This window comes from Pinus tabuliformis, chromosome 6 (assembly GCF_031772625.1).
Source record: "Pinus tabuliformis cultivar Carrire ecotype Pingquan chromosome 6, CPIR1, whole genome shotgun sequence".
Taxonomy (NCBI): Eukaryota; Viridiplantae; Streptophyta; class Pinopsida; order Pinales; family Pinaceae; genus Pinus; species Pinus tabuliformis.
The window spans coordinates 283,065,931-283,210,109 of NC_142292.1; the positions used below are offsets into that span (position 1 = coordinate 283,065,931).

The 144,179-nt window shown below is 36.6% G+C and overlaps 1 protein-coding gene and 1 long non-coding RNA gene across 26 annotated transcripts; one reads left to right on the plus strand and one right to left on the minus strand.

Annotated features, from left to right (window-relative positions):
- Positions 1-6,685: 6,685 nt before the first annotated feature.
- LOC149258453 (protein STAY-GREEN homolog, chloroplastic-like) lies at positions 6,686-9,238 on the minus strand. 3 transcript variants are annotated; one of them, XM_089371572.1, is made up of 6 exons: positions 8,803-9,238; positions 8,478-8,654; positions 7,835-8,002; positions 7,461-7,512; positions 7,238-7,332; positions 6,686-7,096 (listed from the first exon to the last, which is right to left on the minus strand). In XM_089371572.1, exons 1-6 carry the CDS (start codon positions 9,130-9,132, stop codon positions 6,950-6,952), a joined length of 969 nt encoding a protein of 322 aa, XP_089227698.1. In that variant the 5' UTR covers positions 9,133-9,238; the 3' UTR covers positions 6,686-6,949. The 3 variants fall into 3 exon arrangements, with proteins under 3 accessions (XP_089227698.1, XP_089227694.1, XP_089227691.1); XM_089371568.1 differs by having other exon boundaries at positions 7,835-7,996; positions 8,788-9,238; XM_089371565.1 differs by having other exon boundaries at positions 8,788-9,237.
- Positions 9,239-29,547: 20,309 nt separating this feature from the next.
- Positions 29,548-84,408, plus strand: LOC149258454 (uncharacterized). 23 transcript variants are annotated; one of them, XR_016256813.1, is made up of 6 exons: positions 29,558-29,835; positions 82,286-82,362; positions 83,039-83,156; positions 83,351-83,398; positions 83,626-83,677; positions 84,021-84,408. It is a non-coding gene; the product is annotated as an uncharacterized LOC149258454 (long non-coding RNA). The 23 variants fall into 23 exon arrangements; XR_016256808.1 differs by having other exon boundaries at positions 29,562-29,835; positions 82,286-82,525; XR_016256820.1 differs by lacking the exon at positions 82,286-82,362 and having other exon boundaries at positions 29,554-29,835.
- Positions 84,409-144,179: the final 59,771 nt, after the last annotated feature.

Consider the following 144,179-nt stretch of genomic DNA (forward strand, 5'->3'; position numbering starts at 1 on the left):
TCAATGTAACTCTCATGTAACACAGAATTATGCTTAAGTATAGTAGATGCATTTATAATGGGTCTAGATAACATGTCTGCAACTTTATTATGTATGCCCTTTTTATATCTGATGACTAAATGAAACTATTGTAGAAACCCCATCCATCTATAGTGTCTTGATTTCTACAACTTAGTTTGGGAGTGTAGATATTGAAGTGGTTGATGATCAGTATGTATTACTGTCTCTTTGCCCATTAAGTAATGTTTCCACTTTTTCACACTCTATACTAATGCATACAATTCTTTATCATATGTAGGATAGTTAACTATTGCAGAATTAAATGTCTCAGAATGATAACATATGGGTTTACCGTGCTGTGTCAACACTGCTCCCATGGCATAGTCACTAGCATCTGTTTGGATCTCAAATGGTCTTTGAAGATCAAGCAGTGCTAGTACAGGTGTTGTACTAATCTTTTCTTTCAAGGTGTTGAAGGCTTTCTGTTGTTTGCCTCCCCACTGAAACACCTTATTCAATCATGTTAAAGCATGTAAGGGAGCTGCAATTAAGGAAAAGTTATAAATGAACTTTCTCCAATATTGTGCTACTCCTAAGAAGCTTCTAACTTCTGTAGCAGATTTGGCTTTAGGCCAGTTCACAATGACTGCCACTTTAAAGGGATCTATCTTTAATTCACCACCACTTACTATATGACCCAAATAATTCAGAGATGTTTTGCCAAATTCGCATTTTGAGAGTTTAACATAAAAATTTTCTCTTTTCAAAACATCTAGTGTCTGCTTAACATGCTTTAAGTGTTCTCCCATGTTTTGCTAAATATCATAGTGTCATCCAAATACACAATAACAAAATCATCAAGAAAAGGTTTGAGTACATCATTCATTAATCTCATGAAAGTAGCAGGAGCATTAGTTAAGCCGAAAGGCATAACTAGCCACTCTTACAATCCCTGCTTTGTCTTGAAAGCAGTCTTCCATGCATCTTGTTCTGCAACTCTGACCTAATGGTATCCACTGTGCAATTATAACTTGGAAAAATAAACAGGTTCTTTCAATTGATCCAAAAGATCATCTGTGCGAGAAAGGGGATAATTATTTTTTATTGTTATCTTATTCAGTGCCCGGTAATGAATGCACATTCTCCACGAGCCATCTTTCTTTCTCACCAAAACGATTGGTGACCCACATGGTGATGTGCTAGGTCTGATGAACCCTTTCTCAAGCAACTCCTACACCTGCTTCTTGATTTCAGCATTCTCTAAAGCGGACAACCTGTACATTCCAATGTTAGGCAACGGAGCATCTTGCTGCAAAATAATATCATGTACTATTTCCTTTTTGGGTGGCAGACCTTTAGGTTCTTGAGACAAGATATCATACTCTGAAACAACCTTTTCTAAATCAGCTTGTTGTTCAGCATTACAGACTTCAAATACATTGGTTTTATCAGGTTTATTTTCCTTTACAACCACTAGTAAGAATTGTTTGCATGAACTTATCATTCTTTTCATCTGCCCTGAGTTTATGAGAGTATAATTATTCTTGAGCTTATGAGCTCTTACAAAGTATTCGATTCCATCTTTAACAAGTAGATACTTGTTCTCAGCGCTATAGAAAATAGCTTTTTTTTCATACAAGTAAGGACTTCCTAAAACAATTCCACATATATCCAAATGAATTATATCTAACTCAACCTCATTTACAAATGCTGACCCAAAAGAAAACTTGAGTTTGCATTGTCTAGTCACTTGTAGTTGTGCTTTATCATTCAACCATCCTAATGGGTATGGTTTCTTGTGAGGTGTAGTTACTAATCCCAACTTCTTTACAATTGCTTCAGAAATTAAATTTACTTGTGAGCCACTATCAAACAAAGTATCAATCTTTTGATGTTTGGAAATAACTCGAATATGGAAAAGCTCATGCCTTTTTCTCTCGTTTTCTTCATCAATAGTAGATTGTGCAGAATTACTAGTAGATGCTTCAGAATTCTTACCTTTTATTCTTGTGGCTACAATAGTTGTTTCATCTCCTGAGTCTGACCCAAAATCTTTCTGAATAGCTGCAACAATCTTCTTCTTCTTTTTTCCATCGTACTTCTTAGGTCTCAGCTCTGGATGCAAAATCCAACAGTGCTCATCATCATGCCCATCCTTTTTACAGTGATTGCATGAAGCTTTGCTCTTCTGTGCAGTGTTAGCCTTCCTTACTTTCCATTTCTGCTTTCTTTTCTCCTTATTCTTGCTTGCAGTGGGTTGGGATGATCCCCCAACTTTTGGACTTCCATTTTTTCCTCTAGCTTCTAGATGAGTAGCTTGTACAGATACCTCATCTATACTAGTGGGATTAAACATGAGGATAGTGTGCCTCATGTAGCTATGTAGACCACCAATGTACTTCAACAGAGTCTCAAGTGAGTCTAATGAGATTCCTATAATCAATGCTCTCTTTCTAAATTCTTGAGTGTACCCTTGCACACTTTGCCCTTTCAACTGCTGAAGAGTTTGTCAACTCATCATGGCTTGCTGCATGTAGGCTAATGGATAGAACTATTTTTTTATTGCAGAAACAAATTCACTCGAGACAGAGATAGTCTTACCTTGTCTTTTCATGTCAGCTTGGGTTCTGCCTTCCCACCAAACCAAGGCAGTGCCTCCAAGACGTAGGCTTGCCAACTGAATCTTGCTCTTGTCTGAGTCGATACTCTGCACTCTGCAATAAACATCAATTTGCCTAATCCAATTGTCCAACTTTTCTGCATTCAACTCTCCATCATATATAGGTAAATCAAATTTAACATCTAGTTTAATCAAAGATGCCTTCTTGTTATGTACAGGGCTATTAGGAGGTGTGAGGAAGCTTTCTTCTTTCCCCTTGCCTTTTGAGTGGTCATGGAAATGAGACTCATCTTCTCCTTTGTCTTGTTTAGAGCCTGATGAATCTTCATCCTTATGCTTTCTAAAGTCTTTATACATTTCTTCTACCATGGACTTTATGGCTAGGAAACTATCTATGAATTGAGGGTCTGGTCCCATAGAACCTTCCTCTGACATTGTCTTCCAAGGATAGACTCTCCCAATTTCAGGATTGGTTTCGACCAACTCTCCTTCTCCTAATTTGAGCTTTGATCTAGTTAGCATTCAACAGCGAAAACAACACAAGCTTGTCTAACCTTATAGCCTCAGCTCTGATACCATTTGATCTGAAAATCACTCGTGAGTGACCTCAGTTAATTAATTAATGAATGAAGGTATTACATACTCATGTGCTGGTGTGTGTGTCTATGTTATTTTAGGCAACGGATCAATCAGATTGCAAAATACACAGACACTGGAAAATGGAAAACAGTGAGGAAAACACAGTAAGCAAATGCAAGAACACAACAATTAATAATGAGTTCACCCTATTCTCCACGGCTACATCTCCCGTCCAGCTCTCAGTGGTGGCCTTCTTTTTATTGTGTCTTTGAAACAGAGATTTACAATGAGGAGCTCAATTTGAGTCTCCTGAAATAGATAAGGTTTGGTAGGGTGGTTCTTGGATCCCCCAAGCCACTAGAGTGCATAGACTCTTTTCCTTACCAAGTCTTGACCTCTTTGGTCTTCAATGGGAGGAGCCTAATGTGGTGCTCAATTCCCGACAGATCCTCTTAGGGATTGCTTGAACCTCTCAAGCTTTCTATCTGCTCGATGCTTCCTAAGGTCAGCTCAGCTCTTTGTTTTTTGCTTCTTGCTTCAATGTCTCTTTCGCCTTTTCTTTCACTGTTTTTGTCTCCTCTCTCGGTATTCATATTTTGTTCTGTGTTTGTTCATGGCTTAAGTCCAATCTGTCCTCGATTGTTCATTTCCTCTTCCGCCCCTTCGGTTCGCCTGCTGCTGTTTGCTTGGAGTTCCCTGCGTTTGCATCATTGCCAACATCTAACAGGGAGTGGCCACTTGTCCTCTCACGAACTGCGCCAGCTCTTCCTTAACGGTTTGGATTTTCAGTTACACTGTGGAATGACTCATCTGTCGACTCAACATTCAAATCGGACGTCAAACTTCTCTATGCCATGGCTTAATCCCCTGTCAAATCTAGTTCCTCCATGAGGCGCAATCTCCACCGTCAGATCTAGGGCCCCCCGATCCTACGACATTCGCTCATTTCGCGCGGTTGACTTGCTTGACCGTTAGCGCGCGATGGGAGGCGGTTTTCTCTCTCATCCGCCGGACACGTGTCACGCAATGTATGGAATCGCTCGTTTTTCGCCAAATCCACTTACCGCCCAAGGATGCCTCCGATATACTGTCGGTTTTGGAGCGCAGGTCCCGCCTTTCGCCTTAGCGCTTACCCTACGGTTTCCCGGCTTCCCATGCAACCGAGCGCTTGGGGCTTCTCCTTTTCGAGGGGTTTTGCCCAGCAATGAGCGCTAATCGCGCATCAAAAATGCCCTCTGTTTCCCGATCCGGGCTTCCTAACTACCAGTTTTGCCTCCTATGCGGTCTCCATGGGCCTCGATCAGCGCGCTTTGACCGAGGTCCTCATCATTCCTTGCTGGCTACAAACTGCCACTGTCCAGAGGTCTTCCTGATCGCTCTGTGTTCATAAATTCGAAGTCGGTCCTGATTTGATATAGTCATGGTACTTTGATAATTTTCATGGATCCAATTCAGATCATGGAGGGAAATTAATAGGGCTAGGAGTGAGTTGTGAGGGGAGAGTTACAAAGAACAAAGGATGGTGAGGAGGCCATTCCAAATTAAAGTATTTGCTAAGGATATACAAATCCACAAACCAGAGAAACAACAAAATGGCCCAACCAAACAAAAGTCAACGCAAAGCAAGCAAAATTGGATTGAGAATGTGCTTACTCAGAATGCCAAGGAGCCTATAACCAGGTCAGTAGTAAGAGCAGTTAAGTGCACATAATGGAAACCAACAATAAGAAGGGAAACAACTCCTTGGTAGCTCTGCATGTTTCTGATATAGATCCAGGGGAGCCTTGGTTCGCTCAATGTTTCCAAAACCAAGGATGATCGCATAGCCAATAGTCTAAGCCCACCACTGAATATTTGTGTGTGTTGCCCACTACTTTGAAATGATGCTTGGATTGTGTAGTGTGCCATTGATCCCGTAGTGAAGGACTCCCATGATTTCCACTTCCCAAGAAGATTGAGATGAAGTATTCTGGTGATGAGTGTAATTCATCATGTTGGTATAAGCCTTTGATTCCTCTATCATCCACCATAAACCTAAGTTGTGCAACTTGGTACCTAAATGGTACGCTACTTGATGTTGGAACCTTAGATTAATGTCAGAGCGAGCCTCTGAGGTTACCCACAAGCCCGCAACTTATCAGGTGGCTTGCATGTTGTTATGTCGTTATTTATGTATTGCCATGATATTAGGGCAAGAGGGGAGGACCCACACTACTGCACCCTCTTTGAGAGTAAATAATGAAATTTATTTAAAAGTAAGAGGAAAGATTATTTATTTTTAAATTAAACATGCAAAAGTTACAGATGATAGAAGAGACATATAGGATGAAAACTATTTTTGGGGATGCACATTTATAAATATGAAATATTAATATTTAACAAATTTAATTTAATTTGGTCAATTGGATGTAGTTCCAGGTGATTGGAAAAATTATTATTATCCTTCCTCTTTGGTTTCAATTCCTACATGTGACATGTTAAGTTCATAATGAGTATATCCTTTGAAACATGTATATTCTTGAACTTGGAAGGTCACAAGTTTGATTGCCTTCATCCCCTTAGAACGAGGTGCTTGGAATTTAGGTATTTTCTACCTACTAATGGTGATAAAATTGCTAGGGAAAAACCACTATAGTGACTGTAAAAGATAGAAATAAATATATCAAAACTAACTATAAGAAAAAATAAAAAGAAAAAATAGTTTTTTTGTTAATTTTTTTTCAAGTTAGTGAGATTCATATACCCATTCTTATCTCTATAAATAATAAGATAGTAAAATAAAACAATCCTCCGTAAAATTAAATTTCATTAATATATTTCATCTTCTTTAAAAATAAATATACACATTTATATCTATTTAAAATTTTAAAATAAACAATAATATCTATTAAAAATTCCAAAATAAACATAACATTAGATGAATAAAGTTATATATATATATATATATATATGTATAAACTTAGAACATTTTAGTTAAAGTTGTAATAATTATCAACTTTATTAATAGCTTAGAATAAATTTAAACAATTTAAAATGATGGTTGAAGTTATGAGAAATTATGGAAACATTGTTCTAGATAGATCTACCCAAAAGGATCTTTAACGATGCTTAATTCTAAATCGTGACCTCTCAACAACAACACTGAAACTCAACCAATTGAGCTAACCCTTGGGGTTGGTGTTTGCATATTGTTCATAACCGCATTGGAACTCAACCAATAAAACTAATCTTAAAAACTGGTATTTATGTTCTAATTTTATTCTTATTTTTTTGATAATTTGTTCATTATATTATTTTATTAGTAAATATAATAATTTTATAAATTAATTTTTAATATATATATATATTAAAAATTTAACATATAACTTTTAAAATATATTTATATGTTGCATACAAATTAATTGATATAAGGAAATATGACTTCCAACTTTACATTTAAAAAACAAAAACAAAAAAATTGCGCTTCGAGAGTGAGTGTCCGAAATATTGAAAAATATCAAACAGTTTCGAAATACCATTACACTTCTTCGAAGTTACAAGAAGCTATAAAGAGCCCAATCGATGACTCGCGTTTTTTTCAAATTATCCGACTAAACAACTCAATGATCCCTGTTGTGACCGGCGGTGGGTTCGATTCTCAGCCCCGTCCGTCTAGTCGTTTTATGTGAGAATGCACACACCAACGCGTTCCAGAAAATCGTCCACAGCCGCAGAACGTGATGGGAAATGGATAGAATAGTGAAAGAAGATCTACATTGGCGGCTGAGGAAGAAGATTATCATCTGCCCAACCGATAAGGCTCAGCGGCGGGTAGCAACACTTGCACGGATGACCACATTGCCTCGGTCGCTCTATCTTCTCCTTTTCATTCTTCATCTCTGGTTCCCATATTTCACCCTGTTTAACCCAAATCAATCTTGTTAAAATAACTTATTCACAGTCCTTTCTTACCCTTGTCAGATAGCTTATCTGTAATGTGTGATAGGCAAGGGTTCTTGTCAGAAAATTAAGCAAAGGAATTGGCAAACACAGACCGACCTTGGCTGCATCTGCCAACGGACCCCAGCATTCCACGCGGTTGAATTCTTTGACATTTGAATGGAAATATACCCACACCAGTGCTTGCTCCAGTTCTGTAACAATATGAGTCATGGTGGAGTCATACACCATTTTGGTAATGATATTTCATTTTCATTGACCTCGCCTGCTGAACCTACCTGCTCTGTTTGTTAATTGGGTATATGGTGATGGTGGGACAAACCTGGATGGCCACTGAGAAGCGCTTGATCTCCAAACCTGAAAGCCTCCAAGACCTGCCACATGACCAAATCAAGGATCATTTCCTTTTGAATATTTAATGGTTGCATTTTAGTCCTATATTAATATACATTGGTGTCAGTTCCAAATGGATAAAGCAGTTTATTGAGACTTTTTTAACCAATTCGAAATCATTACATCAAAATTCATCCTATCATTTGTGAGAATTGAATTCGGATAGAAAAGCTTCAATTATTTCTTTAAATGAGAAAGATCTCAATCTTTCTTTAAAAACACCCGAAATAAACTTAATTAATATGAATATTATACACTTCAGAATGCAAATCAAACAAATCTAAAAAAAATGCAATATCATACCACTGGCAGCTTCTTGCGAAAGATAATGAACCTTAGTTTGGCTGTGGCATCTAGCAGCCATTGCCCACCACTGATATGGCAGTGTACATGCAATGACATTTTGTCTTGAGCCTTTCTCCACTCTGCTACCACTTCATCTCTCTGGAATTTGTTGCACCAACCCTGCAACTGTTAATCTTGGAGTATTAGCCTGGTATGAAATCCATTTCTATTGAATGGGTCAAAGCACAAATCTGGTTTTCTTTGATGCAGTGTACAGATAGGGATTTACCCCAAATATTGAAAAAAATGGATGGCAAGTGAGAATGATGAGAGATGAAGCTTCAAGGCAGAGATGCATCTTAAACTGATATATATGAAGCATCAACTAACAGATCTCAGTGTAATTAAATAGTTTGAGGGTGCAAATACATCAATGTAGATAAATAGTTTGAGGATGCAAAACATCAAGCTTTACCCTTGCATGTTTTTTATCCCTCTTAGTTTTTTTAAAAGATTATACACAAATATAAACACCAAGATCTCCCCTAACCTGCTCTGTAGAATAACAAGAACACTGATTTTATTTCTGCCACATTATAGTGAAAGCCGAAACATACTTTTCAGGATTTGACAGTGTGTTGAAAGCTCAGGAATACAAAACCTGAGCCCTGTTGATGGTCTGAGAAACTGCCAATGTTAACTCAGCAGTTATGTCACAATGTGTTAGAGTGTAAGTCCTAGGAAGGCCATGTCCTGGATGCATCTCCTCACCAACTCCCAGGAACTGAACATGTAGCTTTGAGGATTCAAAAATTGCTGGTCCAAATAGTCTTGAAACCTGCAAAAAAAGGTTCAGCATTAAACATTATTAGCAGGTTTCTGTGTTCAATTTTCACACAATCCTTTCAATGGGGTTGTATATTATATGCAACTAACTAGCAAAGATCTATTGGAGAGCTCAGAGCTTGTACTTGGGATGTAGGTACCAGATTGCTCAAATATTCAGCCGAGCTAGTCTTGTATCTGATCTTCCTCTGTATTCGAAATCCTGGAGCATCCTCCACGAACAGTCTTTTACCAAGGAATAGAGATGAAGGCAGCCATTCATAATCATCTGAAGGTCTTCTGGTTTTACTAGTCTTATCAGATGCAGTATTCTTTCTCGAGGAGACTCTGTTTCTGGGCATAGCCGGGACGCAGAAAGTATTCAGAGACCTGCAAAAATTATCCTTCCAGCCAATGCCAAGCTGGAGATAAGTCAGAGACTCTGCCATAACAATGTTATCACAATTTCGGGAAATGCAGATCCCTAACATTGCACGATAGACATTCAACTTCGTTGATGTGCTTATCCTGCGTTAGCGTGTGAGCCAAAAGGGACCAACTATGCTCGAGGGAAGGAAAGGTCAAAGGTAAAGGGTAAAGCATTAATCATTATAAAGGACTCAAATATATCAACATATTCATCATTGTGGAGGCCAATGACAAGTAGTCTTGCCTTGTCACAGTTATTTAATATTTAATATGGTCTTCCTTTAGTTTGGATGTATATGTGTTTAGTCAATAGATTAATGTTCCATGGTCTTTATTCAAGTCAAATAATTCACTCTATAGAGTGACCTTCCTTATCCTCTCAACACTTATCTCGTTATTCAAAACACTTCTCTATAAAATCTAAACCTATAATTATTATCTCTATTTTGAATTGGATAATTAATCTTATAATTATTATGTGTATCACTAGATAATTGTAATATTTGGATCATCATTTCGAAGGAAGTTAGGTGTTTTAAAACTTTGTGTCATAAATCATTTTATTGTGACTTTATCATCTTTTTTCTAGTTACAAATATCCAAAGCAGATGATTCTAAGGTTTGAATGATAAAAATTAACCCTAAGAGCGTTGATTCTTAGTATGACAATGTGCAAAATAAATTGTCTCAAGATTTGATGATAAAACCCAATTTAGATTCATCTTAGCCATGAATATATTTAGTATCGAGAAGAGACATGTATAATATATTATATTGGATTGACACTTGTTGGTATCAACATTGTGGATGTGGATAAATGTTACAAATATCTTCAATATTGGGTTGTAAAATGCGCCTTGCTTTTCTTAGTGCAACTAGCAATAAGAGTGTTCAATATTTTTACAACTATTTTGTGGCATCATGGAATAACTTCTATAGATATAAAATCTCCTCCTCCTCATTGAAATTTTAACTAGTATGTACTAGTTTATATGTTGTTTATATAGTGCATTACAATCATGTATGTATGGATTGACAAAAATCACTCCACATGTCGAAAGGAACAACCTCGGAGTTTATTTGGTTGATGTATTAAGTTGAGATGAGAAACTTGGCCTTGCATTTGCTTCGGATGCACAAATTTTTCCTTGGCTAGGCCAATCCAAGGAATAGGGTTGATGATGCATGATTAAAGGTAGATTGTGCTTATTCAAGGTTGCATTTAAGATCAGATCTTATTGGTTGCTAATAAAAAGTATGGTCACAAGAACTTTCTTTGTCTAGATATTAATGGAGAAATTTTTCTCATGCTTAACATGATTGGGAAGAAGACTATAATAAAAAGTATGGTCACAAGAGCTTTCTTTATCTAGATATTAATGGAGAAAATTTTCTCATGCTTAACATGATTGGGAAGAAGACTATCATAATGGAAATGCCTTTTGATATAAACTTTGATACTATTATCTTTCTTTTGTGGTTAGCTGATGTAGACTGTTGGCATTTCTTTGTGAGTAGTCTCCAACAATTATCTTTCTCATGTCCTCTAAACTTGGAATAGTTATAAAAATGGGTACTTTCTTTGTTAGTGTGTTATTTCTTCCCTACAATGATTTGCACTAGTATTCTACTACATTGTTCCATTAAATAGTTTCTTTGTCATTCCATTGCAATTTTCTTTTCTTGATTGAAAGTATGTCCACAATTTTTTTTAGGCTTCCTTCAACTATTATTGGCTTCCTCTACTTCTTCTAGTTTTGCTATTTGTCAAGCCCTATATATGACCCATGTTAATCCTAAAACATCTTATTAAGTCCTAGATATTACGTGATTACATTTATATTGTTATGTAGGCTACAACCTTTCATGGTCCCATTTTATTATAATTGTATCCTTTGTCTCCTATATATACACTAAGGAGACCTAGTCTTACGATCATCAAATCTTGACTTATACATTATATTCATTATAAAAGGAGGTTTCCCCTTCAAAGTGTTGGGTGTGTGTTATATTCTTTGTGTGACTAGCCCCAGGTGTTCTTATGTTGTGTAGGGTGTAGTAGTCCCCTATACAAGGTTCGGGGCAATGCCCTGAAAATAAATAAATAGATAAATAAAATTGGGCAAACCTACTCATGGTTTTGTGCATGATGGTTTTGCCCAGGGTATTTTGTAGATTCAGTCAAGGGAACTATTGTTATGTCCTAATCTAGAGTTAATGGATTGGGGGTTTATGACTGCTTCTGCATGTATATAATGTGTTGTAATAATGAAATAAATATAATTAAAAATCAATATGGTTTTCTCGGTTTTTGTTTCCAGGAGAAAATATTTGTGTATATTTTTTGTTCTCACCATTGTATATTTTTTGTTTTTAAGAGTTTGATTGCAGATAATTTTTGTACAAGGTTAAAACATTCATAAAATGGATTGTACTTATTGGTTTCTTATCATTTATAAGGTGTAAGTTTCATAAGATTTCGTACTATAACATACGAACCTAGGTTTTCGCTGCTTCAAACAAGTCATATTAGCATTTTCACTATAAATTTTTATAGGATGTTTTAGATGATGAAATTTTGAGCATATTGAGAAAACAATATCGGGGAACATCTAGTTAAAGTTGTATATTTTGATTCACTATACTTTCTAAGATATATGTTGTGGGTGTGATTGGTACCGAAATCTATTTCAAATGAGCCATCTCAGCATTTTCGTTATAATTGTTCTTCTTAAATGTTTCAAATAGTGAAATTTTGAGTATATTTAGAAGGAATCACAAGGTTTGTCTTGTAAAAAAATTAGATTTTGGTTCGCTAATATTTTTTAGAAATACAACGTGGAATTTATGGTTTATGAATGGTCTTAAATTAGGTTTCAAATGAGTGATCATGGCATATTTTCTATAACTTTATTTGGGGCACTCTAAAATTTGAAATTATTAGGAATTTTAGGAGACATCATGAAGCACATTAGGTTAAAATTTCATAATCAAATTTGAATAATTGGACAAGTGGCATGCACTACAAGTTTTCTCTTGGGAAGAGGCCAAAAATTACTAAGTTTTGGGAAGTTACCATAAATTAACTTGTTGAATCAAATTATGGTTAGACCTATGGAATTGTAGAGAATACATATCATAGTATTATAGGCCAATATTTCAAATTCAGAAGGGCTCAAATCTTAGAGATATATAAAGAAAAAGGTCATCCAGTCAGATATTGTCAATACTAAGGTTTTAAAGATACAGAACTTACAAGTAGCATCAAATTTGATTAGAAGATCCAATTTTTTTTTACTGAAAGTTGTGATAAAGAGGAGTATTATTATTATGCCTCAAAATAAAGTGACTACATCGATTAAACCTCCTAGAGGCTCATCCCAATCTCATGAAGAAAGTGCATACTTAGAATATAGGTTCTAACAATTTGAGAATAAAGTTAATGAAATGGATGGTAGTATGTTGAAAATGGTGGATTTATTAGGTTCTCAAGAAAACCTTCAAAAATAAATGATGGATGAAATGGGAAAAAAGATAAATTAAAATAAGGAAGAAATGAAAAACATCGAGGAAGATATATAAAATTAATTAAGGGAGAAATAAAAGGATTACAAACCATTCTATTAAAGGATATCCCTAGAAGATATATGGAGATCCGAGGAAATCGTGAACGTAAGGAGAAGCCTAGTGTTGAGACTCAATCATATATGGGGAGTATTTTTTCACAATTGGAGAGCACAAATATTGAATTATAGAACCATAATCATGACTTTTAACTCCAAGATCCACATTAGTAGGTCTTCAAGTCATCACTAAAGAACTATTACATTTTTAAGATTAATATGAGGAAGTTTAATAGTAATTAACCTATAACATAGATAGTCTAGATGGAGAAATACTTTGATCTACACCAAGTGGCAACCTTACAAACAGTAAATTATTGCATCCATGTTTTTAGAACAAGATCATGTATAGTATCAATGGCTTTGTAAAAGGAAAAAGGATTTGATTGTATCATGGCCCAATTTTACAGGAGAATTGATAGCACATTATGGGGATAATAAGAGGAATACATTCTTTGATCAATCTCTAAATATTCAACAAAAATGTTTGGTTGTAGAGCACATTCAATTATTCAAAAATTTGAGTCTCACAGTAAAGAACATTTCAGAGAATAATTTGTTAAACCTATTCATGGGACATTTAAAGTAAATCATCCAACATGAGTTGTGCCTCTTTGAGCACAAATCTTTAGAGCATGCTTTCAAGCTAGCAAGGAAAGTTGAAAAAAAAAATATGGCTACTATAAAGCTGGTCACTAATAACTATAAAGAAATGCATGCTCCTTCTCTGAAACTAATAAGGTTAACACCTTGGCAAATGGATCAAAAAAGAGTAAAGGGACTATGTTTCAATTGTGACTGTATAAATATGGTGATAGAATTGCAACTGAGAAATTTAATCTAAATCAAGAGACACAATTCTACTCTACTGCTCTACAGAAATTAATTCACAATTTAGAACAACATTCGCAAAGATGCAACAATCACATACATAAGTACACATATTTATCTAGGGGAAACCAAATGGTAAAAACCCCTTAAGCTTGCTTGCATTAATCACATGAATAGAGAATGTATTACAATTTCTTGCTCGCTATGAGCTCAACCCACAAGTGAATAGTTGTTCTCTCTACTCAATGAAAAGATCTGACCCAAAATTGGTCAATTTCTGCCCCCACCTAAGCTCCTATTTCTTTGCACAAATATTGAGGAAATTGGCCCCTATTCTTTAGAAATTTCCTCCAAAATGATTGCGCATTTCCCAAGGATTGATCATTGAATGCATGCAACACCTGGACATTGAAAAATACTCTACAATTAATGTTACATTGCCTTGGAATCTCCACCACAGCTAAGCAAAACAAATTCCTTGCATGCATGAGCTAATTTTGATTGATTGATCAATTAACTAGATGATATCTGAGTTAGACTGTTGTCCCATTGCACAACTGACCTCCAACTAGTTCAATCAACTATTAGAACTAGTTTAACTAAGTATAATTAGAAATCACTGATCTAGATTGCTACAAATTAACAATCACGCATAATTGAAATCCAAACCCTTTAACTTGAATTTACTTATCTAACTGAGTGACAAGAGCCATGTCACCTTAGTTAATTGCCTCCAAGTTATCTGCTAATGTGGAAATTTTGAATTTACTCAATTTGACCAAGGCTAAGTCAAATTGAGCCTTTCTTGCTACACTTCTCAACACTCCCTCTTAGCAAGAAAGGGATTATCAACCACCCTTATCCTTCACCTGTGGAATTCAAACTTCCCTCTTGACAAATCCTTTGTCAAGATGTTATCATATTGTTCCTCTGTTGGAATGTATTATAGCAACATTATCTTCCTTTGCACACAGTCCCGTAAATGGTGATACCAGATATCTATATGCTTGGATCAATCGTGAAATATTGGATTCTTAGAGAGCTTAATGTAACTCTGATTATCACAATAGATCACAGTTGGATCCATCTCCTGACCAAACAATCCCACAAGTATCTTTCTCATCCAAATCGCCTCACATGTTGCTTGACTTGCAGCCATGTATTCAGCTTCTGCTGAGATGAGTGCCAAAATTCCACCTGATATTCTTTCGGTCAGATGGAATCCCTGCCCAATCTGCATTTGTGAAGCCACACAACTTCACTTCCTTTATCCGTCTGTACCATAATCCATACTGGGTAGTGCCTCTGAGGTATTGTAAAACATGCTTAGTTTCCTTCCAATACAATTTGGTTAGCCTAACCATAACTTAGCTCAGTTGGTTGATTGCATAGCACATATCTGGTCATGTGTTCACAAGATACATAAGTGAACCCACTAGTTGTCGGTAAATGGTAGCATCAACCTCTTCACCTGAAGGGGCATTCTCCTTCCTCTAGTTGATTGTTCGAGGTGTCTCCATGGGCTTACAACTCTCCATCTCTACAGTATCTCAGTGGCATACTTTCTCTGAGACACAAACAATTCCCCATCACCGTGTCATATTTTCCCTGAGACCCATGTCTTTCATCTCAAATTCCCTTGCAAGGTCCTCCTTGTAAGAGCTTATCAACTTCTCATCACCTGTCAATATTAAATCATCAACTTATAAAACAATGATAATAAATTTACCTTCTACCAAAATATGATAGAGTTTCACAACCACTTCACTTTTGGTGAAGCCCAATCCAATGAGATAACTATCAATCCGAGTTTACCAGGCTCGGGGTGACTGTTTGAGACCGTACAATGCTTGTCTGAATCTACACACATGAGACTCCCAATCAAATGTATCAAAGCCTTATGGTTGCTCTATGTACACTTCTTCCTTAATAACACCATTGAGAAATGTTGTTTTTACATCCATCTAGTGGATCTTCCACCCCATCTGTGTAGTTAGTGTAAGAATTGATCAAATGGATGAATACCTTGCTACGGGAGCAAAGGTTTCCTCATAGTCAATTCCCTCAACTTGAGAGAACCCTTTGGCTACAAATCTAGCCTTATACTTCTCTATGCTTCCTTCTGCTACATGCTTAACTTTGAAGATCCATCTCAAAACCACAATTGATTTATCTATCGTTATTGGGACCACTTCCCAAATATTGTTCTTCATGATGGAATCATATTCTCCCACCATTGCATAAACCCAAACTAGTTGCTCAAATTCTTCCTCAAAATAGGATGGCTTAGTATCTACACGCTCAGTCATTAGAGACATGTAGCCAGTGTACCTCTTAGGTGACCTCCTTTGCCTGCGCAAATTTGAAGGAGCTCTCGTGTTCTCCCTCGCATCCTACACCAATCTATCAACTTCCCTGGTTCTTTTTCTAACTTCTCTCGATGGTTATGCTTGAGTTGATGTCTCCACTTTGCCTCCTCTCTACTCCTCCATTTGTGGATGCTCCACAACTTCCTGAGGCTCCTCCTTTGGAGCTAAAAGCTCCTCTTTTGGTGGGATTTGCGATTCCTTCTCAAGAGAGCATCTCATTGCTTTATCCTCATCAAATTTTACATCCCTTCGCACAAATATCATTCTGAGGGAAGGTAAGTACACTCAATAATTATGTGGAGTTTCAGTGTAACCCACAAAAACTCCCAACTATGTTGTCAGCTAAAGTTTCTTCCTCGAATATTTGGAGACATGGTAGTAAACAAAGGCTCCAAAAATTCTAAAATGAGACACATCTGACTTTCTCCCCGAGAAAGCCTCCTCTAGTGTAATCATACCAAGAATCCGATGAGGACTCTGGTTCTGCAAGTAGACTGTTGTGTTACATGCCTCTACCCATAAATGCAATGGCAAGCCTTGGTCATGTAGCATAACTCTCACAACTCCCACATGCTCTAGTTCTTTCTCTCAGATACCCCATTCTACTGTGGTTTGTGGGGAGTTGTAATTTCTCTTTGAATTCCTTCTTTGGAAAAAAGTCCTTGAAGTTATTCAAAATATATTCACCTCCATTGTCGCTTTTGAGAGCCTTCACCTTCTTGCTGGTCTCTTTCTCAATTAGTGCCTTAAATTCTACAAAATTTGAGAAAGTCTCATCCTTCTTCCGCATGAAGAAGATATAGCACTTTCTTGAGAAATCATCAATAAAAATAACCTAGTATTTATGTCTGGTAGTGGAGGTTATCGAGAAGGGTCCACAAACATCATAATGGACTCTCTCCAAGACTGCATTTGCTTTGTTGTCTCAATCATGGAATGTGGATTTTACATACTTCCCCAAGTTACAACCCTTGCAAACACCTTTTTGACCAAGTGATCCTTTAGGGAGGCCAGTGGTTATTTGTTGCATAATTTTAAGGGCACCATGGTGCAAATGACCAAGTATTTTGTGCCAGAGTTCACCAACATCTCGACTTTGCACTTTCTCTAACTTACTACTTAATGCAGTGCAATCTTCCACATTAAGTTTATATAGGTTCTTCACACGAACCTTAATCTGCTTCACCTATCCAGTGGCTATGTGTCTCAGAAAGGCTTTCCCTTTTACTAAAGATCACATCATATCCACGGTCTTCCAAAACTATTACATAGATGAGGTTCTTCTTTAGGCCTCGCACAAACAAGACATATTTAAGGCGAAGAGGGGATCCTGACTCCCTCTTAACTTTATTGTACCAATCCCAGTAGAATTGTACATTCCACCATCCCCAATCTCAATATGCATCTAGATATCTTTCTCCTCTAGGTCACTGGAGAACTCTCTACACAATGTCATGTGGAACGAGGCACCTGAGTCCAAGTACAACACACTCCCCATCACGGTGTTGGCCATGCATGTGATCGAGGTGAAGTCTAGCTCAAACTATGAAGCTAATGCTTCACTTGTGTGGACACTTTGTAGCATAGTGCCCGGATTCATGACAATTGAAGCATTTTATTTCGGACAAGTCTTTATTCTTGTCCCTTTGGTTGGATTTTGGTTTAGTTTGATATTTTTTCCCTTTGCCCTTCTTTCCCTTTCCAACCAATGCAAAATTTTCTTCATCCTCTCCCTTGAATGAACTTCCATCTTTGGTATTTCATATGATTTCTTATACCAAATCAGGCCATAAGCATTCCAAATTCGATAATTTATCCTTCCCGTTCACCGAGTTTTGATAGCTATGCTAGCTTTTAGGAAGGCCTAGAAGAGCTAGGCTCACCAGGTCATCTTCTGCAACATTCAGACCAACCCCTCCACACTCATCCTGAACTTGTGTAAATCTAGTGAGATACTGTGGAATAGTATCATTCTTCTGCATCTTAATGTTTCAAAGTTTATCTTTGAGGGCCAATTTTCTATGGTCATTATTATTCTCAAATAGCTCAGTCAGTGCCTTCCACATTATGAAAGGAGTTTCTTTGCCATGTAGATTTGAGACAATGTGGTCTCTCACTCCCTTTATGATTATTCTCCTCGCCTTGGCTACATCTTTCTTCCATTGGGCTAGGTTTTGGGCATCAACTGATCCTGGTTTTGGAATGTCTGTCTTGACATATTCCAACAATCCATTTTCATCAAGCACTACCTCCATGTGATCCTTCCAGGCAATGAAATTCGAGCTGCCTTCCAAGGCATAATCTAATCTCAGTCCATTAAAGGCCATTCTTCCAATTGTAAAGAAATCATGCTACATTGAAGCTACAAATTCAAACCTCATGAGGAAAAACTTCAAAATTCTTGCTCTAATGTGAATCTTACTCTAATACCATGTAGAAATATGATGATAGAATTGCAATTGCTCAAGAAATTTAATATAAATCAAGAAACACAACTCTACTCTATTGCTCTGCAGAAATTAATTCACAATTTAGAACAACATTCACAAGCATGCAACAGTCACATATACAATTACACAAATTTATCTAGGGGAAACTAGTTGGTATAAACCCCTTAAGCCTGCTTGCATTAATCAAATCAATAGAGAATGTATTACAATTGCTTGCTCGCTCTTAGCTCAACCTACAAGTGAATAATTGTTCTCTTTGCTCAATAAAAAGCTCTGATCTAGACTTAGTCAATTTATGCCCCCACTTGAGCTCCTATTTTGTTGCGCAAATCCCGAAGAAATTGTCCCATATTTTTTAGAAATCTCCTCCAAAATGATTGCGCAATTCCCAAGCATTGATCACTGATTGCATGTAACACTTGTACACTCAAAACTAGTCTTGCATGTAACACTTGTACACTCAAAACTAGTCTTGCATGTAACACTTGTACACTCAAAACTAATCTACAACTAATGTTACGCCTTGGATTATTTTTTATTTTTTTTATTAATTATTAGTGTGTTGATTTAATTAATTCTTGTGATATTTTTAATCTTTGGTTTTTTTTTTCTTCATATTTTTTGTAAAGACTTGTTTTTTCTATTTTCTATTTTTGTTTCTATCTTTCTTTCTTCTTCTTAGGGTTTTTTTGTTATTTATATTTTTTTGGGAAATTATATTCTATTGACATGATTTTGTTTGTCTTATTATTATAAGTTTTTGGTATTTTTAAATTATTCATTTTTCTAAATTTATACATTATTTATTTTTAAAATTTATTATTTTGAGTAACTTTTATATTTTATTTTTATTTAATTTTATCCATATATCAAAGTTTTTAGTTTGTTGGAACAATCAATTATTTATATATGATATGTTTTTCTATTTTTTTTATTTGTGATTATTTTGTTAAGAAATAGAAATTTAATGTTTTATTGACTTTTTGAATATTTTTAGTTTAATCTCTTTAATAATAAGTTTTTGCATTATTTTAATTTTTATTTTTTTAGTAGTAGTTTTTAACCATATTTTTTTACGTTTAGATTATTTTTTGACCATTATGGCAATTACATAACCATAGAATTAAATTGTAGAACTTAAAAGGAGATAAATAAGATAACATAAAAGTGAAATATTCAAAGGCATAATGCCCTGAAGTAGTACGACTTCAATGGGCAATGAATGGTAAAGTATAAAATTGCCTCAATGGCATCTTACATTACAAATCAATACATTTCCCTTCCACAAATACACATATTGTTCTTTAAAGGCATTGGAAATACGGATTACTTCTGTTATGTATAGAGGTTTCCCGTTTATTTAATGGGTTGTTTGGGTTTGTTTTCTGAGATGGTATTGTAAATCACTGGTGGCAATGAAATGGTAGTGTTAATGTAAAGTTTTGACGAGGTGTAATTGTATTTCCATGAAGTTAAAGTAATGAATTAGATGGGCGTTTTAGCCTTTTGCAATTAATTATATTGCTTTATTTTTATTATAAATTACTGTAAATTCAAATTCAAATATGTATGGGAAAATACATAATTTATAATTTAGAAATTCCAAGTATATAATTGATTCTGACAAGTTTTTGATTTTTATTAATTACTATTCTACATCTATCTTAACTTCGGATCTACCAAGCATCTAGAGGGATCAAATCTTTTTTCACTTTAAAAGATCTAAAAGAGGTTTGCATTTTAGGAGATTTTATCGTTGTAATGCGTGGTAAATTCAGAGTTAAGATGGATCTAGAATGGTTAAATTATTAATTATTAATTAATTAGAATCATATTTTTTTGACACCAAATATTTTTTGTTTATTTGTCAAGTTGTCTGTGTTGTTCTTCCAAGCTTGACCTGTGGCTTGAGAAATTATGATCCAGGGGCATTTAAGCCATCAAAATCACTTGGGGATCGCACCGGGCTTGGGCCACACCAACCCTAAGCTGACTTGATTTTAGCATGTCTTCTCCCCCTAGCACGGGCGCAACAGCCTCCGTGAGGTTTCATCGTGGGTCATCTTGCTGACGAGGCCCATCCTCAACCGGTTTTGCTAGTGGGACTTAACTTGACAATATATATATATATATATATATATAATTAAATTTTATTTTTGTGTAAATTCATAGAGTCAAAATGTTTACATAACATAATAAGACATGACAACATCTCTTCCACGCTAGGTTGGAGAGCGCCTCTTAACACAATAAAGAATCTAATAGATTTGTATTAGTTATAAACATTTAATTGATTTTTATTAGTTGTAACTTATAAAAGTTTGTGTTTAGCATGAATGCGTTTATGGACTTTTGTATATTTGGTGTCATTAACAACAAACCTCATTGGACCAGTTTGACCTATCTAACTAGGTGGATATCTAACTAGGTGGATATGAGGGAGGCAACTAATCTGACGTGAGGTACCTACCTTATTGGAATGGGAATAAAGGATAAGAATGCCCCCATTTTAAAATTGTTGAGAAAAAAAGGCCTATTTCAGTGTTATATATATATAAAGATCCCATTTGTACAAAAATCCACCACCTTTATCATTAACCTCTCCTCTCTTTCCCTTTTTCATGTTTTCTTCCCCATTTCCATTTCCCCTTGAACTTATTTTCTTTACCTCCATCCCCTTTCTCTCTTTCCTCTTTCCTTTCAAAACATTTACCCCTCTCTGATCTTGACTCCCTTCTTTCCTTCCTTTGAATTTCTTTTAATATTCATCCTAAATCATTGTTTTTTAGAGTTAATTTTTTTTTTAATAGTTATTTGAACTTATTTTCTTTACCTTCATCTCTTTTCTCTCTTTCCTTTCAAAACATTTACCCCTCTCTCATCTTAACCCCTTCTTTCCTTCCTTTGATTTTCTTTTAACATTATCCTAAATCATTTTAGGGTTAATTTCTTTGTTTGAATAGTTATTTTTTAAGGTCAATCTCTTATTAACAATAGTTTCTTATTAATTTAAATTTCTTATTAAATTTAAAATTGAATGTTATTATGATTTGATTATTTTAATCTATGTGTTCAAGTGATAAGTGAAATTCATATTTATATTTACATTTTTATAATTTTAAGTTTTATAATATTATTTTATACTTTTATGTTTTATAATATTTATTTTTATTATCAATTTTATAACTTTATTATTAAAAATATTTTTTTATTAATGTATTCTAATTAATCAAGTCATAAGTTAAATTTATATTTATATTTATATTTTTATAATTTTATATTTTATAATAATTTTATAATTCTATGTTTTATAATATTTATTTTTATTACTATTTTATACTTTAATATTGTCAATTTATAATATTATTATTTTATATTGGATTATTATCAATTTATAATTTATTTTTCTAATTTCATTTTAATTATTATTTTTTATATTATTATTATTATTTTTTTTTTCACTTCTGGTTCACGGATACCATGGTCAGTGGTCCGCTACGTCCAGGATCGGAAGTCTCTAGGGTGGACTCCACCCGAAGGGGGTCACACCCCTCGGCCATCACAGACCTAACCCCAAGAGCTTTCGGGTTTCGACCCTGTGACCTCCCATTGGCGAGGCCCCGGCTTGACCGATTGAGCTAACCCTTGGGACTTTTTATATTATTATATTATTATATTATTATTATTATTACTATATTATTAAAATATATTTTGATTTATTATACTAGGTTTTAATTCTTTTATTTATTTATCTTAAATTATGGTAAAAAAACCTTTTTTATTCTTAAAATTATGATTATAAGTTCTTAATTTTAAATTTTTTGATTACAATTTATATTATTATTATTATTATTACTATATTATTAAAATATATTTTGATTTATTATTTCTCTTAATTAATGTTTACTTAATTAATTTTTTATTGCACTTGAGAGGCGCTCTCTAGCCTAATATGGAAGAGATGTTGTAAAATTTTGTTATGTTATGTAAACCTTTTGACTCAGTCAAATTACATAACAATAACAATAAAAATAAAATACAATTACGAAAAATAAATAAAATATAAAAAAAAATAATAAGAATTATACTTATCAATTATTAATAATTAAACCAGTCTAGATCCATATTAACTTTGGATCTACCAAGCGTAGAGAGGGATCAAATCTCTTGTGGTGCAAACTTCTTTTAGAGTGAAAAAATATTTGATCCCTCTCGACGCTTGGTAGATCCGATGTTAAGATGGATCTAGGTTGGTTTATAATAAGCTCAACACTCTTTAATGATCCATATTACTTTTTAGTCCACGGTGATGGGTGGTGAGACCATTTGAAACATAGGAAATCATTAAACCTACACACAACATTAATATAGAGACTTATCAACATGATTAAAGACTGTGGAAATATACATGCACAAATAGGAGAGGAGACAATGATTTTGGGTATTCTATTTAACATGAATGAGGTTGGTAGTGTTTCATTAACAATTTAATGGATCTAGTGTTTCATTATAGTAATGACTACTTTATATATATAAACCAGTCTAGATTGATCTTAACTCTAGATCTATCAAGCGTAGAGAAGGGTCTAATCCCTTGAGGTGCAAACATTTCCTCAAGTTTTACACTAGAAAAAGAGGTTTGCACATAGAGAGATTTGATCCCTCTAGATGCTTGATAAACCCAGAGTTAAGATGGATCTAAACTGGTTACTTCTAGTGTAGAAAAAATTATACTTTAAAGAATTATTGTACCGAGAGGCACACTCCAACCCAGTATGGAAGAGATGTTCTACGATTATGTTATGTTATGTGATGTTATATAAACATTTTGACTCCATCAATTACATAACAATAAAAATAAAAATAAATAAAATATATTAGAAAATAATAATTATATTTATTAATTAAACCATTTTCATAAGGTCAAATTACATAACAGTAAAATAATAATATTAATAATAATTATCAATTATTAATAATTAAACCAGTTTAGATCCATCTTAACTCCTGGTCTACCAAGTGCCAAGAGGTATGAAATCTCTTGAGATGCAAACCTCTTTTAGAGTGAAAAGAGATTTGATCCCTCTTGGTGCTTGGCAGATCCAGAGTTAAGATGGATTTATGCTAGTTACTCAGTCAATATAAAACAAAATAAAATTAAAAAAATAGTAATGACCCAATGACTAAGCGAGACGTCCTATATTGACCACATACAGAGTGACAAATTTGTGGGGTTGCCGACTCCTTGAGCGTAATCAATACATGCTAAAGCATTCCTCCAAAGACTTGAACCTAGGTAAGTGGGGTGATAAACCACAATCCCAAGCACTTGAACTAAGAACCATATGCATGTTGCCTTTTTAAAGTCTAATAATTAAACCATCCCAAATTCATCTTAACTTTAGATCTACTAAGTGCCAAGAGAGATCAAATCTCTTTTCACTACTTGGCAAATCTAGAATCATAGGGGGGGAAGGATCCATAGGGTCTTCACTCAATGAACCTCTTACATATCTGCGTTCGTGGCATATTAAACAATGATCTTAATTTGACTACATATTGGAAAACACTTCTAAAAATCACATTATTTAACCCCCTACCAATATTAACCCAATACACATTCCCAATTTAAAAAACCCCTACTTTCACCAGATATTGTAGGTATCCATTTTTCATTAACATTTTTTATACCCTTTTATATTTTTTCATTAAGTTCGAGTTCCATTTTCTATACCTGCCAATATAAAAATCATTAACCCCCTATATATCACCCAATATATTAGGTCATTTTCCCCTCAATATATATATCCCCTAATATGAATGCACGTGGTATGGTATTTCTCCCCCAATGAAGCCCCTGTGGAAGGATCATAGTAGTGCGATAAATAGGATTTTTGTTGATCTCACTTGATCTCACGTGGAAGAAATATAATGAAATAAGAACAACGACATCAAAGTAACCCTCTACTGAGCCGACATGGCCAGACGAGCGAAGGAGCACATTTCATTAAGGTTCCAACAAAATGCTATTGATTCGAAGAGAACTATAATGAGGAGGACAACAGGAGATCGGCTGGAGAGTTGATGTTTGCTCGAAAGCCACCCCATTAGATGGAAATGATCTCGATAAAACATAAGCTCTCTAGGATTTGGTTCCGTCAATTAGCTCTTTATTTGTCTTTCCTCGAAGTATAACCGATTTTCCAGTAAGGTAATCCCCAAACCCATCCTAGAGTCGCAACACAATTTACATTTCAAGAGAAAAAATTAAATGGACTCAAAAATAAATGGGTCTAGGCTTGTGTTACCTCACACATGTCAAAGAACCCTAATAATGAGAAACATAAATGGTATTTGCCTCACAATACCAAAGAAAGAAAGAAATAAAGAAAATTATTTTAACGTCCACAAGGCTAAAGATAGCCTATGGGACAAATTGCTTCTTCATCTGGTTGATGTATTCGGCCCTTTTCCTGTGAAGCCTCACAATAAATGCTCCCAACTTCTCGACAAACCCCTTGCTAAATAGATTATCCCAAGAGCTAGCTGCCAAAATATCTGCATAACTTACCCTGTTGTATTTGAAGGCCTCACATTCTAACATGAAATGCTTTTCTATTTCCACTTTTCTTGAAGAACAAAAAATACACACTCTTTCCTCCCACACTTCTTGTAGCCTATTCCAGCGCCCTGTTTCACAACAAAGTTGATGAGAATTAGTCGTTAACTGAACAATAAGAATTTTGGCTCTCCAAGAAATATTAGCATCTATGTAAGCCTTTTGTTGATTAATATGAGTGGGATTAAACACTTCAATATAATACTTTTTCTTCCTCCCTAGATCCTTATCCCAAGTACACTTGTGGAACTTATCCATAACAAAAGCTTTTATCTCTTTACTATTTATGGGACATGTGTTCAAGCAAATATCCCATTTACTAAACCATTTGTTTTTTTTGTTGTATCCAAGTCTTTTTTCTTTTGCACAATATGTCATTAAAGACAACCTTAGGCCGTCTTCCCTCTTCCATTTGCTCAATTTTTTTAAAATACCTTATGACTCCCACTATAGCAATTGCTTCAATAGGAACAACCCCTATTTCACTTAACAAGATAGCATAAGGAACTACACTTTTAATTTTGAATTTGTTTGTAATCAAACGCTTCTAAATTTTCTCAATTTGTTTCCACTGCATGTCGGATGTACTGTTGGCCCATAGTTCACAACCATAGAGAATCACCAGAATCACTAGAAGCCCAAAAAGAGTTTGAGTGGTTTTCCAGTCCCATAACTCTACCTCTCTACACCTATTTTGAAAAGCATAAAATGCTTTCCAACCCCCCAAAGTTCTTTTCTTTTTACAACCATCCCAACTTAGATTTTTGTTGAAGTCAATTATGAGGTATTTGTAATCCGCAACTTCTTCGAGAATGCTGCCTTCAAAGTAGAACTTATGTTGGTTATGTTTTCCTTTTTTAGAGAAAACCACTACTTTCGTTTTGCTAATATTGACTTGCATCCCCACCCTTCTACAAAAATGCTCAATGGATAGTAAGTGCTCTTGAAAACCAAGAGCAGATTTAACAATCAGAATAAGGTCATCTACATACCAAATAAGCCTCATAACAAACTTGCCCAAATAGATACCATCACCCCCTTGTGAATTTAACCACTTCTCAAGCTTGCCGATATATAAACCAAAAGGGTAGGAGACAATGGGCAACCTTGCTTGACCCCCGATATCGCTTCTAAAACTTTCATAAATGCATGTTGAAGTTCTAATTTTGACTTTCACCTCTTCATACAGCCTATGCACAACTGCTCTCAAATGTTTAGGAACCCCAAGTTCTTCCATTCTGTGCCAAAGCTTATCTCTAGGAACAGTGTCAAACGCTTTTCTAAAATCAACAAAGCAACAAAAGACTTCTTCCTTTTTCTCCCAAGATTTTTCAATGATGTGCCTTAAAGTTATACAATGATCAACTGTGGAATGTTTAGGTCTAAAACCTGCTTGCCCTTTAGCACACTTATCTCCTTCTTCTGCCCACTTGCTGATTTTATTTTCTAACATTCTTCCAAATAACTTTGCAAACAAAGGGTTTATCATTATGGTCCTATAATTGGAGGGATTATTGATGTCACCACTCTTGAAAAGAGGTTTTTCCAGACTAGTTGTCCAATCTGTGGGGAACCTCTATTGTATGATGTTGTTGAATTTTTTTGTAATGTGAGGTGGAAGAATCTTTGAGCCCCACTTTAGATACTCTAGTTGGAGTTCAGCTAAGTCTTTTGCTTCTCCAACACTCAACTTCTTGATACCCATCTCTACCTCTTGCACCGTGAAGAGGTTAGTATCAGTGTCAACCAAGGGGGGCGGGTCAACCTTGGGATCCTACTCATAGAGTTGTCTTGCATAGTCAAACCATTTAGAAGTTGTAATACTATTTTCAGTTTGCATCTTTCTCGGTTGGAGCTCCTTCCAAAATAATTTGGGATTATTTTTCCCAAGGAAGACCAATTCTTCGCTCCTTGAAACCACGAAATCCACATTTTTCTTTCTTGATATCCACTTGTAAGATTTGAGCTTTATACTATCCTTTTTTTACTCTTTCCACATTCTCCTTGCCTTTTTGCATTCCTCGTCAAACCAAGCATTAATTGAAAAGCAATTTGTTTCAGACTTATTAATTTTTTCTCTTTTGCACTCTGCAAGTGCGCTTTGAATTAAATGTGTTAATTCGTGACTATGAAGGTCGTGAATTGGGATTTTCTCCTTCTTGAAGAGCCTCTCTAGCATCATTTTGAAGGTATTACAATTTTCTGGAGTCAAAAGAATTCTGCCCTTTGGGAGATTTTGTTGAACACACTGAGTTTTTGACTCTAATTGCTTTTTCCTAGTCCAAGAGAAACTCAAATAAATTAGGTTGTGATATGATTTTAAGTCCCAAAGCTGATCTCCAATCAAAACTTCCTCCATTTTCTCATACAAACAATGTGATCAAATTACATAATTGGCTACACTTGCTCCATTGTAAGTATTGCCAGTCAATGGTTTGACTATGCAAGACAATTCTATGAGAAAGAATCAGAGGAGGAGCCTCCTACCAAGATCAACACAACTACAAAGCTTTTCACATTACAAGAGGTAGAGACATGAATTAAGAAGTTGAAAACAGGAAAGGCAAAGGACTTGGTTGAAATTCAAGCAGAATATCTAACGTGGGGAATGAACATTCTTGCATCGCACATCATGGAAATATTGAAAAACGTTAGTTGACAAGGATTCCCAAGAGATTGGAAAACCAGTCTAACAATACCCCTTTTTAAAAGTGGAGGCATTAATAATGCTTCGAACTATAGAACCATTATGATCAATCATTTGTTTGCAAAACTCTTCAACGACATGGTAGAAACTCGAATCAGTAAGTGGGTGGAAGTCAAAGAAAAGAGGGCAAAAGGACAAGTAGGTTTTAGACCAAAACATTCTACAGTTTATCATGGTATCGCACTGAGGCACATTATTGAAAAGGTTTGGGAGGGTAAAGAAGAAGTATTTTGCTGCTTTGTTGACTTCAAAAAGGCATTTGAGATGGTCTCTAGAGATAAGTTGTGGAGTAGAATGGAAGAACTTGAAATTCCTTTTCTTTATAGAGTTGCTGTCCATAGGCCTTATCAAGTGGTGAAAGTCAAAATTAAAACTTCAGCAGGCATTTCAGAAAGCTTTAGAAGTGACATCGGAGTCAAGCAACGCTACCCTTTATCCCCTACTCTTTTTGGTTTATATATTGATAAATTGGAAGAGTGGCTAAATCTATAAGGTGGGGATCATGTTCGGTTGGGGGAGTTTGTGATAAAGCTTCTTTTATATGCCGATGACCTTGTATTGATTGCTAAATCGGCCCAGGGATTGCAGATGCACCTATATGCCCTTGAACATTTTTTTAAAGCAGTGGGGATGCAGGTCAATACCAACAAGACCAAAATAATGATTTTCTCAAATAAAAAGAAGCAGAGCGAGCATACGTTCTTCTTTGAAGGCAACATTCTTGAAGAAGTAAATGAATACAAGTACCTTAGGATTGATTTCAACAATAAGCTTAATTGGGAGCATTGTAGAAAGAAAAGAGTTTTAGGAGGGTGGAAAGCATTATATGCTCTCCAAAACAGATATAGAGAGTCAGATTTATGGGAGTGGAAAACAAATAAAGTGCTTTTTGGGCTTCTAGTTTGTCCAGTGATTTTATATGGGTGTGAATTGTGGGCTAGCAGCATCCCTGTCTCAAAATGGACGCAAATTGAAAAAATCCAAAAACGCTTGATCATGAGCAAGTTTAAAATAAAAAGGTCAGTTTCCTATGAGATAACGCTGAGTGAAACAAGAGCAACTTCCATCGAAGCAATTGCTATGGTGCGTCTCATAAAGTATCTACAAAGAATTGAACAAATGAGAGAAGGTAGATGGCTTAAAGTTATCTTCAATGAAGGAATGAGTGAAAGAAAGAAATCATGGATGAGACAAAACAACAAATGGATGCAAAAATGGAATATTTACCTCAATGCATGTTCCACCAATGACAAGGATTTAAAGAGTTTTGTTATGGAGAAGTTTCGTAACTGTATATGGGGAAAAGAGTTGGGTAGAAAGAAGAAACACAATGTTCAAGAATTCAATCCCACTTGTGATCTCCAACAAAAAGAGTACATTGGAGCTAGCATTCCATGGAGAGCAAAGATTCTTATTGCTTAATTAGGAACTAACTCACATCAACTACGGTGCAAAACAGGTCGATGGAAAAGACCTAAAGAAGCTTCGGAAGAATAGGTGTGTACTTTTTGCACGTCATGGGCAGTGGAATCATAATAACATTTCATTTTGGAATCTGATGCTTTCAGAGACATCATAGACAGTTACAACAATATGTTAACATCAGTTCCTTGACATTGTCTTTTCAGTGAGGGGATTGTTAGAAGGTTGGGTCAGCTATCGTTAATTTGAATAATAAGAGGATTGAATTGCAAAGGCAAAAAACAAGGAAGCTAGTGGTCTCATAAACTATTTCTAGTTTCGTGGATGTTAAAATTTCATTTCATTGTAAGTGAAATTAGCGGACTTTGCCCATCTAATCAAGCCAATACAAATGACTTAATCGAAAACCCACATAGAGTAAGCAATTGTTCACTAAAAAGATTCTTTATCGTGTGAAATTCTTTGCCACTTGCTCTAAGTCAAATAAGCTCGCAATCTTCTTCATAACCAAGAATGCTAAATGATGGTCAGGATAAACCCTAAAACCCTAAATCGAGATAGCCTTTATACATAACCGTTACAACATTGATATGGTACGGGGTAGTCGGAGTAGGAGAATAACTTCTCTGGTTCTTGCTCTCGTCCATTGAAGTTGAAGTATTCAGAAGTGCGAGGCTTAGTCTTTGCCATGGTGCCCTTGGGCATGTTCAGTGGAGATAACTTCGAGAAGGGATAGCCGGGGCAGTAAGTTCGAATCTCCTCTAATTTCAAGAATTCCTTTATTTATTTTATTTGTTACTATGACCCTTGTATTTCAGTCCTTACCTTGACCTCTACAGTGCTAATCTTATTGTTTTCGTTTTGACTTGCTAGTTTTACGGCTACTTCCTTGTTTCTGGTAGATTCATCTGAATTACATTACCAAATCACCCATGAATGTTTACCTTTCCCATGCGTTTTGTTCAAAGTATTTAACTTCCCTTTGTTTATATTTCGTCTCCTTTTAAATGCTGTAAGGGAATTGCACCTTTCTTTTTTCAAAAGTAATACTATGATGAAAAGCACAGGCCATTTTAGGGCCTCCCTGCATGGCCTCTGACGGATATTTCCCTGTCTTTGGTAGATTCGTTTGAATGCCATTCCTAAATGATCTGTGAATCTGTGCCTTTGTCTTGCCCTTTGGTTAAAGGATAAAATGGCCTGCTCTCTGTTTATATTTCGTCCATTTTTTAATTTGAGCAGGAAACTGCACCATTTGAGAAAAAGTAATAATATTGTGATGAAAAGCACAGGCCTTTTCAGGGCCTCTCTGCAAAACCTCTGAACTTGATTCCATTGGATTGATAGGTTTCAATTATTGAAATCGACAGAAGGGTTTTGACTTTTTAGGTGAAAGCTTAATAAATTCATGTGAAAGAATTCATTAACTATATATTGCTAATTACTTTGCCTTGCCTCGTTGTCTTACTTCGTGGGCTCAATGTAACTTTACAACCTTGCTATAGTTAATGCCTATCAAAATGCATTAATGACACAAACCAATACACTAGAGCTATCCAAAAGATGCTTGAGAGAAAACATAGACATAGAACAAGAGAATGCCAACCCTGCTATAGGTAATGCCTATCAAAATGCATTAATTACAGAAACCAGTACACTAGAGCTATCCAAAAGATGCTTTATAGAAAATATAGCGATAGAACAAGAGAATACCTAATAGATAGTGCCTGTAGCTTAATCACTAGTATAAAATTATGATCAGATCACATGTGATCACACGGGGTTTTATAAATGAGGTTTGAGTTGTATATTTATACGCAAATCAACGAGAGTGCCCTCTTGAGATGGGTTATGTCCCCAAGAGGATTGACCATGTTGGCCATAACTATAACCTAGCATTACAATGAAAGATGGCCTTATCCATAATTAATGCTTATCAAAATACTTCAATGACACATGGCCACTTGTGAAGTTACAGTATTCTCAACATTTGTGCCATTAAATTCAAGGGGAGGTTTTAAGAGATCTATAATATAGATAATTATATATATGATATAGCATGATATATAAGATCTTTGTATGTCGTATACATATCACCATAGTTTTAAAGACTAGCCCGTTCAAATTGAAAATTAGCCAAACCTGTTGGTTGTCTAAATTTGCTATTGAACTGACCCATCAAACTTGATTCATAGGTTGATTAGGAACTGGCCGATCAAACTCGATTCATAGGCTGATTAAGAGTTGTTTGGTACCTAATCGGTTGATTTTGTAAAAAATTGGCTAGTGTGGGCAATCGCTCGATGGGGCGCATTGATGGGGCTTGCATGTGTTTTTATGCAAACCACGGTTTTTTGACTTGCTAAGCTTATAAAAGGATGCCCAAGCTCCTATTTGCCTCACAGATTTGATTTCTAATGTTTGTGAGCATATGAGAGCTTGGATTGTGCTGCAACAACATTGGGTTTTGGAGCAACAACAAGTTTGGGGGTTCATTGTCATCTTGGAGTTGGTATGGAGCTTTCTACTGGAGTTTGTATCTCCAGGTGGAGGCTTTATCAATTGGTTTTTATTCCTAGGTATGATTTTTCCCTTAAAAATTTCTAGATTTCATTATTGTCCCTGTTTTAAATTTTTTTTATCGTTGTTTCAACTTTCAAGTTAAAAAATAGCTATAGTAGACTAGTAGTTGATCATGGGTTTTGCACCTTCCTTTTTATTTACAGATCTCTTTCCTTTCAAATATGAAATTTCATCATCCACCAAGGCCCCAAAGGCCAAAGATGCTACATGGGTTCATTGTAATGTTGTTGATGACAAAATGTTGTGTAAATGTTACAAGCACCCAATGGGAGGAGGGGTATTTTCAGGTTGAAACAACACTTGGTTGGTATAAGAGGACAAGTAACCCCCTTTGATGCACCAGATAAAATGATAGGGCTTATCACTATATAGGAAAGTGATAGGAAATAAGACCTTGAAAAGTGACCCCTTCTGTTATGTTTCTTCCCTTCTTGGGTCGTGTTGCTACACAATCTAGTAGGGCTCTAAAGGACAACTATTACACCAAATGAAAATAATGGTACAAAGACCCATGGTCACCTCAATCAATGCTCCTTGCTCTCGGTATGAAAGAAATCACTGGAAATGATAGGATCAATAACAAGGTAAGAAGTGATTTCCAAGGCCCATTCAAGGAGAGGATCAATGCTTCAAGAGAACCAATATCTCCCAGAAAGACCTACGAGGAAGACCTAGACCTAGGGTTAGGGATATTTAATAATCAAGAGTATGCCTAGGATCAAGACTTCCAAGGTGAAGAAAGACCTTTCTAAGGGCTTTGCAATATGACTCTTTTTCTAAATAGGGTTTTCGCTCCACCATAGGGACCTAGAAAGAATCCCAAATGAGACTTGGGGTTTTTGAATAATCGTGGGAGGAAGTCCTCCAATATGATCACTAGGTCAAGCTAAGGATAGGAAAGTGTCAAGAGTGATTGATTTACTCGAGCTCTAATTGCAAATGACCCTTTAGACGACCACCAACCATAAATGTTCAAGATGGCTCACAAAGATGCAACTAGGGCATGAGTTTTCTCACAAACTGATCTTGGCAATTGCTCCAAACTTGGAGGATCACTAGAGGAGACACCAATGTAGAAGCCTATCTAAACGGATTTGCAAGATCTCCCCTCTAATGCAATTCGCAGGTAGCCCTAGTTTGCCATCTAGGGTAGGCTGGAATTTTGAAATATGAGAAAAAAGAGTAGGTGAAGGAGGGTGACGACCAAATTTACTACTAGTGCCTTACACATCAAAATTCGGCTAAATCGTTTCTCAAGGAGTTTAAAAAGCGATGCCCTAGCACCTACCTTTCAACAATTACCCACCCAAGATTGTGGACTTTTATGAATAAAAACAAGTTTCAATCCACCAGGAACATTCATCTACTTGTTATTCAATGAGTAACATGCACAAATTTGGAATCTAACAATCTTTTCAATAATATTCAATAATTAGGGCACAAGAAGAACTAACTAGTTGCAAAATTTCTATACATTAGACATTATTCATGAAATATTTCCAACAAAATTTATGTACAAGATAACAAGAGATATATCCAATCCAAGATCAAGATAACAGTTCCAAGAGAATGGATTTAGCTCCCAAAAATATTGAAATGCATCCAAAGATCTCCAATAGACATCCAAAGAATAGTGCGAAATTCTCAAGAGAGAGATATCCAAGTGTGATGATGATCTCTCACAAATGAGAGTCCCTTTTATTTATACGATCCTCTAATTAGTTCGAATTAGCTTGAGATGCCCCTAAAAATATTTTAATGTGCTTAATAACAAAACTTTGGTGACAAGCCCACCAAATAGCTCATAATGTAATGAAGAAGCCATCCCAAATGAGTTGAAAATGATGAAATGGTGGTGTGGAAGGGCGATTGACAGGCCTAATCGAGTCCTCAAGGTGCCAAGATGAGGAAGAGGGCTCCATGAATGATGATCAAGGGGTTTTCCCCTCAATCTCTATGAAAACATCATGTGGTGTGCCAAAATGGCTCTAGGGCACAAGTAGTGGTCTCATGGGTCTCTCGATGAAAAATAACTTTGTAGATTGCTCTAAATGAGGGCACAAAAGATGTGTTTGCCCTCCCATGTCTTAAGCATGATACAAGGCTCAACTGGGCCTCAGATTAGTTGTCAAACCCTGTACAAAATGCTAAGTCGGTTAGGGGTGTTTTTGGTCTAAGTGCATCATCTCGCATATAATGTAGGGCAATGAATAAGCTGCCGAAGGTGTTGAGGTTGCCCATGGCATGAGATAATGCTCTGTCACATGATGGAAACCCATGCCTCTCAACACATCCCCTACAAGTGTCGATATGATCCTTTGGTGGGCTTCGACTCCAGTTAAGTTGCACAGGCCATGATGAAACCACTTGCAAATCCTATATAAGATCCAATACATCTCCTCACTTTCAGATACAATAATGCATTAGTGCAATTGAGTGAATAAGCTTGTTAATGAAGGGCAGAAATGAGACTTCATAGTGGGTTTCCTTTCCAAATTTGGGCTTTGAACATGTAATGGTGTTACCTCCCTAGGCAGGAGTAGTTAATGAACAACCTTATTAGGTGTCACAACCCTAAAGGGAAGGACCTAATGACGAGGTGGATGGGGACATAGGCGTCTCAAGGCCAAATGCCATGGGCACAAGGGTGGTAATGATGAAACTTGAAAGATGTCCACATATTTGGGTGTATGGATGTAGGAGGGAGTAATCGTGGTACATTATTTTACCCTGACCTTTGTTTTTCCACACTTTTTCATTACCTTTTGCCTTTATTGGCTTTTCTTTTTTCTTACTACTCGGGGCTCCATGGGATGAGAGCATGATGTGTATAATATAAAAATGATTACCCCCTTAAGGTGGTGCAGTTCATCGACCACCAGAGGATGGGACATACATGGGTTTCTTAATGATGCGAGGGGCACTCTTAGGGGTCTTAAGAACCAGGGTGATGACTATAATGATGAGGGGTAGAGCTCATGTTTGGATTTTGCCCAGGTATTAAATTTTATTGTCCCATCCATCTTTTGAATTTTGTGGTACATTTCCTTTGTATATGGCCATATTGTACTTTTAATTAGTTTTAGTTGCATCAACCTCCGGGGCATCGTTTTAGGCCCAACCTAGACATGTGGACAAAGGGAGGGAAGATGATGAAATAGGGCCTGTAATGTGCGGAGGGGAATGAAAAATGGGATTACGATACCAAAATTTGGGTTTCCCAAGTAGTGCCCATCTTAAAGCTGTAACTTTGTAAGCCAATACGGGAGATCCCATGGGACTATGGTTGAGGATTAACCTCCTAGTTAAGGTAAGGTAACAAGACTACAGTCATAACCCTTCCTCCTTCCAAGTGACCCAATAATCCATACCCAAGTGTGCATAAGAGAAATAAGCAGAAGCACCTAATTATAGAATAAAAAATCATACCTTTAGGATGGGATGGCACACCTTTAAAGATATGATCTCGACAGATGGATGAGGGGACATGCGATTAGCTCATGAAGTAGATATATTTGGCATAATATCGACTACACTAGTGGTTGTTAGGGGCTGCTGGCTGTCGACTGAAGACAAATCTAAGATAATTATTTCTCCTATAGGGTCATCCACTGGATATGAAATCTCTGTGGAGTGCACAAACCATGTAATCGAACAGGGAGGTCATGAGAACAACAACAATCCTCTGGGACTGCAGACTTGTTATCTTGCACATCATAAACACACATTGAAAGCATCTGTCTTGGGCATACCCTCATTGCCCATGTTTTGATGAAATAAAAATAAACCATACAAGAAATAAAATATACTCTAAATGCAAGTCCTATCTAAATTCATTTAATCTAGCATGAGAACATGATATGATGATGTTAGCATTGCAAAATCAATATGCAATGCATCCTACTCTAACATGCATATAATATATAATGTTAAGTGTCAAGGAAAGGGGTGATATGACTAGCTTTGACAAGGTCTTGCCAAATCTCATCATCAAGTCTAGCAATGTCGTAATATCTCTCTCCAACCTTACTGTGGATCTTGACAGGCACAAGATTTTTGTCTAGCAACACTACATCCTCGACCTTGAATTCCTTCCTAAGCTTCTACACCAACTTCTTCTTATGTTTGGTCTTTGGGGTTAGGTCTCTTAAGGATGCAAACTTCTTGGGTGGGAAGGATGGGAGTAGGATATTAGAGGAGGCCGAGTTTTTTCACATGAGTTGGATATAAAGGCTCCCTGTAAAGGATGAATGGGGTTCCATCAGGCTGCGGGATAGTGGCACTAGATAAATCCATTTGGAGTTGACCACCTATAGTAGCGCCCCACTTTTTGGACAACAACATCCCCCACACATCGGATATATCAATAACTACAACATCCATGAGCAAAGATATGTCCTCATTCATGGCTAATACCACCTTAAGATCTTTGATGAGTCCTTCAACGAGGATGGATTTAGAATCGAAACCACATACATTCTTATACTTGCAGGTAATGCTTAGATTAAGTTGTTTCATGACCTTTAATGGCATTATATTGGTGGAAGCCCTATAATCCAACAAGCAATTATGGAGGAGGTCATTTATGGTAAAAGTTAAGAAGAATGGTTCATGACTAGGATTGGTCTTAGTGAAGTGGATGTTTTGTAACATGATTGGCGGATCATCTTCCTCGAGCGCTAAAGATTTCTTTGCTCGCCATCTTTGGGACAGGATATTCACAATCTCCTTTATTGGAACCTACATACTCATTTTACTGATAACAACACCCACATTGATGTCAAGTTCATATTCTTTGTTTTTGGATTTGTGTTTGGGTGGTTCCCCTTTAGGAGGGTCCTTTTTAGTGTTATCCTTCTTAGGAGGATCCTTTCTTGGGGGTGTTGAGAAATCCTTAGGGCAAATTAGGGTTGATTTCTCTTTTTCTTGCTAATTTCTTGTGATTATGTGTTGGTTTTTTATTATTTTTATTATGTTTTTATCATCAAACGATTACCAAAACCATAAAATATGAAGATCATCAATAGACAATGAACACAAAAAGATAGGCTCTAAACCAGGGCAAAACCCCTCCAAGGGGAAATCCCAGAAAATCTCTTCTTATAGAATATATCAAAGTGAGAATTCTAAGACCCAAACCCTAAGAGAAAGTCCTTCCACAATTCCCAAGTCAGCCCTCTTTTCAACCTTCTTTAACCAAGTCAAATTCAACAAAGTTAATGTTGGTTAATGGTCAACAAACCTGGTCAAATTGTGATTTTCGGACCTGTAGCACTTCCTGAAATTCTTGGCCCCTACTGCAGATCTGTACCTTCGCACGTGTGGCAAAAATTAGGGCAAAGTTCACACGCGTGACAAAAATTTCTCTCCTTAGACTCTTGCTCTCTCTCCTTTGACTTCTTCTCTTTCTCTTGACTTTTTCACTCCTTTTCTTGCTCTTCTTGGCACATAAATCGAAGTGTGTGATGATACTCCAAATGAGGTTGAATTGCACTATATTTATACATTGCTAGGAGGTTGAATTGGTGTCTCTCTGGGCTGACTTGTCTAGGAGGTCCAACTTGGTCTTGTGGAGGATAATTTGACTATTTTGACTCAAATAAAAAATTCTTTTACATCTTTTTCAAGGAGTCTTGAAGAACTTTGACTCAAGTACATTATATTGATTCATGAAACTAATTCTTTTGACTTGACAAACCCTAGAAGCATGAAGAACATGCTTAATTAATAATAATTTGACTTTGGGCATGAAACTCGTGCTTGAAAAATAATTATAAATAATTTTCTTTTTCTTTCTTTTGATCATTACGTGAAATATACATTAATATAAGTACGACGACAATTATGAAGGCTGAACCTAGTTACAATTTTCAATAAGGGGTTCCTTAGGAGGGAGATCCTTTCCCTTTTGTGCATTAGAGCTTGAGGAGAGGTCTTTTGTCATTTTTCTTAGAATATTGGACCCCTTTGAAGCTTTCACTATCATTGCCATTCAATATAGGCTCATCCTTTCTGTTAAGTGCTTGAGGAGGGTCCTTTGTCATTTTTCCTAGAATATTGGACCCCTTTGAATTTTCCACTATCATTGGCATTCATTATAGGCTCATCCTTTTCATCTTTAAGCTTAAGTTCACTAATCAGAGGATGCATATATGTACCACCTAACATAATGTTGAAGGCTTGGGTTTCACCAACTACATTCATTTGCTCACCAAACTCATCTCCGCTCTCTTCGTTAGCACTATCATTTTGATCATCCTCAGAAGATGAATCTTCTTGTCCCACAACATTGGTTGGAGCCAAGGTATTGAGGACATTGGCTAGACCTTGTTTGCCTTCCTCATTATATTTCTTGACAAAGGGTTTATTCTTTGGAATGAAGTTTGATTTTTGCCCCTTTTAAAGAGTGGTGAATTCGTTCATGTACAACCTATCCCTAGTATTTTTATCCTCAGACAACTTGTCAAGTTTCTTAAGGGCCATAACTAGGGTTTTGTCAACTTGATCTTTAGGATTGCTCTCTTTGGTTTCAACCTTGGCCCTAGGGAAATTAAACATTTTGACTTGGGCAACATTTATGTTTTGCTCAACTTTGATGACTATCTCCTTAGCTTCAACAAGAGTGTTAGGTTTCATATCCTTAAGTTGATATGTAAAGTGCCCTCCAATTCCTTTGCTGAACTTATCCAATATTTGAGCTTCGGTGGGTTTGAGGTGATTAGGGGTGTCCTTTATAATTCTGTCAAATATTTGGGTAAACTCCCTAATATTTTCGTTGTTTTTCTTTTTCAGGTGATAAATTTTTTCAAGTATATAACCTCCATCAGCATCAGAGGCCCATTTCCTCTTGAAAAAATCTTTAAACTAGTCAAAGTCACTAAAACTGGGTGGAGGAAGACTAAAGTATCACTCCCTAACACTCCCCTCGAAGGTCTAAGCAATTAACACCATCACTACATCTTCAACACTCTAGTCAACACTCCCTTTGAACTTTTGTAGCCACTCATGATACTTCTCACGCAAAGGATCAAGAGTCTTACTAAAGTTTGTAGGTTTGAAAGCAACCAAATTCTGTCTCTTAGGCCTAAGGGTATTAGCTTGATTTTGATGTTGGTTTACTTGGACTAGTACCTTACCCTTGGAATATGGAGTCTATGTGATTCAAAATTCGGCTAAATTGCGTCTCAAGGAGGTTAAAAAGTGATGCCCTAGCATCTGCCTTTCAACAATTACCTAACCAAGATCTTATGGACTTTTATGGAAGAAAAACAAGTTTCAATCCACTAGGAACATTCATCTACCTGTTATTCAATGAGTAACATGCACAAATTTGCAATCTAACAATATTTTCAATAATATTCAATAATTAGGTGACACAGAGAACTAGCTAATTGCAAAATTTCCACACATTAGACATTATTCATGAAAGATTTTCAACCAAAATTTACTTACAAGATAACAAGGGATATATCCAATCCAAGATCAAGATAACAACTCCAAGAGACAATGAATTTAGCTCCCAAAAATATTGAAATGCATCAAAAGATCTCCAATAGTCATGTAAAGAAAAAGTGCAAAATTCTTAAGAGAGAGATATCTCAGTGTGATGATGATGCTCTCACAAATGAGAGTCCCTTTTATTTATTTCATCCTCTAAATAGTTCGAAATAGGCTAAGATGCCCCAAAAAATATTTTTATGTGCAGAATAGAAAAACTTTGTTGACAAGTCCACCAAATAGGCCATAATGTTACGAAGAAGCCATCCCAAATTAGTTGAAATTGATGAAATGTTGGTGTAGAAGGGCCATTGGTAGGCCTAATCGAGTCCTTAAGGTGCCAAGATGAGGAAGAGGGCTCCATGAATGATGGTCAAGGGGCTTGCGCCTTAATCTTTGTGCAAACATCATGTGGCACTCCAAAATGGCTCTGGGGCATAAGTAGTGGTCTCTTGGGTCTCCTGATTGAAAATAACCCTGTAGATTGCTCCAAATGAGGGCATGAAAGATGGTGCTTGCCCTCCCACGTCTCAAGGACGAGACAAGCCTCCTTTGGGCCTTGGATCAACTTTCAAACCCTATATACAATGTTATGACCGTTAGGGGCGCTACTGGTTCAAGTGCATCATCTCCCATATAATGTGGGACAATGAACAAGCCGCTGATGGTGTTGAGGCTGCCCATGGCATGAGATAACCGTCACATGATGGAAACCCATGGTTCTCTATGCATCCCCTACAAGTGTTGATATGATCCTTTGGTGGGCTTGGGCCTTAGTTAAGTTGCGCAACCCATGATGAAACCACTTGCCAATCCGGTATAAGATCCAATGCGTCTCCTCACCTTTAGATACAAAAATTGAGGCAAAGACTTCATAGTGGGTTTCTTTTCCAAATTTGGGGCTTTGAACGTGTAATGGTGTTACCTCCCTAGGTAGGAGTAGTTAATGAACAATCCTATTAGGTGTTCCTAGCCCCTGAATGAAAGGGCATGTCCAAGGTACATCCTTCAAACGATAGGTGTCATGTGGAGAATGATGTGGTGGATGGGGACATAAGGGTCTCATGGCCAAATGCCATGGTCTTAAGGGTGGTAATGATGAAGGATGTCGACATATTTGGGTGTATGGATGTAGGAGGGAGCAATCGTGGTACATGAGTTACCCTGGCCTTTTTCCACCCTTCTTCATTTGCCTTTTGCCTTTTATTTATTTTTCTTTTTTCCCACTGCTCGGTGCTCTAGGGGATGAGGGGATGTGTATAATATAGCAATGGTTACTGCTTAAAGGTCGGGCAGTTAATCGACCACCATGGGATGGGACATACATGGGTTCCTTAATGATGTTTGGTTTTTTCCCATGTGCTAAATTTTATTATCCCGACCATCTTTTGCATTTTGTGGTACATTTCCTTTTGTATGTGTGGCCATATTATGCTTTTATTCTTTTTTAGCTGCATCAACCTCCGAGGCATCGTTCCAAGTTCGATCCAGACATGTGGACAAAGGAAGGGGGAGTACTAGAACATTGTGGAACCATTGGTCATGTCGACTTGAAGAGAGAAAATGATGAAATAGGGCCGGTAATGTGCAGAGGGGAGTGAATAATGTGAAAGGGAAAAATGGGACCGCGCTACCAAAATCGGGGTTTCCCAAGTAGTTCCCATGCTAAAGCTATAAGCCAATAGGGGGAGATCCCACGGGACTGGGGTTGAGGATCCCAGTTAAGGTAAGGGAACAAGACTACAGTGAAAACCCTTCCTCCTTCCAAGTGACTCAATAATAATATATACTTAAGTGTGCCTAAGAAAAACAAGCATAAGCACCCAATTACATAACAAAAAATCATACCTTTAAGATTGGATGGCCCTCCTTCAAACATATGATCTCGATGGATGGGTGAGGGGACATACAACTGGTTCATGGAGTGAAGACATAATGCACAATATCGGCTACATTGGTGGCTGTCAATAGCTGTTGGTTGTTGGCTGAAGTGAAAATTTTCTCTTATGGGGTCACCCACTGGTGGTGGGTAACAGGTCTCACTCGCAAGCCAAAGTTAAAAAGAGGATTGAACATTAAGAACTATTTCACACCTTCCTCCACCTTTGCCTGCCACATACAACTGGCTCATGGAGCAGAGACATAATGCACAATATCGGCTACATTGGTGGCTGTCAAGGGCTGCTGGTTGCCGGTTGAAGTAAAAATTTTCTCCTATGGGGTCACCCACTGGTAGTGGGTAATAGGTCTAAAAAGAGGATGAACATTTAGAGCTATTTCACACCTTCCTCGACCTTTGCCTCTGCTAGTGCCATTGCCTCCCAACTAAGTCTAACTCAACCCACCTTGGATGCTCATTGGACAGACAATGCAAAAATGTTGCTTTTGAATACATTGCGAGATGGTGGTATGATGTAGATATCCTCTTTAATGCTACCTGCTCACCTTGTTACCAAGTTGTGTGGGATGTTGCTTTCGCTGCAGGAAAGGGATTCAAAGGCCCTACTTAGCATGACTCGAGGGGAGCTCTTTTGCAAAGATAGGTTTCATCCATTGGAGAATATTTGATCGAGTTTAAAGAGTCATGGACTAGAACAGGTTGTTCAATCAAGTCAGATGGATGGATTAATGGAAAAAATTGCACTATCATAAATTTCCTTGTCTCTTGCCCTCAAGGAGCCATGTTTTTTTAGATCGGTTAATGCATCTGATAGGGTGAAAGATGCCAACCTGTTATTTGAGCTTTTGAATGAGATGGTTACAACAGTGGGGGAGCAGAATGTTGTAGGTCACCACATATAGTGCCTCAAGTTATGTTCTTGCTAGAAAGATGCTAGATTCCAAATATAGGACCATATTTTGGACCCCATGTAGGCCTCCTGATCGTCATTTGCGTAAGGTCCCTCAGATTATGACCACTATGTTTACCACTTACAACCATCTGACTTGGGGGTACAGTCATGAGTTGGATCCACATGCAAAGGCAGGGTATCTAGCCCACAACCTCCCTAAGTAAGACCCCCTGACTATGTGTAGACCTCGCCACCAAGACCAAGTGAAGCGGGGGTGGATCACTAGCTCTGATGTGACCTCGTGCTTGAACATTGTGTTAGAAGTGTTTACGCTCCTTAACTCGAGATTCTAGTGTCTGTTTTGGTAGCCTTGGATGGTTTACTTCACTAGTGTCTCCTAAGCTAATGTTGGTGTGCTACCAAATAAATGAAAAGATGTTTGATTAATTTTATTAAGTGTTAATTTTAGCGGTTGTTCTTTAATGTCAAAGGTAAATGGCATGAAACTTAGATGGTGTTATGACTTGTTTCAAAGATGAAATCCATGCATAAGGGAGTTACATCTTTCATAATGCAACACAAAAATAGTCCTTACAACACTCTCTTTTGTCAATTTGACATGCATCACATATTAGAATCTAAAATGCAAGCAAAAAGTGAAAAAATCCATAGGAAAGATAAATAAAACAAACTCAAAACCAAAATTCTAATTGCGAACAAGCATGCATTAGAAGAAAGTTTTCAAATACTAAACCACACTTGCAAGAAGATAGAAAGGTGGTAGAGAGATATCTAACCCCTAATGTCTTTGTTGGGAATCAAAGCCCCAAGAGGATTCAAAACCCTAACAAAAGGTGACAAACCCACCTATTTGAGGTGGATTTGAGAGTTTTTGAACTAAAAGAAGATAAATGAAACTAGATTGAAGATGACACAACTCTAGGCTTAGATGCATGCAAGAAAGTTTAAAAAAATTCAGAGAAAACCTTGTCAAAACTTTAATTGAGTGCTTCAACGCTTTGTCTATGAGCAAATAGAGAGTTGAAAGGGAAAACAATGCTCTAACAGAGTGCAAGCTAGAGCGTTGCTAGCATTGATAGAGCTAACAAGCTCTGCTAAGCTTGTATAGGAGAGTTGAAGGGGTTTTTTTTTGCCTAGATTTGATTTTTTCAAATGTAGGATTTCAGAATTAAATTTCCTTAGGACTCCTAATGACCATTTAAAATTGAGAGAAGTAAACAAAATCTATTGGATTATTAGACAAATGCTACCAAAAAGGATCCACTGGGACTCCCCAGTGGAGTCCCTAATTTGATTTTGTGGAATTTCCCTTGCAGTGGCAACGTACTTTAAAGTTTAAACCCACAGGCTTGCCCAGGGCCTGTCATGGACAACAAGTTCTCAACTCACTTAACCACATGACACACACATGCATTGCGAGAAATGTGAAAATTCCTTGAACTACAACAACTGACTATTATTTGTTGAAAATGGTACCAAGGAGGTGTTTCCTAGGCATTTCTCCTTTTTGCCCTAGGGAGCATACATTTGAAACATTTAAAGAGTGCTTCTACTATTAATTTTTGTACAACTGATACTAAAGAAAGATAACAAGCACACACAATTTTGACACAAGTATTTTGGTCAACTTGACATTGGAAAAACCCCACTGTTGGGGAAAACCAATATTCAAAGGAGTTTTATTTTGCTTTTAAAGGAAACAAAAAAAGTACAAGAAGAGTTTTTGACTTATCTATTCCCTTTTAGTTACTTCTCAAAGGTTCCTTTCACTAAAATTTTTGGGTTCATACTTTCTTCTCATAGTCCTCTCATTCTAGTGAAGAACTTGATCTCCTATCTGCTCTCTATACATAGGTGTTTGAATCTTTGAACAACCTCCCTTTTACTCTGAAACTCGGACTATCAACTTAGCTTTCACACAGGCTTTTCATGGGTTTTTCTCACATAGAACCTGAGCAACTGCACACCCAAAAACAACACTTTGAAGCCAACCCAAAATTCTCGCTAAAGAGGTTTACACTGGCTTGATTTATATGCTAACTGGCCCAAAAATTTCGGGAGACACTATGGCTAGCAGTGGGTAGAATCATAGACTCCTACACGCTAAAAATGAACCTTAAAGCAACCTAGAACTATAGCATCTAATATCTCTGTCTTCAAACTTGAGATTCAAGCTTCCCTAAAAAACTTAAACTCTGCCCTAGTAGGGAGTTCAAACTATTCCTCGTTTTATGGAAGTTCCTCAATCTCCTCCTTTCTCCTTGCTCCTCTCCTCAATGCTCTCATGAGAACAATAAGCCTCTTTCTCCTTTTTCCTCCCTTTTGTCTTCACCATAAGATGGGAACCCTATCCCTAATCTCAAACCATTTAGATCAAGGGTGGTCCCCTACTTGACCCCTCCTCATGTGTTCCCCTACTAAACAAACTCTGTAGCAACTTCTGAAGCCAAATAGTTTTGCATGTGATCATGCTAGTTGCCATGTACTCTGCCTCTACAGAGCTCAGTGCCACGAGCTTTTGCTTCCTGCTGCACCAAGACATAATCCTTAATCCAATGTTGAAGCAACACCATGATGTGCTTTTCTGATCCACTAAACTGCCTGCCCCATCTACATCTGTATATCCACATAGCTTGACACCATCACCTCGAGTATACCTCAACCCATACTCGACTGTGCTCGTAAATACTTTGTTAATTTTAGATAACAATGGTGTGTTCTATGGCACAATTTACTTCAATGTTTCTTATCAGCCTAATGACAATTTCCAATCATATCCAGTAGCAATCACATTAACTTAAACACATTGACAATGAATGCCGAGAGAACATAAAAACATATGTAGAAGACAAGCCAAGACAAGAGGACACAAAATGTGGTGGGTGCCAGGGACAAACCCCAATGTGGGGAAACCCTTGATCAAATCTTCTTATTATTCTTCAATAGTTCAACAGAGAGAGAGAGTACAAATATCAGAAATACATGCCCAAAATAGTTCTACTAAATCAACAGTCAATGATACCCTAACTTGAAAGTCAGCGGTGGTCAAAGCTGCCCCAAAATGTCCTCCAAGCAGCTTGGTCAACAGTAGAAGAATGCGGCCTGCTAAGGGAGTCAAAGTCAACCCAAAACCAGCTTGGGCAACCTAGTCAATGATTGCTATAATTTTGCGGTCAAACCAAAAAGTCAACACAATGGTCAACTCAGTCAAACAATCCCCAATTACCTCAAAGAATGCGGCTTGCAGAAATCGAAAATTTGCCCACAAAACAAAAGTCAACTATGGTCAAGTAATCCAAGTAAACGCTGGTCAACGCATGCCCTAATCTCTAAAATTTTCGGCCAGCAATCTAACCAAGAAATTTGTCTTCCTTTCACACGTGCGAAGTAGAGAAGGCTGCCTCCAAGCTGTACGAACCAATCAAGAGAGGAGAGAGAGAGATATGTGATGAGATGAGTGATGTCCAAATGAGGAGAGAGGTCACTCCTATTTATACACTTCGTTGAGGGTGAGGAGACACATCTATTGGGCTTATGAGCCTACATTTGACTGAGGCTGACCTTGACAATTTGTGCATGAGAGAGAATAAATTCAAAATTCCATTTCTGCTTGTCAGAATGAGATGATCTTTATATCAAAATTGTACCTCTCGAAAAGAGGAATCCAATGCAATAATCATCTCCATCATATGAGTTGTCCTAAGGTGGAAGTTGGCCCTAGTTGGCAATTTTAACACTCCCTCTCAACTAGGGAGAATTCCACCTGCCAATCCATCATCATGCCAACTTGTCATTTTGTGCCATCCCTGCCATCACTGCCCTGTACTGCTCTACTCTGCTCTGCTGAACCATGAATTAATAATGAAGAAGAAGTGATTGAGAGTGACTCATGATCAGGCCACTCTCCACTGACAAAAGTCGGTCCTTGATCCCAGATCAAGTTGTTGAACACCATGCATCCTAGTGATAAGGAGTACAACAGTACATGATGCGTCCATCAGTAGTGCTATGGTCCCTAACCATCTTTCCCAACTCATTGGCCAGATGAGAGGTACTTCCCATGAGTCCTAGACTCTATGGGTAGGATGTGTGCTGGGGCATCAACAGGAGAAGTTGAACCACTCATCCTGCTCATATGCCATAGGAGAAGGTGAACTGCTCATCTTATGCATATGTCAATCGTAGGGGGTGGTTCACCCTACATGCATGTGTCCGAGTAGGGGAAGGTGAACCACTCACCCTACACACATGTCAACCATAATGGCATATCACAGGGAAGGACATAGTTACAGAAAGGTGGAACAAAATGACCACACCATTACACCTTTTGGCCTATGCATTACACCCCAAGTATTATCATTCCATAATTTGGTCTTTACCTGGTAGAACATCGCCAAACAAGGATTTTGAAGTGGTACAAGGATACAAGACAACTTTGAGGAAAATTTATAGAGAGTGGTATGTCAATAATCTGGAGGATTTGTACAATCTACTGTTAGCTTTTCAGATCTAATAGCTATGGATGATAAAGGGCATCTTGATCTTATTACTTGGTGGGACTTCCATGGTGGGGATAACATTCATTTTTCGACTCTAGCCACCAGGTTGCTAGTTCCTCATCAACTGAGAGGAATTGGAGTAAATATGGCTTCATCCATTCAGTGAAGTGAAACAGGTTGGGAGCGGCAAAGACTGAGGATCTTGTGTATGTTCATTCCAACCTCCGCCTTCTATCACATGTTGAACCAGAGTATAAAAAAGGCCCGAGCAGGATATCGAGCCTGAGATCTCTAACTTGAACCTGACACTGAATGCCATGACTCACCAAAACCTACTTGAGGATATTGTTTCCAGTCTAGCCTACTGATGCAACTTCCTACATTCCAGGACCCCGATCATCTATTTCATGATGTAGAGTTGCAATTTGCAGAAGATAATGTAGATCTATTTAAGGATATGTAGTTAAACCTACTACACATTATGATATTAATAGAGTGATCATGGATGAGATGCTCATTTTTGCATTTACGATTATCATTTATGATATTATCCTTTTTGTATTAAGGAGGATGCATCATTTCAATGTTTCAGTCTTCATATTTATAATGTATCTAATGGTTTCATTTCTAAATGTTGTGATTTATAATTGTATTTGATTTTTGAACTCTAAAAGTGTTTTTTAAAATTTTAAAAATATTATTATAATTTTTCAATTGTACTTGATGTATCCTTGCCATATCTGGATCTAGGATTTTAAAAAAACTAGTGAATCCGGATCCGTATCTGTATCTGTATCCGTATTCGAATATCCGTATTGGAATCCTGGTAACTTAGAGGTCACTATTACGTAGTTTTGGTATTTACACTTTCTGTTCGTTACTTTATCCACACAGATCTATCCCTTTAGGTGTAAATTTTTGTGATTTAATAGCAGATTTACATATTTCCTAAGTTACTAAGATACTGATACGGATACGGATACAGATACAAATCCGGATCCAGATTTGTTAGTTTTTGAAATTCCAGGATCCTGATACGGCAAGTATACGTCAAGTACAATTGAAAAAATATAATAATATTTTTTAAATTAAAAAAACACTTTTAGAGTTCAAAAATCAGATACAATTATAAATCACAACATTTAGAACTGAAACCATTAGATATATTATAAATATGAAGACTGAAACACTGAAATGATGCATTCTCCCTCATACAATAAGGATAATATCATCCATGATTACTCTACTAATATCATAATGTGCAGTAGGTGTAACTACATATTCTCAAATGGGTCTACATTATCTTCTGCATATTGCAACTCTACATCATGAATAAATGATGGGGGTCTTGGAATATAGGAAGTTTCATCAGTAGGCTAGACTGGAGGTGGAACAATATCCTCAAGTAGGTTGAGGTGAGTCATGGTATGTAATGTCAGGTTCAAGTCAGAGATCTCATGCTCCACATCCCACATCCCGCTTGGGCCTTTTTATACTCTGGTTCAACATGTGATACAAGACGGAGGTTGGAATGAACATACACAAGATCCTCAACCTTTGCCGCTCCCAACTTTTTTCGCTTCACTGAATGGATGAAGCCATATGTACTCCAATTCCTCTCAGTTGATGAGGAACTAGCAACCTGTGATAACAACCTGGTGGCTAGAGTCGAGAGATGAATGCTATCTCCACCATGGAAACCCCACCAAGTAATAGGATCAAGATGCCCTCGATCATCCATAGCTATTGGATCTGAAAAGCTACCAGTAGATTGTACAAATCCTCCAAATTCTTGACGTACTTCCATTGCAACTCCCACATCTCTATAAATTTTCCTCAAAGCTGTCTTGTATCCTTGTACCACTTCAAAATCCTTGTTTGGCGTTGTTCTACCAAGTAAAGACAAAATTTTGGAATGATAATACTTGGGGTGCAATGCATAGGCCAAAATGTGTAATGGTGTGGTCATTTTGTTCCACCTTTCCGTAACTATGTCCTTCACTTCATAATAAAATGTTTCAAAAGGGTCATTTTCACTTGCCTTGATAATTTCTCTTATCCTCTCCAGCATACTATCAATGTTTTCATAAACTTCCCCCAAGCAAGGTGTATTTGTGTCAAATGTCCTAATCAAGGTCAAGATTGGTTCAGTAAACCGCAAAAGGTATTGGACCTTGTCCCACCATGCATCATCAAGAATGACGGACTTGATTTTTTGGCCTCTATCAAAAGTGGAAGTCCTCCATGATTCCCAAAGAGGGTCAATGACCATTGCTTGTAATGCTTGTTTCACCTCCACAAACCTCTTTATGACAAGAGTGTGGGAGGTAAAACGGGTTTAAAAAACCTACAAGTTTCAAAAAGTCAAATCTCAAATGAGGAATCATATATAAACATGTAATCAAAATTTAAAATTAAGAATTTCCAACATCCAATACAAAGAATATTTATTAAAAAAAGTTTAAAGAGTACCTTTAGTAGCTCCAACTTTGCAAAACCTTGATATATGGCCTAGGACATTGAATGATTGGTTATGAACATTTGGATTTCTTTTGCTACTACATATATTTTATTAATCCATTCGATCTCACCAATCTTGGCAAGCATAAGGTTCAATGAATGTACTGCACATGGAGTCCAAAAAATGTGATCATATTAACTTTCCACAATCATACCTGCAACTGTACAAACCTGTGCATTGTCCGTAATGATTTGGACAACATTATGTGGCCCCAAACTTTCTATTGCATCAACAAGAATTGTGGATATGAAAGATGCATCTTTTTCTATTCCACTGCAATCAACAACCTTCAAAAACATTGCCCCTTGGGGGCATATTGCAATAACATTAATTAACGGACGGTTTTTTTGGTCTCTCCATCCATAAAAAATAATGGACACCTCTATTTCTGCCCATGTATCCCGGATTGATTGTAGCTGTCTATCCACAAATTGTTTCTCTGATGCCAATAAAGTAGTGCAAACCTTTTCATATCCAGGGCCCTTGTACCCTTTTGGTGCTTCAATAACTGCTTTAATCATTTGTTGCCAATAAGAAGAACACACCAAATTGAACGCTACCCCATTTGCATAGATGCAACGATCTACATGTTCTTCGGCTATGTCTCTACACTAGTTATTGAAAGCGACTTCAAGAAGAGGGCCTAGAGTGGGCTTTTTATTAGTTGTGGTAGCAAGCCTATATGACAATGGAAGCCTAGTTGTAGAGCTTTGCACATGGTGTTTTCCCTTAGCAAGCTTCTTATAAACAGTGTCTTGCAAAGATGCATAGAACTTTATTTTTCCAACAATCAAACCTTGCATCTTTTGGCCCAGAGCATACTTGCACCCCTCTGTTAGTTTGTCCAGTCAGATGGGCCTTCACTTTAGTATATGAGCCATTTTTGATATCTAGTATATGAGCCATTTTTGATATCTTGACATTCATTGCACTTCCATTTATAAGAATCACCTCTAGGATTTTTTCCAATAATCTCCACATACTGCCATAAATGAAATTTTGGGTCTGTTTTGATGTTTTCCCCTTCACTCTGTCGTGATGGTTCCATTTTTATAAGTTGTAGCCTTGTAGGGTATAGTGTGTGACTGACTGCATATAAAATTCAAATTATAATTTATTATCAATAATTTAAAATTTAAAATACATAAAATTAAAATTTAAAAAATTTAAAAAATGTTCAATGTATAGTGTTTAATGTTTAAAAAATGTTTAATTGTACACCTAAGAGTCCACTGTGTAGGGATTTAAAAAATGTTTAATGTACTTAAAAAATTGCACTGTGCATTTCTACTGCAGTGAAAATCTTTACTATATAATGCAGAAACAAACCTTTCACTGTTTAGTGCTTTCACCCTCGCTCTGTCCCTGTTACAGGTCCCTGTATTATTTGTAATGGAAGTTGAAAATTTTGTCCCTGTCCGTCCCTGTAATTTCCTTTTTAAAGGGTCGACACTGTCCAAACTCCCTACATGTGGTCGCGGTTGCTGTGCAGTGTGGGGTCGACGGGAAAAGTAGGAAAAGTTAAAGCGCTAGAGCAGGAGAATGCTGGAGGACTAGAGGCTCAAGCTTCATTGTTCACCGTTGTGTGCTCACCTGCTCTCACTGTTGCGTGCTCACCTGCTCAGTGCCTAGTGCCTTCACTGCTGCGGCTGCCAAGTTACAAACCGCCAAATTCCACCGCTGCTGCTTCACTGCTTTGATGTTGTGGCCTAAGTTACCAGGATTTGGATACAGATATGGATCCGGATCCGGATCCGCTAGTTATTTGAAAATCTAAGATCCGGATACGGCAAAGATATGTCACGTACAATCTATATATATATATATATATTTAAAATTTTAAAAAACACCTTAAAGCTAAAAAATCAAATACTCCATGAAACCATCAAACGTTTTTAGAACATTGAATCGTAAAATCATAAATATGCTATGTTACCGGATCCGGCACAGGCAGGAGGAGTATTGCCGGATCCACGGATCTGAACCGGATTCAGATCCGGATACTCCAAAAAAATGGTTAAAATACGTATTTGTTAAATTAACGCTTTTGGGAAACGGGCAGCCTTTACAGGATACGTATCCCGCTGGTGGCTACCGGAAGTGGTGATAGGGTAGCCGAAAAAGTTAAAAAACGCAGGAATTTTTTAGGTTAACTTTCATATATCGCTTTAGGTTTAGATATTGTAATTTGTGGTCCCCATATATATTAAAGCATTTTCTTTGTCGAGACTCTTCCTTGCTTTGTCCACTATTCGTTTGTCGCATTCAGCGGTTGGCCCCTCCTGCACAGAGTTATTCGTTCCGGGTTCACCGCCGGCCCCTCCTGCACACACTTTTTTGTTGCGGGCTTACCGCTGGACCCACTGCACGCAGCACGCAACACCATTCACGCCTCTGGTCAGGCTGCTGGCCCCGCAGCACGCAGCATTCAGGAGCACTGTTCAGTGATTCACGCCCGCACAGTCAGCATTCAGGAGCACTGCACTGTTCAGTGATTCACGCCTGCACAGTCAGGAGCACTGTTCACGCCCGCACAGTCAGGAGCACTGTTTACGCCCGCACAAACCAAGGCTTTAACAGGTAATTAAATTTTTAATATTTATTTCAACAGTTATATAGTGTAAGCGCTGTAGTTATATAGTGTAGTTCACTATTATATTAATATATGACAATGTTAATATATGTTATAATTAATATATTCATATATTAATATATGCACCGTTAATATATATTATATTTAATATATTAAAATTTAATATGTAATATATATTATATATGTTATATTTAATATATTCATATATTAAAATTTAATATGTAATATATGTTATATTTAATATATTCATATATTAAAATTTATATTTAATATATGTTATAAACTTATGTTATATGTTATAAATAAAATATATTCATTTCTTGTTAATGAATAATGACAAATAGGCTCACTGCCATATATTGAATAGTCTGTGGTCCAGTTTTTATAAGGCAGTGATTATAAATTTATAAGGCAGCAGGAATAGTATTGATTAAAAAAATTACCTTTAGTAGCACAATTGTCACAGCCATATATCCCTGTCATTAGCACATGAGTAGCTCTGCCATACATAATTACATAATTGTCATATAGTGTAGTCTACTGTATAAAAATTTACTATTTAGTATTTAATATTTGGTTTTAGTTTTAGTATTTATAAATTTAATTTTTTTTAATGTATTTACAATTTAATTTTTAATTGTTTATTGATAATCTATTATAATTTGACTTTTATATGCAAACCAATAGAGTCTATACCATTATCATAATGGAACCATCACAAGATTCACAACATGAGCATAGTGAAGGGGAAATCATCAAAACAGACCCAAAATCTCCTCTATGGCAGTTTGTGGAGATTATTGGAAAAAATCCCGGAGGTGGTTCATTTAAATGGAAGTGCAATGAATGCCAAGATATAAAAAATGGCTCATATACTAGAGTGAAGGCCCATCTCACCGGTCAAACTAACACAGGGGTGCAAGTATGCACCGGGCCAAAAGATGCAAATGGCAAACCTGGCCAAGGTTTGAGTCCTGGAAAAATGAAATTCTATGCATCTTTGCAAGAAGCTGCTGATAGGAAACTTGCTAAGGGAAAACACCCTGTGCAAAGTTCTACAACTAGGCCTCCATTGCCATCTAGGCCTGCTGCTACATCTAATAAAAGGGCCACTCTAGGCCCTCTTGAAGCGTGTTTCAATAATCAAGGTAGAGACATCGCTGATGAACATGTAGCTCGTTGCATCTATGCAAATGGGCTAGCATTCAATTTGGTGCGTTCCCCTTACTGGCAACAAATGATTAAGGCGGTTAATGAAGCGCCAAAAGGGTACAAAAGCCCTGGATATGAAAAGGTCCGCACTACCTTGTTGGCATCAGAGAGACAATCCGTGGATAGACAACTACAGGCAATTCGGGATACATGGGCAGAAACAGGGGTGTCCATCATTTCTGATGGATGGAGAGACCAAAGAAACCGCCCATTAATTAATGTTGTTGCAGTATGCCCCCAAGGGGCAATGTTTTTGAAGGCTGTTGATTGCAGTGGAATAGAGAAAGATGCATCTTTCATATCCACAATTCTTATTGATGCAATAGAAAGTGTGGGGCCACATAATGTTGTCCAAGTCATTACGGACAACGCACAGGTTTGTAAAGCTGCAGGTTTGATTGTGGAGGGTCGATATGATCATATATTTTGGACTCCATGTGCAGTCCATTCATTGAACTTTATGCTTGCCAAGATAGGTGAGATTGAATGGATTAATGAAATATATGTAGCGTCAAAAGAAATCCAAATGTTCATAACAAATCATTTAATGTCCCAAGCCATTTATCGGGGTTTTGCAAAGTTGGAGCTACTAAAGGTAATTTTTTTAATCAATACTATTTGTATTAGAAATTCTTATTTTTAATTACAAATTTATATATGGTTTCTCATTTGAGATTTGGCCTTTTGAAACTTGTAGGTTGCTGAAACTCGTTTTGCCTCCCACACTTTTGTCATAAAGAGACTTGTGGAGGTGAGACAAGCACTACAAGCAATGGTCATTGACCCTCTTTAGGAATCATGGAGGACTTCCACTTCTGATAGAGGGCAAAAACTCAAGTCCATCATTCTTGATGATGCATGGTGGGACAAGGTTCAATATCTTCTACGGTTCACTGAACCAATCTTGACCTTGATCAGGGCATTTGATACAGATACACCTTGCTTGGGGGAAGTTTATGAAAACATTGATAGTATGTTGGAGAGGATAAGGGAAATTATCAGGGCAAGTGAAAATGACCCTTATGAAACATTCTATTATTTAGTGAAGGACATAGTTATAGAAAGGTGGAACAAAATGACCACGCCATTACACCTTCTGGCATATGCATTGCACCCTAAATACTATCATTCTAAAATTTTGTCTTTACCTGGTAGAACAACACCAAACAAATATTCTGAAGTGGTACAAGGATACAAGACAGCCTTGAAGAAAATTTATAGAGATATGGGAGTTGCAATGGAAGTCCGCCAAGAATTTGGAGGGTTTGTATAGTCGACTGGTAGCTTTTCAGATCCAGTAGCTATGGATGATCGAGGACATCTTGATCCTATTACTTGGTGGGGCTTCCATGGTGGGGATAGCATTCATCTCTCTACTCTAGCCACTAGGTTGTTATCATAAGTTGCTAGTTCCTCATCAGCTGGGAGGAATTGGAGTACATATGGCTTCATCCATTCAGTGAAGCGAAACAGGTTGGGAGCGTCAAAGGCTGAGGACCTTGTTTATGTTCATTCCAACCTCCATCTTCTATCACATGTTGAACCAGAGTATAAAAAGGGTCCGAGCAGGATGTGGGATGTGGGGCCTGAGATCTCTGACTTGAACCTGACACTGAATGCCATGACTCACCTCAACCTACTTGAGGATATTGTTCCACCACCAGCCCAGCCTACTGATGCAACTTCCTACATTCCGGGACCCCCATCATCTATTCATGATGTAGAGGTTCAATATGCAGAAGATATAGATCCATTTGAGGATATGTAAATGTATTTACTATTATCATTCATGATATTATGAATCATGATCCTTTTTGTTACTTTGTATGAGGGACAATGCACCATTTCAATGTTTTAATCTTCATATTTATGATTTTATCATTCAATGTTCTAAAAATGTTTGATGGTTTCATGGAGTATTTGACTTTTTAGCTTTAAGGTGTTTTTTAAAATTATATATATATATATATATATATATATATATTGTACGTGACGTATCCTTGCCGTATCCGGATCTTAGATTTTCAAATAACTAGCGGATTTGGATCCGGATCCGTATCCGTATCCGAATCCTGGTAACTTAGTAAATATGAAGATTAAAACATTGAAATGGTGCATTGTCCCTCATACAAAGTAACAAAAAGGATCATGATTCATAATATCATGAATGATAATAGTAAATACATTTACATATCCTCAAATGGATCTATATCTTCTGCATATTGCAACTCTACATCATGAATAAATGATGGGGGTCCCGGAATGTAGGAAGTTGCATCAGTAGGCTGGACTGGGTGGTGAACAATATCCTCAAGTAGGTTGAGGTGAGTCATGGCATTCAGTGTCAGGTTCAAGTCAGAGATCTTAGGCTCCACATCCCACATCCTGCTCGGACCCTTTTTATACTCTGGTTCAACATGTGATAGAAGACGGAGGTTGGAATGAACATAAACAAGGTCCTCAGCCTTTGCCGCTCCCAACCTGTTTCGCTTCACTGAATGGATGAAGCCATATGTACTCCAATTCCTCTCAGCTGATGAGGAACTAGCAACTTGTGATAACAACCTAGTGGCTAGAGTAGAGAGATGAATGCTATCCCCACCATGGAAGCCCCACCAAGTAATAGGATCAAGATGTCCTCGATCATCCATAGCTACTGGATCTGAAAAGCTACCAGTCGACTGTACAAACCCTCCAAATTCTTGGCGGACTTCCATTGCAACTCCCATATCTCTATAAATTTTCTTCAAGGCTGTCTTGTATCCTTGTACCACTTCAGAATCTTTGTTTGGTGCTGTTCTACCAGGTAAAGACAAAATTTTAGAATGATAGTATTTAGGGTGCAATGCATATGCTAGGAGTAATGGCGTGGTCATTTTGTTCCACCTTTCTATAACTATGTCCTTCACTAAATAATAGAATGTTTCATGAGGGTCATTTTCACTTGCCCTGATAATTTCCCTTATCCTCTCGAACATACTATCAATGCTTTCATAAACTTCCCCTAAGCAAGGTGTATCTGTATCAAATGCCCTGATCAAGGTCAAGATTGGTTCAGTGAACCGTAGAAGATATTGAACCTTGTCCCACCATGCATCATCAAGAATGATGGACTTGATTTTCTGCCCTCTATCAGAAGTGGAAGTCCTCCATGATTCCCAAAGAGGGTCAATGACCATTGCTTGTAGTGCTTGTCTCACCTCCACAAGCCTCTTTATGACAAGAGTGTGGGAGGCAAAACGAGTTTCAGCAACCTACAAGTTTCAAAAGGCCAAATCTCAAATGAGAAACCATATATAAATTTGTAATTAAAAATAAGAATTTCTAATACAAATAGTATTGATTAAAAAAATTATCTTTAATAGCTCCAACTTTGCAAAACCCCGATAAATGGCTTGGGACATTGAATGATTTGTTATGAACATTTGGATTTCTTTTGATGCTACATATATTTCATTAATCCATTCAATTTCACCAATCTTGGCAAGCATAAGGTTTAATGAATGGACTGCACATGGAGTCCAAAATATGTGATCATATCGACCCTCCACAATCAAACTTGCAGCTTTACAAACCTGTGTGTTGTCCGTAATGACTTGGACAACATTATGTGGCCCCACACTTTCTATTGCATCAATAAGAATTGTGGATATGAAAGATGCATCTTTCTCTATTCCACTGCAATCAACAGCCTTCAAAAACATTGCCCCTTAGGGGCATAATGCAACATTATTAATTAATGGGCGGTTTCTTTGGTCTCTCCATCCATCAGAAATGATGGACACCCCTGTTTCTGCCCATGTATCCCGGATTGCCTGTAGCTGTCTATCCACGGATTGTCTCTCTGATGCCAACAAGGTAGTGCGGACCTTTTCATATCCAGGGCTTTTGTACCCTTTTGGCACTTCATTAACCGCCTTAATCATTTGTTGCCAGTAAGGGGAACGCACTAAATTGAATGCTAGCCCATTTGCATAGATGCAACGAGCTACATGTTCATCAACGATGTCTCTACCTTGATTATTGAAACACGCTTCAAGAGGGCCTAGAGTGGCCCTTTTATTAGATGTAGCAGCAGGCCTAGATGGCAATGGAGGCCTAGTTGTAGAACTTTGCACAAGGTGTTTTCCCTTAGCAAGTCTCCTATTAGCAGCTTCTTGCAAAGATGCATAGAATTTCATTTTTCCAGGACTCAAACCTTGGCCAGGTTTGCCATTTGCATCTTTTGGCCCGGTGCATACTTGCACCCCTGTGTTAGTTTGACCGGTGAGATGGGCCTTCACTCTAGTATATGAGCCATTTTTTATATCTTGGCATTCATTGCACTTCCATTTAAATGAACCACCTCCGGGATTTTTTCCAATAATCTCCACATACTGCCATAGAGGAGATTTTGGGTCTGTTTTGATGATTTCCCCTTCACTATGCTCATGTTGTGAATCTTGTGATGGTTCCATTATGATAATGGTATAGACTCTATTGGTTACTTGCAACTGCATATAAAAGTCAAATTATAATAGATTATCAATAAACAATTAAAAATTAAATTGTAAATACATTAAAAAAATTAAATTTATAAATACTAAAACTAAAACTAAATACTAAATACTAAATAGTAAATTTTTATACAGTACTGACTACACTATATGACAATTATGTAATTATGTATGGCAGAGCTACTCATGTGCTAATGACAGGGATATATGGCTGTGACAATTGTGCTACTAAAGGTAATTTTTTTAATCAATACTATTCCTGCTGCCTTATAAATTTATAATCACTGTATAAAAACTGGACCACAGACTATTCAATGTATGGCAGTGAGCCTATTTGTCATTATTCATTAACAAGAAATGAATATATTTTATTTATAACATATAACATAAGTTTATAACATATATTAAATATAAATTTTAATATATGAATATATTAAATATAACATATATAATATATATTACATATTAAATTTTAATATATGAATATATTAAATATAATATATATTAACGGTGCATATATTAATTATAACATATATTAACGTTGTCATATATTAATATAATAGTGAACTACACTATATAACTATAGCGCTTACACTATATAACTGTTGAAATAAATATTAAAAATTTAATTACCTGTTAAAGCCTTGGTTTGTGCGGGCGTGAACAGTGCTCTTGACTGTGCGGGCGTGAACAGTGCTCCTGATTGTGTGGGGGCGTGAATCACTGAACAGTGCAGTGCTCCTGAATGCTGACTGTGTGGGCGTGAACCACTGAACAATGCTCCTGAATGCTGCGTGCAGGGGGGCCAACAGCCTGACCAGAGGCGTGAACGGTGTTGCGTGCTGCGTGCAGTGGGTCCGGCGGTAAGCCCGCAACAAAAAACTTAAAAAGCGTGTGCAGGAGGGGCCGGCGCTTAACCCGGAACGAATACTGTGCAGGAGGGGCCGACTGCTGAATGGCGACAAACGAATAGCGGACAAAGCAAAGCAGAGTCCCGACAAAGAAAATGCTTTAATATATATGGGGACCACAAATTACAATATCTAAACCTAAAGCGATATATGAAAGTTAACCTAAAAAATTTCTGCGTTTTTTAACTTTTTCGGCTACCCTATCACCGCTTCCGGCAGCCACCAGCGGGATCCGTATCCTGTAAAGGCTGCCCGTTTCCCAAAAGCGTTAATTTAACAAATACGTATTTTAACCGTTTTTTTGGAGTATCCGGATCTGGATCCGGTTCAGATCCGTGGATCCGACAATACTCCTCCTGCATGTGCCGGATCCGGTAACATAGGTTGTGGCTGACAAAGGCAAATCATAACGACAAAAAACATAAAGATCTGTCACAAAACCTAAATTTTAAAAATTTGAAATCCGGCGATCTCCTTTGAGGGTTCCGGCTCTGTCATCAGGATCTGTTTCTGGGCATCGGGATACGTTTCCAAAAATCAGGGATCCTCCACCATAACGCATTTTGCCTGGTTCTAGCCCGATCCGGATCCAAATCGGATACACGAATCCGTGGATCTTGGACCCGCGACCGCCAGATCTGGTAACTTGGCATATTTCCAAAGGCTGAAATAAATCCTTAGGTATAAATCTGCACTTAATTTTGCTGTTTAGTGTTTTTAGTTGCAGATTTACACGTCTGTGTTTGAAATTATAGCAAGCATTTCTTATAGTCTCACATTGATTTGGGGTCATACTTCTGTTACTGGTTGCATAGGGATTCCCCATGCAGCTAGAAAGTATTAATCCGAAGCGTGGAGAGATAGTATATACTATAAAGTGACATTGTACATTCTCCAGTTACCTTGGAGTCCATTTGGTTGAGTGTGAACAGTACCCTCTGAATTTTTCGTCCCCTAGTCTTTCTTATCACAACTGACAAACGTGATGGAGGAGCAATTTGTACAGGATAGGTTAGAAGAGTTATTGCAACTTGATGAAGATAGATTTCTTTCCTAATACCATCGGAAAGTGGACAAAGTTGGATAGAAAGATTGGCATGCTCATGACATCAAGCACACTGATACAACTTCTGATGAAGGGGACCTGGTATTACGCTTATGACAACCATAATAAATGGATCACTCCTACAAAGAGAAGTACTGTACTATGATATTCTTGTTTTCTTTCGGTTCATGTCAATAAGGTTTAACGCTACAGTTAAACAAATGAGTTGAGTCGTAGGTTTTAGAAGTGTCCATCTTTAAGTTAGTCTAGTTTTCTGTTTTGTAGTCATTAAAAGTTGCCGTGTTTTTACAGCTATTGCCATTTCACTCTTCATGTTGGGGACTTGTTGAAATTTCTGAATTGTTGAGTTTTAATGAAAAATTATATATAAATTTCACCTCTGACCAAGAGGTTTCCTGGATCATAAAACTCTGGGAGTTTGCAGCCTTAGGGCTGCTATGAAATATAGACAAAACAGTAGCAGCAATGGACTATATCTTAATTCTTAACAAACCAAGTTCACCATGAAATTTCACCTCTTAACAAGAGGTTTCCTGGACCACAACTCTGGGAATTTTCAGCCTTGTGGCTATTATGAATATAAACAAAACAGTAGCAGCCACAGACTATTTGAATTCTTAACAACCCGAGTCCACTACACTATTCAAAAGAAAAATATCAATGTGTTACAATAAGTTTTATCCCTTTTAGGGCAATCTTATCATGCATATATATATATATATCTGAAAGCATTTATGGCAACTGTAAATACAATGGCAAATCCACTCTTTTATTCAATTAGAATGTTAAATCATTTAACCTCTTTACTTGTCAAAAAAAGAAAGTCAGTGCTGCAAATTACAAACCAGGTAGAATATAGATCAAAATGAATCTGCAATTTACAGAAGCATTGGATAACTGGAAACCTCATTAATATGCACAAAGATGAAGTTCATGTACATAGCCTTATCCCAAGGCTATTAGAATCCTCTATCTCTTTAGGTATGGAAAACCAAGAAAAACTTACTTCAAACCAAGGAGATCCATCAAGCATGCAACCTAACCCCAAGTCTCCTCTTTTCTTCACTAAGTGCAACCTAGGGTTTCATATCAAAACCCTATTTTCCAAATCTCTAAGGAATGAAAATCTAACCCTAGTCTTTAAGATGCTCCAACAAGCTCACGAAAACCTAGTGACCTCGAGAGAGAGAGATCAAATATCCAAGAGAGAGACGTGGTGTGTCCCTCTTTATCAGATCCCTACACAAGAATGAACAAGAATAATGAGTAATTGAAGGGCTTTGTCCTGTATGTATAAGCTAAGGGAGGCCAACGATATGTGGGCCTATGCCCTTACAAGCATCATATAGAGACACCTGTAGGTTCACACCTATGGAGTGCTACACCCCCAAGGGTACACATGTCAAACTCCAAGGTGATGTCATCTACAATTAAGGCTCCAAAGGTAAGGGGTCTCTAGAAGGTATGTTTAATATTCCTCTTACAACCCCTCAAGGACTTTAATGAACCTTATAAGTGATGTACTCCTCTAGGTCCACTCCGCTTACGTGAACACTATTGCTACTTAGTCATCCCTGAGCCATTTCCAAGCCTCCATGCAAGAATCTTGACTACCTTGTGTCATCCTATGCCCAATGCCCTCCTTCGGCATGCAAATGGCTTCTCCAAGCAAGCAAGCCTCTCTATGTGGCCATCATGTAGAACATCATCAAAGTTGTTGGGAGATCTCCAATACTTGAGCATTCTATTGAGGTCAAGCAACTGCAGCGAACATTTAACATTGTGATTGACGGAGGATGAATGTATATATTTTATTGAGAAATTGAATGATGATTTTTATAGAGAGGGCCCCTGGCTTAAATATGGCCTTGGGTGCCTTTTCGAGAAGGGATCATGCCCCTCTTCACGATTTAATCCTAATTATGCATATTAAGTTTCTTACATAACCTTGTCTTCCTCTTGAAAAGATGCTTTGTTCTCAAAGCATACATAATGACGGGTGTTGTGGACGAAATACTTTTGTTTCCCAAGAGGCTTCTTCTACTAGTGGGTTCTTCCACTTAATAATGTATTCTTTGACTACTTGTGATTGCAATTTCTTTTACTTGTTGGTGATGATTCTTTTGGTTCTAAAATGATTTTCCCTTCATCATCTAATGTCGAAAGTGTTGTCTGTGCTGCTTGGTGTTTACCTAATGCTAAGTTGCACTGAAACATATATGGGGTTTGAAATGGATATGACAAATTTTCAAAAGATTTGGATACGATACAAGAAGTAAACGACACACACACACACACGTATATATAACAAAATAAGAATTTTATATTAACATTCATCTTTTAGAATCTAGATTCTGTATCTAAAAATACATAATCAATTATCATTTATCATCATCATCAATTTAGCATAACCATTGTCATCATCATTAATGATTATTATAACATTTATGATCCATCATTCAACATATCATCAAGTTTTTGTTTCAAATTCAATCATTGACATCAACATGACAAGTTACAACATCATAGTCCAAAGTACAAAATTAATAATGCACACTACATAGTCCAAAGTACAAAAATTACTATGACTGACAATCTACTATCATTATTCATAATTCATATGGCATATTTGTGAAAATTCCAAAATTGAAATCCTATTGCAACAACTAGAATTTATTTTTCTAATTGTTAATTATTTTAACAATTTATTTGCTATGGCAAATATCAAATAAATCACACTGCAACCTTAACAAATAAAATACCGTGGAAATAATGGCGCTGGAAACTGAGAAAATACTAGCGCAAACAATAAAATTGACACCGTTATTTTTGGACAGTTGTCCCCGGAAAAACCTAATGCGGAAAAATCGGTGCAACAGATGAGGGTTTTATCTTATTATGCAACAGTGAAATCTAAGTACAATCTATGGATGCCCAACTGGCAGTCCAAATAGCAAGAAAATCTAGGGAAAATTATGAGAGGGAATTACCCTTCCTCCACAAGCAATCCCGACAACACTTCTCTTCAGAAACTCGTCTTCTTGGATCCTCTGCGTCAGATGAATTCGTTCTGCCTGTCTTTGCTGACGAATTTGCTTCTCTAGCACTCTGAACCCTCTGCCTGGCCTTTGGAACTGAAAACGAATTTCTCTTCAGCAAATTTTGTATTGCTTCTGAAGCAACTGCGCAATCCTTTGCACTGCCTCACAGAGAATAACTCGACCCCTCGCTGCTGCCTCTTCGGATCTGGAAAAACTTAATCCGGATCGTTCTCTCTGCCCCTCATTGACCCTGCTTAGATCTCTGACTCTCTGACAACTACTGCTGCTCTCTGGGAATCGATCTGCCAAGAAAATTGAATTGCAAAAGTGTATTTTTCGACTGCCCATCGACTTCTTCTTATAATCCTCTGTTGGGACTCCAATGGCCAAGATTAAATTTTAATCAATGGCTAGGATCATCTTGAAGTCGATCCGTGTGGGTTTCTAGATGATTCTCACCTTGACTTAATTAATTATGATTAATTAACCATCTTCCCTAAGTTTAGACTTAGGAAATATTGAAAAACTGGTTAATAATCTAATTAAGCCATCTCTAGGTGGAATTTCCAGAAACGATTTATGGGTTTTGCATATCTCATGTATTTTACCCTCTCCACCAAATTTCGTGGCTAAAACACATCCGATGTTACAAAAACTAACATCCCTCTTAGCGAGCACTGTGTTTTCTCTATAGTGTTGCACATCCTACCACAACACTCTGTCTCTGTATCACCTCCTGTCACGTTGCTGATGTCTGGCCGTTGCTGCTCACCAGCTACTTCACAACTCTGATGCTGCTGACACTGCCAAACTGCTGCCAAGACTGCATCTATAGTGCAATTCCCTCTCATTTGTTATGGTTGCAACTGCAACTAAAAAGCATCCAAAATACTGAATCAACTGTGTTCAATATGATGCATTTGTCTCCCGAGTCTCTCATTGTTACTAGCATTTGCACTGTTACGAAGAATATGCGTTGCTGCCAACTCCTCACTGAGCCATCTGCTCTGTTGTCAACATTGCACTGCGCTCCCCAACATTTGACTGCTACTAGTTTGCAACTGTCACTCTGGTACTCACTGTTTCAACTACCATTGATCCATCTTACTACTGAATATTGTGGGCGCTCGTAGCAAGGTAATGATCCATGAGGTGGACTCCTCAAGGACCCTGCTTAAATCTATAGCTCTCTGGGGTTACAACTCCAAGTCACCCCAACTCACTCCTGGAGGTATGGTTGCCAACATTGCGAAGTCTTCCTCAAACGTGGAAGACAATTTGTCGATCTCAATTGATGTTGCATGCTGGTCCTGCTTCTCTGACTTGTCCTTCTTTCTAAGAGGACACTACGTGCTGTAGTGACCAAGCTCACCACATTTGAAGCACTTGACCTTTGACAAGTCCCCCTTCTTTCTTTGCTCCCTCTGCCCCTGATGGAGCTCTTCAACAGAGCTCGTCTCAATTCCTCCTGCTGCAAATCAAACCACATTTTGTCCCATCCTGGTAGCGTGTCTCTGCCCAATATACTTTGGACGAAGACCAGACAATCCTCTGAGACACCGTTGAGTGCCAATTGTACTAGCTCTGAAGGTTGAGGCGCTACCCTAACAACTGAAAACTGGGCTCGGACTGGTGAGGAAGGTGTTGTCACACAAAGTGTCTAGGCACTGCGACAATGCTCAGAGTAAGGGTTGTCACTCTTAATCCTTACTCTGTTTAGACTCTCTCCTAGACAAGTCAAGGGGGTGGTCCCTAAGGTGAATGAATGAGGAAAGCTTGTGGAACACAGGCTCTAGGAGATTTTAAGGATGAACAACTTGATGAATTTAAAGCGAGTCTCGGTCAATTGAGATAGATAGATTAAAATAAGACACAATCATAAGATATAAATGACTATAGACCAGTGCCTTTAATATTTGAATTAACCATAGACTAAATAAAACAAGTTATCCAGAAAAAAACTTATAAATGTGGCAGAGAGACGGTCATGAACAATCAATGTAAAATGCTTAAAACTCTAACATACATGATAATCTAGATTTAAAACAATTTTCAATAATGAACTTAACTTTCTCCAATATGATTTAAAACATTTATCGCACCTTGACCATAGAAAAATCATGAAAATGGGCATTTAATCACCAAATAACACCAAGGAACTTTGAATTAGAATTTTAATTACTCCTTAGGGAATTACTTTAATGGTAAATGAAGAAACCAAATTCTTTTAATGTGACAGACTTGAAATGAATAAAGGGTTAAAAATTAAAATTTTAAATGAAGAAACCAAAATCTTTTAATATGATAGACTTAAAATGAATAAAGGGTTAAAAATTAAAATTTTAATGGGCCATAGGCCACATTAAAATATTAACTGTGAAAGCGCAAATCCTTTTTTCTATTTACTTTATTCTTAATCCCAAAGTCACAAAAAATAAAAAAAATTATGTCTTTTAATTTTTTAATGTCTTAGATTTTTTTTTAATGATTGTGTCTTATTTTAATCTATCTATTTCAATTGACCGAGACTCGCTTTAAATTCATTAAGTTGTTCATTTTTAAAATCTCCTAGAGCCTGTGTTCCAAAGGCTTTCCCCATTCATTCACCTTAGGGACTATCCCCCTTGACTTGTCTAGGAGAGAGTCTAAACGGAGTAATTAAGGATTAAGAGTGACAACCCTTACTCTGAGCGTTGTCGCGGTGCCTAGACACTTTGTGCGACAACATTTTTTGGCGCCGTTGTCGGGGACCAATTTATTGGACCTTAGTTCTACGACATTCTTCTTTGTATCATTCATTTTCGCCGACAACGCAGACTTTTTTTGGCGCCGTTGCCGGGGACACTTTATTTTCGTCGTTTCAATGACATTTCCTCATCATTCTTCTCATTTCTCATCTTTTCATTTGAGTCGACAACGACAACATTTTTTCACGCTATTGCTGGGGATAGAGTTTTTCTGTCCTTGGTGTCCTCGACATCGTTTTAATCATCTCATCTTTTCCGCCATTCATTAGCCTAACAAGCGACACAACATTTCCTGGCGTCATTTGATCTTTTCATCGCCTTATCTTTGTCATCTCATTAATCATTTCATCTGCACTTTTAGCACTTGGACATTTCGGTTCGTTTCTTGTTTGGGTGGCGATCCACTTATTCATCCATTATTTCTCAGACAAGAAGCCATCCCTTATATCTAGTTGTTTTTGTCTTTTGGATTTTAGAGTTAGATTCATGTTCAAATGGCGACTCCACTTCTTCCATTTGTTACAAGAATTTCTACTAGAAGCTCACTTCTTGTGGATCTCTTGATTTTCTTGAGCAGGGGTCTCTCTCTAGCATCAATTTGGTCTAAGTCATGATGGATGGCTTGTTTACGCCGTGTCATTTTACTAACTTTCTACATGATATGCCAGAAAAGGCCATTCATAAATTACCTTTGTTTTCAGGTGGTGTTTCAGCCGCTGCTAGAAAGCATCTATCTAGGGTTACTCATACAATAATCAAATATTGTAGTTCTTCCCAATATAAACATGAAGATGTCAAGATGTGTCTATTTGCCTTTTCTTTAGAGGGTGATGCTTTGAATTGGCTTCATAATTGTCCTGAAGATTCTTTTGCTTTTTTACAAGACATCATCAATGCTTTTAAAGATAGATATGAAGATTGAAGTAGCTCGCCTTGTGCCCCTAACGTTATGCAACAGGATGAAAGTGATTTTGAAAGAATTCAAGACAATTCTCCATATCAGAATGTGCCATCCACTTGTACCGTTGCAGGTTGAATCCATGATAGTGGAAAAGCAGGAACAAGTTATCAAATCATTGTCGACAATGAAAGGGAGAATGATAAGCATCTTATAGAAGAACTAAAGCAGTTGGTTAGAGACATGCAGTTCAGTCAAATGTAGCTGGTAAAAAATATGGAGCTTAATCAAGAAAAATTTATAGCTGATTACGCCAAGGATATGAGAACTTTATACACCTAGCTGGAAAAACGTGATAAGGAGATGGAAATCATGAAAATTAAACACTTTGATCACGTAGCCACCGTAGTAGTAAAGTGTGCTCAGAATATGGAGGCTCATCATGAGAAAGAAAGGACTTCCATGCAAAACTATTTACTTGTCATGAGAGAAAAACATGCTAAGGAAATGGAAACCATGAAAGCTAATCATGATAGAGAAATGAGCTCTATGCAAAATTGCTTGATGACCATAAAAACAGATAATGACAAAGTAATAAAAGATATGGAAGCTGGTCAGATATGTCTTCAAAATAAATTATTGACCATGGAGGAAAACCATGCCAAGGAAGTCAGTGCTATGAAGGTTGAATACTCTAACCAGATGGATGCCATAACAATACAGGTACAAAAATTTCAGCATCGGTCAGAGGATGAAAGAAACAAGGAAACGTCAACAGATCATAAGCCTCCCTATCTGTTGCAACAAGCTCCATCTTATTATGAGGAGATCATTTGTTGCATTGAAAAGTGGCTAATTGAAGGTGACTCAGATAAAATGAAAATTAATAAGAATCAGGTTGATGCTCACATGGTTAATCCACCAGTCATAAAAGATCAAGTTATAACTCTTGACACTTGTGAGATCGATCCATCATTCTTGACAAAGCAGATGCAGAATGAAGAAAGACATGTCATGCATATCTTACATACTTCATCTGAGAGTTTTGAAGCAGAATGTTCCACATCATCAATAATACAACCTGCCACAAAGAAAAGACGTAAGAGAAAGAGAATGAGAAAGCGATTTGATGCATCAGATGGTCGTAAGCAACTTGATTTTTGGATAGGAAAAAGTCCTGCCGTACGCAGGATTGGACATGGCACATCTGAGAAACCACTGACAGATTTGCTTGAAAGCAAGCAAATGCTCAGTGTGCACTATATTGAATGCATATGATGCCATGGGGCATCTTTGTATTGTATTTCTAACCTTGTACCCTGTTATTCTAGTATTTTATTTTGTAGGTAGATGTTTTTCATGTTATTAGGATTGTTAATAGAAGAAGAGCTTATATCTTTCCCGTGCTTAATGTTATATGATGATTTTTGGATGGACGCTACTTATGTTATGTTGTGTGTTGCGTGGATGCAAATTCTAGATTCTCACATTCCTTCGGTGCAACATGTCCCCAAGTAGAGACAGATGTTGACCACTATGTGTCAATGACCCATAGCAGTATACCCCCTTTTTTCGCAAAAGGGATAGCGCCTAATCAATGTGTTCGTACCGTACAACTATCATCATCAGTGTCGGCAGAGTTTTCCTTCAGTCTTACCCCAAAGTCGAAATGGATTTTTTTGTCACTGGGATCGAGTCTATGTAAAAGTGATTTGGGAATAATGCTAACTATTTGGTTAGGTTATTTTATTATAAATTGCTTGGTCTACTGGATTATATTTGTGTCAGAGAAATGGGTAGTCTGTGAGGGTCTTTTACAAATGGGTTTTCCTCCTTGAGATGTAAAAAATATGAAAATCATGATGTAAAGTGTCTTGAGGGTTGGAAAAATAATTTATCTTCTCATAGGTTAATTAATTAAATTTTCTGGCAAAAAATTAATGAAAATCCTAAGCCAGAAATTTAATTAATTCTAGGTCCTACATAAATTTAAATTCTTCAAAGGCAAAATTCATTGGTCTTTAAATATCAAAATTTAAAAGGTCTCGAGACTAAGGTAAATTATTTATTTTGCTAAATTTTAAGCCTTTGATTCCTGGGGTTAAGTCAAAGTCAAAATGTTGAGGAAATTAATTCAAAAATTTAATTTTTGAATTAATTAAAATGCATTTAATTGAAAAATTCGAATTTCCTCGAGAATTTAATATTTTGACGGATGAGATTAAAAGAAATTTTAATCCTCATCAACGGTCGAGATTGCTTTCATGAGGATCACTTGAACTAGCCGTTGGAAGATTTATCTTTAAATAGGAAGTCATTTGTCAGTTGATCCATCTGACCTTTGAGTCGTGTACTAAGCGAAAAGCTCTCATGTAATTTTTTTCGGATAATAAAGAAAGATTTTGGGGTTAATTTTCGCTGGTGTTACTCTTCATGGAAAAACTATAAGATGTGTCGTTTTGCATGCATAATTTTTTTTTAGCCATTGATAATAACTTCTGAAAAGTGATTTGAGTATATGTATCTTGCTCAATCGCTAGGGTTTGAATAATAATCTAAATTCGGAACGTAATAGAAGGTATCTCTATTTGTCTGAGTTTTATTGTTGTTTTTTCGCTCTATGTTGATGGTTGAATTGTGTTTTGTAGGAAAGTCTTGATTTTTAGATCATTGGGCTTCTGGGAAGTTTTCAGTTGGACCAACCAACTTCCGATTCGTATTTTCTGAAGAGCTCAACTTAATTTGATCCTGGGCTTATCATAATATTTTTAGTGGTGATGCATGAAGGGTTTCGAGCTTAAGCACCTCCTTTAAAATTCATTTTTTTTTTAATTGCGAAATTGATAAATCTGGCTGTTGAGAGAGCTTTAGATTATCAGATCTGGGAGCAGAGTTGGACTCATACTCGCTAATCTGATAGATCTGCCATTCCTGTGCATAGATCTATAAAGTTTTTGGGTTTTTTGACTTGGGTTTTTGGGGTTTTATTTATTTTTTGTATATCTGGGTTCTGGGTGTTTTTTGTTTTCACGTACAGGTTGCAGATTTGAAGGTGAAGTTTGATTTGAAGCCAGATTTAGGCCCTAGAGGTAAGATCTGACCTCAATTATTGTTGCAAGGAGTCTATCCAGATTTTTGTAGTCCAAGGGTTTTATTTTATTTTTTAAATCTGGAAATAATTTCACGAGGGTCTAAAGCATAGTGTGAAATTCGTTTTTCTGGGTTTATTTTGAATTTGGGCTATAGTTTCTCCGCTCCAAGAGGTTTTCAGATTTGTTTGCTGCCTGGGGTTTTCCAACAGGAATTTTTCAAAATCGTTTTGCTCTTGCTGCGTTTTTTTTATTCTTTGGGAGATTTCGATTTTTTTGTCATTTGCTGTTGCCTTCGTGCATTTTTCTCTTCCTCGCAACCTCTCTCCTGTCAGCTTTCCCATTTGCTGTCCATCTCTACAGCTCCATCTCTGGAAATCTGCACTGCCATCCTCACACCCCTGCGTTCCTGTGAAAATCCCTTTCCCGTTGCCTGCTTCGGTTGTGTGTTGCTTCAGACCCGTCAAGTAAAGCCTCGGCCCTATCTCCCTAACCCTCTAACCTCCGTCACTCCCATTGCTTTCCGTCTCGCTGCGTTCCTCTCCTTGCAGCAGTAGCAAACCTTCACGCAACCTTCCCTTCTCCCGCAACCTTTCCTCCCTCAACGCTGCCATCGACTTGTTCTTCTCTCTGCTGCCGTCCCCATCTCCTCGCCCACTGCTACAACTCCCTTCCCTTGCGTTCTGTCCATTCTTTCGCCGTCACAACTCCTCGTTAACTTGCACACAACAAAAAGAATCGATTTCTCCTTCATTTTCTTTTTTGTTTTGTATGCACATAAGTTAGGGTTAATTTCATTTCACCCTTTCGATTTTTTTAGTTTTTTTTTTTACATTTTTATATTTGTTGAAGTTTAGAAGTTGGGGTTGGTGTGCTTTGTTTCTTTTGTGACTTTTATATTTTAGTGTTTTTTTTGATTGCCCTTTTCCTTCCCTTTTATTTTAATATTTTTGATTTGATTTTTTGTTTTACATTTTTTTTTTATAATTTTGATTTTGATTTCGATTTACATTAAAAAACATAAAAAAAATTGAAAAATCTAAAAATCCTGAAAGCTAAAAAATCTTTAAAAATTAACAAATTCCAAAAATTTTAAAAATCTTAAACATTTAAAAAACCTTTTTTTTTTTTAAATTCGTTTGACTAGGGAATCAAACTGAAAAAGGGATTTGTGCTTTCACATTTAATATTTTAATGTGGCCTATGGCCCATTAAAATTTTAATTTTTAACCTTTTGATTCAATTTAATTCTGTCACATTAAGAGATTTTGATTTCTTCATTCAACTAATTGCCTAAGGAATAATTAAAATTCTAATTTTAAGTTCCTTATTGTTTATTTGGTGATTAAATGCAATTTTCATGATTTTTCTATGGTCAAGGTGCAAAAATGTTTTAAATCATATTGGAGAAAGTTAATTGTTCTAGATCTGAATTCCTAGCGAAAATCATTTTTTTGGAATCTCTTGCATGATACAATTTTGGGCGTTTATATTGATCATTCATAATTGCCACTATTCGTCACATATTGGAAAATCCTTCTGGATAACTTGTTTTCTTACTTAATCTATGGTTAATTCAAATTAAAGGCACTGGTCTTAGTCATTTTTATCTTGTGATTGTGTCTATCTATCTCAATTGACCGAGACTTATTCTAAATTCATCAAGTTGTTCATCTTTAAAATCTCCTAGAGCTCGTGTTCCAAAGGCTACCCTCATTCATTTCCCTTAGGGATTACCCCCCTTGACTTGTTTAGGAGAGAGTCTAGACGGAGTGAGTAAGGATTAGAGTGACAACCCTTACTCTGGGCATTGTTGCGGTGCCTAGACACTTTGTGCAACAACAGAAGGTATTTATGCCTTCCCCTTTTGCATCCTAATGCATCTCAACTTCTCCTCTAGGAACATTTTCTGCTGCTCGGAAGTACCTTGGTATAGTGTGCAGAGAGCATCCCATATTTCTTTGGCTCTTGCCCGCTATATGTGAGACAATATGGTCCCGGACTCCATCCAGTATCAAACGCTTCGTCCGCGCCATCTCCTTCGTATATTCCTTGAGTTGGTCTGCGTCTTGAGGAACTGCCACTACATTATCAATGTAGGATTTTAGGTCATATTCATCTAGAAGGAAGGACATCCTAGCCTCCTTCCAGATGACATAGTTGGATGATCCATTTAACCTATCATGATGTCTAAGCCCTGTAGTGGCCATCTTGAAAATTGTCGAAAATCCCCTTTCCTTCTGTTTGGGCTGTTCAACTATTCGCACTTCCTTTTGGAGTGAGAATATCTGCTCACAACCACTGCCAATCTGCAAGGAAAAATTGAACTTCTAAGACTTGAAGTTCCCTGAGAGAAATTTTCTCTTTGCTGTGTGTGCTTTTCTCTTCCACCCAACATTGGTTCTGCTGTTGCAAAAGCCCTCTGCGTCCAACCAGAAATCTGCTCAGTGAAAATCTGAGCTGCAGTTGCTCCCTTTGATTGCTAGAATTACTCTTCTGGGCAGATTGAATTTTCTGCAACCCTGCAACTGAGAATCGAACTGCTGGCCCAACAATTCGACCTGCCTGTCTGAGCACTGCGTTGCCTCAAGAATTTCGGCCTGCTGCTCTCTCTGAGCAGCGAAATTCTCACCTCCACTTCTAAGCTTCCTAGTTGATCATGATACCATATGAAAATTTCATCTATCATAGCAACTTGAAATTATTTTCCTAATTGTTAATTTATTTAACAATTTATTTGCAGTTTGCTATGACAAATACCAAATAATTCATATTGTGATTCTCACAAATAAAAACTGCGGAAATAAAATAGCGTTGGAAACTGAAAAAATACTACCACGCACAGAATAAAATTGACATCGTTATTTTTGGACAATTGTCCCTGGAAAAACCCAATGCCGGAAAACCGATGTAACAGATAAGTGTTTTATTTTATTATGCAACAGTGAAATATTAATACAGTTTATGGATGCCCAACTGGCAATCCAAACAACAAGAAAATCTTGGCAAAATTATCTGAGGTAATTACCCTTCTGACACAAGCAATCTCGACACCACTTCTCTTCAGAAACACATCCTCCTGGACCCTTTGCGTCACTCTCTGCGCTGCTATGCACAGACACTATGACGTCTAGCCTCTTAACTGCCTCTGATGAAGTTGTTCTGCCTGTCTCTGCTGAGGAAATTGCTTCTCTGGCTCTCTGAACCCTCTCCCTGGCCTCTGGAACTGAAAACAAATTTCTCTCCAACTAATTTCGTATTGCTTCAGAAGCAACTGTGTAGTCCTCTGCACTGCCTTAATGAGAATAACTCGGGCCCTTGCTGATGGATCTTTGGATCTGGAAAAATTTCCTCCAAATCACTATCTCTGCCCCTCACTGATCCTGCTTCGGTATCTGGCTCTCTGACAACTGTGGTTGCTCTTTGGAAATCGATCTGCCAAGAAAATCGAACTGCAGAAGTGTATTCTCCAAGTGCCATTGACTTCTTCTTATAATTCTCTATTGGGACTTCAACGACCAAGATTAAAATCTTAATCAATGGCTAGGATCATCTTGAAGTCGATTTGCGTGAGTTTCTAGATGATTCTCACCTTGACTTAATTAATTGTGATTAATTGACCATATTCCTTAAGTTTAGACTTAGGAGATATTTAAAAAATGGTTAATAATCTAATTAAGCCATCTCTAGGTGGAATTTCCAGAGACAATTTCTAGGTTTTGGAGATCTCATGTCTTCTAGCCTCTCCACCAAAATTTCGTGGCTAGAACACATCTAATGCTACAGAAACTAGCAATATTATGGTATTCAATATTCATTATTCGAAAGTTTAAAACACCATCATAAATTACATTTGCATATCATCAAATATGTCTTCATTCATGTTATTAAGAACTACATTCTCTCGCATTGCTGCCATGTCCACTCGAAGATCCAACTATTGGTGCTTCCTCATCAAACAAAGTCCTAAGTCATATGAGACCTGGCATTTAATGTCATATCCAAGTCAGGCAACTCTGGCTCCCCATCCCATAGTTTAGTGGTCCCAAATTTGTATTCGTCTCTCTTGTGTGATAGAAGGTGAAGGTTCGAATGAACATACACTAGTTTCTCAACGTCCTTGGAGCCCAATCTGTTTCGCTTTACTGAATGGACGAAACCATATGTACTCCAGTTCCCTCCTGCTAAAGAGGAACTAGCAACCTGTGACAACATCCTGATAGCCAATTTTTGGATTTGTGGAAGTTCCCCACCATAATTGTTCCACCAATCAATTGGACTTAATTTGGTCTTGTTCCAGATACAATCAATATCAGCACTGCAACCCTCTGATCCCACAAAATGAGCAAACTTTGAACGAATCCGAATCCCAATTTCAGGATTTTAAATCCTTGTGAGACTTCTGGGTCTTTGTTTGGTGCGGTTCTTTCTGGATCACTTAGAAACTCTGCAACATAATATTTTGGATTCACTGCATAGGCCAAAAGGTGCAATGGGGTGGTCATCTTGTTCCACCTTTTGGTCAATATATCTTTTACTTATTTGTAAAAGAATTTATCTGGGTCCTTCTCCTTGGCATTTATAACCTCCCTTATCTTTTCTATCATGGAATCAATGCCCTCATACACCTCTTCCAAATTAGACATATCTGTGTCAAATAGGTGGAGCAAATCCACAATTGGCTTTGTAAATGCCAAGAGGTACTCCATCCTATCCCACCATTCATCATCAACAACCAACCTTTTCACTGCTTGTGCTCTTTTAGATTGGGATTGCCTCTATTGATTCCAAAGAGAACTGCATACCATTGATTGTAATGTTTCTTTTACCTACATAAGCGTTGTTAAGGCTTTATGATGTGAGAAGCAAAATGAGTCTCGACAACTTGCAAATGCCAAATTGTCAATGTTTCAATAAATTAAAAATCATAAATTGATTGAATAATTTTTATGATTCACGAATCATGACATTTGAGAATCCAATTTATATATTTCAATTTAGAGTCGTAGAAATTAGAATTATGAAATAAACTTTAAAGTTTAGGTACTTTAAGGAGCTCCAACTTCGCAAATTCCCTGTAGATGCTTTGGCACATGTGGTGGTTTGTGATGAAGGCTTGAATTTCTTTTGCCTCTTTAAAAAATAACTCAAATTCACTTAATTTGCTTCCCCATCTTGCTCAACATGAAGTTCAATGAATGTACAACACAAGGGGTCTAAAAGCTTTGTTGATATTTGCCTTCAATAATTAGGCCTGTTGCTCTACACATCATTGCATTGTCAGCTATTTCTTGGACAATATTTTCTGGCCCCACCAATTCAGTTGCTTCAATCAAGATGTCAACAATGAATTGAGAATCTTTCATTTGCCCCTCACAATCCAATGCCTTCAAAAACATTGCTCCCTTTGGGCTCTGAGCAATCACATTGATCAAAGGCCTATTCCTTTGATTTTTCCATGCATAAAAAATGATGGACACCCCTGAAATGCGCCATGATTTACGAATGGGGCTTAATTTAGCCTCCAAATCTAACTTTTCAGCATTCAACATTTTAGTGGGGACCTTCTCATATCCAGGGCTCTTGTACCCTTTTGGGTCTTCATTCACTGCTTTTATCATCTTCCCCCAGTAAGGACATCGCACAAGGTTAAAGGGAAGGCCATGTACATAAATGCATTGACCTATAGCTACATCTGCCATCTCCCGAGCATCATTATTAAAACTCTTTTCAAGCGGGCCCAAATTATACTGCTTTGAACCAGGGTTGCCAATTCCATGAGAGGGAATTGGAGGCCTTGATGAAGATGATCCCAACCTTGTTGGTTGTTTGAATTGAGAGACGAGATTTGCCTCATTTGCCTCATCTTGTTCTTTTTGATATTTTGCAAGTTCTTCCTTGCTTTAAAGTTTAAACCTTTTCCCTCTGTCCCCTTCTCTTTAGGTGGGCCAATGCATATTCAAATCCCATTGCCTTTTAACCCAAGTAAATGTGCTTTAACATGGGTGTATGATCCTTTAAACTCCTTTTGACACTCATTGCAAACCCATGCCAACGATCCCCCTCCTTGGATATTCCCCACAACAGTTACATATTTCCATGGTGACTTTGGATCAACTTTAGAGACAAATTCAACTTCATGTTCCTCTGCCCCACGAATCACTGTACTTGAAGTTTCCATAATGATGATGTAAATGAAACTGCAAAATAAAATTTACAATTACAAATTCAAACTCAAATAATTTTAAAATTTATAACTATAATTTGTTTTAACTTTTCAAGTCTCACTAATATTGTGGATGACTGAAAACTAAAGAGTCAAAAGGTCTAACAATTGTTTGGCAAAATACTGTAAAAATACTTAGGAAATGTTGCATAGAAGTCTCCTGTATAAAAAAATCTAGGAAATGTTTCTAAGAAATTTCAAATCCAATTCAAGTACAGAAATGCCATTTCCATGTGATAAAATTATAGTTCTTTCAATGAGTACGCAAGGGAAAGCCCTAAAATTTTAAAACTATAAATAAAAATACTAACAAAACAATAAATGAATTTCAGTTTAGGGAGAATCAAAGATCAAAAGTTCGTCAATACATCTATATGCACACTATGTATAGAAAAAATACCTTTCCTGCTCATACATAAAAACATAGATAGTTGTTACTGTTTCGTAAAATTTGGAAGTGTCTTTTTCAAAACCCATTTCGATGTTCCAAGTGACATAAGTTTAAGGAAAGTATTCCAATTAGAAAAAATACCTTTCCTGCTCATACATAAAAACATAGATAGTTGTTACTGTTTCGTAAAATTTGGAAGTGTCTTTTTCAAAACCCATTTCCACGTTCCAAGTGACGTTCAAAACCCATTTGTAATTTCACTGTCAGCTTGTCAGGCTTGAGCCATGTGACTCTAGGATGTTGCCATGCAATATGTACAGGAAACATTTTCACCTTCAAGCATTTGATATGGAAAAGATGTCTTTCCAGGAAAGATTTGTCAGATTCCATTCCTAGGGGGCAATGCTTTCATTTTTGGACATTGATAAGTTGGGTATAACAAGAAGTAAATTAGGCAAGTGCCCATGCAAATATAGACATTTGACATACTATATTGGAAACAAAAAATTTCAAGTTTTTAGCCTTCTTTAAGTGTGATTTAGAAATTGCAAATCTGAAATATTCAGTTATGCAGTGAATTCCAGCAAGCATAAAATTAGATCTAGGTTAGATCTAAGTTGCCCAAGTGGCCACAATTTAGGAAAATCAATTTAGGATCAATTTTGACCAATTTATATGTGATTTTAGGGCCTAAATCTCAGTCAGATTCCATTCCTAGGGGGCAATAGCCATATCTCCGTTGCAATGCTTTCATTTGTGGACATTGATAAGTTGGGTATAACAATAAGTAAATTAGGCAAGTGCCCACACAAATATAGACATTTGACATACTATACTATAAACAAAAAATTTCAAGTTTTTAGCCTTCTTTAAGTGTGATTCAGAAATTGCAAATCTGAAATATTCAGTTATGCAGTAAATTCCAGCAAGCATAAAATTAGATCTAGGCTAGATCTAAGGTGCCCAAGTGGCCAAAATTTAGGAAAATCAATTTAGGAACAATTTGACCAATTTATATGTGATTTTAGGGCCTAAATCTCACTGATTTGACTGCTGTAATAAAACAGAGATAAAACAAGGGTTTTAATCAAACCCTAGGCCAAAGGTCTTGTAGATGCACTTGCCCAAGTGACCCAAACTTTTAGTATGAAGAAGCCACTTGAAAATCAAACTTTTGGAGCTCAGAAATCTGCAAAACCACCAAGGAATCAGTCCCAAAATTTCATATTAGGGTTTAGGGCAGAAAATGGCCAAGAAGAGCCAACGTTGAAGGCTAAGGGGATAAGGATGATAGATCGGTAGATGAAATGGCAAGAGGAGGCTAAAAAGAGGTCACGATGGAGGAGGAAGAGGCCTAAAGGCTTGACGCAAGGGCAATGGAGACCCTAAAAGCTGGATGCTGGGGGTTTTAGGGCCTAAAAGGCCACAACAAGTCCTCTAGGGCTGCTGTCTAGGCTTTAAGAGGGAGGCCGAGACCCTAAAAGGCCACGATTAGCCCTAAAAAGGGCTTAAACCCTCTGCGTAGGGGGAAAGGAAGGAGGCCGAGGCCTGAATGCCTCATAGCCAGCCCTAAAAGCGCTGAAAAAGGATGACGTAGAGGCTAAAAGGCTGAAACTGGGGCCTTAGAGGTTGATGCTGGCCTTGGAGAGGCTGGATTTGGTCCCGGGTGGCTTGGAACTAAAAGCCCTTGTCTTGAATTTTTTTTTTTCCTTTCTAGACCTGAATTTTGCTTCAAAATTTTCACTGAATAGCCTTGCAAATTTTTCCAAGATATTAGTTCTTACCCTCAAGGGCCTAGATCTAGCTCTTTTTCAACTTGATCCCTTGATCCAACTTGAAAAAATGGAAAATACAACACCCAAACCCTAGATATATACAAAATACTTTAAAACCCCAAAACCCAAGTTAGAAAAAATAATTTACAAATTATATTTACAAAATTATTCACAAGATCTACAAATATACAAGGGTTTTATTTATTTTTTGAATTTTTAAGAAAAATATTTTTATAGAGTTTTTTTCTTTGATGAATGGCTAAAAATACTTTTAGAAAACCCGATGTATACTATAGCGTTACCGAAGGTTTAATCCACCATACAAATATTTGTAATCCAAACAACAGTGGTTCTTGCCCAAGTTTGTGAACTTGGAGGCCAAGGACTGAAGTATACCTGCAAGCACTATGTATTTATCTAAAAAATAATTCGTTAGATCACATGGGGAATCAAACCACCTAAGATTAGCCCAAAACAATCAATAGTATGATTTTATCTTCATGTAATGAAAAAACAAATCTTACCAATATTCAACACAACATAGAGATGCCCATTGTCAGCACATACCATAAATCAATAAGCAAGAACACTTTGAATTGCACCCCAATGTCTTTGTTATGATAGGAAAAATGGTTCCCAGCGGGACAATAATTACAAAGATGCTTGAGCAACAATTTTTTTTAGCCAAAGATCAAGGTGCTAGAGACTCAAATGACTCTGATTTATAGATTTATCCTCCAAGTGGAAAAATACTTGTTAGTTTCTTTGATCCTTGTCAAAATAAAGACTCAAATGACTCTCTAATTTATATATTTATCCTCCAAGTGGAAAAATAATTGCTAGTTTCTTTGATCCTTGTCAAAATAATCTTGGCTGTTGATAAACACTTCCAAATATTTTAATCTAGCCCCTTGAATGTTTTTATTTTTATTTTTTATTTTTTTGGAGGAATTTTCTAATTTTATCATTTAATTCCATTTTTTTAAACCATAATGATTAGTGTTTTTATATATATAAATCACGCCCATTTGCATGCAAAATCGGGATTTTACATCATCAAATGTCCCTTCGCACAGTCGTTGTAGGCCTGCCTGCTGCTGCCGCATTCTCTGGCTTTATCATATTTTCGAGCCTGTTAAGGCTTTCTAGTACATCCATTTTTCCCCATCCCTTCCCATAGAGTTTTTCCCATGCTTCTTACAAAAAATTCTCATTTTTGGTATCCTATGGCTATACAATCGACAAAACTGACATAGTAAGTATGTACATTTATAGTGTGCCATTCAAAAACATTTTACAAAAAAAATTGAGTGAACAAACTATTCTTCCATTGGCGCTGGATTGTTCAGATCTAGGCCAGTGAATTCTTCTTCCTTGCTCTTGTTGCGTCAACAGCTCAATGTGTTGATGCAACACATCCACCGCGTCTTCCAAATGCCGGATGTGCTCCTTCTTTTCCAATTGTTGCTCATGCATGGCTAGAGTGTCAAATTATTGTTGTTGGTTACAACACTGTAGAATTGCCAAACCTTCCCGAATCATCAAATGTTCCTGCCCACAATCGTTGTAGGCTTGCCTGCTGTTGCTGCCTTCCCTGGCTTTTCCATTCCTCGACCCCCCAGTCTTAGGCCTACGACGCCCCTAGGAGCCAGTCAGAGAATTATCCTCTGTAGTGTGCTCGGTCATGGCGGTGACCAGAATGTCACAACTCCCCGACTCCAATTTACCAAAGACCTCCAACTTAAGAATGCCCGCGTAGTTCTACTCCAAAACCCCCACTCGACTCTAAGTATCCCCACAATTCGTTGCCTCCCTCAGGCAACCAGCTCTCTGTAAATTGACACACAGAAGTAAGTCGACACTTAGGTTCCCTTTGCGGCTGCAAATTCCTTCAGAGACCCCCTGAGTGCCGGCGCTTTGACCCAGAACCCGTAGCAGATGCTTAGAGCCCCAAGCTTCAGCCACCAAGCCTTCACAGAGGCCACTTGAGCAAAAATAAGCCTTAACCCATAATAGCATATCAAATCGTTACTCTTTAAATAGGAGTTTGGATATTGATGCCGTACTGGAGATTAGTACTAATGGAGCTGGGATCCCCATGCTCTTCCTTAATTTCCCAACTAACAACCATAAATTCCCAGGTCTTCTCCTGTTCCTTCATCCTCGCCCACAACTTCTTCCCACGAGCGACCAGAGAAAATTTGAGCCGAGGATATAAATGTTTCTCCCAATCTTCCATTAACCTGCCTTCGGCTGTACTAGAATGCCGACCTTTGCAACATAATTTATGCCGAGGGGACTATATTCTCATGAATTGTGATTGCCCGAGCCCAAGTGTAGTACCTCCATGAAGGACGCAGACTCGTTGTTGTGGCAGACTAAGATAACCCATGTCATGGGGCACAAGGACAGGACAGACCAAGCATTGGTTGATGCGACAGGTACCAAGGAGTGGGGAGGGGCCCTAACAAAATGGAGAAGAGGAGAGATAATAATGAGAGGATTAGCGGGATGAGAGGAAGAAAGGTGACAGAGGATAGGGAGAAGAGGGAAGGGGGGAGGAAGGGGCGAGCAAAAAGAGGGAGAGTGAGGCGAGTTGGGGGGGGGGGCAATGAAAACTTAAGACCAACTAATCTTGCAAAATCCAACTTGTTGATACTTTCTGACCTCTTGGATGAGCCAAGAATGCCATCCTCAGACCAATAGTATAAACCCATGAATAAGATTAGGGAATGCATACCGTTTCCTCAACCTCGTTCACTATACTTTTTTCTGCCTTCAACTGGCAAGCCAAATTTGCTTGCTTATCTGCTTCTTGGTTATTCCCTCTTAGGATATGAAAAAATGACACAAACTCAAATAAGGGGATCATCCCTTGGGATCTCTTAATTATTTGATTAAGGTTCATATTTTTTGCTGCTTGATCTATGGTTCATATGCTTTATGATCAACATTGAGTCTCCTAGGACCTGGATCTTTCTAATGCCCTTTTTTTGAGCCAATGTTAGGCCGAAAAACAAACCATAAGCTTCAACTTGATTGTTTGTCTTCTTACCCAAGCCCCAAGCATATCTGTCTTCAATGATTCCTTCGGGATTAATGAGAATCCCTGCCCTCCTGCCACCCCAATTTAATTCCATTTTTATTAGCTCAAAATTAATTATCGAGTTAATTTCCTCAAAAAATTGACTTTGCTTAACCACCACGGTCCAAGGGTCCAAATTTTCTTGAAATATACAATATTCCATTGTAGGACCTTTAAAAATTAATTCCTTTAGTCATTTAGAGAATTATTTTTCCTAAAACAATTTAATTTTGACTCTATTAATTAATTTTCTGGCTTAGGATTTAATTTTATTTTGCCAGAAAAATTAATTAATTTACACGAGGGGATTTAATTATTTTTCCACCCTCAAGACTCTCAAGACACATAACCCATTTGCAACACAACATGATCTAGTAGACCAAGTGATTTGTAATAAAATAATTAAGCCAACTAGCTTAAGTATTCCCAAATCACTCGACAAAAAACACTAGGACTCACCTAAGATTTCGATAATAAATTTCACCTTAGCTTTGGGGTTTAAGCTGGAGGGGAAAAACTCCTCTGATTAGCCTGTGTCTAGAAACACAGGTAATCAGAGAGGTTAAAAAACCTCCTAGGATGGAATTCGTCATCTAAATTATAGATTTACCTAGGTTGTTACATATACTCAAGGTCTTACTAGGATCATTTACATTACATAACGTGCAGAATGGGTTTACAGTGACATGTAGACTGTTGATAGATGACCTGATTTTGTTTAAAAAGATGACCTGATTTTGTTTAAAAAAAAATCTGGCACTTCTGCTTCCTTGGAACTTTGACAAAAATGTGTGCAACATCACCCTCTAAGCATGAAATTAACATAGAGAAATCATAACATGTTAAAGTGAGATTTTGATTGAGTCATGGGTAATATTTTTGTTAGTGTCATGATAGGGGAGTTCAAAATTCGATGCCACCAACATCGAGGTAAATAGAGGGCTTGGTGCTCTTGATTAAATGCTAATTCAATACCCTCATATATGATAGAATAAAATGGTAACATTGCAATTCCCCCAATTTTGTAATCCCAAAAACTAGGTTTTGAGTGGGATCTAAAAATTCTATTTTCTCCCTTTGAGAGGTTGGAACCCCACTCAAATAACCCGAAACAATTAATGGTAATGTTAAAAATTTAAGTCAAATGGGGTCATCCTTTTACTTTAAGAATTTAATATTGCCTTTAATTACATAGTATTAGTAGGGCCCTAAGGTTGCATATTAGGCTTCCCCATTCATAAGTTATTGTTTTCAGGAAAAGTTTAGGGGGCATAACCAAATGTTTCCCCTTTATAGGGGAGATGCCTAGAGGCTCCATTTTGGGGAAACATTTCCCCTTGTGTTTCCCTGAGTTTCCCCAAAAAGGGGACATGGGGAAATGTCTCCCCTGGTGTTCACACATCCATGGAGTATGGAAAATGTGGGGAGCATGCTGCCTCCACCCTGGGGGACGCGTTCCCATGTAACACTGAACCATCTTAGTTCAATAATCAAATTTTCATTGGGTTTCTACAGACATTCTCTCCTTTGTTTCTGACCAGTATGAATATATAAGTTCTATTTAAGATTGATTTTTTTGTTTAGAGTGGTTTCACTGTAGTTTTTATTTCCTGACGATGATTTATCGTACACTTTACTTTCTACTTTTTATTATAGCATGTTTTAAGTTTCAATGTGAACAACACTATCTTTGTTCCTAATCAACTGTTCATTCAGTTCTCTTACTAACATTCTACGTTGTTTCTGACCAGTATGAATATAGGTTCTAGGTTTAAAGTGGAGTGAAGGTTTTCACAGTATCTCCTTTGACTATGGTTTGAGCCTTGAGGTACATACCTGTAAATTTTATGTACACTTCTCTTGTATAGTCTCACTATCACCCTATCTAGAGGGATGCTATGAACATTGACAGAGAAAGGAGTTTATTTTCTGCTCACTTCTGGCGTCTATAAAGAAGTCTACATATATTCTGACATTAATTCTGAATATAGGTAATTATTTGTCATCACATTGCTTTTAGTTTGGATTTCTACTTTGGAGAGGCATTTCACCATCTCCATAGAATAGGTGCTTGCAAGACATTATTTCAGGTTCAGTGTTGCTTACATTTCTAATATTGTCTATATGTCAACTTTATTGTTTTAGGACTGTTGTTTTAGCAATGTATTCTTTCATTTCATGTTATTCAATAGTTGGGACTCTTGGAATTTATTCTGTGTGTTTGTCTTACAAACTTGCCTTGACAAATAGGGATGCTATGGACATCGGCAGATAGTTGAGTTTATTTTCTGCTCACTAATGGCATCCAATAAAAATTTCCAGGATATTGAACAGTCCTCTTTGATAAGTACTATAAAGAAGTCTACATATATCCTGACATTAGTTGTAGATCTCATGAATCTAGGTATCTATTATTTGCCGAAGGCTGTAATGTGAACAGAACCATGTTTGTTTTAATTGATTGTTCCCTGAGTTCTTACTCACATGTTTTGTTTTTTTTAAAGGGGGAATTGGTAACTAGTACACACAATCATTGGTAACAGAGAAAGGAGTTTATTTTCTGCTCACTTCTGGCATCTATAAAGAAGTCTACATATATTCTGACATTAATTTTGAATATAGGTAATTATTTGTCATGACTCAGCACATTGCTTTTAGTTTGGATTTCTACTTTGGAGAGGCATTTCACCATCTCCATAGAATAGACTTGCAAGTCATTATTTCAGGTTCAGTGTTGCTTACATTTCTAGTATTGTCTATATGTCAACTTTATTGTTTTAGGACTGGTGTTTTAGCAATGTATTCTTTCATTTCAGATTATTCAATAGTTGGGACTCTCGGAATGCTATGGACATTGGCAGACAGTTGAGTTTAATTTCTGCTCACTAATGGCATCCAATAAAAATTTCCAGGATATTGAACAGTCCTCTTTGATAAGTACTGTAAAGAAGCCTACATATATCCTGACATTAGTTGTAGATCTAATGAATCTGGGTATCTAGTATTTGCCGAAGGCTGTAATGTGAACAGAACCATGTTTGTTTTAATTGATTGTTCACTGAGTTCTTATCACGTGTTGTTTTTTTTCAAGGGGGAATTGCACCAGGGATTGCACCACACTGCTGCCATTATTTGACGACAATGTTAGTAATAATAAAACTAATTTTATTATTATAGCAGTATCCACCTTGGAGGGCATGTTCCTGTGGAACACTGATGTGAACAATCATCTTAGTTAATAATCAATTGTTCATGGGGTTCTTACTAACATTCTCTCCCTTCTTTTTGACAAGTATGAATATAGATTCCATTTAAGATTTGATATTTCGTTTACATTTTTTTGTCATACACTTACTTTCTACTTTTTATTTTATCATGTTTTATATTTTATTTTCGTTGTCAACAACACCATCTTTGTTCCTAATCAAATGTTCATTGGGTTCTCTTACTAATATTCTCCTTTGTTTCTGAGGAGTTTGAATATAGGTTCCAGGTTTAAGTGGAATGAAGTTTTTTCATCCTTTGACCATAGTACGATGGTATGATCCTTGAGGTACACACTTGTAAATTTTATATACACCTCTTGTATCGTCTTACTATCACCTTATAAAGAGGGATGCTATTGACATGGGCAGAGAGAAGATCTATTTTCTGCTCACTTATGGCATTTATAAATAAGTCTGCATATATCCTGACGTTAATTGTAGATTTCTTGAATTTACTTTGGATTTATACTTTGGAGGGGCATTTCAACATCTCCACAGAAGTGACTTGCAAGTCATTATTTCAGGTTCAGCGATGCATGCATTTCTGGTATTATCTATATCTCAACTTTATTGTTTTGGCAATATATCTTTTCATTTATTATTCATAATTGGGACTATTGGAATTTAATGTGTTGTGTCTTACAAACTTGCCTTGACAAAGAGGGATGCTATCAACATTGACAGAAAATTGAGTTTATTTTCTGCTCACATATGGCATCCGATAAAAAAATGCAGGATATTGAACAGTCTTCTTTTATAAGTACCATAAAGAAGTCTACATCTATCCTGACATTAATTGTAGATCTCATGAATCTAGGTATCTATTATTTGCTGAAGGCTGTGAGGTGAACAAAACCATGCTGGTTTATAATTGATTGTTCAGTGTGTTCTTAATCACATGTTTTGTTTTTTTTTGCGAAGGCGGAATTGGCTACTTGAACTCACAATCATTCATGTCACCAGGGATTGCACCCCACTGCTGCCACTGATTGCTACAATAATAATAATAATAATAAAACTAATTTTAAGGTAACCGCCGAGCTAGACACCAAATTGATGTAATGAGACCCCTTGTATCTGAGACTCCCTCCATACAGCGATTTGACTGCTAAAGTCTATGAAGGTGTACATTCTCTACCCCTCCATGGAATCAGTAATTAGAACACACAATCATTTGTGGCAAGGATCTGACCACACTTCTGCCACTATTTGACTACTATAATAATAATATAATAACAAGGCTGCATAGCTAGTGTTCCCTGCCGCTTAGTTTAATAAAATATTTCAATGTCATGATGTGTTGTATGTATTCCAAACAATGATAAAGTTGTAAAATGAGTCATATGAATATTTGTTTAACCTTTTTTTTAATTAATTTTTTTAATATAATTAAACATCTTTTTGGTAGATAAATGTTATATATATATATATATATATATATATATATATTTTTGTAACCTTAGGTAGGACCCTCTCATTTTCGAGTTTTTACATGTCCGTTATTCACCCCATTTCCGGGGAGGGTAGCACAAGAATCGAACCCAAGATCTCCGGTTCGGTGAGACTTCATTTCCACGGCCATTGCCACCTGAGCTACCCCATGCGGACAATATATATATTATTATTATTAATTTTTTTTTTTGGGTGGTTTACCGGTGTCCGTTATGTCCACGGAAATATCTGGACTGATCAGCCCCGAAGGTAATCAAAGGTAATCAAGCCTCTCGGCTAGCAGGGCCTATCCCCAAGGGTGTTGAAGAGAAGAATTGACCCTGTGACCTCCTGATCGATGAGGTACTTAACAATGGGGACTCGACTAGTTGAGTTAACCCTTGGGGCTAGGTTATATATATATATATATATAAAATTGACATTGAAGAGAATGATAACAAGTTAATAATTATTTAAATAAATATTGAATGATAATTTTTTTTTTTTTATATAATGCTCATATTATAGTACACATGTCATGTCATTAGAGTATAGAATGATATAGCTAGGTTATATATATATATATATAATTGACATTGAAGAGAATGATAACAAGTTAATCATTATTTATTTAATATTGAATGATAACAATTTTTTTTATATGATGCTCATATTATAGTACACATGTCATGTCATTAGAGTATAGATTGATATAATGAGAGTTGTACAAATTGTACACGTTTATTTTTACATTTTTCCAAATTTATAATTTTTAAAACCCATAAAAATAAAACCCATGAAAATTGTGTATTCAATACTATTCAATACTTTACACCAATGAGAAAATGGAATTTTTGAATTTAATTACAAACCATTTGTGTTTATGGTACATAGTAATTAATATATAATGTTATTTTTCAAATTATTTATATTTATTGTACATAATAATTAGTGATATAGTACATAGTAATTAATAATAGAGTACACAAAAGTCAATTCTTGTTACCATTACACAATAAGAGGGGTGACATTTTTAAACTTTTGATAGTTTTTAAATTTTTTTAGTCAAAGAAAAACTAATAGCAAGTTAATGAAAATCAATAAGAGGGGAGACATTTTAACCAATCATATTTGAGATAAATAGAAATAAATTTAATTTAAAAATAATAAATTTAATTTCATAATGTTAAACTTTGGATAGATTTTAATTTTCTTTAGTCAAAGAAAAACTAATACCAAGTCAATGAAAAATTGAATACATTATATCCATTTTAACCAATCATATTTGAGATAAATAGAAATAAATTTTATTTAAAAATAATAAATTTAATTTCATAATGTTAAACTTTGGATATATTTTAATTTTTTTTAGTCAAAGAAAAACTAATAGCAAGTCAATGAAAAACTGAATACGTTATATCTTGCCAGCATCACGTGAATAATATCACTCCCTTGATTGTGAGATAAGGGACTGACCCCCTTGTGCAAAACGATGTAACTGTGAAAAGTCTATGGAAGTGTACATGCTCCCTTTTGGAATTGATAACTAGAAATACAATCATTTGTGCCACCAAGGATAACACCACAACTAAGTTACTAGGATTCACATTCAGATACAGATACAGATCTAGATCCAGATTCGCTAGTTTTTTGAAAATCTAGGATCCGGATATGGCAAGGATACGTGAAGTACAATTGAAAAAATATAATAATATATTTAAAATTAAAAAAAAACACCGAGTTCAAAAATAAAATAAAATTATAAATTACAACATTTAGAATTGAAACCATTAGATATATTATAAATATGAAGATTGAAACACTGAAATGATGCATTCTCCTTCATACAAAAATGATAATAGAGACTACAAAAAATGAGCGTCTTATCTATGATCACTCTACTAATATCATATTGTGCAGTGGGTTTAACTACATATTCTTAAATGGATTTAAATTATCTACTGCATATTGCAACTCTACATCATGAATAGATGATGGGGGTCTTGGAATGTAGGAAGTTGCTTCAGTAGGCTGGATTGGAGATGTGGAACATTATCCTCAAGTAGGTTGAGGTGACTCATGTCATTCACTGTCAGGGTCAAGTTTGAGATCTTAGGCTCCACATCCCACATTTGAAAATCTAGGATCTGGATACGACAGAGATACGTCAGGTACAATTGAAAAAATATAATAATAATTTTAAAAACACCGAGTTCAAAAATCAAATACAATTATAAATTACAACATTTAGAACTGAAACCCTTAGATATATTATAAATATGAAGATTGAAACACTGAAATGATGCATCCTCCTTCATACAAAAATGATAATATCATAAATGATAATAGTGTCTACAAAAAATGAGCGTCTCATCTATGATTACTTTACTAATATCATAATGTGCAGTGGGTTTAATTAAATATCCTCAAATGGATCTAAATTATCTACTGCATATTGCAACTCTACATCATGAATAGATGATGGGGGTTTTGGAATGTAGGAAGTTGCATCAGTTGGTTGGATTGGAGGTGGAACAATATCCTCAAGTAGGTTGAGGTGAGTCATGACATTCAGTGTCAGGTTCAAGTATGAGATTTTAGGCTCCACATCCCACATTTTGCTTAGACTTTTTTTATACTTGGGTTCAACATGTTATAGAAGATAGAGGTTGAAATGAACATACATAAGATCCTCAACCCTTTTCGCTTCCAACCTGTTTCACTTCACCGAATGGATGAAGCCATATGTACTCCAATTCCTCTTAGCTGATGAAGAAATAACAACCTGTGATAACAACCTGGTGGCTAAAGTCGAGAGATGAATGTTATCCCCACCATGGAAGCCCCACCAAGTAATAAGATCAAGATGCCCCGGCAACTCTTCTATCGGGTCTTAGAGTAATACGTGAACTAATAGACTCGATTTGACTCGACCTGTACTCGACTTGTTGGGAGAGAGCATCCAAAAGGCAGCCCAAATTCTTATATAAGGGGGGACGAGACTTATCTAATCTTTCAGACTCGGCGAACTCACTCTCTATCTATGGTTCAAGTGGGGTCTTGCATCAGTCGAGCCGATGACGACCTTATTAGTCGAGCGTGCTACGCACCCTGCCGGTGATGGCGGCCTTATCAGTCGAGCATGAGGGCATTGCCAGATTCATGACATGTGGAACCCCAATGACCCACGCCATCGAAAGATGTTCAAACCTCCGCCTCCTGAAAATGGCAAAATAGGAGCTAAATCATAATCTCCCTACCCCCGAAAGGCCTCCCTTTTGTCCCCTTTCGGGGTGGGCGAGGAGGGATTCCATTGAAAAAAGGGAATGGGTTAATTCAAACATGGAATTGCTACCTCATACTCATTTTATATTTCTTTTCGCTGTGGTTGGTAATGATAGGAATGGTTCAAATCGTCTATGCAGAGATCACACGGGACTAGGGTTCATGGTTAACATCCAAAAAAGACCTAGGGGACAAGAGCACAAACCTAGTCCACTCTTTTTGCTGAATCCTCCCTTTAATCCATGCCCAAGAGTTTCCATGATAAGTAAACTAAAACACTCAATTACAACATGACAAGGCATACCTTTAGGTTTTGGAGGCCCACCTTCAAACACACGATCATGATAGATAGGTGAGGGACCACATGGCTGGATCAGGTGGTGGAGAAATGGCACAACGAGCTAGTTGGTGGTTGCAAGGGGCGGCTTGTTGTTGGCTAAGGACCATCATGGAGAATTTTTTTCTCCTAGGGATATCACCCACAAAATGGTGGGTAACAGTTCCATTTTTATAAGTTGTATCCTTGTAGGGTATAGTGTGTGACTGAATGCATATAAAATTCAAATTATAATTTATTATCAATAATTTAAAATTTAAAATACTATTGTAGTGACTACAACCACCCTCCAAAATTTTGGCGTGCACCCAATTTTGGAGACTCCCTTGAGAGTTTCACTTGATGACTTCACATACTCGGCTTGTGTGAGTCTTCGTATTTGTCTTGCTTGCTCATTCCACCCAGGCTTTTGCATGCTGATGTCAATGTCATGCTTGCGACCATGTTCTGGTCATGCTTAAGGTATTCACTTCGTGTGTACATGTTGTGTTTGCTATGAAAACCTCTGTCACACTCACACATGGAGTCACATTAACTGTCACGCAAGCGTCATCGCGGTCGATCAACGGTCAATCACAAGTGTCACGCTTGTTGTTTGCACCGTCGGTTAGTCATGTTGAACATATGTGTCTGGATGGTTTGAGTCGTCTCGATGTCGAGTCATGTAAGTGTGTGTTTAGAGGATCACATATGTATCTTCCGCCCGTTCACACACTTAGTCATTTTACTGAAGTTCTGACGACTGGACTCCCCTCTGACAGTGGGACCATCACCCTGCCATCGACTCGATCGAATGTCACCCATAACAGCGCATAAGCACCGAGCAAGCCATTTCAAGCTGCGATGCCCGCAAGCAAATCAATCAGCCTTCAAGCTGGTCAACCAGAGGATTTGACCCGTCAGCCAACCTAGGACTCATTCCCCTCAAAAATTGCACAGAGGCTGTAGACCTTGCCCACTCCGCTGGCTAGGAAAATTGCGCAGACATGCCAAACAAACACCTAGTGCTTGTCCCTGTCTCCCTTAGAAAATTACACAGTTTTTTCAGCCAGTCCTTCCGACAGCTGACCAACTGCTCACCCAGAAAATTGCGCAGTTTTCATGAGCAAGCGCTTTGCTGCCTAGCAGTCTGCTCAACCCAGAAATTGCGCAGAGGTGATCAGAAGGCCGACCTCCAAGCCTCAATGTAGTTTCTCTCGCCAGTAACAGCGGTGCAGTTTCTGTTGCCAAGCTCCCGACAGCTGATTTCTAGTTCGTTTAGGAATTACGCAGTTTTTGCTGCAAGTGACCCAATAGCCAGCTGCCAGTTCCCTCCAAGAATTGTGTAGCTTTGGCTACTAAGATCTCAACCTGTTCCTCCAGAAAATTGCCCAAATCCTGTCTGCCAGTCCTCTCTGCAGCCCAGCGTCTTCCTCTAAGAAATTGTGCAAATTTTGTTGTCAAGCCCCGCGGCCCGCTCGTTGCAGAAAATGCGCAGATTTTATTTGCCCTGCCTTCCTGCAGCTCAGACTGTTCCTCCCAAAATTTGCGCAGTTTTGCCATCTAGCCGAGCTAGACCTCGCGGACAGTCACTGTCGATTCAGATTGCCCGTCTTCATCACCCAGTGACTCTTGCACAGTTTTCGTCAACAGTGCCCGGAGCCAACATCATGCCTCGCAATCTTGTTGCTTCTCCCGGTCACCTGCATCCGAAATGATCATGTGTCATGGTAGAGTAGGAGATTTTTGGATTTGATGTTGTCTCGTTATGAGTGACTGCAGGTACAGGTACACCAACAAACATGACACGACAATGAATGGGATGAATGAAGGAAGCACATGCAGAAAGACAGGTTCACCAATGGACGAACGAACGATGCAAGCGAAGAGATGTGTTCGCAAATGAATGATCATGCAAAGATGTGTTCGCGGACGGATGAACGAGCAAAGATGCAAGGTGTGCTCATGGACGGATGAACAAACAAACATGCACCTTTCACGAACAGATGAGCCTGTGAAGTCTTCCAACATACAAGCAAAGAGAAATGTGCCAAAGCAACATCAAGAGAACCAACGACCATTAAAGTCTCCTTACACTTTGCCATGCGGAGGTGAAGTTGTGACACACCATGAAGACATCCATCACCCAGCAGCACTGCAGCTCAACATGCACTCCAACAACAACACAAATGTACCGACACTGTCATGTCGAGTCGTGTCATTAGTTATGTCGTCTACATCTCTATTGTGGACCATGTTGTCAATCAATGTAATGTAACATGGAAGTCCAAGAGACCCACTTGTTGTACAAAGAGTCATGCAAAGTTGAAAAGTCATGGAAGTCAAACAGTCATGAGGGTAGTCGAACAACCACAAGGGTCAGTTTCACCCTTGGCTATAAATACCCGCTCATTTTTACATGCAAAGGGATTTTGACCTCAGCTCTTCTCACATAGCCAAGAGAGTCTGTAATCTTTCCTTTGAGGAGTAAGTAGTGGCTCCAATGCCCTTTCACACGAGGTTAGTGATGTATGGTGTAATGATGTGTCTTGGAACTTTCGTTTAATTCAGAAGCCTGCTAATAGGCCAGCACGTTTTCACACATGTATTGTAACTGTTGTAAGACTAATCTTTAACACTTGTAATGCATGTTTCTTTAACCTGTGTTCTACATTTGAACTATTTCACTTGTTGTAATACATGATTTATTAATGAAAATGTGTTGTATATGTTGTTAACACTGTCTTGCTCGTGTAGACTACTCTCCCGGACATCAAACAAACCTTTCACATAAAACTTGCTGTAAACAACCGTTGCGCTTGTGTGGACTAATCCACTGAGTGTTTTACGTGTTATCTTCCCTTGTGTGTTGTGACTTCTGCATCTGTGTGGACTGCTCCACCGGAAGCTGTGCACGTCCTGTTGTGTTGTGTGTTCTTAGCAACGTTGAGACTACTCCTTATCGACGTGGGACTCACTCTCACCCTCTCCCTCGACAGTGAAAGAACCATTGACACAAGTGACATTTACACTCACCAAGCACGCGAACGTCGCTTCTCGAAGACAAAGCAGACCACTCTCCTGTGTTGACAAGCAAGAGTTGAGGCAAATCCTTAAGATAATGGCAACCAGGCCATCATACTGATGGGACTCCCACACTAAACAATGTGAGGTCTAGTTGGGACTTCATACCAGGGTGATCCCCTGAATGTTGGCGGGTCCAACATCGTCAACAAATACATAAAATAAAAAATTTAAAAATTTAAAAAATGTTTAATGTTTAAAAATTGTTTAATTGTACACCTAAGAGTCCATTGTGCATTGCAAGGATTTAATTAAAAAAAAATGTTTAATGTACACCAAAAATTGCATTGTTCATTCCTACTGTAGTGAAAATCTTTATTATATAATGAAGAAACTAACCTTTCACTGTTCAGTGCTTTTACTCTCGCTTTGTCCCTATCATATATCTCCAAAAATGCTTCTTTTTCCTACATATTAATCACATTAAGCATGCAATATGACAAAAACGCTTTAGTTTTCTTACTAAGCATGTTATTTCTAAAAATATGAATTAGTGTGAGAAAATGAGAGTCTTAAGGGTTGGAGGATAGTACAATGAACTTCAAAATATACCTAGTGATGGGCCCCATTACAGGCTACATATGGTCAAGGTAGGACCATTGTAGGAACTTGAATACGAACCTATATTGACTTGATAGGTTTTTTTCTGGCCTCAATTACTACTTTCTATTTCTATTTCTAGGAGAGTGTTAAAACCATAAGAATCTACTATAGATGAATATTGAACTTGATAAACAATTTCTCTTCAAATAACTAGAAGAATATTTATGCTACCCTCCTTTTATCAAAATGACACTACTCTTTCAATGGCATAATGTCCAACATAGAGTTGGGTTCTTGTGGATTCCAATTATTACCTGGATCAAGAGAGAGAATAAAATGTAGACATCCTTGTATTATTTGTATTGGAAGTTGGAAATTCTGTCGCTATTTGTCCCTGTAATTTAAATGAAATTCTGTCTCTATCCGTCCCTGTAATTTTTATTTTTATTTTAAAGGGTCTACACTGTCCGGACTCTGTAATTATGGTCGAGGTTGTTGTGCAATGTGCAGTGTTGGGTCGATGGGAAAAGTTAAAACGTTGGAGCAGAAGAATGCTTGAGGATCGAAGGTTGTTGTCACCTATGCAGTGTGGGGTCAATAGTTGTTCGAGTGTGGGGTCAACAGTCGACAAGGCTCAAGCATCATTGTTCACTGTTGCGTGCTCACTGCCCACTGCCTTCACCGTTGCGGTCACCAAGTTACAAACCGCCAAGTTCCTTCGCTGTTGCTTCACTGCTTCGATGTTGTGGCTGACAAAGACAAAGCATAACGACAAACACAAAGAATAAAGACAAGTCACAAAACCTAAATTTTAAAAACCGGTTTTTATTTTTTGAAATTCGACGAATTTTTTTTGAGGGATTCGACTCTGTCACTGGGGTTCGTTTCTGGCATTGGGAGACGTTTCCAAAAATTAGGGATCCTCCACCATAAATTATTTTGGTCGGTTCTATCCGGATCCGGATCCAGATCAGATACATGGATTCGTGGGATCTTGGACCCTCGACCACCAGATTCGGTAACTTACCACCACACTGCTGCCACTATTTGACTGCTAGAATAATAATAGTAATGATCTATTTAAAAGGTTATGGCCAAGTCGAACACCAAATTAGTGTACGAGACCCCCTTGTTTGTGAGACAAAGGAACCCTCACATAGTGATATGATTACTAAAGTCTATGAAGGTGTACATTCTCTACCCCCCTCTAGATTTGTGAACCTGCGACCTTGGTGGAAACATATGCTATTAACCATTAGGCCCACTCATGTTGTACCTTATCAAGTAGTTTAATCATGATTTGAATTGATGTGTGCAACATTAACATCATTTGTGCCACCGAGAATCTCACCACGCTGTTGTTTTATTGCCAAATAATAATAATATTAAGTATCCCTTGTTTGCAAGGGATCCCCCCTGTGCACAATGACCTAACTGTTAAAAGTTTATGGAGGTGTACATGCTCCCTTTCAGAATCAATAATTAGAACACACAATCATTTGTGTCACTAAGGATCACACCACACTATTTGATTGCTATAATAATAATAATAATAATCTAATTTAAAGGTTATGGCCAAGCTAGAGACCAAATTAGTGTATGAAACCCCCTTGTTTGTAAGACAAAGGATCCCTCACACAACGATTTGACTACTAAAGTCTATGGAGTTGTACATGCTCTAACCCCCTCTAGATTTGTGAACTTGTGACCTTCCTGGAGGAAACATACGTTCTTAACCATTAGGTTGCCCTTGAGAGGCTTAAAGTTGAAGGACATTGGGGTGGGATTTGATCACTATGTGTGCATAGGCCATGAGATTATTTTATTATAATCTCTTCGGGGCAACCACATGTTCCACAACTACTTCGTGGTGACCATCACTCGAGAATCATGTTGAGTTTTGTAGCTCGAAAAGTACTTCTAGTGTTGTGTCTTGACTAGAAGGACCTTGATTTTCCCCTTTAGGAGCTTGCATGTGACATGCAGAGCGTGAAAGTGAGTTGCATGCACGCGAATGTGTTGCATATGACATGCATGAGATGTGCAAGCTAAATTTATGACTTGTACCTTGAGTTAAAGTAGAGAAAGTCAAGCATAAGATAGTTAACTAAAGTAAAGTCACTTCTCTTCAGTTAACCTGACAAGCTAATTTTAGCTATCAATATTATCTTTAGGAAAGTTATAAATTAAGCCTAAAGTGAGGAGCCTAAGAAACAACAACACAAGATTGAGAGAGGCTTCTCAGTGAGTGTGTGTTGGGTCCGAGAGAGTGTAGTGACGTAGGTGATTAATTTTGTATTTTCTCAATTGGGCCATTATCCAAGGATGGGAGCCTGAGTAAGTTTTGTGACTAATTTATTAATGAAGAGTTGTGGATAGGGCATAAATTTGTTTGTGTATGTGATTTAGATAGTGTAATTTTGCTTTTGCTAAATATGTTTAGTTATGAACTTGGCCATGATGTGAACTGAATACCAGGTGTTGGCTTTGAGAAATTCTAACATGGTATCTTAACCCCAACTTTGAATCGATCTTGGAATTAAAATTTTCGTGTTAATATCAGATTGATGGAGCCAGGTTGGTTGGGATGATACATATGGATTTTTTTTAGGGCGGCGATATATATATATATATATATATATATTTTATTGTTCGGGTTGAAAAAATCTTTTTTATTGCAATTTTTTTTATCAGAAAAAAGAATTCCCGTACTAACAGAAAAAAAGGCGCTAGTTTTTTTTTTTTCAAAAAAATGAAAATAAACAAGGGTCGTTGATCATGTTGGTGGTCAACTAACTAGGCCAACTAGCCACCCGCTGAGCTACTTGTCGTCGACAGTAGTTGCTGCCAAGGAAGTGGACAACTAGTCACTTGACTGACCAACTACACTAGCAAAGTTTGGCCAGGGAAATAGGTTGTAGGGAAGACCAACAAAGGAATTTTTTGGATGCGACCGAGTCTGGCCAGGGAAATCGATTGTAAGGGAGACCGACAAAGGAATTTTTTGTCATCCCGATCTATATTTCGATACTTGGTTGCGACCAAAAAATTCCTTTGTTGGTCTGCCCTTTGATTGATTTCCTTAGCTAGACTTTGCTGGTGCCACTGGTTGGCCATTTGGCTGGATGCTAGATGCCTTAGTGGTGGTTGGCCGATGATGGGTGGTTTGGCCAATGGCTGGATGACCTGGCTTGTTGGCCACCAACACGGTCAACTTTGATACCATGTTGGAATTTCTTGAAGCCAACACCTAGTATACCTAGTATTTTGTTCACAACAATTATTAGCTAAATGAATACATGACTAAATTCCTAACCAAAAATATATAGCGGAAGCAAAATTACTCAATTTGAATTACAAACATATTTGTAAACACTCAATAGTTTTTCCATGTATTTGTTATGAACAAATGTCTAATACATGTCTAAGCTCATACTCAAAAATATTTTTCTGCCAAATCAATAGTTCTTCATTAACAAATTAATCACAGAACTTACTTGGGCTCCCATTTTGGGATAATGGCCCAATTGAGAAAAAAATTGATCACCAACCTCATTGCACTCTCTTAGACCCAACACATGCTCATTGAGAGAAGCCTCTCTCAATCTTGTGCTGCTATTGTATATAAATGATTTCCCTGCTTGTTCCAAATACTTGCCACACCACTTGGATGATTTACATACCATCTTTTTATGCTATGGTAAGTATAGTGTACGACTTAACCCCTTAAGTGTGTCTTTTGCGTTCTTGCTAGTTGGATTTTGGGCTTCATTGTGTCCAAAGCTGGGATCTTTGTCGATCCTCTTAAAGTTCAATCCATTCTCGAACTCCCCCCTCTTAGCAACCTCCGCTAGTTGTAGAGCCTTCAAGGAAAATCTAACTTTTTGCGCAGATTCATTCCTGACTATGCCACCACCGCTCATGGGTTTCGTCGCCTCCTATGGTGACGGTCTACATTCCCTTCGTTTGGGATGAATAGGCTCAAAATTTGTTCGATGCACTTAAATGTGCTCTCACTTTTGCTCCTTTGATTAGTCCACCTAACGATTTCATCTTGTACAATCCCCATCTCCACTTATGCGGTGGTTAGGGTCTTGGTACAAGATGATTGAACTAGGCATAAACATGTCATCTATTATGTGGGCGAGAAACCGAGTGGACCCCTGGTGTCTTATTTCCATGAAGAGAAGTTGGCTTTCGCTGTTGTTTTCTCCATTCAGAAACTTCGTCATTATATCTTGATGTGTACCACCAAGGTGGTTACTAATTCCGACCCCATGGCTTTCTTGGTTGACGAGTCATTAATGGGAAGTATGCTTGCTGGATTGTGATCCTCCAAGAGTTTGACTTGGAATTTATAACACCTAAAAGTAAGAAAGGATGAGGCCTCATTCAGTTCATTTCTAACCTTCCCACTAGTGTGCAAGACCGGCCCTGGAATGATGACTTGTCGGATGAACACTTGTTTGCTATATTGTCTAATGACCCATGGTATGGTGACATCCTTAGTTGTGAACCTAGAAAATCGCCTCCCATCTAATTGGTGACAATCAACGACGTATTCTTATTGGCGATGATATTTATCGTTGTAGGGTCGATACCATCCTGCGTTGTTGTCTCATCCATGTTGAAGCTGTGCAAGTGCTAAATTCTTGTCATAGTGGTGCCTATGGTGGCCATCTCTCTGGGATTGGCACTGCCCAGAAAATCATGTGCGTTGGCTACTTTTGGCCTTTTGTCTTTAGCGACTGCATTGAAGAAATCAAACATTTCCCCAATTGCCAACTTTTTGCCCCAAAGGCGAGAACTGCACGCTTCGCACCATGTTATTGCAACCAATCCTTTCTATAAATGGGCCATTGACTTTATGGAGTGTAAACCCTCATTCACTAATGGTCATAAATATGTTATTATGGTCATTGTCTATTTCACTAAATGGGCTAAAGCCATGCCCATGTTCAATAAAATTGCAACTATTGTAGCCTATTTCTTCTTTAACCATGTCATCGCTTGTTTTTGGGTTCCAAAGCAATTGATCCTTGACCGTGGTTGACACTTCGAAGATGAGATTTGGTGTGAGCTATCCTCACTGTTAGGTTTTTATCATCAATATTCATAGTCTTATTACTCGCAAGGGAATGTAAAAGTTAAAGCAATTAACAAAATCCTTCAACAGATGTTGGATGAACACAAGACCAACTGGCATTGTGGGCTAATAATTTTTTTGTTAAGACTGCCATTGGGTTCACTCCTTTCCACCTTGTTCACGGAGAGGAGGCTGTATTACCAATCAAGTGTCAAATTTACTCCCTTTACCTTGTTGTTGAATTCCTCCCAGATACCCAACCTCTAGAACATCAACTCATTATGCTAGAGCGTGCCAATGAAGATTTCTCTGTTGCTTTGCAAACCGTCAAAGCAGCCAAGAAGCACACCAAAGCCCACTATGATCATTGAGTCCACCCGTGTACCTATCACAAAGGTGATTTAGTCCTTGTGTATGATCAAGCCCATGATATTTTGGGGCATGAAAAGTTTGAGCCATTATGGCATGGCCACTATGTTGTTTGCAAATATGTTGTCTGCAAATGTTTGGGTAAGGAGGCATATCTCTTAGAGGCCCCAAAAGGAGAACTTTTCCCTAAACCTCGTAATGCACTCTATCTTAAGAAATTCTACCCCTGGATTTTCCCTTTAAATGCATATTTTTGTTTCTTATCACATTCATTACATAGGTTGCATCCTTCGTCATCTCATTAGTTGTCTTTTTGTGCCTTTTAGATGGATCCATAATCCACACTGTATATTGGCTACACCGATGGTGTGAGTTGCTTCTCTAGGAATCTAGCCTCGACAACTTGGGCCATTTTTACCCCTTTGCATTCATTATTCCATTCCAATAGAATATGCATTGGATTTGCCACAAATAACCACATTGAATATGATACAATGATAGGTTTGTTAGCCAATGCCCTTGCTCATCGCATCCTTCACCTTCATGTTTGTCTTGGTTCCATGCTGCTTGTCATGCAATTGAATGACGTCTGTCATGTGCGTAACCCTGTCTTATTTAGAAAGTATCTATGAGTTAAGCTTATGGCACATGATTTTGAAGCCATATCATTCAATCATATTCCTAGAGCTCAAAATAATTATGTAAATACCATTGCAAATAACATTCTAAATTGGCATTTATCACATGCATCCATAAGAAGACAATCATATTATATATTAAAATATTCATAAAAGTGTTTGGAATCCATTCGACATGTCCATAAGCATGCTATAATACTACATACACAAATGGGTGCAGATACATCCCTACATCCCCTAATCATCCTCTGGAGGATCTCGTGCAAATGGGGCTACTCCCCAAGCTTGTAGGTCCTTGATTGTTAAAAATAAGATGTTCTATGCTGTTATAATCACTTAAATTTTGAATTTCTTTATGCTGTGCCAATGGGGCTACTCCCCAAGCTTGTAGGTCCTTGATTGTTAAAAATAAGATGTTCTATATAAGTTAAGTAATTGTAGATAGAACACAAACCATATAAATCATATGCATAATAGAAGACAACTAAGAACTCAGTGAAACATTGAGAATTTAGGTCAGTGACTAAGGCAAAACCCACAAGGGGAAAACCCAACCAAATTCTTCTGCTTTTAGAAATCAATTGTTCATTAGAGATACAAAGCACAACGAGAGAATGAAGAAGTTCGCCCAAATCTAAAGAAGATATTTGATAACAGTGACTGATGCAAACACTGAATCACTTTGGCTCTCCAAGATTTGCTCTTTCTGACTCTCCAACTTCGTCTCTCAAGTGTGTCAAGTGAGGATGAGAGGCACAAATATATTGAAATAGAAAGGAGGTCAAATTCATGAGGGAGTAACTCCTATGGCTTGAGGAGTTACACATGCTAAAATAGGAGTGTAACTTATGCCATAAAGAAGAGGAGTGTAACTTATGCATTTAGGAGAGAAGTGTAACTTATGCATTAAAGAGGTGTGCGAAGAATATTTTTATGAAGAGACATTGAAGTGTGTAAGAGAGTGTAAGAGGGGCGTAAGAGCATTACAGAGAGAAATGAATCCATTAAGAGAGAGAGAGAGAGAGAAATAAATGCATTAATTGAGGAGAGTTACATATGACATGATTGAGTCCCATGATTGAGAGACTTGAATTTCTTTTTAATAATAATATAATAATATCATAAAGAGGATAATAGTAGTAATAATAATAATATTGATGATTAAGTTAAAAATTAAACAATTGAGGTTGATTAAGGACAAGTTAAGTGGTTTTCATCATATTCATATATATATATATATATATATATATATGATTACGGATTGATGGAAGGTGATTTACTATTTTTGGAAAGTCATGGTTGTAATCACTCTAGAAAGGTCAGAAATAAAATTTTATTCTAGGAAATTCATCCCATAGATGCCAATTTTCAACACTCCTTCTCAGCTAGGGAGGAATTTCCTTTTGATACAAGGATCTATGCTATCTTTGCTTTGGAACAATGATGTTAAAATATAATGAAGCATCATCATAGGGGAGATACATCCATCACGCTATACACACTTGGGGGGATCCACTTGTTAACACATGACAAGGATCTTCGCACAACCAAGAGTCCTCTTTGCTTGGTGGGATCCACTTGTCAACAAATGACAAGGATCTTGCACATCCAACACTCCTCTATGCTTGGGGGTATCCACTTGTAAACACATGACAATGATCTCATTCATCAAAGGCTCATTGTCCATGACCACCCTCTCTAGGGAGTGTCACCTCTGTTAGTCCAAACTGCTCTCTGAAAAACCAATAACTTCCCTTTTGGTAAAGGATTGGTAAGAGTGTCAACAATCTGATCATCAGTCGCTTTATAAATGAGTCTCACTGCTCCTCTTTGCACCATATCCCAGATATAGTGATATTTGATCTCTATATGTTTGGACTTGTCATGGAACACATGATTTTTAGCAAGTCAAATCCCACTCTTATTGTCACAATAAATTACTTAAGTAGCCAATACTTGCTCAAACAACTCTCCAAATAACTTCCTTAGCCATACTGCCTCATAGCTAGCCATGCTAGCAGAAATGTATTTTGCTTCAGCCATGCTAAGGGCAACAAAATTTTGCTTTCTTCTCATCCAAGGTATCATGGTAGATCCTAAGTTGAAGCAACACCCTGATGTTCGCTTTCTGTCAGTAGAGTTACCAACCCAATCAACATCGAAGTATCCATGTAGCCTTACATCTTCGATAGTATATCACAATCCAAGATTGATGGTCCCATGCAGGTACTGTTACCCACCATCTGTGGGTGGTATCCATAGGAAATTTTTTTCTCCTATATGGTCCTTAGCTGGCAACATGCAACCCCTTGTAGCCACCAGATAACGCGATGTGCCATTATCTCCACCACCTGAGCCAGCCATGTGGTACCTCACCCATTTTTTATGATCATATATTTGAAGGTGGGCCCTACAACCTCGAAGGTATGGCTTTTCATTGTGTAGTTGGGTATTTTTGTTTACTTATCATGGACACTTTTGGGCATGGATTAGTGGGGGGTTTCAACGGAAAGAGTGGATTAGGTCTGTACTCTTGTCTCCTCTTCCCAATTTGATGGTTAATATTGTATCCTAGTCCCGTGGTATCTCGTTTACTGGCTACTAGCTTTAGGGATGACATTTCATGAGAAAACCCAATTTTGGCTGCGTGGTCTCACTTCCCGACACCATATACATCACCTCCCCTCCACTTATTATAACCCCATTCATCACTTTCCCATTTGGGTCCACATTTGTCCATTGGGTCCACAAGGAGTTAGCTTCCCCTTCCCCTTGTCCACACCTTGTTTTGGGCCTAGAATGATGTCGAAGGTTGATGCAACTAAAAAGAAAAGAAAATAAAAAGCATATTTTGGCCACTCTCAATAGGAAATGTACCATAAAATGCAAAAGATGGCCGGGACATACATATTTAGCACGTGGGCAAAAGCTAAACATGAGCTCTACCCCTATCATTATGGCCATCACCTTGGTTCCTAGGGTCCCTCATATTGACCCCTTTCATCATTAAGGAACCCATGATTGTCCAAACCCCTAGTGGGCGATGAACTGCCCCACCTTAAGGGGGTAATCACTGCTATATCTTACACATCATGCTCTCATCCCTTGGAGCCTCGAGCAGTTATGAAGAAAAATCAATCAAAGGCAAAAGGCATATGAAAAATGGTGGAAAAACAAAGGCAAGGTAACTCATGTACCATGTTTTCTCCCTCCTACACTCATATAGCCAAGTGTGGGCTCCCCCTATTATATCTACACTTGTACTGTGGCATGTGGCTTGGAGCCTTCCCTTGACCCCCACTCCATTTCATCATTATATCACTTGCCACCTACCACTTGATGAATGTACCATGGACATGCCACCCCCTTTAAAGGCTGAAACCACCTAATAGGGTCCTTGGTTAACCCCCTTATTGAGCTTGGAGACACTTGTACATGCCAAAGCCCACTATGGAAAGGCATGCCATTATGAAGTGCCCATTTGATTCTATGATTTGTAAACTCTTTTACTTGATTATTCTAATGATTAGTTGTACTGGAGGGTAAGGGGACACATTGGATCTTATGCAGGATTGCAGGTGGGTCTCCTTTTGGGGTTTCTGGGTCCAAGCCCTCCAGAGGGTCACATTGGAACTTGTAGGGTGAGCGTAGAGAGCCATGGGCATCCACCATAGCAAAGAGCATTTCATGGATCCCCAGTGCCATTCAGTGATTTCTCCTGTTCCACCTTTGGGATGTGGATGATGCATCTAGATCACCATGCCCCTGACTTCACATTGCACCATACACTTGGTAGATGTCCATGGTCCAGATGATGATGTGTCTCATCACAAGAAACAAAGGGAGGTCTTATTTCATCATCCCAACCCTTACAGATGGTTTACATGCATTATCGATCCACTTGGAGACCCATGAGGATGTCATTGTGCCTCCACACCCACTTGGGGACACCAAATGTGACATGCTTTGATATCAAGGGCCAACCACTTTTTCACTATTTTTGGAGTCTATTCTCTTAGCTTGGCTCACTTTGGACTCCATTAGGCCTTCTCAATGGCTCATATTTATTATTTTTCCCTCTTGAGAGGCTTATTTTTCTATTTTGAGCTATCTTGGTGGGCTTGTCACCAAGGAATGTTATTGTTGCACATTATTTTATTAGTCGGGGCTTAATTAGGCCTAATTAGGCAAATCGAACTCTTTAGAGGATATAAATTGATGAGAGGCTCACTCATTCCTCTCATCATCACTTGGATTGGATTAGTATCTCCTGAGAGATTTTCACACTTTTTGCTAGGAAGAAAGTTTTGGAGTTTTTGATGCACAATGATGTTTGGATTTTTGCTATTGCCTTTGGAGCTTCTTTCTAATGCAAAGTTGATGAATGGATATATTCTCCCTCTCATGTACGTGAAATTTTAATGTTATTCTTGTTATCTTACTTGTCAAATGCATGTATATTGTTATCATTATTCTTGCATGGATTAATGTAATGCAATTGTTTTTTGGGACCTTGAATAAGTGATTTAATGCACGCGTTGCTCTTTGAGGGATTGGGTTAATGTTCCTAGAGGCATCTCTTAGGTTGAAAGACCTTGAAACTTCAACTCTCTGGCAAATTTGAAGTATAAATCTCTAATTACCTAGTTGCCGCCCTTGAATAGGCCAACGAAAGTTAATTAGGGTTCCTTAGCTCATGAAATTCCTTGATCTAGGTGTCTCTTGACTCCATTAAGCCCCTAAGCGTGGAACTGTTCCTCGCATCCTCTTGGTGGTCAAATTTATCTATGTTTTCTTCACTCTTCCCAATTCTAGGCCTACCACTAGAGGGTCACCTAGGGCATCAATCAAATTCCTTTGTATCCATCCAAACACCTTGATTTTTGGTCCACTACTATGTTGGGGTTTTCTCTAGAGATCCTTCGATGGTGGAATCCCGAGATAAAAAAATCCCTAGCCATAAGACAAATTCTTGCCCTAGGTTGATTTGGGTTAGTGTCCTCTCTTGGATCATTGCATTCAAATCTCAAAAGAACACTTGTCCTTTGATCCTATTCTCTCCCCTAATTAGGTCAAACCCCTTCTTGGTTGATCAACTCCACACCTGTCACCTAGTTTTGGTCCACTTGGGTTCTTTGTGGTCCAACATGTTTATAACTCAAATTCCACAAGGATTACATAGAATCCATTTCTTCACAAGGATCCTTAAACTTATTAAGCCCCTTGTCAAGGCATATCCTCCAACCTTAGGTCTTGGTATCCTCATAACCCTTCTTAGAGAGCCAATCACCTTGCTTTCAAAACAAACAAGCTAATTACTTGAGCCTCTCTTGTGAATATGCTTTAAGAATCACTCCTCATCCTTGTGATTCCTTTCATATTGAGACTCCTCCCATTGGTGAAAGTCCGTAAAGAGTAGGGAGCCTTAGCTGAGGTGACAATGGGCTATTGCTCCATTGTTGCCCTTTGACCTAGTAGTTTCTCTATAGGATCCCCTCCTAGGACTCGTGCTAGTTTGAGCGGTAACAAGTACCTCAACACATGCTTTGCAATACAACCTAGTGTGCATGAGCAGGCTTAATCATATATTGACTCAGAGTATTGACTGCAAAGCATATATCTGATCTAGTGTTAACTAAGAACATCAATGCCCCAATCAGTTGATGATACTCAGAAGGATTAGCCAAATCAGATCTTGCATCTTTACCACAAAGCTTCTTGAAATTCATTTCCATTGGACTTGTTGTTGCCCGAATTGTACACAAGAATGCGACAACGCTCAAGGCTGGGGCTATCACTTTGATCTTTGCCCTCTTTGCTTAAGTTGTCTCGTAATTGTAGAATAAGGGGGGTAGTCCATATGGATGAAGGTATGAACTACTTGTTGGAAACCAACAAGTAAAAGAGACCACTAAATGGCCTAGCAACTTGGTTGAAATTATTATGCAAGTATGATTATTAAGAACCACTTGACTAGATTTATTAAGATTGCAAATTAGAGACTAGTGCTTGGGAGATTGATTACTTGCACAATTTGAATTAGATTACCAAGTAACCGGATGAACAGTTGCTGCAATATGAAAATTCTATCCTATATGAGGTGCAGGACCTAAATCTATGTGAGATGCATACTCTTGGTTACTTTTAATTACATGCCTAGTCTAAGTTATTCCTTCTCCTCAATTCTTTTGAAGGTAGTCTAAAATGTAAGTTGTAGAGTGAAGTCCAAGGGATGGAGGCTATGGCCTCATTAACGATATGCCTTGTGGAGTTCTAACCACCTAGGTGTCTTTGCTCCTACAAGGGATTGCCCGCAAGAGAACTGCAAGGTCACCTATGTTAATTGCGGATGAAGGTCTAGAATCCTCAAATTGCTTGAAGAAGGTGGTCTTATCTTCGAGAAGTCAAAGTGATGAAGGCTAAGGCTTCATTAACGATACCTCCCATGGAGTTCTAACCACCTAGGTGCCTTTGTTCCTACAAGGGATTTCCCACAAGAGAACTGCAAGGTCACCTATGTTAACTATGGATGAGGGTCTAGAATCCTCAAATTGCTTGAAGAAGGTAGTCTTATCTTACAAACAAGCTTATGCTCGGAGGTGAATTTTAGGAATGCACTTCTAATCCTAGGATGACGACGCAAGATATGAGTGATAACTTCAATGAGATTATTAAATGTGTTAAGTACTTAAACAAGATTAGATTAAGTAACTTGATATTAAAATGCTCACAATGATATTCAACACGGGATGACAAGAGCAAGTAAATGAAGCACTTAGAGAACAAATTTATCTCAATGAAGGTAAATTAGCAATTACACTTATCCAAGATACATATTAAATTTTTCTTGTAAGATAAACTTTAGAGCACAGTGATGAGAGCCAATATATTCTTATGTTACTTAACAATTGGAAACAATATCTTCTCATTACCTATGTGATGAACCAATATGATAGATGCAATTTCACTTTAAGCACAACAAAGAGCAAGCATAAGGAAATAAGAGATTGCCAACAATGATCTTATAATAAAACTAATGCAATGAGATGTCAAGAATGCAAAGATGAAATGATGCAAAAGTTAGTATGGAAGACCAATAGATTATCCTCAAAACCACAAGAGAGACCAATGAACCAATGCCTTTGTCATTTAATGAACACTAAGGAGATGCACCAAACCTTAGTAAACACTCATGCAAATTAGATCAGCCACTTGCCACTATGAAAACAGTCCCAAAAAATTACTTAAAATAATGATGAATCAACACTTGATATTTCTTAGTTTGTTAGTACTTAGACCTCTTAGGATTATTTTTATGACTTTTTAAAGCTGTTAATGAAATGATTATGCCACTACCATCAGAATATCAGATTGCTGTAGCTTATTATCCAATAGATGACAATTAATTAGATGTTAATATCAAATCTTGAATGCAGATATAGAAAAGCCAACCTGCAAAGATTACTTTTAATGCAAAGAAGAACAAGCCAAGCTAGGAAAAGACCATTGAAACTTCTAAATCAAATCTCTGAAATTTATATCAGCCAATTGTTAACAGTGAGACCAACAAGATTTATTCACACCAAATGCATGAAAATAGAGCCAAAACACTTACAAATTCTTTTGAGATTAATGTATGGTGTTTTAGGCTTATTTCTCTTGAAATTAGGGTCTGTAATTAAAATGTTCAGATCTGAATTGTATGATAGTTCAGATTAAAGATGATATTGGGAAGGAGCAAACCTAAGTTGCATTGAAATGGATAGGGGAACAGATACATATATGAGGTTTGAAATAGATACAACAAATTTTCAAAAAATCCAGATATGATACAAGGAAACACCACACACGCGCACACACACACATATATATAACAAAATAAGAATTTGATATTACCATTCATCTTTTAGAATCTAGATTTTATATCGAAAAATACATAATCGACATCATGAATTCAACATAAACAAATCATTATCACCAATTCAGCATAAACATTGTCATCATCATTAGTGATTATTATAACATTCAACATATTATCATCATCATTAGTAATGTAATTAGATGCTACAAATTTTGTGCTTTCGGGTCCAACTCCTTCAAAGAACGTGTCATGCATGGCAGATGGTGTCTATCTTCCTTGCGTGGCAATTAAAAGGCCCATGGGATAATTGGGATATTTTGTTAAGACCTATTTGAACATTTCAATCTTGTCAATGTTAGCTTGGTCTCTTGGTCTCTTGACTATATGCAGACAAACTTTGGCTATAGAAGATTCGTTATATCGGAGGGATTTATGAAATCAAGAGCAAAATCAAGGACAATAAACAAAACCTTAATCAAACCTGAAAATTAATCTCTCAAATAAATCTCTTTATGAAGACATTAATCAAACCCTTCTTTTTGTATTTTTGAACATCTATCTTTTTCTATTTGTATAATTTTTTTGAACAATTTTTCACACGTTTTAACATTTTAATGGTGGATTCCAACCACGATTTTCATAGATCCATTTCCGGATTTTTGGAAACGGATCTAAAAAATAAAAAACCCTTGGAAACGTATCCAATTCCAAATTCGAAGTTTCTGATTTTTTGAAACAACACAAAAACGTTTTTATGACGTTTCCAACAAATTCTTCAGAAACATGGATTTGCGTTTCCAACAATTTCTTCAGGTGTTTCCAGTAAACTTAGGAGTAAATCCTTTAGGCCTAGTGGCCTTGGTGCAATCGCTGATTTAGCTAGTCAAGGCACCAATGAGGCTAGTTTTGGCCTTGAATGCACTTTGTGAGCTTCCCAACACTTGCAACCACAAATGTAAGTTTGAAATATGATCGACCAACCACCAAAAACCCCACGGCTAAGCTATAGAAAACCTTCCAAGGCTGCGGCTAGGGAAAAATGGCACAAGTGAGGAATGGCCATTGAAACTTGGTGATCAATCCTCCAAATACGTGCAACACAAAATATTAGCTTCAAAATGTTGAGAAATCTAAAGTGCAATGATTAGAGTGATTTCTCTTTTCTTTGATCACTGCTTGTGATGTCTTCTTACTTATCTTACTTATTAGCTTCTCTTATTATTATTATGTTTGTGTATCATCAAATGACTACCAAAAACAAGAAGAACAAGAACACAAAATATACGCTGCAAGTCAGGGCCAAAACCTCTCCACTTGAGAGGAAAACCCACAAATCTCTTCTCTTATAAAATTTTCAATTGACGAATTCCAAGAACTTTAGACCATGACCAATACCCTCCAAGACCAAGTCCAAACTTTGCAGATGATGTGCTTTCCTTGTCCAAGTCAAACCCAGTCAAATCTGTTCCAGTAACACAATTTTGACCTTCAACTCCAGAATTTCGGCCTCCATTGCAGACGTGAAAATTTTGGCCCTCCAACAGTTGTTGCTGCCACACTTGTGAGCTTCTTTTAGCCTCCCTGGACTTCTTTAGACCTTCTCTTGGATTTCTATGACTTTTGGAGCTTGAGGATGGCTTCTTGTGACCTTCGCTTGATCTTCTTGCCTTCTCTTCTTCAAAATCGAACTTGTAGAGGAAAACCCTAGATTTGCTACAAAAATCCTAGCCTTCCTTTGCACATGTGAGAGAGAAATAGCCCAAAATCAAGTCTTCTGCGTCCTCTTCCTTCTTCACTACCTTCTTCTTCATCTTCCTTCGCTTGAATGAGTGAGAGATGAACTAGCTCAAAGGAGGCCAAGTTTCGTCCTTTATAGGCTTCTCAAAGGTGGACATGGTGTTGAAGAATGTAACTAGGTTCAGTCTTCATATCTAAGTCATTATGAAATGTATCTATCAAAGAATAAAAAAGAAACAACTATTCTTATTACAATGACTTATTAAAGCATGGATTTCATGCTTGGGTCATAATTTTATAGGTGAAACTCCCCATTGAGGACTTCTAGGTTTTATATTGTCATTAGAGTCATTTTCTATTTAATGAAACCGTTCTTGTGCTTTTGAATCATGTAAAAAGAATTATTATTGATTTTAATATGTAATTTTTCACCTCCACACCAAGTCAATCCTTTCCTGATGAAGTCGGCCTACAAGAGGACAATTTGACCCACAAAAGAGGCTATATATACAAGTGCAGTTTGATCTATTTGCTCATCACTCAATAAGTTTGATACATAAGAAGGAAGTGTAGAAAATTGCGAAGTTCAAGGAGAAGAAGGAAGGATTGCAGAAGAACTTCTGGGCTATCTCTCTCTCTTTTATGCGAAGTTACTCGGCTATTTTCTGGGTCAAAGTTCTGCTGCTGGGAAGTTTGAAGTTTTGGATTTGATGGGTCAAAGTTTTGCTGCTGGGAAGGTCGAAATTCTTGATTTGCTGGGTTGAAGTGTTGTTGCTGCAGGGTCGAATGGTCCAAAATGGATTTTGGATAGACTCCTAAGTCTAAGTGTTCCTCACAGAGGAAAAATGAAAGTCCAAGGAAGTTCTTGGAACTAGCCCCATTGCAGAGATCATCTCATTCTGAATCTGCTGCAACTTGAATGGGAAAAAATGGACTTAGGATGCAGAAGTTATCGCTTAAAGAAGATGCCCTTTGTTCCTTAGAAAAAGAGGCAAAATCCTTTAAAAATAGCAAAAAACCTTTCAAAAGGGGAAATCGCATCGGACCAGGGTAAAAGAGCGGATTTAAGTGAAAAAGGGAAGCCACCCTCGATCGCCAATCCCCGACATATCGGGTCGGAGGCAGCTATGCGATATAGCATAAGGACTGAGCCGTGCGATACTGCGATCGCCGAAATCGGTGGATCGGCATCGACCGATAGCATGGGGCTTAAGGCGGGACCCCCGGGCCGAGTGACGTTGCGATCGCCGAAATCGGCGAATCGGCGTTGGCAAAGGCCATGCCATATGCACAGAACCCTGGGTCCATGAGATTCGCGATTGCGATCAATCGCATCACAATATCGCGTCAGAGTAATGTGACGGAGCAGACCAGATATATATGCGCCAATGCGATGCGATCAGACCTGAAAGGGTTTGTAAATGCCATTGCATAATGTTTCAAGTTCGATATGAGCTACCTTTCGGGATTTTCTTTGTATTTGGGATTTTTAACAAGAAACCAAAATACAAAGGAACCTGCGCCTATGCGACTTGTGATAGCGAATTAAAGGCGGACCCGATGGAATATAAAGTGGGATTCTATAATTTTTGAAGTCCGGGAATTTGATTTTTCAATGTATTTCCCGTGTATTGGGAATTTAGCCCATATGCTTAAGCGATGCGATATTATGCCTAATGGCGGACCCGAGAGGGTTATAGGGGCGATTTAATGGATTTTCAGGTCCGGAAATCACGCCCGATAATGCATTTTTTGGAAATTCTCTGTGTAATGGGATTTTCCCAATTCTCGGGTTTTTTCCAGAGAAACGACCACGATCCCTTTGTAACAACTCCTAATCATCATGCCACACTGCAAGCAGGCGTTCTACAAGCAATGATGCATCCTACAACGATAGAGCCGCAGAGCCTGATGGCCAGTCTAACTAACGGGAAGCAGAAAAGCCACAGAGCTGCAAAGGGAAGAGGATACACAGAGAAATGACTAGGGAAGCTGAAAAGCTTGGAAAAGGCCTCAAAGGAGACAGAGAGAACTCAATTGAGCAAGGGAGAACGAAAACAAGTAGCGCAGAAAGCAAAGGCTGAATGCACAGAGCAACCAAGGGAGTCACTTGGAGTTCAAGTGAAAAGCTAGAGAGCTGTACATTGCTGAGAGCCAAAGAAGCTAGAGTCGAAGAGCCAGAGCCAGAGCCAGAGCCAAGAGCCAGAGCCAAGAGCCAAAGCGAGAGCCGAGAGCTTCAAGAGCCGGGGATAAAATGGTGTCTAAACCCATTGTTTCTGTGTAAAACCAATGGAGTTGAGCCAAGGAGCTTGTAAAAGGACTTTACCATAATCCTAGAGAGCCTAGTCGAGTTGACTAGAGCTCACAGAGACGTAGCCCAAGAGTTTTGGGTGAACTCCAAATTAATATTGTTGTTCTGTGTGTGTTTTATTGCTGCATTGTCTCTGCTGCTTTATTTACTGTTATATGTATTTATATATCAGTTTGAGCACATTAAATTACAACACATAAACAGTTTTAATAAACAACACCAGCATACACCTTCTGTTCAAGCACATATTTAATTCCACACTGGTTAATCATAAAGACTTGGGAATATTTAAAGCTTTGGAAGTGGGAGAGGTTCTTGTAAGTTAGACAAGAAGCCTAAGTGCCCCATTTTCAGATCATCGAAGATCTAGATTGAAGTCGAAGGAAGGGCTAACTTGGTGGTTGGATGAAGTTTGTGTCTAGGTTGAAGAGTCTTGGATTATCTCGTCTCAACTACTAGGTTTTCCCCTAGATAGGGGTTTTTCCCTGGTTGAGTGCCTACATATTGGGTCTCTTGTTCTTGTGATCTTCATACACACATAATTTGGTAATTTCTTGATGAAAGATGTTATAATAAAGAAGTAAAAGAATCCAACATAATTCACAAGTAATTGTCAAGAAAGAGAAATCAAACCCTAATTCTACTAGCACTGATTTCACAACATGGTTTCAGAGCTAAGGTCAAGAAAGATTGGACATCACTTTGTTGGCTTGAAATAAAAATTTATTCCATCTATGAGAAGATACTTGAAAATGGGATTCAATATTGTAGGAAGCTGGATCAAAAAAATCATCTACAACTTATTCAATAAGGTCAAAAGCAAAGGTTCTTGGCTGCACTCACAGGTTCACTCAATGATGACAATGCATGGATTATTGATAATGGACCATCAAGGCACATGACAGGAGATAGCAAGCCACTTCACACTCTATCAAAGGAATAATCTTCTCATGCAGTGGAATTGGGAGACAACAAAAGTTATGTTGTTAAAGGCCTGGGATCAACTTCTTTGGAGGATGACAATGGAGCAAAGCTACATCTCAACAATATACTCTATGTTCCAAGTTTGAAAAAAGAATTTACTTTCAATTTCTTGCTTAGAAGATAAAGGTGATAGAATTGCTTTTATAGATGGAAATGTTCTCGCTTGGGGAAAAGATTCAAGGATCGATAAAGCTAGGGTTATTGTAGTACATGAAGAAAGTGTATATAGAGTCATAACACCATCTCATAAAGCCTTAGTTCACATGGAAATCAATCCCATTAAACTATGGCATATAAGATATGAACAATAACATTATAAGGTTATTCCCTCTCTCAATCAATTCGTAAATGGAATTCCCAATATCAAAGAAGACCGTGAAGGAATATGCAAGGGATGTGGCTTAGGAAATAATATAAAGAAGCCCTTTACAAGAAGTGAAACAAGGTTTAAAGAAATATTGGACCTCATTCATTCAGATGTGTGTGGGTCTATGTCTGACAAATCACTTGGTGGTCATCTTTATTATGTAACCTTCATCGATGATCACTCTAGAAAGACATGGCTCTATCTACTCAAATCAAAGGACGAAGTATTTGAAAAGTTCAAGGAATTTAGATATGATGTAGAGACCTTAACCGAAAGAAGAATAAAGACTTTGAAATCCGATAATGGTGGAGAATATACTTCAAAGGAAATAATTGCATATTGCAAAGAAGCAGGAATTAAGAGGGAGCTTATTGTTCCTTGCAACCTTGAGCATAATGGGGAAAAATAGAACACTTGAACAATGCATAGGAACAATGATTTAGATCAAGATAGATCAAAATTTGTATGGGGAGAAGCAACAATGACCGCAATATATATACAAAATAGAAGTCCTCATAGAATCCTCAATAATATGACCCTTGAAGAAGCATTCACATGAGAGAAGCCATGTGTGGACCATCTTCGAATCTTTGGATGTCCCGCATATATCCACGTACCAAAGGACAAACGAAAGAAGCTAGATTCTACAAGCATTAAATGGATCTTTGTTGGATACAATATTTCTTCAAAGGCATATAGAATCCACATCAAGGAAGGAAGACATATTGAAGTAAGTAGGGACGTTATATTTGATGAAAATCATGCCTACAAAATCTCCAAAGATATTCCTCTTGATTTAGATGATGAAGACATATCACTATTCGAAGAAGAAGAACTTGACAACAAGTCTACTAAAAATCAAGAAGAAGAAAAAGGACCAAGTGAGCCTATTCAACCTGTGATCATACCCGACACAAGGAAGAGGCCAAATTGGTTGAAAGCTACTATTGAAGATGTCGAAGGACATGGAGCTGCAAAAGGAACTTTTAGAGAAAACAAAAGACCAAAAAGATATTCTGGATATGCTGGATACATGAAGAGGCCAAATTGGTTAAAATTTACTCTTGAAGATGTCGAAGGACATGGAGATGCCAAAGGAACTTTTAGAGAAAACAAAAGACCAAAAAGATATTCTGGATATGCTGCATACATGACAAAACTCAAAACTAATAGACGCTGAACCAACTAGATTTGAAGAAGCTGCTCATTAAGAAGTATGGAAGAAGGCGGGAAGGGGTGGGGAGCGAGGGGGGATGGGCAGGGGAGGAGAGTGAGGTCGGCGGTGGGGTGGGCCGGAAGGAGGAAGGGCACATTTTATTTTTTTATTTTTTATAATTTTTATAATTTATAATTTTCTTATTTTATGTTATTTTTAGATTATTATAATTATAATTTTAATATATATATATATTTTAAATATTTTTAATTTTTAATTTTAATTGATTTTTTTGGTAATTATTTTAATTTTCTTTTAATGATTTTTTTTAAGCGAGGGGGATGGGGGGAGAGCGAGGTGAGCGGTGGGGTGGGGCATTTTATTTTTATTTTTTATTATTATTTTTTTTTTAATTTTTAATTTTTATAATTATTATTATTTTTATAATTTATAATTTTCTTATTTTATGTTATTTTAAGATGATTATTATTATAATTATAATTATAATTTTTTTTTTTTCCTATTTTTTTGTTTATTGAAATTATTTAATTTAAATATTTTTTTTTAATTTTAATTGGTTTTTTTTTTTTGAACTTAAAAAAATGGTTTTAGATTTTTTTGTTTTAATTTGTTTATATATATATATATATATTTTTGAAAAAAAAATCAATTATTTATTTATTGTTTTGTTTTGTTTTTTTTTATTGAAAAAAAATCATTTATTTATTTATTTTTTGATATATATATATATATATATATATATATATATATATATATATATTGTTTTTGGTTTTGTTTTTTTTTGTTTTGGATTTTTTTTTAGTTAATTTTTTATTCAATTTTTATTTTTACTTTTACAAGTTAATTTTGGTTTTTTATTTTTATTTTTTATTTTTTACATTTTTATAGGTTTTTTGTTTATCCCTTATATATATATTTTTTGTTATGTTTATTTTTATTATTATGTTTTATAATCAACATGAAAATCACCGACATTTAAAAAAAATTATCTGCACTTAATACATTAGAAAATTTGAAGTGTAAAAAATAAGCCCTCTAAACAAAAAAGGAGATGCTCATCAACTTTTTTCAAAATCAAGATGAAAATTACTAACAAAAAAAATGTTCATACACACAAAAATTTCAAGTGTCAAAAATATGCCCTCTAAAAAAATGTGTTTATACTACATCAACACTTTTCAAAATCAGCATGAAAATCACTAACATTTAAAAAAATTGTTCATATTTGATACATAAAAAAATTTAAAGTGCAAAAAATATGCTCCAAAAAAAATGTGTATTCTGAATCACTATTTTTCAAAATCGAGTGTTTTTTTGCTACCTCAAAAAAACAGGTGCTAGGTAATTTTCTCGTTTGATCTGTAACTATGTTTGATGTGTTAACAAAGTCTCTTCCTAATAAGAAGTTTGAATATCTTAGAAGCATGCTTGGTTTGGTTGATATCACTAATCTTGTTGATAATAAATGTTTGGAAGAGATTTGAGGAGGCATCTTGTGTAATACAAAATAGCTGGGAGGACATATGTGTTGATGTCTAGTTCCCAAAGTAAGGATGCTAGCGTTGGTCATAGAGCTCTGACCTTGCATTACACATCTAGTTCCCTGAGTTGATGGTTAGAAAGTAACCCTGATGGTACTTAGAGATGTTGAAAGTTCTAGTCCATCTTAGTCCCACTCAGATAGATTGCCCTAGTTAGGAATATAGTCTGTGGCACCGTGTGTGCCTAAACTCTTCTTAGTTCTTGTGTTTTGAGATATTTCTTGTATTTGTATATACTTGTGTAAATTATGAATACCTCTTGTTGTCCCCTAGATTTTACAAGCACCGTGACAACCGCTCAGGGCGGGGGCTGTCACTCTGATTTTCGCCCACTCCATTTTAGCTCTCCCAAAATAGGCTATGGGGGGTAGTCTCTAGGGAATGAGGTGAAGGAAAACAAGCTGGGAACCAACTTGTTTGGCAGATACAGATGAGTGGCCTAGTTACATGGCTAAATTTTAGCAAGATCAATGATTAGATTAGATTTTAAGTATGAGACTAGTGCCTTGAAGGAGTCACATTCTTGCTTATGGTAAATTAGTGACTGGATGGACACCCGCTGCTTGAATGATTACTACCCTGTATGATGTGCAAGTCCGAGGACCTATGTGAGGTGCAATGATCTTGGTTGATTTTAATTATATGCCTAATCTAATTATAGCCTTTTCTTAACTATTTTGAAGCTGGGTTCCAAGGTAGGTTGTAGGAAGGAGGCCAACAAGAAGCATGCTAAGGCTTGATTAACGATACCTTCTGTTGTGCTCCTATCACCCGATGCCTCTGAAATTGCAGAGACTATGGCTCTGACGATTGTAAGGTCACCGTGTTAAACACCGAAGAGTTGCCAAGCCCCTCAAGCTAGGTGAGAAGGCTAGCCCTAGATCTCTACCAACCTAGTTTATGCTAGGAGGTAAGTGTTAATGCAAGCTAGATGTTTATGCAAGATAATGAGTGAAATTATCTCGAGTTAAGATTGCTTATGTTACTTAAGTAATTAGTATGAGTTATCTTAAAGTAAGAGTACTTAACAATATTGAGATAACAATCTTAAACAAGATAAATGCTAACAAATCCAACTGCAAACTTCAACTAGAGATTAATCTATTAAAAAATTAAAGCAAACTAAAGCACTTATCCAGTAATGATTAGCCACAAGATGTGAAATGTCAATATTTAAAAAATGTTCAATACCACTTAGGATAAACCAAGTACCACTTTTAAGATAACCTATGAAAAATTTAGATGCCAAGTGCTTAGATTAATGATTCAATTATATGCCAAACACAATGATGCCAGTTAAATAAGAACTTTAGAGATTAAGTGTAGGAGTGCTTTAAGTGCCAAATTCAGAAAATTTTGCAAACTTAGAACAAGACACAAATGTTAGATATTCAATAATCAAATCAACAGTAGTACTTCAGAAAATTTCAACACTTATTAGTGTTGTGACAATAGTGGAAAAGTAACTCTAGATTATAGAATTTGTCCAACACATGAAGCATAAAACTTTCTAATGACCAACAAATGTAAATCTAAGAGTTTAACTTACTTTATGGTGATGTATTAAGCAACATTTCAGATATGATCTAGCTATTATAGCAGTAAATAAATCACAGATCAACAAGCTAATGAGGCTAAGAACACTACCAAAATTGCCTAAAAATAGGAAAATTTACCAGAAACTGAAAATTTCAATAGTTTTAGGCCTTCTTAAGTGTATGCTTCAGAAATTTCGGATCTAAAAACTTTAGTTATGCAGTAAATTCTAGAAAGCATAAAATTAGATCTAGGCTAAATCTAAGTTTCCCAAGTAGCCAAAATTTACAAAAATCAATATTTAGCAATTATTGAGCAATTTTGACCATTTAACATGTGATTTAGGGCTTAATTATTACTAATTTGACTGTTGTAATAAACCAAAGAGAAAACTACGGTTTAGAGGTCAAACCCTAGGCTTAAGGCCTTGTAGATCCCTTGGTTAAAACTTTGGAATCACGTTGCCACCTGAAAAATAGAAATTTTGAACCCAAAAAATCACAAAACCACAGAGTGCTTCAGTCTAGAAAAAATCAAAGAAGGATCTAGGGTAGGTTAGGGCCAAGGAGGACCAACACCAAGCCCAATAGGGCCAACGTTGGGCTGAAAAGAGCAAAGGAGGGTCATCGTTGCAAAGGAGAGCCCTAATGATCACGACCTAAGGCCTAGAAGGGTTGCCACAAGCCCTTAAAGGTCTGCGACTAACAAAAGAGAGGGAAGGAGAAGAGGAGGGGTTGAGGAAGGAAGGAGGGTTGAGGAGGGCCAAATAAAGGAAGGCCAAGGGGAGGAGAGGTATGCGATAGGCCTAAGAAGTGAGGCCGCAGCCCCTAGGGCTGATGAATAGCCTTAGAGAGGCTAGAAACTATGACACAGAGGACCAAAGGAGAGATGCTGAGGGTTTGGAAGGGAAAACCAGGGTTGGAACCCCTTAAAATAGTGAAACCCCTTTCTCAATTTTTTTGTGTGTTTCAACTCTTCAATTTTCTGAAAATTCATTTGTAGGCAGCTCTGGAAATTTTCCAAGAGACTAGATCTTTCTCTCAAGGGCCTGGATCTAGCTCTACTTCAGCTTGATCCCTTGATCCAACCTCCAAAAATGAAAAATACAACACCCAAACCCCAAATATATACAAATTACTTTAAAACCCCAAAACCCAAGTTAAAAGAAGTAATTTACAAATTATATTTACAAAATTATTCACCAGATCTACAAATGTACAAAGGTTTTAATTTTTTTTGAAATTTTGAGAAAAATATTTTTATGGAGTTTTTCCTTTGAAGAATGGCTAAAAATACTTTAGAAACCCCAATGTATACTATAGCCTTAGCAAATATTTAGTCCACCATACAAATATTTGGGGTACAAGCAACAATGGTTCTTGCCCAACTTTGTGAACTTGGAGGCCAAGGACTGAAGTATCTACAAGCACTATGTATTTATCTCAAAAATAATCTGTTAGATCACATGGGGAATCAAACCACCTAAGATTAGCCCAAAACTATCAATAACATGATTTTATTTCCATCTAATGAAAAAACATATCTTACTAATATTCAACATAACATAGAGATGTCTGTAGTGAGCACACACCACAAATCAATAAGAAATAACACCTTGAATTGCACTGCAAAGTCTTTATTATGATAGAAAAAATAGTTCCCAGCGGGACAATAGTTACAAAGTTAGTTCAACATTTTTCTAGCTAGAGATCAAGATGCTAGAGACCCAAATGACTCTAATTTATAGATTTATCCTCCAAGTGGAAAAATAACTGCTAGTTTCTTTGATCATTCTCAAAATAATCATGGCTGTTGATAAACACTTAAAGATCTTTTAATCTTGGCCATTGATTTTTTACTTTTAAAGAATTTTTGAATTTATCTTTTAACTCCATTTTTATTACCCCAAAATTAATTATTTTTAGTTACTTTCCTAAAAAATTTGACTTTGACTTAACCACCAAGGTCCAAAGGTCCAAATTTTCATGAAATATACAAAAGAAAAATTGATTCTTTTAAGACCCACAAATTTTTCCACTTTGGAGAGTTATTTTTCTTAAGACAATTTAATTGACTTCAATTAATTGATTTTCTGGCTTAGGATTTAATTTTATTTACACACGAGGGGATTTAATTATTTTTCCACCTTCTAATACATAAGATTTTACATTTAGAACCTTCAAAGGGGGAATACACATTTGGTTTATACCCTCATGACACATAACCCATCTGCGACACAATATGATCTAGTAGACCAAGTGATTTGAAATAAAATAATTAAACCAACTAGCTTAAAGTATTCCCAATCACTTTTACATCAGACTCGACTAAAAACAATAGGAATCACTTAGGATTTTGACAATAAATTTCACCCTAGCTTTGGGGTTTAAGCTGGAGGGAAAAAATTCTTTTGATTAGCTGTGTCTAGAAACACAGGTAATTAACGAGGTTAAAAAACCTCCTAGGATGGAATTCGTCATCAAAATTATAGGCTTACCTAGGTGGTTACCTATACCCAAGGTCTTACTAGGATCATTTACATTATATAACTTGCATAATGGGTTTACAACAATATATAGACTTCTGATAGATGACCCGATCTTGTTGAAAAAATTTGACACTTTCACTTCCTTGGAACTTGCACAAAATGTGTGCAACATCTGACTCCATATGGAGACACGCTGCTTTTGTGAAGTAACGTGAGAACCCTAGAATCTTGCATCCAAGAAAACACAAGTCCATCAATTAGATATCCATTCAAAATCGAAATCATCATGCATATATAGAAACTATCGTTGGAAGAGAAAAATCTACTCTAACAAACTTAAATAAAAAAGACAATATAAATGCGTGAAATAAAAATATCTAAAGACATGAAATAAAAGGGAGTAGGGTTAGAGATACTATACAAAACGATGCCCTATGGCATCAGATGTCATCGTTGAGACATGATCTCGGGCATTTGTTCGCTGTTTGGTAGATCAATGGGTTGAGTCTTAGATGTCTCGTGTTAAAATTTGAACCTCTTAGGTCGGTGCGATTGCTCATCACTGTGCCACATATTTTTGTCAATCTGAAATCTTCCTCTTTTTCTACTTGGCGGAGGGGATGGGTGGTGAAGAAAATGAGATATTGGCTGGAATAACTTAGACTCAAAGTGACGCGGATGCTCCTGTGGCACAACCTGTTCACCATTCTCCAACTTCTTTGGGACTTCTACATAGTACCTTCTTTCTACTTCTCTGTATAACTTGATCATGCCACTTGCTGTCGCTGGAATAGTAACATAAGATAAATTCATCTGAATGTACCCACCTAAATTAACTGTAAATTTCTGGGAGAGAAGCATTCCCCATACATCTGGCGCATCAATGACTGCTATATCCATGGTAATGATTGTGTACGGATAATATACTAAGGCAACTTGTAAATCTTTAACTATACCAATGACTTCAACCTTTGTAGATTTCATTGAACAAATGTTATGGTACGGTCTAGAAATCCGTAAGTTTAATTGCTCCATGACCTTCTTGGTCATAACATTTTGAGAACAAATGTTATGGTATGGTCTATAAATCCTTAAGTTTAATTGCTCCATGACCTTCTTGGTCATAACATTCTTAGATGCACCAGAATCTAGCATGCAATTGTGAAGTAATCTGTCATTTATGTCCAAAGTAAGAAAGAACGACTCATGATTTTCATTAGTCATATAACAATTGATATCCTTTAACTTAATTTCTTCGTCCTAATGACTATTTCCATCATTTATTTGTTGAAGCATATCCAAATCCTTGAAAAAGGCCCTTTGAGAAGGAATTTTTAATAGTTCAAGCACTGGAATCGACATCTTGATGTTATTTATCCATGCTGCCCAATCTACCTTTAAAGCAGGTTTATATCTTTCAGAAGGAACTTGCTTATCTTGACTTTGGCCTTTACCTTTTCTTTGATAAGTGTAACCTTTACTTTTGGCAAGCTCTAGAATTTGTTCCTGCGATGGTTTTTCACCATATGCCTGAGTAATGGGGTCATTTTCTTCATCGAAAGTATTAATGGCGAAGGATGAAGAAATCATGTCTGCACATCGGCCTTCCTTAGAGTCTTCTTGATTTGCTTTGTTATCTTGTTGATTCTTACTTTCTTCCAAGATTCTTCTAGCAAATGCACACATGTACTTTCTTCATGGAAACTCTCACAAGGTCTGTAGAAAGGGACAACCTCATCAACCATGTTGGCAGACTCAAGCGGTGTATGGTGCCTTTGATCATTCAGGGGATTCCTTCTTGGCGATGGATTATTATTCTTACCCTTGTTATTATGGTTATTCTTGGGTGACACATTCACATTCTTTCTATCTATATTAACTGATTGTGCATTTCACCTATTTGTTTGACATGTTCAATCTTCATTTATCTTATCAATCAGGTTAACTCCTTAACAATCTCATATTCTTCTTCTTTAACTTCTTTTCCCTTGTACTTAATTTGGATTCTTTCAAAACCAAAGATTTCCGTTTTGCCTAAGACATTCTTATACTTTTCCAATTCCTCAGTCATGCTTTGTGAAATTGATAGAGTGTTGGGATGGGCACGTTTGATTTCATATTGGGTTTCCACGGGATAAGCTTCAAGGTATTGTTCTAGAATAGTCTTGTCAGGGGGCTTGTAATCCTGAGTCATATCGCATAGAAGCTTATTGAATCTTTGGTTGAATTCTTGCATCGTTTCATTTTCTTTTTTCTTAATAGTGTTGAATTCTTTAACCAAATACTTTCCTTTTCTTTTGTCCCCATATTTATCTCTGGAAGCATCAAAGGGAGTCCTCAAAGAATCAAAAGCATTATCAACCCTATCTTGAAACTAATCCAAAGCATCATCTTCTAGAGAAAGCATAAACAAATTCATTCGAACATCTTCATGATTATAATCAGTAGCGTGAACAAATTTGTGGATGAAGTTATTGAATTTATTTATATGTGCTTTGGCATTATTCCCTTGGAAGAGCGGTAGAATTCGCATGGTAGATTCACTTGGCAAGTCATGCGGATACCCCTAAATGTTGGTGAAGTTACAAGGCCTGTACAAGTCACCCATGATGTCAAGACTTATAGGATGATTGATAAAAAACAAATGGAGGTTAAGAAGAGCTTCCTGTCAGAGAAAACTTAAATGATCTCTAGAATATAACTTGTTTCACTGAGCTCTTAAAACCTTTTTAAGATTGGGAGCGAGTTTAACTAGGCTACCCAGAGTCCTTCTAGAGTACATCCTTTTGAATGGATGAATAAGTGGAAACAAGAAACCATCCTAAATGCCCAGGTGCTAAATGTGAGAATGAACAAGATGAGAATATTAGTGAGAGGAAAATGGATAAGGTGATGAGATGATGAAGAATAATAAGAGATGGAAGATGATTAGAAGATTATGAGAAATTGTCATAGATCCAAGACCCAACAAAATGGTCCTCGACAATGGCACCAGAAAATGTTGTGGCATTGCCGGCTAAAATGAAAGGATGGAAAAATGAAAGATTATGAAGAATGTCAACAAAGCATCAAGAAAAAAATAAATTTATCCCCGACAACAACCCCAAAAAATGTGTCGCCTAGATTGTACAAGCATCGAGACAACCGCTTAGGGTGGTGGTTGTCACTTTGATTCCTACCCAATTCGTTCTAGCTGTCTCCCAACAACCGGCTATGGGGGGTAGTCCCTGTGGAATGAGGTAAAGGAAAACAAGCTGAGAACTAACTTGTTTGGGAGACACAAATGAGTGTCTTAGTTACTTGGTTAAATTTTAGCAAGATTAATGATTAGATTAGATTTCAAGTATGGGACCAGTGCCTTGATGGAGTCACAATTATTGCTTATGATAAATTAAAACCAAGTGACCAGACAGACACCTGCTGCTTGAATGATTAACTAACCTATATGATGTGGAAGTCCTAGGACCTATGTGAGGTGCCATGATCTTGGTTGATTTTAATTATATTCCTAACCTAAGTATAGCCTTCACTTAACTATTTTTAAGCTAGGCTCCAAGGTAGGTTGTGGGAAGGAGGCCAACAGGAAGCAAGCTAGGCCTTGATTAACGATACCTTTTGTTGTACTCCTATCACCTGATGCATTTGGCACTGCAAAGACTGTGGCTTTCACGAATGCAAGGTCATCGTGTTAACCACTAAAGAGTTGCCAAGCCCCTCAAGCAAGGTGAGAAGGGTTGACCTAGATCTCTATCAACCTAGCTTATGCTATGAGGTAAGTTTTAATGCAAGCTAGATGCTTATGCAAGATAATGAGTGAAATTATCTTGAGTTAATATTTTTTATGTTGCTTAAGTACTTAGTATGAATTATCTTAAAGCAAGAGTACTTAACAATATCGAGATAACAATCTTAAACAAGATAAATGCTAACAGATACAAGTGAAAACTTCAACCAGATATTAATCTATGAGAAAAATAAAGCAAACTAAAGCACTTATCCAGTAATGATTATCCACAAGATGTGAAATGCCAATATTTCAACAATGTTCAATACCACTTAGGATAAACCAAATACCACTTTTAAGATAACCTATGAAAAATTTAGATGCCAAGTGCTTAGATTAATGATTCAATTATATGTCAAACATAATGATGCCAATTAAATCATAACTTTAGAGCTTAAGTGTATGAGTGCTTTAGGTGCCAAACTTAGAAAATTTTGAAAACTTGGAACAAATGTTAGATCTTCAATAATCAAATCAGCAGTAGCACTTCAGAAAATTTCAACATTTATTAGTGTTGTGACAGTAGTGGAAAAGTAACTCTAGATTATAGAATTTGTCCAACACATGAAACATAAAACTTTCCAATGACCAACAAATGTAAATCTAAGAGTTTAGCTTACTTTATGGTGATGTATTAAGCAATATTTCAGATATGATCTAGCTATTACAACAATGAATAAACCACAAATCAACAAGCTAATGAGGCTAAAAACAATGCAAAAATTGCTTTAAAATAGGAAAATTTACTAGAAACTGAAAATTTCAAGGCTTTTAGGCCTTAGTAAGTGTATGCTTCAGAAATTTCGGATTTGAAAACTTTAGTTATGCAGTAAATTCCAGCAAGCATAAAATTAGATCTAGGCTAAATCTAAGGTGCCCAAGTGGCCAAAATTTAGGAAAATTAATATTTAGCAATTATTAAGCAATTTTGACCATTTAACATGTATTTTTAGGGCTTAATTATTACTGATTTGACTGTTGTAATAAAACAAAGAGAAAACTAGGGTTTAGAGGTCAAACCCTAGGCCCAAGGCCTTGTAGATCCCTTGGTCAAAACTTGCTGAAACTTTGGGATCATGTTGCCACCTAGAAAAATAGAATTTTTGAGCCCCAAAACTTGCAAAACCACCAAGTGCTTCAGTCCAGAAAAATCAGAGAAGGATCTAGGGTAGGTTAGGGCCAAGGAGGGCCAACACCAAGCCCAATAGGGCTAGCATTGGGCTGAAAAGTGCCAAGGAGGGTCAGCGCTGGAAGGGAGAGCCATAACGCCCAAGGCCTAAAGGCCTAGAAGGGTTGCCGCAAGCCCCTAGAGGGTTGTGACTAAGGGAAGAGAGGGAAGAAGGAGAAGAGGAGGGGCCGATGAAGGAAGGAGGGTTGAGGAGGGCTAGTGGAGGAGGACCAAGAAGGAGAGCCAAAGAAAGGAAGGCCAAGGGAAAGAGAGGCTTGTGGCAAGCCGAGGAGGTGAGTCCGTAACCCCTTGGGCTGAAAAATAGCCTTAGAGAGGCTAGAAACCCTCACGCAGAGGGCCAAAGGAGAGACGTTGAGGGTTTGGAAGGGAAAACCGGGGTTGGAAGCCCTGAAAATTGTGAAACCCTTGCACACAAATTTTTGTGCTTCAGCTCTTCAATTTTCTGAAAATTCCTTCGTGGGCAGCCCTGCAAATTTTCCAAGAGACTAGATCTTACCCTCAAGGGCTTAGATCTAGCTAGATCTACTTCAAATTGATCCCTTGATTGAGCCTGCAAAAATGGAAAATATAACACCCAAACCCAAAATATATATAAAACACTTTAAAACCCAAAACCCAAGTTAGAAGAAATAATTTATGAATTATATTTATTATTCACAAGATCTACAAATGTACAATAGTTTTTAAAAAATTGACATTTTGAGATATATATATATATATATATATATATATATATATATATATATTTTAATGGGTTTTTTTCTTTGAAGAATGGATAAAAATACTTTAAAATGCCAATGTATACTATCATTTTAGAGAAGATTTAATCCACCATACAAATATTTGGGGTCCAAGCAACAATGATTCTTGCTCAAGTCTGTGAACTTGGAGGCCAAGCACTGAAGTACCTGCAAACACCGTATTTATCTCAAAAATAACCCGTTAGATCACTTGGGGAATCAAACCACCTAAGATTATCCCAAAACTATCAATAGCATGATTTTATCTCCATCTAATGAAAAAAACAGATCTTACCAATATTCAACACAACATAGAAATGCTCGTAGTCAGCACATACCACAAATCAATAAGAAAGAACACTTTTAATTGCACCTCAAAGTCTTTGTTATGATAGAAAAATTAGTTCTCAGTGGGACAATAGTTGACAATAGTTGCAAAGATACAACAACAACAATTTTCTAGCCAGAGATCAAAATGCTAGAGACTCAAATGACTCTCTAATTTATACATTTATCCTCCAAGTGGAAGTCAAAATAATCTTGGCTCTTGATAAACACTTCAAGATCTTTTAATCTTGGCCCTTGATTTTTATTTTTGAGGAATTTTCGAATTTATCTTTTAACCCCATTTTTATTGGCTCAAAATTAATTATTTTGAGCTAATTTCCTAAAAAATTTGACTTTGACTTAACCACCAAGATCCAAGGGTCCAAATTTTCTTGAAATATACAATATTCCCTTGATGGAAGACCTTTAAAAATTGATTCCTTTAAGACCCACGAATTTATCCACTTGGAGAATTATTTTCCAGACAATTTAATTTTGACTTTAATTTATTAATTTTCTGGCTTAATATTTAATTTTATTTTGCAAAAAAAAATAATTAATTTACACATGAGGGGATTTAATTATTTTTCCACCCTCTAATACCTAAGATTTTACATTTACAACCCTCAAAGGGGAATACACATTTAGCTTAGACCCTCAAGACACAACCTATCTGCGACATAATAGGATCTAGTAAACCACGTGATTGTAATAAAACAACACAATATGATCTAGTAGGCCACGTGATTGTAATAAAATAATTAAGCCAACTAGCTTAAATTATTCCCAAATCACATTTACATCAGACTCAACTAAAAAAACAGTGGGACTCACCTAAGATTTGACAATAAATTTCTACCTAGCTATGGGGTTTAAGCTAGAGGAGATTTTATTTATTTATTTTTTATTTTTTCCTGATTAGCTGTCTAAAGACATAGGTAATCAGGGAGGTTAAAAAACCTCCTAGGATGGAATTCGTCATCAAAATTATAGGCTTACCTAGGTTGTTACATATGTCTTACTAGAATCATTTACATTATATAACTTGCAGAATGAGTTTACAATGACATATAGACTACTGATAGATGACCCGATCTTGTTGAAAAGATTTGACACTTCCGCTTCCTTGGAACTTTGACAAAATGTGTGCAACACCTCCCTAGTTAAGAGGGAGTGTCTAAGAATGTAACTAGGTTTAGTCTTCATATTTGAGTCATTATCAAATGTATTTATCTAAGAATAAAAAAGAAACATATGTTATTATTACAATGACTTATTAAAGCATGAATTTCATGCTTGGGTCATCATTTAGGTCAAAGTCCCCATTGAGGACTTCTAGGTTTTATATTGTCATTAGAGTCATTGTCCATTTAATTAGACCCTTCTTAGTGTTGGACATTGGATAAACCAACGATCCTCGTGTGTTTTGTGACATGGACTAACCGCCTCTCGTGGATCCTTATCTTTGGCGATGTGATCATTGACTAACACCTATGGGTTTTGGTCTACCGACAATCGTGATTCCCAACAAGTGGTATCAGAGCATAGGTCACGAGTTTGATACACACCTGACTTGCATTGCGGGGGGGATTGTTGGACATTGGATAAACCAACGCTTCCCGTGTGTTTTGTGACAAGGACTCGCCGCCTCTCGTGGATCCTTATCTTTGGTGATGCGATCGTTGTCTAACACCTGTGGCTTTTGGTCTAACGATAATCGTGATTCCCAACACTTAGGCTTTTGAATCATGTAAAAAACAATTATTATTGAGTAGAATATGTAATTTTTCACCTCCACTCCAAGTTGGCCCTTGCTTGATGAAGTCAGCCTATAGGAGGACAATTCGACCCACATAAGAGGCTATATATATAAGTGTAGTTCAATTTATTTTCTCATCACTCAACAAGTTCAATACACAAGAAGGAAGTGCAGAAAAGTGTGAAGTTCAAGAAGAAGGATTGCAGAAGAAGAGCAAGTCGAAGTTTTTGGGCTATCTCTCTCTCAATTTTATGTGAATTTATTGGGATATTTGTTGGGGCGAAGTTCTATTGCTGGGAAGGTTGAAGTTATGGATTCGCTGGGTCGAAGTTCTGCTGCTGGGAAGGTCGAAATTTTGGATCTGCTGGGTTGAATTGTTTCTGTCGTAGCGTCGAAGATCTAGATCAAAGTTGCTGGAAGGAAGAACTAAATTGGTGGTTGGAGGAAGTTTGTGTCTAGGTTGAAGAGTATTGGATTATCTCATCTTAATTACTGAAGGAAGAATTTTGACCGAGTTTTCCCTTAGACAGGGGTTTTGCCCTGCCTAAGTGCCTACATCTTGTGTCTCTTGTTCTTGTGATATTCATACACACATAATTTGGTAATTTCTTGGTGAAAGATAATATAATAAAGAAGTAAAAGAAGGAAACAGAATTCACAAGTAATTATCAAGAAAGAGAAATCAAACCCTAATTCTACTAGCACTGATTTCTCAACATGTGGCTCCTCAAATAAGGCTAACTTGCCCGCTGCCAGGCCGACTTGATCTTAAAGGGTATTTTGACACTTTTAAGGACAAAAATAATTTTCTTTCGAAGTTACAATGTGCCTGAAGGGATTTTCAACTTATGACAATGACTTTGACTTCTTGACCTAGGACAAACCCTAGAAGCACTCAATGTGTGCTTGACCTATAGAATAAAAGACCTTGAGCGTGAAACCCATGCTCCAAAAATAACAATAATATTTTTCTTTCATTTTAAAATATACAAGAATAAAAATTACATTTCATATTTATGAAGACCAAACCTAGTTACACATTTTTCAACACAAAAACCCCCAAAAATGATGAATCAACTCTCTTGGAGCTAGCGACTAAGCTTGAAAAAGGCCTCTAGGGCTAACAACTAGGGCTTTTAGGCCTTGGATGATGCTTCAAGGAAACTTTAGCCTTGTATAACCCTTCTTTGATAGATGTAAGCCTGCAAAACAACTGTTAACCCTCAAAATATTAAATTTTCAAGCCCTAAATCAAATCGAAAATTTAGAAAGCCAAACTAGTGATGAAAACATCAAAACACTTGTCCAATTTTATTTTAAGGCTGCAAAACAGGGTTAGAAACAAGATAGATCAAATCCAACTATTCAAATAGGCTTCCAACCCTTGTGACTTTCCTGGAAGGGAGAGAAAAGCTAACAAACTAGCTTGGAAACCCTTATGGCAACCCTTCTTGTTGATCCTTGATGAATTTGAACCATAAAAAACTTGGATTCTAACCCTTAGATCAAATTTGCTTGAGAAAACACCAGTTCTCAACAAATTAACCCTCTAGGGCTAGTGGCTCCTCCTTTAAGCTTAGCGTTCAAGTTTGAAGACGTGGGTTTTGTAGATCGGGGCCCAATAAGTGTGCCTATACACTTTGATACCCACAAAATCCTTGCCCAAATGGAAACACTGCTCAAAAAGGAGAAAAAACCCTCGAAATGCTTGTATCATAGTAGAAGAAATTATATCTTCAAATAAATTTAATTCTCCTCTAGATCGATGGGGTTTTCGCCTGCAAAGAGACTTCAAACACTTATCCTAACACACATAAACTAGATATAGACAACCCGTGTTAGATATATACAAAAATTGTCAGACATATACAAAGGTTATAGTATAAACCACAAAAATATATTTACAAATATTGAAAATATTTACAAATAGAATTACAAGCTCTAATAGCAAATAAATCTTTTTAACTCGAATAAAAATTTGAAAATAATTGACGAAAATATTTTTATTTAATGTACAAGTCAGAACCCTGCACCAAAAATTGTTAGATAAGCTCGAAGTGCAAATATATGTGGTCACCTCAAAGTCCATGAACTTGGGTGTTGCCCCAATGACTGAATCTCTACACAAAAATAGATTATTTGTTCCAAAGGGGTTCGATTCACACAAGAAAACTAGAGATATAGCGATACCTGCTAGATCCACTAGGTTCAATGTGTTTACTATAGCCCAATACCTAAAGAAAGATACCTGTGCTAATAGATAATCCAACCACAGGCTATGGAACTAAAATCTTCAGCAATAAGCGCAATTGGAGCATAAAAATTATTCAACACATACCATGAATCATCAAACGAGAGACACCTTGAATTGAAACCTCGAAGTCTTTTTATTAAGTATAAAAAAATCTAGCAGAGCTTAGCTCAGTACATCAAAATATTTTCAATGAGTGCATCTTGATGAAATGAGGAGCTCAATAGTTTCCTTATATAGATAATGAGAGGGTGCGAAATATTTGGATTGTCAACAGGTAAAAGCAGAGTGTAAGCATCTAAGTGGTTTATTGTAGCTGATTCCGATTCTAGAGTAGAACTGGGAGATCATTTCCATGGAATCATTACAAGTTTGTCGAGGACATCAAATCAAACCCCTCCAAGTGGAAAATAACGACTAGTTCCTTGATCGATGGCTTGATCCTTGTCAAAATAATTTGATCAATTGATATTCTTGAAAAAATTTGATCTCCTTAGTTGATGGAGAAAAATTCTTTGATCCTAGTCAAAATTTGAATTTTATTCCTTGATTTTGAGGAAAAATTCGAATTCCACATTAAACCCCTTTTTTCTTAGTCCAAAAAATAATATTTTAAACTTCTATCCTCAAAAATTTTTCTTTTGACTTAACCACCATGGTCCAAGGGGTCAATTTCTCTTAAAATTTTGATTTTCCCCTTTGGATGACCCCAAAAATAAATTCTTTTTTGACCCACAAAATTTTGATAATTTTCCACTTAGGAGAGAATTTAATTTCTTTAAGATTAATTCTTTGACTCAATTTAATTATTTTTTTGGCTAATTATTTTCTTTTAATTTTTGCTAGAAAAAATTAATTAAAAGACTCTAGATGGGAATACATATTTTTCCACCTTTTAAGTGGGTCTAAAAATCTATTTAGCCATGTTGTCTAATTATGAGTAACCATGCACTAAATTATTCCTAGACACATTTTTACATCAAAACATTATATTAAACATTTATAGAGAGGGAATTTACAATTTACACAACCCCTTAGACCTAGCCCAATTATGTGACACAAAACACATGATCTAGTAAGACAAAAATACATCAACTCAATTACACTAGGACTCACTTAAGACCTCATCAATGAGTTCCACCCTAGCTTTGGGGTATATTTGGGAGAACTCTGCCAATTATCTGTGTTTACAAACATAGATAATTTGGGGAGGTTAAAAAACTCCCTAGAGTGAAACCCTTTAAAAATAATCATAGGCTTACTTAGGTGTTGCTACTTGGCCTAATAGGTCATATTAGAATCATTTGAAATCAAAGGCCCATAGGGCAGCAAAATTTGGGATTACAATGAAAAAAATGGAAGATAGATGATGACAATGATTTGAAAAAAATTATCCTATGCTTTGTAGTTGCTTCTTGGACTGTTGGCATGTGCATGGTCACTAGGAGTATTCGTGGACTTACACTCAATCACTCCAAACCTTTCTAGTAGATTGACAACATATTTTTCTTGAGAAAGGAAAATGCCACTAGATTTCTACCATACCTCCAGGCGCAAAAATTAGTGCATCAAACCAAGATATTTCATTTCAAATTCAGAAGCCAACTCCCTCTTACACTGGAGAATAAGAGGTTTACTACCGATCATAAATAAATCGTCAACATATAATACTAAAATCAAAGGCATACCTTGTACGAAGTAAAGATTTGGATCCACATTACTTCTAGTAAAACCAAGCTTCATTAAGAAGCTATCAATGTGGGCATACAAGTTCTTGGAGTTTGCTTCAAACAATAGAGAGCTTTCTTTAGTCTACACATGAGTTTTTCGGTCATGTACTTCAAAACCTTGTGGTTGCTCCACAAATACTTCTTCCTTGAGGAAGCCATGCAGAAAAGAAGTCTTCACATCTATTTGGTGAAGAGACCATCCTTGGCTTGAAACTAGAGCCAAACTGGATCAAATGGTTGTATAACAGGAAATCGGTGCAAATATTTCATCATAGTCTATTCCCTCCTTCCGAGAGAAAACTCTAGCCACAAATCTAGCTTTATATTTTTCAATACTGCCATGAACACCATGTTTAATTTCATACAACCATTTAGAGGACATGACCGATTTACCTTGGGGTCTTGGAACCACTTCCCATACATAATTATGAATGATGGTTTCATATTCTTTAGCCATTACATCTTTCCACACTCTTGTTATGAATATAATTCATATAAAATTAGTAAAATTAGTGTAAAAAATAATAATCATAATAAGGTTAACTAAAGACAAGACCATTCATGAAGAGGCACCTACCTAGGTATATAGGCATGCCTCATTTGTAACATTTAGATCATCTCATCAATTCTAAATACATTATTCAATATACAACTACTTGTTTTGCAATAGATTTCTTTGTCTTCAAAGTATTTTGAATATTATTGCTGCGTATACGAAGTTTGTTTGTTACATTGGTATCAGAGCATACCGCTGAAGTATACAAACTTTGTTCGTTACATTGGTATCAGAGTATTCCTCTAAGTATATGCACCTTGTTCGTTACATTGGTATCAAAGCATACCGCTGAATTATATGAACTTTGTTTGTTACAAACCTTGAAAACTTGTTCAAAAGTGCATGGTTCAACTTGATTATGTTTCTCATGGCTACAACATATCCTTGGAACCGACATTGTTTCTTGCTCATGGCTACAACATATCCTTGGAACCGACATGGTTTCTTGCTTTCTCTGAAGGTTTCTCTAGGAGCAACATGTTTATCAACATCTTGAAGGGTGTTATGAAGCCATAAAGGTCTCCTTTTAGCAGAAGGATCACATGGAGGAGGATCCAAAGGATCCATGTGCTCCACGGGTTCATCAGCTTCAGGCTCAGGATTTTCTTATATCATCTTGACTATTAACATTAGCCGGAGGAAGAGGAGTGACTCTTTCCTTTTCAAGAGATGCATCTTCATAAAATGTTACATCTATGCTAAACTCTATATTTCTTTCTCTTGGTACATATATTCTGTAAGATTTAGAATTCTCACAATAACCAACAAATGCACCTTTCTTACTTGAAGCTTCCAGCTTGTTTCTCCTCTTTTGGGACATGGAAGTGGATAGGGAAACTAAAGATCCTCAGGTGCTCAACTTTGGACTTTTCTTCAATGAAGACTTCTTCATGAGTCTTTTTGTTTAGAGTACGGTGAGATCTATTTTGAACATAGACAACTGTGTTTGCAACTTCTCCCCATAGAAAATTTGGTAGTTTTTGATCCTAGAACATAGCTTTTACTGCTTCCATGATAGTTCTATTATATCCTTAACCACACCATTTTGGTCAAGTTTATATGGAAAATGGTCTCTTTTCTGACTCCAACATCTTTGCAAAAGTCAATGAAATCATCAAAAGTAAACTCTTCATTGTCAGATCTTCTCTGATTCCAACGTTTTTCCACTAGAGCTTTGTAATTTTTAAGCATGTTAAATGATTGACTTTTATTTTTCAGAAAATAAATCCATGTCTTGTGAGAAAAATAATCCACGAAGATTATATAATAAAAGTAACCACCAAGAGTAGTTATGTGCATTGGTTCACATAAATCAGAATGTACAAGATGCAATACCTGATTGGTTATGCTTTTGCTAGAAGGGAATGGTCCCTTCACTTGCTTCCCACTAGTGTACCTATGATAAATTCCATGATCAAATATAATCTTTGACATTTTGGAAACCATCTTTCTTACATGAGGTAATGCTTTACAGTGCCAATGAGCGAAGCTTTGGTGCCAAATTTCACCTTGATGATTGTTGTCATGTATCAATGCACGAGTAGGTCTTCTACTAAGTTTATACAAACCTTCACATCTTGATCCCAAAGTGAAACCATCTCTCATGCTGGATCTCATAAGCCATGTGAGAACTTTTGCCATTTATGCAACCTTCATTTCTTTATCTTCTAAAGCAGAAATAGAAACAAGATTCTTTTTCAGACTATGTACATACAAAACTTCTTGAAGAGATAAGGTTTTACCATGATCTAGATGGAAGTAAACAAAACCAGATTCCTTTATAGGATATGTAGAGTTGTGTCCAAGAATAATTTTCAAATTGGTCTCCCTCTAACCAGATAAGAGAGCACTTCTTTATAGCCAGTAAAGTGCCTTGAGGCACCACTATCAACCAACTACCTGTCACAAGAATTTGTAGGAGAGGAACTAGAAAGAGAAGAAACAAGAAAGTATTCTAAATTTGTTTCAACTGCATTGTTATCATACCTCAGGTTCCTTGAAGGACGAAACCTCTCTTTACTAGAAGAAGGAGCTTCTCTTTTTCTATAATCAAATTTGAAGGAGCGATTGTTGAAGTTGGATCTTAGTGCTCTTCTGTTTTCTGGACAATCACGGTTATATTGGTGATTATTATGGTAGTTGTAGCCTTTGACTTTTGATAAATCTTTGTTGTATCCAAAGGAATTGATGGGAGAAGGCTTCTTCGAACAATGATGACCTCTTGTTTTCTTCTTATTGCCTTGGACAACAAAAGCAATATGTTCTTCCTCATTCTTGAGAATTCTTTGTCTGGAAATCATTTGGCCTCTTCTTGGATGCACTTTCCTAGGAGCTCATCAAATGTAGAAAACTTGTCATTATTACTGATGGTAGTTATAAACATTTCCCAAGAAGAGGGAAGACCTCCAAGTGTAATAAACACCAACTCTTTATCAGAAACAACTTCACCAGAAGTTGATAGTTAATCTTTGATTTTGATATCCTCACGAAGTATGTTTGAATGGTTTCTCCTCTATTCTTCTTAACATCCTTGAGATGATTCTTCAAACAAAAATTTGACTCAAGTTTTTCACTTGATACATTCTAATCAGCTTGTCATACATTTCTTTGTATTTTTTCAAAATGAAGACATAAGTGATGACTTGGTATCCAAGAGAGTACGAATAATCTTTGTAGCCTTGAATTCTCCTTTCTTGTATGTGGCCTTGATAGAAACATTGGAGTTTACAACTAGTTCTGCTATCTCTCCTTCAACATACTCCAGAACATCATGCTCCTCAAGAGTAATATCCAATTTGGCCTTCCAAGGGATGAAGTTTGAAGCATCAACTAACTTAACTTCTCTTCATTCTTCAAGTAAGACGAAGAAAACAAATAGAAAGAGATAATTGTAAATGAGATATTTTAACAACAAAAGAGGAGGCATTTCAGTATAAAATGAGCAACAAGTAGAAGGAACAACAAGAGATATTTCAGCAGAAAAAGACTGCAAATGGAGTAGACAACAATATATATTTAAATAGAAATAGAGCTTGAAATGGAGTGGATAACAAGATATATTTTAGTAGAAAGAATGCTACAAATGGAGCAGACAACAAGAGATACTTCAAGAGAAAGAGAGTTGGAAATGGAGCGGACAATGATTGTTGAAGTTGGATATTGGGGCTATTCTGTTTTTTGGACAATCACCAACATAGTGGCCATTCTTATGGTAGTTGTAGCATTTGACTTTTGATAAATATTTGTTGCGTTTGGAGGAATTGCTTGGAGCAAACTTCTTCGAATAGTGATGGCCTCTTATTTTCTTCTTATTGCCTTGGACAAAAAAAGGTAGTAGGTTCTTCCTCATGCTTGGGAATTCTTCCTCTGTGCATCATTCTGGCCTCTTCTTGTTTACACTTTCCCCAAAACTCATCAAATGTAGGAAACTTGTCATTATTACTGATGGTAATAATAAAAGTTTCCCAAGAAGAGGGTAGACCTCCAAGCGTAATCAACACCAACTCTTAATCAGAAACAATTTCACTAGTTGAACTTTGATTTTTGATATCCTCATGAAGTATGCTTGAATGATTTCTCCTCTGTTCATCTTAACATCCTTGAGCTGATTCTTCAGAGCAAGAATTCGACTCAAGTTGTTCACTTGATACATTCCAATGAACTTGTCATACATTTCTTTGACTTTCTTCAAATTGGAGACATAAGTGATGAGGTGGTATCCAAGAGAGTAAGGATAATATTTTTAGTCTTGACTTCTCTTTTTATATCTCGCCTTGATATCAAAATTGGAGTTTTCAGTTGGTTCTGCTACATCTCTTTCAACATACTTTAGAACATAATGCTCCTCAAGAGTAATATCTAATATGGTCTTCCAAGGGAAGAAGTTTGAAGCACCAACCAACTTTTGTTCATTCTTAAAGCAAGAGGAAGACATCTTGATTTTCTAAAAAATTTCAACAACAAATAGAAAGGGACAATTGTAAATGAGATATTTCAACAACAAAAGAGGAGAAAATTCAGGAGAAAATGAGCAACAAGTAGAAGGAACAACAAGAGATATTTCAACAAAATGAGAGCTGCAAATTGAATGAACATCAAGATACATTTCAACATAAAGAGAGCTAGAAATGGAGTGGACAACAAGAGATCAACAAAAAGAGAGCATGAAATAGAGTTTGTCTTCACCAAAGCTTTGATACCATGTTAAAAATAAGATTTTCTATGTTGTTGCAATCACTTAAATTTTGAACTTCTTTATGCTGCAATATAAGTTAAGTAATTGTGGATATAACATAAACCATATAAACCATATGCACAATAGAAGATACCCAAGAACTCAATGAGACACAGAGAATTTAGGTCAATGATCAGGGCAAAACCCACAAGGGGAAAACCCAACCAAAGTCTTATTCTATTAGAAATCAATTATTTAGTAGAGATACAAAGTACAACTAGGGAATGAAGTTCACCCAACTCTGAAGAAGAAATCTGATAGCAGTAGCTGATACAAACACTTAATCACTTTGGCCCTTCAAGATCTACTATTGCTCTTCAAGACTCTTTCTCTCTCTCAATATTCCTCTAGACTCTCCAACTCTCTATCTTAAGTTTGAATTCTCCTTTCACAAGTACAAGTAAGTGTGTCAAGTGAGGATGAGAGGTACAAATATATATAAAGAGTAAGGAGGTCGAATTCATGAGGGAGTGACTTGAGGAGGAGTTACACATGCCAAAATATTAGTGTAACTTATGCCATAAAGAAGAGGAGTGTAACTTATGCATTTAGGAGAGAAGTGTAACTTATGCATTAAAGAGGTGTAAAAGGAATTTTTTTATGATGAGTCATTAAAGTGTGTAAGAGAGTGTGAGAGGTGCGTAAGAGCATTAAAGAGAGAAATGAATCCATTAAGAGAGAGAGAGAGAGTAACATATACATTAACTAATGAGAGTTACATACGACATGATTGAGTCCCATGATTGAGAGACTTGAATTTCTTTTTAATGATAATATAATAATATCATAAAGTGGATAATAGTAATAATAATAATATTATTATTGCTGATTAAGTTAAAAATTAAACAATTGAGATTGATTAAGGATAAGTTAAGTGATTTTTGATCCTATATATATATATATATATATATATATATTATACGAATTGATGGAAGGTGATTTACTATTTTTGAAAAGTCATGGTTGCAAAGATAGACATGACTTTATATTTTTAGAAATTTACTCTAGAAAGGTCAGAAATGAAATTTTATTCAAGGAAATTCATCCCACCATTGCAAATTTTCAACATTGATAGCGTGATCAACCATGCAAAGGCGCTTCAAGGGAGCTTGCCAATCAGAGGGAAGTTATGCACACACTTTCGTGTACTGATCCTCGAACTTGTGCCACCTATGCTTTTTAATATGATGAGTCATTAAAGTGTGTAAGAGAGTGTAAGAGATGTGTAAGAGCATTAAAGAGAGAAATGAGTCCATTAAGAGAGAGAGAGTAACATATACATTAACTAATGAGAGTTACATATGACATGATTGAGTCCCATGATTGAGAGACTTGAATTTCTTTTTAATAATAATATAATAATATCATAAAGAGGATAATAGTAATAATAATAATATTATTATTGATGATTCAGTTAAAAATTAAACAATTGAGATTGATTAAGGATAAGTTAAGTGATTTTTCATCATATATATATGATTACGAATTGATGGAAGGTGATTTACTGTTTTTGAAAAGTCATGGTTGCAAAGATAGACATGACTTTACATTTTTAGAAATTTACTCTAGAAAGGTCGGAAATGAAATTTTATTCAAGGAAATTCATCCCACCATTGCTAATTTTCAACATTGATAGCCTGATCGACCATGCAAAGGCGCTTCAAGGGAGCTTGCCAATCAGAGGGAAGTTATGCACACACTTTCGTGTACTGATCCTCGAACTTATGCCACTTATGCTTTTTAATATGATGAGTCATTAAAGTGTGTAAGAGAGTGTAAGAGATGTGTAAGAGCATTAAAGAGAGAAATGAGTCCATTAAGAGAGAGAGAGAGTAACATATACATTAACTAATGAGAGTTACATATGACATGATTGAGAGACTTGAATATTTTTTAATAATAATAATATCATAAAGAGGATAATAGTAATAATAATATTATTATTATTGATGATTAAGTTAAAAATTAAACAATTGAGATTGATTAAGTATAAGTTAAGTGATTTTTCATCATATATGTATGATTACAAATTGATGGAAGGTGATTTACTATTTTTGAAATGTCATGGTTGCAAAGATAGACATGACTTTATATTTTTAGAAATTTTTTCTAGAAAGGTCAGAAATGAAATTTTATTCAAGGAAATTCATCCCACCATTACCAATTTTCAACATTGATAGCTTGATCGACCATGAAAACACACTTCAAGGGAGCTTGCCAATCAAAGAGAAGTTACGCATGCACTTTCGTGTACTGATCCTCTAACTTTTTCCACCCATGATTTTTAACATGACTCAACACTATGTCAAACCTCTATTTGATGTACTCCATAAACTCATCAGCCTCTTGTCTCCCCTGAGTTGAAGATGAGCCAGGATCCATGGCCCCATCCGTTGCAGGTCATCCCCTATATCATGTCGGCCTCATCGATGCTATATCTAAATTTCATAAATTTGAAAGTCAGTACCATATAAATGTATCTCCTAACCTATGATTGTCATAAGAATATAGTATTTATCACATACCGTCAGGTCCCCATGTTCATCCTAGTGGCAGTGGTAGCTCAGGACCCCTCTGGAAGTTCATACTAATGTATAGACTTCTATATATAGAGGGAGTTGATCTTAATGGGAAAAAAACATAGGTCGGAACACTCTCTCGACTTCCCCTCCTGCTCGTCGTAGTAGTTGCCCCCAGTGACGCATCCTGGGCTCTTGTGGGCGCCATCTTAGCTCTTGACATGTGGTTAAAGAGTGGGATCTTCTCAAAGAAGAATGAGAATAACATTGTCTCAAAGGAACAATTCCCCACCCTCTTATAGGAACTCAACTAGTGCTTCAATTCCATCAGCAACATCTAGGCCAACCCATAATAGGTCCCTGCGAGCACACTTTCCACTAGCATCATCTATCCTCTAGTGATTTTCATAAGTGCATGGCTACCCATTATTCGCATCACTGCTGCAACTGTAGCATGTGTCCCCAATCTCTCTATGTCCTATATCTGGATGGACGAATCCCTTATTTTAGCACCCAATGTGTAGTGATGCTCAAAAAAATCATCTAGATGTCCCCCTCGAGGCAATACTAGGTGTATCTCCCTAACCACACCCAAGGGTGGAAACCATATAAAAAAGTATATGTCCTAGAGATAGATATTGATCTAGTGCCCTTGTATAATAAAAGTCTCCCGATCAGGATCACAATGATTGATTATTTGGGAAATAGTGGCTCACCACCCCTCATAAGTGGGTTTTCAAAGAACTTAAGCAACCCATAGCGTGCAAGAGCCCCCCTCGCCACTTGGTTCCCTTGAACCTGAGAGCACAACTCCTCAAAGTTTCGTTCTCTCCATATTACTTTCTGCTCTGCCATATTTCCACAAAACCACAATTTTTTTCAGTATTAGAGCATAAACCACATTTATAGCTCTAGGGTCACCTTATGGGACCAAAATCCTCCATTCCCCTTCCTCGGTTGCCTAATGCAAGTTTTCCACGAAAACCTGTGTTTCCAACGCACATTTCCCCCATTTGAAAATGGACCAACAACTGTGTTACAACCAAGAAGATGAATAGGGGTTCCCTAAGGCCAAATAAGACCCTAAACTAGAAAACTAATCCATAGAAATTTATGACTAGGGTATGGACACCGACCTAAAAATTGTTGTTTGTGGACGTTTTGTATGTGGTTGAAAGAAACAATTCAAACGAGTGATTGTGTACAGACATTACATAGATGATGAGCTTCCAGTGGGTAGTATGCATCCTACAATCTATTTGAATCCAATAGGAATTGTGGTAAGGAATTTTCCAATTTGATATAAATAATATGTATTCTTCTTTTCAACACCGTTTTTATTATTAAGTAATTAAATTTTTTTCTTAATGATTACTTGTAGGATAAAGTTCTTGGTTTAAAGTTTCGTGGAACACTGACTTCTAGCCTAGAGGGCGGTGATCATTTATTTGGTGATACATCTAACAAAAATAAGTGCACATATACCAGCTTGGAAGATGAGGAATTGATGAAAACAAGCAATAGAACAAGAACTAGTTCAAAGATGCATAATTTGCTTCAAGACAAGGGGAAGGTGGACTACATACCGTATGGGAATGAATGCGATGGAGATGATGACTTTCCCTTGAATTTGAGATCAATTTATAAAGATACATTTGATCGTAGACTATATTGTGCTTGGCCTAGTGATCAACAACTACCTAGACTGTATGTAGCTGGTCGAGTTCCCGTTGCTAGTACTCTCCCGGTTTGGGAGTCACAGGGTCAAATCTCCTCGACGCCCTCGGGAGGCCTGATATGGCCGACCGGCAGATCCCTTCGGGTGGAGCTGCTTCTCTATGTGGACGTAGCGGCCACTCCGGTGCCCGTGAACCACACTTAAAAAAAAAAAAAAAAAAAACAAACAAACAAACTACCTAGACTGTATGTGGTGTTTCAGTTTTGGGGATACAACTACATGATATGACCCTCGGAGCGAATCCAGGTCTCTTTATTATCCAAAATGTCCATGTGGGATCTAAAAATAGAAACAATTCACAACAAACCACTAGGAGATTAATGCCACTACAGTGGTGAATGGAGAAGGCTAGCAAAATATAAGCATGGTGAATGGAGAAGGCTAGCCGAATATAAGCATAACATGTCAGCATATGGTCTAAATTTGAATATGTATACACATTGTATCCAATTGGAAAGTGGAAATGAAATTTTTAGAAGTCATCTTATGTATATAGATGGACATGCATACACACAACAAAGTTACCGATCAAACGAGAACTATTATGGGATCTAAAGATATAAACAATTTACAACAAACCACTAGGAGATTAATGCCACTATAGTGGTGAATGGAGAAGGCTAGCTGAATATAAGCATAACATGTCATCATATGGTCTAAATTTGAATATGTATACACATTGTCTCCAATTGGAAAGTGGAAAAGAAATTTTTAAAAGTCATCTAATGTATATAGATGGACATGTATACACAAAACAAAGTTACTGATCAAACGAGAACTATTACCTCAAAACGAGAACTCTAGCCCAAAAATGCCAAAGAAACATGAAAAAACAACCCAAAAACGAAAAGCGTGTATTCTAGAACGATGTTTCCTTTTTTAGGGTAAATTTTCAACATTTTATTGAAAACCATTTTTTAATAAAATGATCGAAAAAATGATTGAAAAAACACCCTCAAAACAAAATGTCTGGAATAACAAAAATGTCAAAATTTCATCATATGGTCTAAATTTGAATATGTATACACATTGTCTCCAATTGGAAAGTGGAAAATAAATTTTTAGAAGTCATTTTATGTATATAGATGGACATGTATACACAGAACAAAGTTACCGATCAAACGAGAACTATTACCTCAAAACGAGAACTCTAGCCCAAAAATGCCAAAGAAACATGAAAAAACAACCCAAAAACGAAAAGCGTCTATTCCAGAACGATGTTTCCTTTTTAGGGTAATTTTTCAACATTTTATTAAAAACCATTTTTTAATAAAATGATTGAAAAAACACCCTCAAAACAAAAGTGTTGATGCTAAAAAAAAATAAAAAATTCCAATAATTTTAAGACATAATGTTAAAGATAAAATATCATGTCTCAAAGCCTTATAATTCCAACAATTTTCATCCATCTTGTTAAAAATAAAATATCTTACAATTTTGACACTTTCTAGCAATGGAATTAAAGATAAAACATTAGGATTTTGAAAAATCATAAAATTCCAACAATTTTCAGACATGATGTTAAAGATAAAATATCATATCTCAAAGCCTTATAATTCCAACAATTTTCATCCATTTTGTGATAAAAAATCGTAAAATTCCAACAATTCCAATAATTTTCAAACATGATGTTAAAGATAAAATATCATGTCTCAAAGCCTTATAATTCCAACAATTTTCATCCATCTTGTTAAAAAAATCGTAAAATTCCAACAATTTTCAAACATGATGTTAAAGATAAAATATCATGTCTCAAAGCCTTATAATTCCAACAATTTTCATCCATCTTGTTAAAAAAAATCGTAAAATTCCAACAATTCCAACAATTTTCAAACATGATGTTAAAGATAAAATATCATGTCTCAAAGTCTTATAATTTCAACAATTTTCATCCATCTTGTTAAAGATAAAATATCCCAGTCTTATAATTTCAACAATTTTCATCCGTCTTGTTAAAGATAAAATATCCCAGGTTACAATTTTGACACTTTCTAGCAATGGAATTAAAGATAAAATATTAGAATTTTGAAAAATCATAAAATTTCAATAATTTTCAGACATGAATCTTATTAAAGAAAATCGTAAAATTCCAACAATTCCAACAATTTTCAGACATGATGTCAAAGATAAAATATCATGTCTCAAAGCCTTATAATTTCAACAATTTTCATCCATCTTATTAAAGATAAAATATTCCAGGTTTTGACACTTTCTAGAAATGGAATTAAAGATAAAATATTAGGATTTTGAAAAATCATAAAATTCCAACAATTTTCAGACATGATGTTAATTTCAACAATTTTCATCCATCTTCTTAAAAATAAAATATCTTACAATTTTGACACTTTCTAGCAATGGAATTAGGATTTTGAAAAATCGTAAAATTCCAACAATTTTCAACATGATGTTAAAGATAAAATATCATGTTTCAAAGCCTTATAATTCCAACAATTTTCATCCATATTCTTAAAGAAAATCGTAAAATAATTTTCAGACATGATGTTAAAGAAAAAGTATCATGTCTCAAAGCCTTGTAATTCCAACAAATTTCATCCATTTTCTTAAAGAAAATTGTAAAATAATTTTCAGACATGATGTTAAAGATAAAATATCATGTCTCAAAGCCTTAAAATTCCAACAATTTTCATCCATAAAATATCTTGACTTTGAAAAACCTTAAAATTGTAATTGTTTTCAACCATAACATTAAACATAAAATATCATAAAACCTTATTTTCAACCATAACATTAAACATAAAATATCATAAAACCTTAATATTTTGACAAATTTTCAACCATGGAATTAAAAACAATTTAAACCATGAAATTATGGACAAATTATATGACTAAAACAATTTTAAAAAATGAAAGTTAATGAAAGATTCATTAATCCAAGATTGTAATTGTTTTCAATCATAACATTAAACATAAAATATCATAACTCAAAAAAACCTTAATATATCATAACTCAAAAAAACCTTAATATTTTGATAAATTTTCAACCATGGAATTAAAAACAAATTTAACCATGAAATTATGGACAAATTATATGACTAAAACAATTTTAAAAAATGAAAGTAAATAAAAGATTCATTAATCCAAGAGCAAATTTTCACCCATGGAATTAAAAACAATTTGAATAATGAAATTATAGACAAATTATATGACTAAAACAATATTTAAAAATGAATGTAAATGAAATATTCATTAATCCAAGAGTAATCTTTATTTTAAAGGATAAAAGTATAGCTCTTTTCAAATCTTAGCCTATGACAACTTATCATATTGCAACAAAAATCTAAAAATCAACTTCCCCTTTGAATGAGGCATTAAATTTTCAACATTTTTAAAAGTATCTTATACCAAATGATAACAATAAATAATATCATGGTAATATCACTATAATTTAAAAATTGAATATTAATTTCTAATATTTTTTTTTACTTTTAATTCAAATATGAACAAATGATAACAATAAAGAATATCATGGCAATATCACTGTATAATTTAAAAATTCAACATTAATTTCTTATATTTTTTTACTTTTAATCAAAATATGAACAAATGATAACAATAAATAATACCATTAAAAATTCAACATTAATTTCTTATATTTTTTTTTACTTTTAATCAAAATATGAACAAATGATAACAATAATAAATACCATGGCAATATCACTGCATAATTTAAGAATTCAACGCTAATTTCTAATATTTTTTAACTTTTAATCAAAATATCAACTTTGGTAGATTGAATATAACATAAATTATTTTTGTAATTCATTGTTGCATTATGGATATTCTAAAGAGATGAATCCTTCATAATTAAAACATATAATCCAACAAAAATAGAAATAACTCATAACTTCATGTAAGATCATATGGAAGTCAAAATATCTATTTCAAGTTACCATGCAAACATCATTTACATAAAATGTTTTAGACATTTATTCAAAATCACTAATAGGTTTTTGGCACACACCATTACAATCTACATCTTCAGATGAATAATTGGATGCAGATGAAGATGATCCACATTCTTCTCTTTCATCAACTAGTGCCCATTCGAGTCAACATTCATGCCCAACATTTTAGGTTTCAAAAGTCTTCTAGATCTATGACTAGGTACAATAGACTCCCATCTTAACACCATTTCTTTTGGTAGCAAAATTTTCAAAATATCTATGGTCTTGAAGCGAAGAGTTCCTCTCTTTAATTGAAGTATACACAAGTATGCCAACATCCTCCAATTTTAAGAGGTTTGTGTGGCGATGATTTATATTTGTACCATTTCTTTTTCTCTTTCTGCCAATTTTTTTATCAACTACCATCTCTGCCTTGCACACACCATTGAATGGGTGGGTATTTGTGGCATACAAATGTATTTCAACAACTGTAATATCTTCATTTTATTTAATGACTTTTATAGCCTTAGCGACCTAGAATGGATAACCATGTGGATCTTCATCTACTAACACTACTATCATGCAACCCTCCTTAACATCAAGCACATAACCCTTGTAAAGGTCTTCCATGGCTTCACGTTGTGCACACGATTTTCTAGAACCAATATATATTTCTATTTCCTATACCTGTGGAGAATTAATAATACCTTGAGATTGTTGCTGTTCAACAATGTGTCTTTTCTCATGTTCATTTGGCATATTTTGTGGCAAAATAAAATGGAGTCTTCAAAAGTGTATCTTCATTTATTGATCTTGAAATCATATCACTTTGATTATTGAAAAAAGACTCCAACCAAACTGAATCAACAACATGAAAGTACTCATATGTATTT

Excerpts from the sequence above, each read along its gene's own strand:
- LOC149258453 (XM_089371565.1), bottom strand. The coding sequence starts at position 9,132 with ATGTTAGGGATCTGCATTTCCCGAAATTGTGATAACATTGTTATGGCA. Across the intron at positions 7,333-7,460 it reads GCTTCTCAGTGGCCATCCAG|AACTGGAGCAAGCACTGGTG; the intron begins GTTTGTCCCACC and ends ATATTGTTACAG. Across the intron at positions 7,097-7,237 it reads CGTTGGCAGATGCAGCCAAG|GGTGAAATATGGGAACCAGA; the intron begins GTCGGTCTGTGT and ends TGGGTTAAACAG.